Raw genomic sequence first — 144,179 nt, 5'->3', positions numbered from 1 at the left:
ACCCATAACACCTAGTGTGCATGCATTTAACACAAACTTATCCAAACCGCAATTCCATGACAAGACTTTCCACGATATATACGGGAAATCCTGGCAACAAAATTTGGAACATAACAGAATGTGACAACCCAGTCACACCTAGGTACCAACCATGAGACATTCTCATGAACGTAGCATTCTTGGCTATATGTAGAAACAACCCTCCGTTAAGGTGGTTTCACAGCACTTGTGATCGGAACAAGTCTGTACTTAGTACCTGACAATTTTTGGCAGCTGTTGAAATTGTTCCTGATACGGTGTGCTCTCAATGGTCTAATAAACAAATGCAACCAGCATGTAGGGACGTTGTCGTGACACAGAATTAGGCGCCAGTGTCAGTCCCAGAGACTCATATTCTCCACATGTGGAATATGTCTCAAATAAGGCCAGATGGCCGAAAAAGCGACATCCATCAAGTACAAGATGTACTTGTGTGTAGAGGTAACTGCAAAACACTCCGCGACAAGAGTGAGAGGGACCCTCGTTATCACTGCTCCACACTGGCTAAACTAAACTCCTTGAGTTCCTAGACCATGTTGTATCCCATGTGCCAAAGCGAACCCTACAAGTGGGTTCATAATAGCATAATGCAGAAATGTATATTGGACACTACGGCCCAAAATACTTTGTTCCGACATGCCCTTGGTATGTCTCTGAAACATTCAATCGTATTTATACGAGCTGAAAAAAAATCAAACAAAGCATACTAAAAAATGGAATAACACCAAATCAATAGATGCGTACATGGGGATTGAACTATAGTTCACTTACCCGTATTCAAATGCACAGGAGCACGTCTCCCACCTTAAGAAAAACAAGCAACATTGCATGGAGTACCCTTGGTGTTGCCGTCACAATCCAAACCCTTTGGTTATAATCTACGTAGTCAAACCCTTTGATAAGACCCTTTATAGAATCTGCTCAACGAGCAGGTAATGGTAACCAACATAGTCGACCGTGTATAAAAATGATTGGAATCAACTTGAAAAGTTGAATTTGTCCACTATCCCCTGGTAGATTGCAGACTTCTTTCCTTGAAAGTACAACTGGGATAGATCAAACTGGGATCCTCAATGACGATGGGGTGATTTAGTAAACACCCGCTGGGTCTTACCCCAAAACTGTGCTGCCATAGACACTCGTAGTGCTATAGAAAAAGCAAGAGACCTACATAAGGGAGATGCCTAGCTCTTATGGATAGCCATGCTGTCTCAACTGAGTGTTGCATCTATGCTCCGTGGTAGAGATCAGCTAATGTGAGTTTAAGATTATCGAAAACTCAATTTGAGCATCGCACTAAAAACATGTAGTGCGTACAGAACACCCAAAAGATCTGTAATGGCAAGACTTTTGCTTGGCCATTAATAGCAATGGGAACTCCATGGGGTAGATATGTTCAAGTTGAAGAACAATCACCCAAGAAATGCCATCATTTGGGTCGTACCCTAGGTCTGACAATGGCTCTTATCCTGTGTGGCTCATAGCCCTTATGCCAATAACAAATTAATGTTCAATCGAGAAACCAATGAAGACTAATTGGAGTGGCGTCTTGGCCACTTACTAGCTGAGAGTTAGAGCACCTTGGCTCAGGCTGACTCACGTGCAAAACATGTATCAAAATATTCTTAAAAAGTTTTCATTATTTTTTGAGAGAAATAAGAAATAGAGAAAATAAGAGCATGATGGTTTGAGGAACTTTCCTTAAACGACTATGATGTGTATAGTTGATTTCCATGCTCTTGTCCATCTTATGCCTTATGTGCAGCTTATCCTATAAGCATGCAATAGTTTTCTGCTATGACTCTCTCATCGAGAGAGGTAATAGAAAAGCACAAACAAGTCACAAACTGACCCACCTATCGTGTATGTGGTTGTGACGACATATATAAGTGTGACTTAATGATAGCACTTTGCCGTTGAATTAAGTTTGAGTTTTAGGTTCTTTTTAGTGGTTTTGTGTTGTGACAACGATCCAAAAATCATGTTAAAAAATCCAGAACTTATCTTGTCCTTGACAAAGTGTCTGGTGTTACAGCGGAAGCGTGTTTCATGGTACAATTGAATCCACCTAGATAGCATGCCGTGCATACAAAATTCTAAGCCCTTGGCAAAAGTGATGGCCAGTTCCTCGAACTTGTGGACCAATGCCCTTGATTCCAAGTCAATGGTATTACCTTGGCACCACGGAGAAGCCTTGCTTCATGTAAAACTGGCCACTATTGTAACCAGTTGTCCCGAGAGTTTGTAAGAAAAACTTGCTCACAGATGGCTCATAGCCATATTTAGCTGTTGGAAAGATGGTTCATAGCCATATCTGCTTTGAGAATGGGAGTAGTTGTATACACAACGAGTGGAAGTTGTCATATGTTCAACTCGCCCTCTTATGCCATGTATGCCCGTCGGGGACGAAATAAAATAACTCGCAAGCCCATTGCCCAATTCCTCCCAAATCCGTATGCTCATAGCATATGACATACAGAGAGCATGAGAAAAAGAATCGACTTTGTCGAGTAATTTCAACTGGAATGAACTTATACTGTGTGGCAAGCATCCTCTGGCAGCTGCTAGAAATAGCGACAAGGAGTCGACCATGCCAAGCAACTTGCCCCCTACATCAAGTCGAGCAACAGGATGTGCCAATCTCCTTGAGAGTCCAAAAATACGGCAAATTGGCTATGCATTTGCAGCAAATTGAACTGCTGACGAGTTGTGCTTCAAGTCAAGGTGGTAGAGACTCAAGCCATGCGTGAGTCTAATCATGCATGGCCAACAATGTGTGCCATTAGCATCATACTAAACGCATACATTAGCATCAAGTCAAGGTGGTAGAGACTCAAGCCATGAGTGAGTCTAATCACCAGGCCAACAATGTGTGCCATTAGCATCATACTAAACGCATACATTCAACAAATACTTAGCATGTGAAAAGTCAATACAAGCCGTGCTTGTCGGCAATCTTCAAAATTTTAAAGCAGCATGGCATGCATTAAACAAATGATGCAAATGATAAGGGTGTTGCAGATGCAGATATCGAGAAAATTTATAAATGAATGATCAAGCACACTCGCCAAACCATGTCGAGAAATGGAAGTGACTAACTTGAACAAGAGCGTTGCCGTAAAATCATTCAATCCTTGCTTGATAAATTCTACCTATCTCTTGGGCGACAACCATTACAATCGGAATTCACAAAACCAAACGAAGTGCAGATGATTGCATAAAAAATTCAAAAAGTAATGTAGAAACGTAAACAGAAGTACCTGGAACATTAGCGGATGCACCTTGAAGCCTCTCCAAGCTGCCAACCTACGACCTTGTCGTGCATGGTGCTTAATCCCTCCCGTGGGATCCGTAAATTCTCGAGTCTGGCGTCACCAAATTTGTACCAGACTTGGTACTGCTTGAATCTGGAAATCTGACGGATTCCTTTCAAAAACAATCGGCGTTCGCTAGTGCTTTGCTTCCTGCGTATCTCCTTGCCTCCTTTCAAAAACAATCCGTGTCCGCTAGTGCTTCACTTCTTGCGTATCTGCTTGTATGTGCTTCTCGTGTCCCATGCATCACGAGGGAAGGCTTCTTGTATCCCATGCATCATGCGGGAGTTGCTGCTTAGCAAGGGAGGGTGCCCAACTTAGGGCACTCTTATGTTCAATAATATGAACTCATGCCAAAAAAAAAAGCAATGGCAACGCTACAGACGGCTCTGCTGGGAAACTCAGAGGGCTGAGGGGTGCTGCAGTGATCTTCAGGCCAATCCCATGTGACGAACTGCCGTCCTTGGCCCAGGGCGAACCCATCAAGTCACACTCGGCCCAATTTCATGCAGGTCGAGGCCGCCTCCCGTCCTGCTCTAAGCGACTCTACACACGGTCATCATCGACCCCGACTCCTCCGTCCTCCAAGAGACCGCTCCCGCGACCTGTGTCCGTGGAACTCAGAGAGAGAGAGAGAGAGAGAGAGAGAGAGAGAGAGAGAGAGAGAGTGAGAGGGGGGGAGAGGGGGGGGAGGGGGGGGGGGGGGGGGGGGGGGGGGGGGGGGGAGGGGGGGGGGGGGGGGGGGGGGGGGGGGGTGGGGGGGGTTGGGGGGGGGGGGGGGGGGAGGGGATGGGGGGGGGGGTGGGTGGTGGTGGGGGGGGGGGGGGGGGGGGGGGGGGACGAGAGATGCTCTGACCGATTCCATGCATAAGACCTTCCTTCCATACCCTCCACCCTCCTTCTCCTTCCTCCCCCCTGAGCTCTGATACCAGTGTGAGACCGCGGGGGACTGGACCATGCAACTCTCCACCCAGCCATTCCCTATATAGGCCATGCCTATCTAAATTTAGGGATCCCCTTGACCGCATGTCCGTCCTGACCCTTGGCCTGACAAAAACGAGCTCAGTTTAGACACTAAAAATCATTTAATAGAAAAGAAAATAATTAAATTTTTCTTGATTAATAGGACATAAAAAATTTTAAGGTCACCAATCGAGTGTTCGGACTTCATAATTATTGTATTGTCTATCTAGGCGTACAAATCGACATCCACATTACAAGTTGGAACTCTTAATGAGCCCTTCTTGCATTGAACAAAGTTGCATTGGTAGAAATAATCACGAATTTCACAATAGATAACTAAATTGGCAATTTCCAAAAAAGGATATGGCAAACCCCAAGATTAGATCTATGTGAAACCTGTAGCCATATTGTCAAGGAGGCGAGTGCGATCTGGTGGAGGGGGATTTCACCCCCAAAAATATAACTATAGCACGTGAGTTCAAAACATAGGGTTTTTTATTGGGGCAAAAATCCATAAGTTTCTTTAAAAAAGGGGTTGCTTTATTACTTCAGAGCATGTAAGTATAAGGGTCTTTCTGATACCCTTTTAATGCACGTATATAGGTGATTCTTGTAAGTCCCCCCCCCCCCCCCCCCCCCCCCCCCCCCCCCCCCCCCCCCCCCCCCCCCCCCCCCCCCCCGAAAACGAGAGTGTGATGCAACCAACTACCTCCAACACACTCATGTCTAGCAAGAGGTTCCGTTAAGGGTCTCAATAGAAACATCTGATAATCTGGTAGCCAAGACTACAAATGGTACAATTGTGCAAAGAACTATTGAATACACAATTGTGCAAAGAACTATTGAACTATTGAATACAAGTAGATGATGATCCACAAACACATATGTACTTTAATAAATAGATGTTGTGCAGCGCGCTTTGGATGCATTTTAAGTTTGATTTTCATTTTAATCATGAGCTATTTTCATTTCTAGGTCATCTTTTACTGTTAATTAGCAAGGGGGTTACACATAGAACAACTTTAGTTTGGACATGTGTCTCTCTAGCTAAAAAGCTTTAGGGGAAGCCCACTTGCCCACATGGTGATGGAGGGGCCTTGACATTGAGGCTAGTGGAAGGCCTTAACAGGGAGACACCTTAACACAACAAGGCAACTTTGATTTAAGCAACTTTTGAGGAATGTTTTTGTGGAAGGCTACAAAAGCGAGCATGTCTACTGCCAAGTTTGTGTGAGAGGAAACAACTTTAAGTCACCTTTCACTTTGAATGTGCACATGGTGTAATGCCTTCCAAATGGCAAGCTGAAATAGAAAAAGAGTGAGGGTGTAGCTAAACATTTGCAAAGGAGTTGTGTTCTACCTAGGGCAGGCCAAAATTACAAGTCTTGGAAGCCCAAGCCCAAGAAGGAGAAAAAAATGTAAGCATGGATTAATGGGAAGCTTGAAGCACTCGAGGTATATTCCAATTAATATAATGTGGGCTGGACAAAGGGATTAGGGCAGGACACAAGCATCAAGGGAATAAGGGCAGCTCCCAATGTGGCTCTCTCTCTCTCTCTCTCTCTCTCTCTCTCTCTCTCTCGCTAGATGTGTGTGTATTGGAGTGGTGCAATGCATACACAATTAGACAAGGCATGAGTTGAGACACTCCTCTCCATGCATTCATCCTCTCCGCCGCACCTCCCCATGCTCCCTACACACAAACATTCCTCTCTTGTTTGACATTGACGGCGTCGCTCCCCACACACATACCCATATTACACACATACACGCACACAGCTCTCTCTCTCTCTCTCTCTCTCTCTCTCTCTCTCATATCCGCGGACAATGATGAGGCTATGATGTCTGATCTGAAGTCTCTCTTCTCTCTCATTCTCCGGCACTGTTTCTCTCTCTCTTATTATACGTTGGATTCTATAACGACGTCTAGGGTCATGAATTAGCTCGTCAACTTCTAGTAGTAGTCGTGCATGCAGGTCGTGACTTCAGAAGTCTCTCTCTCTCTCTCTCTCTCTCTCTCTCTCTCTCTCTCTCTCTCTCAGACCCACACACACACACACCTCTCTCGCAGACTTTTATAATAGAGAGAAGTCTCTCTCTCTCACACAGACCCACACACACACACACCTCTCTCGCAGACTTTTATAATAGAGAGAAGAAGGCATGTGAAGCTTTGTGCTTGTCAGTGTACTGGGGGCGCTGGGACCTTCTGGGCGACGGAGCTGCAGACGCGGATTCTGCTGCCATTGTCCCTTTATCCCATAAACTGCCCACTTTGTCGATGCGGAAGCTCCACGACTCATTGTGGCGGTAGCAGCTATAAGCTTAGGCAGGCGCCTAGATGTATGGTATTCACGCAGCTAAAGCTCATAATATGCCCATAATTAGGTCATAAACTACACACAGACCATGGATGACCATGTTGCCTTAGACCCAGAATGCTGCACAGGCCCTAGCACCATAGCTACCACTACCATGAGCATAATGATGAATGACATTCATCCCCAAGCGCATAACTATGTGCAGCCCGCTCCTTTTCTGAGTAAGACATACCAGCTCGTGGACGACCCATCCACGGATCACGTCGTTTCATGGAATGAGGACGAGACCGGCTTCGTCGTTTGGCGTCCGCCCGAGTTCGCCAAGCAAGTGCTGCCCAACTACTTCAAGCACAACAACTTCTCCAGCTTCGTAAGGCAGCTCAACACCTATGTAAGTAGCCCCCTCTCTCGTGCTAAGAATTCTAGCAAACGCAGGCGTTTTCACCCCTCTAACCATACATGAGATACCATTATAAGCTTGACTGCAATTCTAATTTTCGGCAGGGCTTCCGGAAGGTGGTGCCGGAGCGATGGGAATTTGCGAACGATCATTTCAAGAGAGGCCAGCAGCATCTGCTGAGTGAGATTCACAGAAGGAAGGCTCAAAGTCTTATGAGCAGCCCGTCCTCTCCTTCCGGCTGCTCTGGTGGGGCTGGTGATGGCATGCTTGACCACTATAATATGTGTGGTAACTCACCATCATGGCTTCCACTGTTGCAGCTCCCATCCACACAAGCGTCCCTGCACAACCGGCCACATAGTCATCCCCTTACTGTTCTTGCCCCTTCATCCATCTCTTTGGCAGAGGATAATGAGCGATTGCGCCGCGACAACACACTTCTCCTCTATGAGCTCTCCCGCCTGCGCAATCTTTACAACCAAGCACTTGCATTTCTTCATAGCAAAGCGCAGCAGTGCGACACCGCTGTCCGGCCCGGGTCTGATATGATTGTGGCAGCGCCAGTAAGGCCGGTGGTTAGCCCAGCACTGTTTAGGTCTTCCCACCAAAGCAATGTAGCTGCTCTTTCCAGCAGCAGTTATTTTTATATGCGACCAGCTCGCCCAGCGCCACCACCACCTGGAGAGGAAAAGAGTGAAGTAAATGAGGTGGTTCAAGCTTTGGTGGGAGCCTCTGTACAAGGAAATCCCACTCTTAAAAGTGGACTGAAGGGAGTCTATAGTCTTCAGATGGCCGGCGCTTCGGCTCCGCCGGCGCCTACTAGGGCGACTGCAACTGAGGATATTAATGAAGAGCCTAGCAGCAGCAGTGTTGTGGATGTGTCCCCACAAGGACAATCTTCAAGGCTGGAGGCTGATCCCACGGCCATAACTGTATGTAGGTCAAGCAACAATAACATTAAGCTATTTGGGGTTGAGATTATTGATAACTCCAAGTAGGAATGAGCAATGTAATCGCTAGGTACAATTTTTCATTCTACTAGCTAGTCTTATGACGTTAAACTGGCCATGCACGATTAAGCTACGTCTATGAATCGGAGCCTGCCCTCACATACTAAAGGTATCGTGTAGAGCGCAGATTTGTAAACTGCTGAGCCTCCCATTTGAGCATATGACAACCAACCATCGTCCTCCCGCCCCCCGCCGAAATTGGGTCACATAAGTTTGTCTAAAGCTTATAGAGTCATCTGTAAGGTGCGCTTGTATTTTGCTTCCACCATTTACTTCTGCATTTGAGATGTTTGATCCCCCCCCCCCCCCCCGAGAGACGTTATAGGGTATATTTTCACAAAAACGTGGAATGTATAATTGGAATTAGTAGCATAACTTCTGAATGCAAATTGGAAGCTGAACTAAATAGTCCCTTGAATGTGGCCTAGTGAGCATGTGGTGAAGGGACAAGGATAGCAATGCTTTTGGGTACCAATTATTGTGAGACAAACCCCAAGTGAAATTGGCCTTTGATGCAAAGGAGGTCAAGTAAAAATAACAGTTGGCCGATCACACAGTGATGCTAATTACACAACCATCAGCTCGATTGCTGCCCACTATGAGAAGCTGAAATCTAAAACCCTAGCCTTGGCATTTACTTCAAAAAGATCCGAGAGAGAAGAGAGAGGAGAGGAAGTCACAAGGAACTTTGGATAGTTGGCTACATAGCAAGTTGAATGAGATGCTCGATAACTCCTAGATACAAATAGGAGTCTGAAGACACTATAAGAATAAAAGTCTAGAAGCACTAGCATTGCCGTAAATTAACAAAGGAAATTAGAAAGAGAAAAAATTACATGAGCAGCAATAGTGGCCGCAAAGAGCACGGTAGTGGTCCGATAGCAATATGCACGGATATATATCCGTGTCAATTATTGCCACTATTACCTCGTGTATTGCCGCTACACGGTGTTGGGCAAAAGAAAAAGTGGGACACTTCTATAGCTATACACTCCAAGAGCGTTCAAACTTCACCTAGGCAACAAAACATATACCCCAACAACTCTTAGTAAACCCCAACCAAAAGACCTATGCTCCCTTGGGAATTTACTAGCACACGCTCACCCAAAGGACCATAGCACATAGGAGAAAAACGTTGTCAAAGCACTGATTTTCAGCACACACCGACCAATGCATATGAAGACAAGGGCCTTCCCTTTCACAATTGAACATCACAAACCCCCAACTTCAACATCAATTCTACAATTCATAGATACATGCCCTCCCAATCTGTCTGCACACAATTTGCCACTAGGCTTTCATAGCCATAACACTGCATAGAACTAGTCGTAACCTGAAGAGTACAACTCCAATTGAGGCACTTTAAAGCTTGAGAGAAAGCTTGAAGAATGAATGCGTGAAAGCTGAAGATGACCAAAATTGAATATATACACCACTACATGTAAAATCGATGTGAAGAGCAAGCTGTCCCGACACGACTACACATAGAGCAGGCAAGGCGAGGAAAAAACTGCATCAGAAACCATCAAGGAGGCACAACAAGCTTAAATCTGCAAATTTCTACAGTTTGGCTGAATTTTTTTAATTTTGTAGATGAGTTTTAGCTATATACAAATCTCACTTCAAAAAACTCACTCACGGGCACTTACAATAGCTTGACAGTTGGCGCTATAGTAGTGACTTTCCCTGCATGTACATGTACTTGCTAAAGCAAGCTTGAAAATACACAAAAAGAAAGCCCACACACCCTTTTGACATCGGGAATCATGTCCATATGAACAAATTTACATAAAAACGGGGTGTTCAAAATGCACGCAACATAGTTTGTCAAACCCCCACTGCTGTGGTAGAGCATTCATGCTCAGCGGTAGCATAAACATATTGTCCACCTGGATCAAAAGTCCACATAACATAAGCACAAAATGCATGAATAAACACCATCCATATCACTTCTCCCAGTCCAAATATCAAAGCATAAACCATATGTAGGATGCAAGTCCTCTTTATGCATAAAGTACCCTCAACATATACCACAGAAAGACACCCTTTCATTACTATAGCATGCAAGGAAGCCTTTAACATCTCATCCAAAATGTCTTCAATTTCTACCTCAGCCATTTGCATATCCTCATGCATATCCATCTCATAATCGCCGCTCTTCATTAAGCATCCATCCAATTCCAGCACACCATGATTGATAGGTAAGCAATCTTCTGTACATAGCTTGGGCTCCTTAACAAGAGGATCAAGCAGAGTAGCATCAACCATATTCACATGAGGCATAAAAAGAGCATCTCCATCATTTTCCATATACTCTAAAAACTCAATATTCTCTTCGTCAATCAAGATATGGCCACATACATCACTACCAATGAAATCACAAGAGTCTTCATGGACAACAATCTCCTCATTTAAAAGGTCCACAACAGACTCAATAGCATCGTCATTTATTAGAAAAGACTTAACAATAGCACGCATTTGAGAGACCTTGTCGTTCACTTCCATATAAGTATCCTCATTGACTTGCAAATCATTCTCAACTACTTCACATAAAGGAGAAGGATATACATTATCCACTTCCATGTCACCCACGTGCTCATCTTTCACATTGGACACATCAACAATGGCATCTACAACTTGATTCTCACCATGATCATTCTTTAAGACTTCACTAATTGCATCCTTTTCCTTCTCATTAACTTTCAGATTGGTAGAAATATCATCTTTCGCATGTGAAACACCATTGAGTCACGAGTGGCATAAACAACAAGGATGGCATGATGTGTCCATTCATCTTAGTGTCTTTCTCCTCATTATATGCTTTCCGCTCTTTCCCAAGAGAACCATCACGATACAATATTACATTAGAGGGTTTTTTTGTATCCATGTCAATGCATAGAGAAACTTTTGGCTCCACATCACCCTGCAATCCAAGCTCTCTCAATCTCTCTAGATTTTAATTATTCCTCATGCTTTGCAACTTTTACTACATCATCAAATGTATTTGACTTTTTAAGCTCAACATTTAACCTTAAATCAACCCTCAAACTTTGTAGAAAAATATACTTCTTGAGCATAAGAGGAGGACCGTTGCCCAAAGAAACACACCATCTCCCCCACAAAGCATTGAACTCCTTGACAAAGGCTTCTACACCTTGGCCATCACCCTGCTAAGCCCTTCAATGCAGTGCCATACATTTTTTGGGTCCTCTACCTTCCTAAACCTCTCAAGGAAAGCCTTCTTGAGGCTCATGATAAGTAATCACTTGTGAAGGTTGAGATGATTTCAACCAAGACTTATACTCATCATACCATGTCCTTGCATCCTCTTTCAAGTAAAAGAACAAAATCTTAAGCATAATCATTGGATCTTCCTTATTTGAAAGAAAACAAGAATACTCCATCTTTTCAATGTATGAATCAACATCCTCATCTCATGACCATAGAACTCTAGAAACTCTGCCATCATAGCCATCAAAGCTATCAATTGAAGTTCACTTGAAGAAGATCCTTGGTGGTGGCACCAGGACACTGTTGGGCAAAAGAAAAAGTGGGACATCTCTATAGCTATATAGCGCAAGAGCGTTCAAAATTCAACCTAAGCACCAAAATGTATACCCTAACAACTTTTAGTAAACCCCAACCAAACTTGACCTATGCTCCCTTGGGAATTTACCAACACACTCCAACCCAAAGGACCATAGCAAACCTAAGCACCAAAATGTATACCCTAACAACTCTTAGTAAACCCCAACCAAACTTGACCTATGCTCCCTTGGGAGTTTACCAGCACACTCAAACCCAAAGGACCATAGCACATAGGAGAAAAACCCTGTCAAAGCATGGATTTTTTTAGCACACGCCAACCAATGCATATGAATACAAGGGCCTTCCCTTTCACAATTCAACATCACAAACCTCAAACTTCAACATCAATTCCACAATTCATAGATACATGCCCTCTCAATCTGTCTACACACAATTTGCCACTAGGCCTCCATGGCCATAACCCTGCAGAGAACTAGTCGTAACTTGAAGAGCACAACTCCAATTGGGGCACTTTAAAGCTTGAGATAAAGCTTGAAAAATGAATGGTGAGAAAGTTGAAGATGAAAAAAATCGAATCTACACGCCGCTACATGCAAAATTGATGCAAACAGGGAGCTGTCTTGACACGATTACACGTACAGCAGGCAAGGCGAGGCAAAAAAATGCATCAGAACCATCAAGGAGACACAACGAACTAAAAATTGCAAATTTTTGGAGTTTGGACTATCATTTTTTAATTTTTTACATGAGTATTAGCTATATACAATCCTCACTTCAAAAAACTCACTCACGGGCACTTACAATAGCCCGACAGCTGGTGCTATACTAGTGACTTTCCCTGCATGTACATGTGCTTGCTAAATCAAGCTAAAAAACCCACAAAAATAAAGCTACATACCCTTTTGACATCGGGCATCATGTCCATATGTACAAATTTACATAAAAATGGGGTGTTCAAAATGCACGCAACAATGGTTTTTCAAAAATAAAGATGCTCATTTGTGTTAGGAAATAGGACGTAGCTAAGTAGATATTAGAGTAGTTTACTTAATGGAGAGAAATAATTTTCACACACAAGAGGATATAGAGTAGGGAGAGAGAGAGAGAGAGAGAGAGAGAGAGAGAGAGAGAGAGAGAGAGAGTACACATGATATACGTTGTCAGAGTGCATGGATCTTCGGGGTTGACCACGAAAACGCTGGGCTTTTGGCTATAGATGGACAGTCAGCGTAGCCTCAAACCAAGGTAATCCATTGTAGATAGGGTGAATTTAAGGGTAATTAAGAGTGTTTTAGAGATAAATTTAACTAGAAGTAGGCTACAAATGGATTATACCCTTAATGGAGTTTCTGCCTTGCTTCACACTCACCACCTCACATGCACCTTGTTGCATCAACTTCATAATGCAAAATGTGTGTAGAAAAGGCCTTCTTTTATAGGCCAAAAGAGCTGCTTTCTCTCATGAGAGGCAACCGTGTGTAGTCGCCCTTGTGTAGACAAGTCCAAGTTGGACTCTCCAATGCACCCATGTGCGGCCGCCCTTGAGAAGACAAGTCCGCCTAGAAATCAACCATTGGCCATTAAATTTGGCTACCGACCACCTTCCATTGACTTTTGTCCACCGATCATTGACCATCGGCCACAGACCAACCGGCCATTTTTGGACCACTTTTTGGCCCCCGTCCGGTCATAATATTCCAGCAAACCGGCCTCGAGAAAACCTCAAGACTGGGCATGAATTTTTGGTTTTTTGGCAAAGTGATTTTTCTTATGCACTATGGCTTCTCCTCATAATGCGGCCTTACACATGTGTGTTTTTAAGACTAAAAGTTACAATTGGGTAAATCAAGCTCCATACTTAACAATCTCCCACTTGGAGACTGATCTCCACACCAAACCTGTGAACGCTTTCCATCCTAGCTTCTTATCCTTGAATGTCAATTGAAGATGAGAAAAAGCTCAACTTCTCCTTGTTGACCACCTTTATAAACATGTCTGCACGATTCTCACTTTTATACACCTTTTCTAGCTTTAGCTATCCCTCTTCCAAAAGAGTACGTATGAAGTGATATTTCACCTCAATGTGTTTTTTCCTTGAGTGAAAGGCTAAATTCTTTGCAAGATGAATGGCTCTTTGACTGTCATTGTACAAGACACAATTGTCTTGCTTGTATCCAAGCTCCTCCAAGAATATGTGAAGCCACAAATTTCTTTGCTTGCCTTTGTCATTGCTACATACACTAATTTTGTGGTAGAAATTGAGACCACTTTCTCCAGTTTTGAAGCCCAACTTACTGATATGCCTCCAAATGTGAAGACATAGCCGGTAGTGCTCCTTTGAGTATCTTTGTCACCTACCATATGTGCATCAACATACCCTTGCAAGAAAATATCACTGCCTACAAAATACAAGAATTTTTTGTTGTCCCTTTTAGACACCTAAGTATCCACTCCACAGCTTGCGAGTGCTCTTTACTTGGATTGTCCATGAAATCTACTCACAACTCCCACTGCATGTGTAATTTTTGGTCTTGTCCAGACCATAGCATACATTAGAGAGCCTACATCTACAGCATATGGAGCGTTAGACATATAGGCTATCTACTCTTGAGTCTTTGGACACATATCCTTGGTTAGTTTAAAGTCACTAGCCAAAGATGTAGAAACCAATTTTGCATCTTGCATTGCAAACCTTTCTAGTACCTTCTTGATGTAATCCTCTTAAGATAGCTTTAGTGTCTTCTTTGTCATGTCCCTTGATATCTTCATACCAAGTATCCGCTTTGCAACAGCTAAATCTTTCATTGAAAAAGATTTAGACAACTCCTCTTTTAGGTCTTTGATATCTTGCATGTCAGCACTTGCAATCAACATGTCATCAACATACAACATTAGGATGATGAACTTCCCATCTCCAAATTTTTTTGTGTTAACACAATGACCTGAGTTGCATCTCCAGCATCCATCGATCAAAAAATGGAACCATTGTCTTGATGCTTGCTTTAGAACATACAAGATCTTCTTTAATCTGCAAACCATTTTTTTCTTACCCTTTACTTCATACCCTTTTGGTTGAAGCATGTAAATTTCCTCCTCCATGAGGGAGCCCCGTATTTACATCCATTTGCTCAAGATTTAAGTCATGAGTAGCCACAAGGCTTAAGAAAAACCAAATTGAGTTCATTTTTACAACAAGAGAAAATATTTCATTGAATTCAATACCTTTCTTTTTATCAAAAAACCCCTTTACCACAAGCCTAGACTTGTACCTTTTCTTCCCACCTCTTCTTTCTTCAGCTTGTATACCTATTTGTTCTACAGTGCCCCCTTACCTTTAGAAAACTCAACCAACTCCATGTTTGGCTGTAATGTAATGAGTTCATCTCCACTTGCATGCTCTTCATCCATTTTTCTTTGGATTTGTGTTGCATAGCTTCCTTGTATTATTCCGGCTCTCCAGAATCTGAGATCAAGAGATGGTTGAAGGAAGGAAAAAACCTTTTTAGAGGTCTACTTGCTCTAGTAGATCTTTGGGGCATAGGTTGAGGCTCCTCATTTGGTTGACGTCTTGCACGTTGTCGCCGCTTGCACTCCTCTTTACCATCCTCAAGCTCCATGTACTCATCACCTGTATCTTTTGTTTGTTTTTTTTCCAAGTAATCTTTGTACATATTTTGTTCGTTAAAAATTACATCCCTACTTCTAAAGATTTTACCATCTTCACGATTCCATAGGCAATATCCAAAGTCAGCTTCTTCATACCAATGAAGAAACACTTTTTGGACTTTTGCATCTACCTTTGACTTTAGGCTTCAATCTATGTGTATAAAATCCTCGCACCCAAACACTTTGAGAAATGCATAATTCACGGTTTCACATATCCATGCCTCTTCTGGAACTCCCCCATCTAATGCCGTTGAGGGTGACCGGTTGATCAAGTTCACATACGTATACGTACTTACAGCTTTCACCCAAAACTCAAGGGATAGGCCTGCATGTAGCCCCATGCTTCGTGTTCGCTCCATGATTGTCTTGTTCATCCTTTCTAAAATGCCATTTTGTTAAGGTGTCCTTGGGGGTTTCTTTTGCCTCCGAATTCCATTGCTAGCACAAAAGCTTTCAAAAGCTTGGCTGCAACATTCATCTCTATTTAGGCATTTGATCTTGGTACCTGCTTCATTCTCCACAAAGGATTTCCACCTTTGAAATATGGAAAACACATTGGACTTATTCTTCATTACATAAACCCATGTTTTCCTAGTCGCATCATCTATAAATGTTACATAGTACAATGAACCACCAAGTGATGGTGTACTTGCAAGACCCCAAACATCAGAATGAACCAATTCAAGTTTTTATTTTTTCTTTCCTTTCTTGATTTTTGAAAATTTACCCGCTTTTGTTTACAGTAAACACAATCTTCACAGAACTCTAAGTCCACTTCTTTCAAACTTGGTAGAAGCTTCTTCAATTGAAGGATTTGCATTCCTTTGTCACTTATATGCTCAAGCCGGTAGTGCCACACCGCACTATCGACTTCTATAGCTGTTGCATAAGTTGAAGATTGTGTGGTGATAGTACACAAGTAAAGTGTACCAACATTTTCTTCTTTGGCAAGCACCAAAGATCCCTTTGAGATCTTCCAATGTTTGTTTCCAAATTCAATGTTGTAACCTTCATCGTCTAATTCTCCTATAAAGATCAAATTTTTGCAAAGAGAAGGAACATGCCTAATATCATTTAGCTTCCATTCATTTCCATTAGCAGTTTTGATAGAAATTGTACCTTTGCCAACAATTTCACAAGCTTCATCATCTCCCAAGTATACATAACCAAAATTACCTTTGATGTAATCTTGGAAATGTTGCTTGTGTGGTGTCACATGAAAGGAAGCCTTGGAATCTACTATCCACGAATTAGACACATTGCCTATTGAGAGAATTAGAGCATCTTGCTCTACTTTACCTGCCACATTGGCCTCCAATGTTGGCTTGTTGTCTTGAGACTCCAACTCTTTCTTCTTGTTGGACCAAAAATCCTTCTTGATGTGGCCCTTCTTGCTGCAGTTCCAACATTCAAGAACTGACTTTGTGCGTGACTTGCTCCACTTTGAGAGATCACGACCCTTCTGATTTTTCAACCTCTCTTTTGATCTTTCCCTCATTTTCACTGACAGTGTAGCACTTGATGATTCACCTATGCTTCTCCTTTACATTTCCTCACTTAGAAGAGCACCCACAACATCATCAAACTTAAGAGTCTTTGTGTCAGAGACAAAGCTACTCACAGCCATCACAAGGCTGTCCCATCTATCCGGTAGAGACAATATTATAATGAGGGCTCGCACTTCTCGTTGAAATTAACCTTCAGCTATTGAATTTGACTTATATTAGTGTTAAATTTGTTTAAATGTTCTACAACTGAACCATTCTTTGCCATTTTTAGATTGAATAAGCGCTTCATGAGAAATACCTTATTCAATGCTGATGGTTTCTCGTAGAGGTTGTCAAGTGACTTCATCAAGTCCTCCGTGGTCTTCATCTCCAAAAAATTAAAGGCCACCATTGATGCTCTTTGCGTGCAAAATGAGAAGGAAAACGAATGCCTCTATGGCCTTGCACGAGCCACACTGTTGGAAGGAAGAACTATTGCACCCCCAAAAACATTTGTGGTAAACATTTATAGAGATTTATGAAAAACCCTCCAAGCATCAAACACACTCAAAATCAAGAGAAACAAAGGACATCATAACGAAGCTCGTCTCGTGGAGATGTTCGTAGAGTATCCATAGGCAAAAAACATATGAGAAATGAAGAAGTTATGACCACTCGAACATGGAGGTGTCTTTCTCCTACTCAAAAATGAGCTCTCATGAAGTTGTATAGGTGTTGTAGCTACTAAAATTGGGGCTTTCTTGTCTTTTATCCCCAATATTTTTCTCTCTCTTCTTAGCAGACAAGGCTCTCTCTCAAGGCACCTTTTAATTGGTTCAATTTTGGCCTTTTTTGGGTGAAAAATGAGCTGTTGGTGACCCTTTGACCAAGGAATAGGGTGGGGGCAAGTGGTTGGTGGACCAAAAGGGATGTCTAGGCACCTATCCATCTAAGTGTGGACTGAAAAATGTGCTACCTCCCTCCCCATGAGCCCACGAACCCCTCCATAGCCAAGCCTTGTGAGCTCCTCTCACCTAATACACCTATAGTGGGCACCCAATGTGCCCTATATACCCCCCACCTTCCCTTTTCCTCTTCTCATGTGGGATAATCTAGCGGCCACATGGAAACCTCCTCCGTATTCCTCCCAAGCCCAAAACATTCCAGCTTTCTCCCAAAGCATAAGAGCTTCTCGGACAACTTTCTCCGAGGCATAAGTTGCCACTCTGGTCACCGACTGACGCACTGTAACACATGGCTTGAAGCCCGTCATCTCGGCTATCTCCAAAAATTTAAAATTTCAGTATTTTCAATCTTAGACCCTCAAGTTGGCCCAGTTTCTTTTGTCGCATGCACCTGCAATCACTTTCTAAGTTGAGATCCCCCACTTCGGATACCCATAACTCATGATGTACAAGTCCGATTCATGAGCTATAAAGCACGGCTGAAAATACTTATTAAAAACCATGTTTTGGGGACTCAAACAACCCAAAACACCAGCATTCAAGCTTAGCAAAATCACACCTTTGTACATGGATTTTTGCAGGGCCACTTCCAAAACTTGCAAGGCTATGTACACATATATACATGAGGCTAGTGGGAAAGCTTTTCGGCATGATTTAGTGACTTTATGCTCATCCAAAAAGTGCATGACATAGCTTCCCAATCCCACTAGCATGCTTGATCATTCATGACAAGTAGAGGTTCCTAGGGTGAACAACTGCTGCAGCTCATACCCAAAAACCTCAACTACATCCTTAAATGTTTTCACACCGTCTCCCTCTATTGATAGCATCTCATCTGTCACGATTGTCATCAAAAGTGCCAAGTATTTCTTTAGTCTATAACCATTAACATAATATTTATGATATACACCACTCAAATCAACCAACTAAAATGTGGGCCAAAGCATGTATTGGTGGTACCAAAAAGGGGTGTCTTGAACACTCCTTTGGTAGCACTTTACATGCCCCATCTTCATGTGCTACATGTAAAATAAACTAACATGTTATATATCAATGGATAGATTTTTCATGTAGAATCTAAAAGTATAAAGTCCAACAAGTTTTGAGTTTTTTTGCAAAAAATTTGCCGGTCCCCACTTTTTTTAAAGGGTACCACCAAAAGGTGCAACAACAGTAAAAGAACCTTCCCACTTGATTTGAAACTTTTTTTGAAAGGTATTGTCCAACTTGTTGTTGTATCGCAACACCAGATCCCCCTTTTCAATTCCCTTATCATGTATGCATTCATTAGCCTTTAACTGAGCCTTCTTTGTCACTTCTTCATGGTAGTTCAAAGCTAAAACTCTATCCAATTGCGAACATTGTAAATCCAACAACCTTTTCTACCAAATTTGTTTTCTCTTCATCTTCTAATGACAATAATTTGAGTGCAAGAATTTCCACTTCAATTGGCAATAAAGCTTCCTTGCCATAAACCAAGTGATAATAAAAAATGAGAAAATCATGTGCTCATTTTGATAGTAGTTATGTAGGCCCATAATGCTCATGGAAGCTTTGAACCCCAAGTCTTCCCATGTGTCGGGGTCATCTTTGTTAAGATATTCACTAACACTCCATTGAACCTCTCATTGAGACCATTGCATTGTGGATAATAAGGAGAAATGTACCTATGTTGTATATTGAGCTTCTCGCATAAGAAATCAAACATCTCCCCTCTAAATCCTGGTCCTCTATTAGAAAGTAGCTCTAGGGCCACACCAAACTTGCATCATATATGCTCATAAACAAATTTCCCCATTTTTTTACTGGTAATCTGTTTGACAACCTTGGCTTCTGCCCATCATGATAAATAATCCACTGTCGTCAAAATGTAAGCATTTATTTTGCTAGTCATAGGTAAGGGTCCAATAGCATCAAGACCCCATTTTTCAAACACATCAAAAGCTAGAATTGTCTTTCGCAATTCGAGTTTCAAAATTCTCTTTCCCATCTTTTGGCAAGGCACACACAACTTGCACCAATGGTTAACATCCCGTTGAATGCTTATTGCAACAGTCGCAACAATACAGCTTGGTCTAGTATATTTCGCATTAAGCAATTGACTTCCAATTTTTCAATAAAAGTCTGTGCATTCTCATTAGGCAATCCATGAAATTGTGGGAACTCGTCCGCCATGTTTAATTGCCACAAAAACACTTACATGTGACATCAAAAGCTCGAGGGATGTCGATGGATTGCTCCAGTACCTAATCCACCTCACACAAGGTGACGCGACCCCTAGTGCTTGGCTTCACAAAACCTCATGACCCTCCAAAGACTGCAATCCAATTATACGACCGCCTAAGTGTTGTCCACAATTTGCACATACATAGGCGGTTGTTCATAAGGACCCAAATCCCTTTTACATTCTCTACCTGAAGAATAGACATATTTCACAGGAATTGGAGCATAGGAGCACTTGTTCCTCCATGAGGAAACCAAAACAATATTTTCGTGCAAATGAGAAGGAAAATGAATGCCTCTATAGCCTTGCACGAGCCACATCGTCGGAAGGAAGAACTATTGCACCCCCAAAAACATTTGTGGTAAACATTTATAGAGATTTATGAAAAACCCTCCAAGCATCAAACACACTCAAAATCAAGAGAAACAAAGGACATCATAACGAAGCTCGTCTCGTGGAGATGTTCGTAGAGTATCCATAGGCAAAAAACATATGAGAAATGAAGAAGTTATGACCACTCGAACATGGAGGTGTCTTTCTCCTACTCAAAAATGAGCTCTCATGAAGTTGTATAGGTGTTGTAGCTACTAAAATTGGGGCTTTCTTGTCTTTTATCCCCAATATTTTTCTCTCTCTTCTTAGCAGACAAGGCTCTCTCTCAAGGCACCTTTTAATTGGTTCAATTTTGGCCTTTTTTGGGTGAAAAATGAGCTGTCGGTGACCCTTTGACCAAGGAATGGGGTGGGGACAAGTGGCCGGTGGACCAAAAAGGATGTCCAGGCACCTGTCCATCTGAGTGTGGATTGAAAAATGTGCTACCTCCCTCCCCATGAGCCCACGAACCCCTCCATAGCCAAGCCTTGTGAGCTCCTCTCACTTGATACACCTATAGTGGGCACCCAATGTGCCCTATATACCCCCACCTTCCCTTTTCCTCTTCTCATGTGGGATAATCTCCCGGCCACATGGCAACCTCCTCCTTATTCCTCGCAAGCCCAAAAAATTCCAGCTTTCACCCAAAGCATAAGAGCTTCTCGAACAACTTTCCCCGAGGCATAACTTGCTGCTCTGGTCACCAAATGACGCACTGTAATACATGGCTAGTTTGCAGTGTAGGACTATTCGGAGGCTGTGTCGACATAGTCACACTCCTGGAATAGATAGACACTAGCACTTTGTTTTGTGGTTGTGTAGACCTATCAATTACACTCCACAGAGAGTCGTAGGGAGTGTAGAATCCCACTCGTGTGATGAGTAGAGGTTTCTTCCTCACACTTTAGAGATGGGGTAGGAGTCTGTCACTTTGTGTTGTGTATGAGAATACTCACACTTTAGAAGTTGAAAAAACATACAAACATATCTAGAGTTTTACTATCCAGTATAGTTTACTTTGCACGCTAGAGACAAAGCTAAGCTATAGTATAACTAAAGTATACTAGCATTGACACATTTGAAGAGTGAAGAATTAAGTTTAACTTTTTCTTCATCTACAAATGTATGAATGTTTATATTTTATTGGCATTATATTGTTTATGCTTTTGTTTTATGTATCCAACTCACCTAAACAATAGTAACAAATAGTGAGTGCTAAGTTGAATCTTTGCTTCTCTTTTCATCACTGCCTGCTACTCACAATAGGTGAGTAAAGATATACTCTCTACGTGTTATTTATACCTATGACACGTAACTTTATTCTAGATGTGATGATTAATGCTTTGACTTTTGTGTTGTGTTAGAGGTTTTCTCACACTTCAACAGTGACCGAATTGATTATTCAATCTTTCAATCATTTAAATAGTATTGACCACTCTGGTGTTAGAGCTATTAGCTCACACAGTTGGGCTACTTTTGTGTAATGTATACTTTTAGTAGTCTAATAGACTACTTTCATGTGACGTAAATTTCTAGTGTGTTTAGTAGTATCCACTCTTGTGTTAGAGTTGTTAACTCACGCGGTTGGACTGCCTTTTCTCTCCTTTTTCCTAACGTAAACTTTTAATGATTTGTTTTTAAAATTTTTATCTTCCACTACATTATAGTTAAATTGATTGTACATTTATTCAATTATTGATAATAATATCTTATTAAAAGATCACAATTGTTAAAAATTGTATATATTTCATTTGGTGCAACAAATTTTTCACTCTAAATCGGTCTAAATATTCAACATTTATATTAGAAAACATGTCTACATCTTTCAACATGTTTGAAAGATTCTCTTTCTATTGATATACTTTGTTTTAATAACCATGACAAAGACAAAGATATCACAAGCACATCGAAAAACCGCCATTGAAGCTATTGTTCATTATGTACATGGTGTTGAAGAGAAGCAATTACGTCGATGTTTTGAAACTGTAGAGCCTTCCATTTTCAATGATTTTGTCAATACATTGACAAAACATTGCTTTGAGTGCTTGCATCAATCATTCCCCACAATATCATTTGATATTGCAATTTTCAGTGGTGGTCAAATGCGAAGACTTGTCAAGCAAGTATTGGGTCAAATCTTGGTTGCATTTGATGCTCTGCAAAACCCTTAAGTCCACTCTCTCCCTCTAGTACACGAAAGAATGCAAAAATGAAAGGAAAAAGCAAGCTAAAAGACCTAGAAAAAGATCGAGAGTGGCTGATCCTATCGAGCCAGTGTCCACTGAGACAAAAGTGGCAACTCCCGCTCAGCCTACCATAGTGGGAGCACTAGACCAAGGCGATGAACCACCAATGTTGCACTGCCTACAAGACCGACATGGTTTCCACTTGGAAGAACCCCAACTTGGAGAAGGCATATGACTATATGTCAAGCAAGCTTATGTACTACATCCTGCCTTCTCAGACCTTGTGTATGCAGTTAAGGTATTCAAGATCCAACCACACGGGCCAGCTGCTACACAACAAGCCATGGAATAATCCACAACTTTAAATATCCAACATTGAGGCATTATCTTGCCATTGGCATCATGTGACACTCCCCACAGCCAATGCTTATCTTCAGATATTGGAACGGCGGCCATGTGGAGTAGTGGATACAAGCATGTCACTTGGATGGAAGCAAGCTTGCCATCAAAGAGTTTTTGCAGACATTTGGTAGTATAGATCACTTCCAAGATAATATCTTACACATTGTCAATGCTCTATTGCAAAAGTTGAAGTGCTTACATCACCATAATTATTTGCACAACAACCATCACCCTCACAACATTATGTTGCATTTATTGACAAGGGTGTTTATTGTGGCATTACAGATTGGGGTACTTCTAGCTTGTTCCAACTACAAAGACATTTTAAAAGCTAACAGATCTATCTTTGGAGTGTTGAAACAATCAATTTTGATACTACCCTTGGGCTACCCCCTAGTGCATCTCCTCCAACCCTCCTCCATTTTCTAAAGCTACGGATGTATATTCTCTATGTTGGGGTCTAAGATGCATACTTAATTGCATGCCAAAGCCAATTGATCAAGATCAAAGAAACTTTGTTAAAAAAAATACATAAAACTCTAGATTTAGGAAAAGATAGAATTCCTCAAAATCGACCTTCAACTATTGATTTGTCCCTTTGTATAAATGGAGCCCACACAGTTGGCATAGATGTTGTATCTTCTTTTGGTCTACGACCAAAAGATGAATGAATACAAATATATTTTTTTGGGTTGAAATTGTCATTGTGTTATTAATGCAATGCTAAGTTAAGTATCACATCACAATTTAATTGACAATTTATGGTAGTTTTTTAAGTTCAAGCTGTCATTATATTATTGAAGTTGGTTTAAGTGACATTTACTTCATTGTCTATATACTAATTTACGTCATTTACGTCATTGTCTATATACTAATTTTTCAATTTCAACTTGCAAAAGATTTGCTTGGTTATAGCGTTGCTAGATTTTGGTGTTTTGTTTGTAGATATGGTTGAAGACCTTGATACAATGAGGCACAATGAATTTTCGATGAGGAAAAAATTTGATGTGGAAGTTTGGACTTATCAGTTATTGTCAGCATTCTGGAGGATGAGTCAATGCTAGAGGGTGAGCCCTTGAGTCGTTGACAATGCAAAGACTTATGTCCAAACTATTTCACCAAAATACACTCTTCAAGACAAGTGGCCAAGCAAAGGGAATCCCCTAGTAAAAATCTCTAACTTGCAACATGTGGGCTTGGCAAGAGTTCTTCTCCAATGATTTATCCGTCAACAATAATCTATCCCCAGTAATAACTAGATTTCCATATGCTTCATTCAGCAGTGCTATGTACATTACATATTGGGCAAGAGGGTCCATTGAGATGGTAAGCCTCCTAACGTGGGCATTGGGCTTGGCTGCATTACCGACAAGGTTTCAACGTAGGACAAGCAAAGTCCCCAACCATCACGGAAGCTTCCAGTCATCATTTTGCCAGACGAGAATGAAATCATTGTGGAGATGGCAAGCCAAGGATTTGACCTAGCAAGCCAAGGTGAAACTCCTACAGGCTTGAGATTGAAGGTGTTAGAGCTTGAGACACATATCGATACCACTAGAAGAGAGCTTTCACTTGCTCAAAGCAAGCTTGCAAAGTACAAGAAGAAGTTTGGTCCCCTTACAGAAGAAGACGTTGCAACTACCACAACCAACCTCAACGTATTTTTGACTGCATCTTCCAGCTCTACATATATTGGCTCCGATGAATTTTTCTTGAATGAGATATTGCTAGATCTCACTCAACATGCTGAGTTGTAAAAGCTATAACTTATATTTTTGTAATCATTCAAGCCATCATTTTGTAATCGTTCTACGTAATCAACTCAAATATTTATTGCTTTGTGTCTTTTTCATCTTGGTTATAGATTGTAAACAATAAGTATAAAATAATAGTGATAGAAAATAAGACAGAAAGTGAGATAGTAAAAAGTGAGAGATCATAGGATATGGCCAACAAACCCAAGTTGATTACAAGTTCGTTGTATTGAAAGTGATTTTAAACAATGTCATCATAATCAAACATCAAAACCATGTCATCAACTTCTTCTATGTCTGAACATTTTGAAGCCACCTCCCAGCTGACTCTATACCTCAGCAGCAATTGTCTCAAGCAATTGCTTTATACCAAAGAAATGTTCAGCCGCTCTCATTGCAATGTTGGTTGAAGCATGCAACAATCTCATATTACAAAACACATATGCCAGAGCCTCGGCTCGTTTTGGCTTTAATCTATTTATCTTTTTAGTGTGTAGGAAGTCAAATGAAAACAATTTTTTCTCGCAACTATCACTTGAAGTAGCAATAGATAATACTTTGATAGCTATATGTTACAAATCTATCTTTTCTCCACCATATTCTTTCAAGCACATAGGTATGTTGACTTTTTTTAATGGCATCCATGTGCCAAGTATCACCAAACATACCAACCCTATGTGCATATTCAATGCATTGATGAAATACATCTTTTTTCCCTTCCTACCTTAAGAGTTGTATGCACACAGCTTTGAAACCACGCATCACTTCAAAATTGGAGGATTCTTCATGGAGCTAAAATTTTGGATGCAAAGAAAATGTTGCATTGTGTAACTACATGTGCATTTTCACCCATCGAGATTCTGTTCATAAATCCAAAAATATTTTATCCCTACCAGTGTAGCCTTGAAAGTCCTTGAGCTTTTCAATGGCTTTTGACATATACCAATACACCTTCCCAAGACAAAAGAATCTTGCAGCAAGTCCACAAAGGGTTTAGTAGCATTGACAACCCTTTCCACATTTCTACCAAACGCTAGAGAATTGACAATTTGATGAACCCTTAATGTTGTAGCTTGGTATCTGGGATATTTGATAAGCCATGCATCCCATCACCTTTTGACAATTGTCTCCACCAGCACATGTTTAAACATATTTAAGTGTTCACAACACATAATATGCATTAGAAAACCGGGTCGCAGAAAAGATTTGTAATGTCTTGTTAGGCAACTTTGTTCTGAACAGAGCATATGAAAATTAATGCTCTCTAATGAAATTTACTATTGTGTTTTCTTTCAATAAATTAGTCTTTATTTTGTCAATTTTTCTAATGTCTTTCAAAAGCAGATTGATAGTATGTGCACCGCATGATACCCATGTTAATTCCACGTACTTTGCTTGAATTACATGACGTACATCTTTGTAATTTAGCAGCATTTTTGGTAACGATAGATGTTACATTCTTTGGCCCTCCAGCTTTTGATATGACACACTCACATATCTTTGAAAGAAAGGGAATGGTTTTTTCCTTCAAGGACGTGTCAATGGCATCTAACAATATTGACCATCGGGGACTTGAATCAACATCACATTGATTAACGGCTTATTTTGACAATCGGTCCATCCATCCAAATATATATTACATCCAAACTTTAGGAACATATTCCAACACTACACGTTTGAGCGTGCTTTCTACCTCATCTTTGACTTTGTCAACATACAATACAACATCACAGATCATTTTTGGCAGTGCTCATCAATGTCTCTTTGAAGATAGAGTTGTGCACTACATTGAATGCAATACCACACGCAAGAAATGCTTGTGTCCACTTCAAATGCAGCATGTAGAACCTTGTGTATCAAAATCTTGATGGCGTGTTCGATCTGTAGATAAACCTCTTCCAATACCATCAGTACAAATTCTCTTTGAATTAGATGCATTACTAGATGGACCTACGTCTTTGAAAGATATTGTACCACCGTGCATTTCACTCTAGAAACAAAGATTAGGGGAAATGTGCTCTCTATTCTCAGTGCACATTGGATCCCTCTCCTCATTCATAACAAGTCCTTCTTTATCCATTGGATCTGCTCTTCCCAGATTACGACCGCTTTTGCTTACCCCTTTACTTTTGCTCTCAAAGATAGTCTTTTCCTTTCATACATAATCTAAAAATCTTTCATATATGTCTCGTGGAGGCAAGGTACAAGGCTCGACGTTGCTTGGCACTTTGAAAAAAAATGCTCTTTGACCCTCATAGCATTGCCACTAATCACATGGTAACAAGAATTGCACTTCAAGCGAGATGAAGTTTGTCTGGGCACTATTTCATGCACGTATGTCCACTCATGACCATGAGCCATGTTGCACAAAAGAGATCCATAAAAAATAGATAATTATAATTTGTAAGTTGATCCTTTTTTTAATCACACATGAAGTACACAATTTATTAATTGGTTATATCAAAAAATTAAAAGTACATAGTCAATCATATCCAACATCAGTTTTTCATTGTACACACACACATCCAAAAAGAGAATATGATTCACTGTCTGGGTCCTTGAAACAAATTCTACATAATTTATACTTACAAATGATAAGAATCATACCCTAAACAATATTTCGTCTTTTCGGACCATCTCGAAGTGTGAGAATAATACTCCAACTCAACGCGATGGTTACCAACGATCAATTTTGGATTGTAGCTACATTATCATGATTTTTATAAATCACATTGATAAAAACAATCTGTATAGATCATTGCATATCTTCATGCAATTGTGAGAAGCTACTCTAACACAACAAGGTGATAACATCATTTTAATTGAATCACTTCTAGCAGTACAAGATAAACATCAAGTACGGCCAAGAAACTTTAATTAAAAATATTCCCATAAGTGTGAGAAATTGCTCTAGCACAACAAGGTGATAAGATAATTATCATAGTTGAAGCACTTCTAACCATACAAGATAAGCATCAAGTATGGTCAAAAAGCCTCAATTAAAAACTTAGTCAAACTTCTACCATGGTGAGTATATCACTCTAGCACAAGGACTTAAGGAAATTTATAATTTCTAAATCTTAATCTAAGTGAAACAACTGATAATCTCTAGTGCGAGTGACCACTCTTACTCTAGCACAAAGGTAAATAACCACTATTTACAATACATACCCATCTTCAAGTGTGAGTATATACTCCAACATAGTGATAGATGGTTACAAGCCTAATCTTCTCCTCTTTAAGTGTGAAAAAACTTCAACACAGAAAGAGCAAAGTTCTAATTTTTATAACTATTCAAAAATATTGTCCCCTAAAGTTCAGATCATAGGGAAGGGATACGGTGTTTAAAGTTCAATGCAAGAGGAAACGAGAAGTGGGTGAAAGGATACAAGTGCTTCCTTCCTCCCTTGTGAGGTTTTAGTTTCTCCACTAACCTTTACAATTGTTGCCGCTCCCATAGAAGTGAATTCTAATTGTGTGAGTTTGGATATAAATAGGCTATTGTTGAAGAGGTACATATCATTCGAGGCTGGCAGAGTTGAGCAGTTTGTACCACAAATAGGTTATGAAGATAGGTTTACTTTGATTGAGGATCAAGCAAACTCTAAAAGACCGCTAGTTCAATATGTAGTCAGAAAAAATGCTCTAATCTTTGTTGAAGTTTGTCTCTATCACTTTCATGTGTTCATTTGGAGTAGCATGAGTTTTGATAAACTGGATATAGCGTTGCAGGCATGTTTTCTAGCTTTGAACAAAGATTCTTTCTTGGCATTCATAAAGTATCTTACTGATATATGGTTCTCCTTCCCTTGTTTGATAAGAATAATACACTTGTAATGGATGATATGATGTACAAGAGTATGCTAAACCCAAAGAATTTTTCTTTATGCCCAAAGACATTTGATCTGGAGGATTGTGGTGAAAATTCACTGTATTTGATAGAGGTGATGCTACCATGGTTGACGGGATGGATGACTGCAAATGCACAAAGGGAGTGTGCCAGGCAAAACATTCTTATGAAATCAAAGGATAAATTTTCAAGGCTAGTGATGCAACATCATTCCAAGTTGTGTTCTAGCAGGGAACAATCTACTTTTGGGTGCTCGACATGAGTCAATGCACTATGAAGCTTCTAGTAGCTAACACTATCTTATCAAGGGGGTTGAATGTTAGTCACGTAACAAGGATACTAGGACTCTCAAATATCCGGCAAATATATGACAACTTGTTTTGTGGATACTTAGTCCTTAAATATATGGCAAATGTACAATTTATTTTTGTAGTGTGAATACTTGGTGGCAACTCAGTATGTGATCACAATTTTGGATAAATGAAATATGCATCCGATCTCCTTTCTTGCTTAACGCTTTCAAAAGTAAGGCTATGATACATAGTTTCAATGTTCTCCATTGTGTTTGAACTAAGACTTTTAATCCTTTGTCAGCACTTCTTTTCATCTTTTATGTAATGTTGTTTTTTTTATACTATCTTGTTTATTTCACTTGTATACATGCAGGTCTTTGAATTTCTATGTACAATGGTATGTTGGATCACTAGAGAGCTATAGGAAGTATGCTTAAAGGTATAGGGAGTATGCTTGAAGGTATTCAAAGGTGTATACAATGCATGTGCATGTATAAAAGAAGACTAGGGAGATGTGAACAAAACCCTACCATGGCTGGTAAGAATCCAAATAATTATATTTTTTGCAAAAAGTGAAGTCAAAGTGCACTTCAAAGCTATTCCAATTCAATAGAGCAGAAGTGACAGTTTGGAATCTTGGTATTCAGGAGAAATTTCAAGCAGCCCCATATGGTGTGGCATTGTAAATCAACTCGCTCCACATAGGGGATAGATAGTATGTTTTTGTTGCGGCGTCTACAAGGCACATCTCAAATTTGATTGCCCTTACAAGATGAGAGTACATGTGGCTCACACCTTTATTATCAAGCAATTTGTAATGATGGGGATTGTCTTTTCTTGCATGTAAAAATAGCCAGTGACAACATATGTGACTCTTGCACATGTATTTTGCCAAGAATCTTTAATAACTATGATTGTCTTCCACTTTGCCTTTACGCATTTTATTTGCAATGAATCGATGGCTTAAATTCATGTTTTCCAAGTTGAAGTGCAAATAGCTTATGCATCGTGGCTTCCACCTTTAATCAAGCTCATTAAACTTATAATGTTGCAATTTATTGTTTAATCAACCATTCAAATGTTGTAAACGATGTACCTCATTACATGTTTGTCCCCTAATCTGAATTATAGGGTTTATGAAAAAAAAAAATTTACACACCATTTTTACTTGGCTCTGCTAATTCTATATCTTTTTTTATTTTTTATAGATGGTAGAGGAGCGAGATAGATCTAGGAAATCTTTTGAATGTTTATGTTCAATGTCCAAGGGGGGTAAGGCCAACAATAGAACCTACATTATAGCCTGATTCTCATAGTGGTTAATCCCAACTAGGGCGGACTGGAAGGATGTGAATGCAAGTGTCAATCGGGACATGGTAAAGTCTATCTTGCTGCATATATCATATACCACTATAAGAAGGAAATTTTGTAGTTGTCGTGATCCAACAATGAAGACATTAGCTTGAAATGAAAGAAAATGGAGAGTGATTATATTTAGACATCATGGGACAACCAATGTACCATGAAAATTTCCCTCTATGGTTTGTCAAATATTATACATGCATTATAGTATTATCAATCCAATGGATCTTAGCTCTCAACCTCTTCACTTGGTGGTCAAGGACAATAGAGGCAGCTCCATTGGAGGAAGATCTCACTCATGCTCAGGTATCGCATTGAAAAGAATGCATACCACATATTCTTGATGCTAGAAAGGCAAGAAAATGGGTTGTTCATAAAGATGAGACAGTCATCATATAGAGAAACAAGTTGCATGACAATGTGTGATCTATGGGACTATACTGAGGTCCACAGTATGAAATTGTAATGGATCACTCTCATTGGATGTAGGTTCTTTTGGAGAAAATTTTAGAGAGAGATAATTCACTTTATCTAGAAAATATATGGAGGGATAAGCATGCCCTTTATATGTGGATCAAACTCCAAAAAAAGTATTGTCACCCACTTTGCATTGACATATGCTAGATGGCACCTTTTATCTTTGAATATGCTAGCCCAAATAGGCAATTTCCTTATGTGATCATGGATGATCATGGAAGATTAAGGAGTACTCAAGAATGGGACATATCATGTTGGTTGGGGACTTTAGTGCAAGGACGGCTTCTTATCAGTTAACTTCTCAATAATACATCAATGGAGGAATTATATGTGTGTGTGTGTGTGTGTGTGTGTGTGTGTGTGTGTGTGTGTGTGTGTGTGTGTGTGTGTGTGTGTGTGTGTGTGTGTGTGTGTGTGTGTGTGTGTGTGTGTGTGTATTACTATGCACTTCTTAGCATCAAGGGTGTTTTTGATGATACATGTAGATGCACAAAATATGGTAAGTATCTTCTACATATGGATAACATGGGTTAGCCATAATCAATGGAATTCTTATTTGGCCATCATCCGGAGAATTTGCATGATGTTAACCACATCGGCATGGTGCTAGACAGTGGATTATATATTTGCTCTGCTAGCTACACACTCAAGTGTATGATGTGAAGAATGTCATGTACACAGCCTCACAACTAGAAGTGGCCACGGCACATTGCTTCTTGCTCAACCATGAGATACATGAACTGTCAAGCATGGAAAAAGAACCACTTGTGGACACGCGCGTGTTCAAACAACCAGTCCAAGTTGAGCCTGAAAAATCATGTAAATCTGGCGGAAATGATTCCCCTTGGGATAAGACAACCCAAGATGTAACGTGTCACTCAAGTAGCAAAATATCCACTTGACAACCTGCCAATGCGTACACCCTGGGCTATGCATAAATTTGTTCACCTATGAGACTGCAAACAGAATATCCGACCTCGTGCTTCATTCATAAATAATGCATCCAACAGTAGTTTGGTAAAGAGTGACATCGGCAGGATCACCAACATCATTAAGACTCAATTTCAAACTTGTCTCCATGGGAGTGGCAATAGGTTTGTAATCCTCAAGTCCAAACTTACATAGCAATGTTTCTATGTAACTTGTCTGAATGAAGGCAATACCACCATTGATCCACCATCACACTGCTTAAACTGTATACCCAAGTAATGATGCAACAGTCCCAAATATTTTATCTTGAAAGTAGCATTGAAATCAGCCTTAAATTCAGCAATATGTGCCTCATTGGGACAAGTGATTAGCAAATTATCCATATATAGAACAACAATGAGAAGTACATTTCCCTCACTCTTCACATACAAAGTGCTTCCTGTTGGACTATAACGAAAGCCTTGTTTAACCAAATGAGTTTCAGCTTTCTCATACCAAGCTCGAGGAGATTGCTTCAGCCCATACAAAGATTTCTTACATTTTCACACTTAATCCTCTTGCCCTTTCTTGACAAAATTGTGAGACTACTTTACATAAACTTCCTCAAATATGTCACCATTTAAGAAAGTAGTAATAATGTTTGATTGATGTACATCCCAACCAAAATGAGTTTCCAATGCACATAGAAAATACACAGTAGTCACCACGACAATTGGGAGAAAAAGTCGCTTCTTAATCTATGCCTTTTGTTGTGCATAGCCCTTTGCAACAAGTCAAGCCTTATAGCAATCAATTTCATCATTTGTCTTATGCTTCAACTTGTCAACCCACTTCTACCAATGGTCTTTTTCTCCAGAAGGAAAATCACATAAAGTCCATGTGTCATTTTCTATAAGTGCATCAAAATTTGATTGCATGACCATCCAATTTTCAAAATTTTGTGCTTCGTCAAAAGACAGAGGCTCCTCAATACCACATAAACTCATAAAAGCCAAAGCATAGCAATTTGAAGCATAGATGCATGGCAAGAATCTAAATGAGTTCGACTAGACAAGGTGCATCCAATTTATTGTCATGCAAAATATGCACCAGCCATTTTGGCATCCCTCTAGCCCACTCATTCTCAGCCCTTCCTTCATCAAGTACATCATGTACATCTGCGTCAAAAATTGGCTAATCTGTAACATTTTCAGAAAGCCCCATAAAAATGTCATGTGAGCTTACATGACTCTCTCTAGTGCGCGTGGCTGAACAGAATTTTCCACAAACACAACATCTTGTGAAACCAAGATACGCTTTGTTTGCGGATGGTACAACCTGTAACCTTTTCTTTCAGCACCATAACCAACAAAAATGCACTTGATAGTCTTATCATCCAATTTTTTGCATTGCGTTTGTGACACCAAAGCATAAGGCAAACACCCAAAAACGTGCATGTGATCAATAGATGGATTTCTATCATGCCATGCATCATATGGAGTCGTAGACTGCAAAGATTTTGTAGGACACCTGTTGAGTACATAAGTGGCGCACATAACAAGGGTAGTCTTGGGACAAGTGTCCTCCTTTCCCCTTTGAGAGAGAGGACTTGATAAATACAAAAACAATTAATTAAAACTACTAAATTATCATTGGACCCCTTGGGAGGCTAACCAATAGGCTTTAGACACACCATGAGGTCAACATGAGGAGGAACTTGACAAGTGTCCTATATGCTTACTTTGTACCAAGCTTGCCTTATGTGAGGGTGTGTGTGTTCTCTCTTTAGCCCCCTCTTGTAGGTCTCGCCCCCTCCTTGTAGGGATAGTTGTTGACTTTGTGGAACACCTTACCCTCAAGCACCTTAGTCAGCAAGCATGACAAAGCACCTCAAGCTTGGGTAATGTTCCCACAAGCATCTCAAGCTCCCTAGTCGGCAAGCACGACAAGCACCTGAAGCACCTTAGTCAGCAAGCACGACAAGCACCTCAAGCACCTTAGTCAGCAAGCACGACAAGCATCTCAAGCACCTTAGTCATCAAGCATGACAAGCACCTCAAGCACCTTAGTCAGCAAGCACGACAAGCACCTCAAGCTTGGGTTGGATTCCCACCTCAAGCTCAGTCCTAGCTTACTTAAGGTCAAAGGACTTTTAACACTAACCTTTGTAGGTCTTTAATGAAGCTAACCCTAAGGTCTTTAAGCTCCATTAGCTAGCCTTGCTCTTTGACAGATTTGAAGGTGCCAAGGGAAGCATGTGCGAGTGCAAGTGTGAGAGCAGAGAGAGAGAGACCTACTTTGGGTGGAGCACACAGCAACGTTATTGCAGCTCCTTATTCAGTTGTATTAAAGAATAAGTGTATACATGGTTAAGTTAGTAGATGGGTTAGTAGTAAGTGGGATGTCCGGCCAGTTGGCATGAATCCCAACAAACTTCCACTTGAAGGCCAACGCAGCCCAAGTGACCTGGTATGTACAAATGTGAGGCAATCTAGTGGCTTCAACCTATACTCATCAACTCATTGCAATGTTTAAACCGCTCCAAAGCTAATCCTTTTGTCAAAGCATCTACTGGGTTGTCATCAATGTGTACCTTGACCAAATCAATGATCTCTTTGGCCAGGAAATCTCTCACGAGATGATACCTGATTTCAATGTGTTTCGATTTGGAGTGAAACACGGGTTTCCTTGCCAATGCAAGAGCACTCTGACCACAATATATCACTGGAGTCTCATTAATGCCAAGATTTTTGACCCAGCGAGATAACCATACAGCCTCTTTACTTGCATCCGACAACGCAACGTACTCTGCTTCCGTAGTGGAAGACTACGTGCAATCTTGAAGACATGACCTCCAAGATACTACTGCTCCAGCAAATATGAAGACATAGCCAGATGTCAATCTTCTATTGTCGACACAACCCGCATAGCTTCATCCGCATAACCCACAATGGATGCATCACTGTTCGCGAAGCATAAACACCTGTCGACCGTACCTTTGAGGTACCAAAGAATGTGCTTCACTCCTTCCCAATGCTTGCTTGCAGGGTTTGCCATATATTGTCTCATTACTCCCACTGCAAAAGCAATGTCTGGTCTTGTCATAGCATACATGAGATTGCCCATTGCCAAAGGATATGGTACCTTAGTCATTTGAGGTCGCTCAGCATCATATTTGGGTGCATCTTCCTTGCTGAGTTTCAAGAATGTCTGCATTGGGGTACTCAATGCTTTCCCCCCCTGCATATTGAAACGCTGCAAAACTTTCTCAATGTATGTTTCCTGAGATAACTCAAGAATACGACGTTTGCGATCTCTTTTGATTCGCATGCCAAGAAAGTATGTAGCATCCCCCAAATCTTTCATTGCAAAATTATTGCTAAGTGTTTTCTTCAAGTTGGCAATTTTCGCAATGGATTTCCCAGCTATAAGCATGTCATCAACATACAAAACTAGAATGATCATCGAGCCATCATCTAGCTTTCTTGTGTACAAGTAGTGATCCTCTTCGCTCCTTTTATATCCTTGAGACCTCATACATGCATCAAATTTATGATACCACTGCCTTGAACCCTGCTTTAAGCCATAAAGTGCCTTTTTGAGCTTACATACTAGCTCCCCACGAGATGCGTTCTCCTGAACAAACCCTTTAGGCTGTTGCATGTAAACACCCTCATCGAGATCCCCGTGAAGAAATGTTGTCTTCACATCCATTTGGACAAGTTCCATGTCCTCAATCTCTACAAGACCAAGTACGGTTCTAAGCGTTGTTATCTTGACCACACACGAGAAGATTTCATCAAAATCGACTCCCTTTTGTTGTTTGAACCCTTTGGCTACAAGTCTAGCCTTGTACTTTGGATTTGGATCACCTGAGGTAAATTTCTTCTTGTAAACCCATTTGCAAGGTAAAGCTTTCGCATCATTGGGCAGTTTTACCAAGTCCCAAGTGTCATTAGCCAGAATCGAGTTATACTCAGATTGCATAGCCTACTCCCACTTCACCACATCATCCGCCATCATGGCTTCTTGGTAGCAGCTTGGCACCGCAATCAGTCAACATGATGTAATCAAGACCTGGCTTGAAACGCGCAGGTGGACGAGAGACTCTAGTAGACTGTCTCACTCCTTGACCATTTCTATCCGCTCCCTCTGGAGCATTGCTAGTGGAAGGTACATCACTAGCTTGTTGAGTTGATTTCACTGTCTCTGAGACAACATCCTCAAAAGTGACTCTCCGAATCTCTATTTCCTTGATAGGTTTTTTATGCATCTTCGACTCATCGAAGATCACATCTGAACTACGGATGACTCGACGAGATTACGGGTGCCAGAGACGATATCCCATCTCTCCATCTGCACCATATCCAATGAAAATACATTTGTGTGACTTTGGCTCTAGCTTTTGGCAAAGTTGTTTAGGCACGTGAGCTTGACAACCAAAAACACGTAGATGGTTATAGTGGGGCTTACATTTAGACCATAACTCTTCTGGAATCTCATAATTCAATGGCTATACTAGGCGAACGATTTATAATGTGCAGTGCGGTCAAGACGGCTTCTGCCCAAAAGCCTTGTGTGAGATTTGCCCTAGAAAGCATGGCTGTGACTCTTTCCTGAATTGTACAATTCATGCACTCAGCAACTCCATTCTGAGTTGGCGTGTATGGTGCAGTAAACTGCCTTTTAATCCCCCTTTTAGCACAGAAATAGTCAAACTCCTTGGAGACATACTCTCCACCGTTGTCAGTCCGCAACCTCTTCAGTATCTTGCCAGACTGATTCTCAACGAGTGCTAAATATTTATGGAACACAGGAAGAACTTGATCCTTATGATTCAAAGGATATGCCCACACCTTTTGAGTAGAGTCATCTATGAATGTCAAAAAATAGCTGGCCCCCCAAGAGATTTGGTTGACATAGGACCACAAACATCACTATGTACTAAATTTAGAGGTTCAGCTCACTTTTGACCCAATGGTAAGTGCACGGACCTAGTCTGTTTGCCATAGATTCAGTGCTCACAAACAAGAAAGTCAACATAAGACAAGACAGGTAAGTAGCCAAAATGAGTCAGAGTTCTCATTACTTTTTGGCTGATATGACCTAGCTGGCAATTCCACAACTCAGTAGATGGTAGCTCGACTATAGATATGTAATCATGACCAACATCTGACACATGCATGGAATACAACGTACCATGCTTCTGACCTCTGAGTACAACAAGATGCATTTGCGTACTATCCACGAGCCATTGCCAAATGTGGTGTTGTAGCCCAAATCATCAAGCTGACCAACAGAAATCAAGCTTTTAGTCAACTTGGGCACATGTCTGACATTACATAAAGTAAAGTAAAGTGTCATTCCTTAGATGCAATTTGACGTTTTTGACACCCTCAATGTCTAGTTCATAAGCATCACCAAGTCTCACTTTGCCACAAGAGTGAGAATAAGTAGAGAACCACTCTCTATGTGGTGTCACATGGAAACTCGCACCAGAATCTACTATCCAATTCTGTGCATACTGCGCATCTTCTGTAACAAGAGCCTCGATAGGTAGATCTGCTGTGAAGACCAATACGTCAGAGGTAAGTGGCAGAACAACCACTGGAAGAGTCTCTACAATAGGAGCATTTGAGGACTCTAGCACATTGATCTCCTCTAACTTTGCTTTGCCCTTGTTTCAATCATCAGACTTAGAAGTTTCACCGGATTGTTTATCCTTCTTGCTTTGTTGCCATTTCCTACAATCCTTCTTCACATGCCCTTTTTTATGGCAGTGATAGCACTTGACATTACGCATAGAACCCCAAGACTTACTGCCTGAGCCCCCACATTCCTTGCTTTTGGCACGACTTTGAGTGCAACCCCTCTGTCTATCACTAGCAACATACGCATCACCATCCTTCTTGCCGTCGAGAGATTTCCTGTGAATCTCCTTGGTAAACAGACTCCCAAGGACGTCATTATACACTAGACCGGTACTAGGTGTTGAGTTGCTAATCGCAGTACAGAACGTATGCCAAGACGAGGGTAAACTGCATAGCAAGAATATACATTTGATTTCCTCATTGAAGACCAAACCCTGAGTGGTCAACTAAGTGAAAATGATATTGAACTCATTAATGTGAGTAGAAATAGTGACCTCTTCCTTCATACAAAGGTCAAACAACTTCTTCATCAAGAAAACCTTATTAGTGGCACTTTTCTTCTCATAACTAGAACACAACTTATCCCATACATCTCTAGTATTCCTTTCTCCAACTATAGTAAAGTACACAGATTCAGCCAAATGCAAATAGAGGGTATATTTGGCGTTAGCATCAAGTTTCTCCCACTCAACATCTGTATACTCGCCCTTTGGGCGCTCCATGATAGGATCCAGCTGGCCTTTTTCTACGTCTTGAATCTGCTCTTTCCAGATAGCAAAATTTGTCCCATCAAATTTTTGGATATTGTAAATATCCTTTTCACTACTGGATGACATGGCTGCAAGCTAAAGATAATACGGCGATAAACACTGGTAATTCTGGGGAAAATTCGGCACAGGTTCCCTCGAAAAACTGACTGAATCTCAATCCAAAACTGTCACAAGAGATTAGTAACGCATCAAAAGCAATGCTCTCAAAGCATAAGACAGGTGCATCAACCACTAACTATGCATAAAAACTCAAAAGCTGACCAAGACTACCAGCAAGGTGTCAAATGCACCTAGCCCTCTCTATACATGTCCTATGACGAGGCCACAAAAAAAGGGTACTCCAGCAACCTGTATCACCGAAAGGATTTCAACATTCGAGAATCCCCCAGCTCAAGAAAACCTCACGCTATCAACCCTCACAAAAGGTTATGCAGACAAGAAACTAGCCCAGTCTTAGAAATGGTCGGGACTGCCAGAAATCGGCTCCACAAAAGGTACATATGGTAGTTTCCACAACTCAACGTACATCCACTGTCAACAATACTGCAAGGTGCAGTATGCGCGCTCAAACAGGCACCAAACAAAATGTGCAAGCAGTAAACAAATCCCTACGGGGAGTAAAACCGCTCTCAAAAGAGCTCAAGTGCTATCAAAGTGTCAAAACAATGCATATCATCGGAAACCTTTTTGCAATTTTGAAAGTGCATGCGTGCGGATGCGAAAACGGCAAGCACAAACCCTGCTCTGATACCAGTTGAAGGTGCCAAGGGAAGTGTGTGCAAGTGCGAGAGAAGAGAGAGAGAGAGAGAGAGAGAGAGAGAGAGAGAGAGAGAGAGAGAGAGAGAGAGAGAGAGAGAGAGAGAGAGAGAGAGAGAGACCTACTTTGGGTGGAGCGCACAGCAACGTTATCCTATTTTGCAACTCCTTATTCAGCTGTATTAAAGAATAAGTGTATGTATGGTTAAGTTAGTAGATGGGTTAGTAGTAAGTGGGATGTCCGGCCAGTTGACTTGAATCCCAACAAGGTCATCTCTCATTTGGGTCCCTTTACCATTGGCCCCATGTCGAGATAGACCCGAAAGCACATGTCTATATTCTAACCCTTGTTCCCGTCTATTCTATTCTCCCACATTAAATGATCAGTTAAATATGAGAAAATCATTTGGGTTGGTTAGATATTAGATTTTTATGATACAAGCTCATGCATTGATTGTGTTGTCTGTGAAACGCACTATTACTCCTCATATTCGTTCAGCAAAATCTACAAAACAGGCTTTTGATATGCTGGTTGGTCTTTATGCAAGTGGCAATGAGGCTAAAATTACATTGCTACGTAAAGATCTGGAGTCAAAGATTATGCATGAGGAAAATGAGATGGACACTTTCCTTACTGGTGTCAAGGATATTAATGAGCAACTTATTTCTACAGGCAAAGCCATTTCTAACAGTTCCCTTATGCAAACTGTTCTTAAAGACTTTTACTACAGATTCTTACCAGACTTTTACTAGTACTTGGAGACTTATGACCAAGGAAATCAAAAAGTTGTCAAGTTCAATGCATTATGCACATTGATATTGTCAGAGTCACTTTCCAAAAAAAATAGGTCTAAACAACATGCCTTTATTATTGCTCAACGAAAAGGTCGTAACAGTAATTTAGCCGCTTCTCATGGTTCTTTTGTGAGTGGTAAATCACATGTACCTACCATTGTTGCTGGCAGCAATTTGTCTAGGAATTCTAGTGAAAAGGACAAAAATAAGATGCATTGCCATTATTGTAAAGCTAATGATCACTTGATCAAGTACTTTCCTAAGTTGAAGGCAAAAGAGGCTAAGAAGGAAGAGGCTAGTTCCACTACAAATGCATCTATTGTTGAGTCTTCTGTGAAAGGAGACTGTGATGCTCATGCCGAATGGGCTTTTAGTGCAGAGTGCACTTATGATCCTTATGTTTATGATGCATGTATGTCAGTTGATTCGGTCAAGGGAGTTGAAAAGGTTGTTCTGACTGTTGCAAATTGCAGTTCTTTCACAGTTGTTGATGCACTTTATATACTGATCCGAGCCTATCACAAATTTTTGTTTATTATATTTTGTTGGTTTTCCTTGCTTCTAGAGGTTTACAATAAAAGAAAGAGTGAGAACAACCTCTTGGAAAAATTAAAAAAAAATGATTTGATAGGAATTTTTTCTTGACTAGTTCACCGGAGGTGAAAGGTAGAGGGAGAACCTAGTGGTAAAGAGAAGGGAAAATATGTAAATGTGAAAAGAAAAGATATGATGTGGTTGTGGAGCCATGCACCCATGATTCAAGGGTCATGAGTGGCTCATATCATCATGGATTTGGAGCCATATGATGATTCAAACAAATGGGACCCAAGTGGAAGACTTGGTAAAGGAAGGAACCAGACACATGATTTTGCTGAATTTTTAAAAAATACTTCCACTCCGATCCAAGAAAAGTTGTCTTCATCAAAGTTGTAGCTGATGAGCTGGAGATTCTGGCCATTATTTTTTTTATAATTTTTGCATCTACGGTCTATGAGATATGGCCAAAATGGCGGACGCCAGTTTTTTCAACTGTGGTGGAGACCACCCCCTCTACCTTTACACACACACACCCTTCCTTTTCCACATTGAGACCTTCTCTAAAAATGAGCCATTAGTCTTCTCACCCTCCTCTCCTTCCTCCTCTCTCTCAAGCTCAAAAACCCATCAAAATTCCTCTTCTAATCACCTCTCAAGTCATGCTTAATCTTGTTGTAATTCATAAGTTCTCATTCAACCCCTTTCTATTATTACTAGATATGTATTGATTTTATGTAGATTCTTTACATTTTAAAATAAGGAAGCTCTTGGACTCAAGCTATGGAGGAAGGAGTGAAGACAACACAAGTGATGATGGAGCTAATTGGTCAACAAATCACTTGGAAGGAGCTTCTTCATTGGTTGAATGTCCCTAATCAAGCTTCATTTGTACAAATTACACTTGGATCTTAACCTCACTCTTAATCACTCTCTTTTCTATATAAAGAGGCCTTCCCCTTTGTAATTTCAAGCCTCCCTCAGCCCCATTGAGTCTTTGTATCACTCACCATGAGCCCATAAGCTCATTCGTTCACTCTATTCTTGCACATTCTAGAGTGCAAATTGTTTCATGCTAGTAACCTCTCCTTCTCTTACTTATGTTAATTAAGAGAAATCTTTTATATATGTGTGAGAGTGCTTGATGTGATCTTGGCTAATCCTTGAGTGGTTGTTTGGTAATCTACATGCTATTTGTGTTGGGAGTGTTTGAAGTCATCCATTCCTTGTACACACACTAAGGTTAATGCTTCATTCATAGTGATCTCTCTCTCTCTCTCTCTCTCTCTCTCTCTCTCTCTCTCTCTCTCTCTCTCTCTCTCTCTCTCTCTCTCTCTCTTTATGTAGCTGTCCTAGCCCACGCTTCCAAGACTAGGTGGTGCCCTTGTCTCATTTCCCTTGTGGCGCAATGGAGTTTGTTTTGGTGTAGAGGCCGCCATTCCAAATTTCCTTCGTCATAAATTGGTGCCCCCACTGAGGAGTTCTCAAGCAACGCTCTGTCAATCCTATGAAGGAAGATCCATCAAATTCTCCGAGACTTCCACTATGGTCTCCCCAAGAAGCTCGAGAAAAGAAGCGTCTTTATCGACAAACGGCACGTATGCGGGTAAAGAGAGTTAACTACACACACCCTTCTTTGCTTCAAGGAAAATCTTGTAGTCATTAAGTCCCTAGGTCAAAAAATTGTGTTGAGTGCTTTGTGGCTAGTGTGAAGACACTTCCTTTGAAGCCTCGACTTCAGGTGGTGAAAGCACTCTCACACTCGGGTATTAACAAGTTTCTGGAGGGGGAGCTACACATCAATGGGGTGCGGTATTGGCAAGAGGCTACATATGGTGATGCACTCCAACTACTACTAGCAAGAAGGCTCAAGGTGGTTGAGAGGGTAGCCATCGAACCCTATGAACTCTACAAAGCTGAAGATGGTCACACCAAAGCTAGGCTAATCACTGGTGAGCAAATTCTTCGCATCTCTCAAATGGTGGGATCCAAGAGAGCTCAACTTCAATGAAGTGCTTCATGGAAGTTTGTTTTTAATGCACCAATGAATAATCCCATTTTCTACAACTTTCAATCAGTTCAGAATGTTAGGGTGAATGTGCGCATTGATAGAAAGAATTTTTTCCAACAAAGATTGGTCTTCTATTTTGGAGTTGAGAGGTTGAGAGAGATATTGTTGTCCCCTGACCCTATAATATTTCCTATTTTGGAGTATAATGTATCTTTTGATGTTCACATCTTCATCTTGCTTTAAGCATACTCCATGAATCATAGGGATTTATATGGACCTTTCCAACCTCTTGCTAGACAAACTGTGCATATAATAGCTAGCACAAAGCTTAGGTTCCAAAACATCATAAGGAACTTACTAGGCCCTCGTCGTCTAGCTGAGATTGATGCATCTATCAATCCATTTATTCTACCCTTAATAAGATATGATTTGGGCCTAGACGTTTTCATCTTTGTGCTGTATTGAGAGGAAGGCAACCCATTTTTATGATGGCTTTCCCAAATTTTTTTGGGCGTAGTGGGGAAAATGCTGGGGATTTTTTGGATAACTTGGAGATGGCTTTCCTTGTCTCTGGGAGGGATGACGAAGCATTGAAATTGAGAGCTTTTCCTTTGGTGCTCAAAGAAGAAGCTAGGGTATGGTTCCAGGCTCTAGATCCAACCCAAAGAATTGATTGGGAGGGATTGAAGGCGGATTTCCTACGAAGATTTCAACGAGCCAATTCGGTAGAAGAACTATGGCAACGGCTTCTGACCCTTCATCAAGTTGACCCTCATGGTTATGCAAACTATGAGGAAGGTTTTCTGAAAATTTGGGGCAATGGTCAGACTCACTAAACCCTGGTGAGCGAGCTCCCAATTGCCTCCAAAAGGATCGATTTATCTCAGGTTTGTACCCCTTGCTAAGGGAGAAGGTAAAGAGCAAATTTCCAAATGCTTTTGAAGATGCCTTAAGAATTGCTAGGGAAAAGAATAGAAAGATTCTCTATCAAGCCCAAGCTGGCCAGCTAGCTTTGAGAGGCAATATCACAACTATGGAAGCTTCTCACATACCTCCAAATGTGCCTAATGCACCAAACCTCAATAGAGGTCAACAAGAAGATATGCTCCAACAAATAAACAATCTCACAAACCAGCTAGAGGGGTTGAGAGTAAATCTTGTGCAGGGTGCAAGAAGGCCTATTGAGGGAAATGGTGGGAATCGGCCACCAATGCGACGTCAAGCAAGGGAAATGTTGTGTTACAATTGTGGGGAAAATGGCCACGGCATGTATAATTGCCCTCATCCCAGAAGATATGACTACCCTGTCAGAGGTCCTCGACAACAAGTAAGTCCTCCCCGTGATAGAGCTCAAGCACAAGAGCAACCGCAACCTCAAATTTTGCAGCCACCTCGTGCTCAAGCTCAAGCCCCTGCTACTCAACCAAATGTGAGCATCATAAGGATGGAGGAGGTCCTCAAGGGCAGAAGCAACCAGGAAGAAATAGCTAAAGGGAAGATGAAGATAGATGAAGTGGCTACAATGCCTATCAAACGTGTGCGTGTCCAAGATGAAGTAGGTAAAGAAACAAGCAAGGATGCAAGCAATGAAGCAAGTACATCTCGGGCAACTAAAGATGAAGCCAAGAAGAGAAAGACCCGTACTAGGTCTCAAATTGACATCCCTGATTTCCCGATGGGATCTCGGACACAACCTTATGACTTGACAGCTGATGTGAGTTCCCAAGGACCAAAGATTACTTGGCCACAACTACTTCATATCTCCCCAAAGCTTCGACGACAATGATCAAAAATGGTGAGCACGAGGGCAAAGCGAAGTAAGCTAGTAAGTGTAATCAAAGCATATGGTCTCAAGGATATAGTTCCTTTGGTGGAGGCTCAAATCAAGGGACAACGGATTCCAAAAACTTACATTGACAGTGGAGCAGAGGTTTGTGTCATGACAGAAAAGCTAATGCATCAATTGGGTTTAGAGGTAATGGAATCATCAAACTTTAGGGCAAAAATGGTCAATAATGTCTCTGTCACTTGTGTGGGTGTAGTGAAAGCTTTGAGAGTTTCTGTTTTTGGAATCACTACAGAGGTTGATGCTTATGTGATGCCAGTAAAGGGAGAAGGATACCCCCTTATTTTAGGACGACCTTGGCTCATGGGTATAGGAGCTAGGCAAGATTGGGCAACAGGAGACTTGGAGTTGAGGCCTCGCATGGGTGGCCATAGTCGGAAGGTGGTTTATAACCTAAAGAATGGGCGACAAGAGAACCTTGAACTAGAGACGTCAGCTGATGAGTGGAGCTCAAGTGGATGCTCCTCATCTATGGACGAGGAAGAGAGTTCAAGTGAAGAGAGTGATAGCACTCTCGAAGTCATGGGCGTCACCATAAAGGAAACTACCTCATCAGAAGACAACCCAAGGATCCAAATGGAGAATGTGTGGGATGCCAGCCTAGAGGAGATGTTATCCAAGGATATAAAGGAAGAAGAAAAGGAGGGTTATGTAAATGCTCTCAAGAAGCATGCATCATTGTTTATTTCTGATTACACTCACATTACAGGTGTCACTGCAGTGAAGCATCATATCCATCTAAAAGAAGGGAGCAAGCCAGTAGTACAAAAACTAAGAAGATTAGGAGTTGTTCAACAAAATGCACTGTTGTCTGAGGTGAAGAGACTCTTAGAAGCAGGATTCATATACCCAGTAGAAGATTCAGAATGGGTCTCCCCAATAGTGGTGAGGCCAAAGAAGAATGGTAAATGGCGAGTGTGTGTGGATTACAAGCCACTAAATGCTGCAACAAAGAGGGACCACTTCCCTCTCCCATTTCAAGATGAGATTCTAAATGAAGTAGCAGGCCATGAGAGATACACACTGTGTGATGGCTACTCTGGCTACTTTCAAATACGCATTGCACAGGAGGACCAGAAAAAGACTACTTTCATCACACCATGGGGATGTTTTGCATTTCGAGTCATGCCTTTTGGTCTCACCAACGCTCCAGCCACCTTTCAACGATTCATGAACATGGTCTTCCAACCTTACTTTGGTAAGTCCATAAGGGTTTTCATAGATGACTTTTGTATTTACAGCTCCGAAAGTATGCATCTCGGCAAGATTGATGAAGGATTTACTCGTTTAGCTAAGCTGGGTGGACAACTAAACAAGGACAAATGTCACATTGGGGAAAGCAAGGTTACACTATTAGGGCATGTAGTGTCCATTGATGGAATCGAGGTAGATCCTGAAAAGATAGAAACATTGCTAAATCTACCTTCCCCAACTTCCATCAAACAATTAATCTCTTTCTTGCAAAAGCTAAGATATTTGAGTAGATTCATACACTTACTCTCCCAAGTTATATTTCCTCTACAACAGCTGACTCGTCAAGAGACGCTTGTTTGGAGTGAAGAAAGTGATGGGCATTTTAGAGAGATTAAAAAAATGTTAGGGTCACTCCCTGTAATCCTCCAACCTTGTTGGGAAGAAACATTCTTTGTAAACCCTAGTGTGGGAGAAGAGGCCATTGGTGCTGCCCTCCTACAAAAAGATCCAAAAACATCCTTTATGAGGCCTGTGTATTTTGCTAGCCGCCTCATGGAAAACACAGAGAAGGCCTACACCCTGATGGAACAGCTAGTGTTAGCTCTCATGTTTGCGGTAACCAAATTTCGGCCATACTTGCTGCCGAAGAGGTTTGTAATTATCACTGTGGAGGATATGTTTCCCTATGCACTACAACATATGGAAATCTCTGACAAAATAGCAAAGTGGGTGGTGCGACTTCAAGAGTTTGATTATACAATACAGGTTGAAAGAACAACTCGAGCATGCTTAGCCGACATTTTAACAAACAAGTGCTATGAAAAAGTTTTCCATTTGAAGAGAAAGGAACTTCCACCACCTCCAGCTCCAGAGGCTTTGGTCAATGCTTATAGCCTCTACTTTGATGGAGCATACAAGAGAACCAAGGATAAGGCAGCTGCAGTCATCATGGTCTTATCTCCATTGGGAGAGAGGATCCATGGTGAAGGGATCACTCTAGAAGATGTCCACTCCAACAATGAAGCAGAATATCATGCTCTAATTCATGGCCTTTGTTGGTGCCTCGATAATTCAATTAAGAGATTAAACGCTTTTGGTGACTCCATGCTTTTGGTAAGGCAAATGCAAGGTACATGGGCTTGCAAAAATGCCCGTCTCTCTACTAAAATGAGAGAAGCCAAAGCTCTTATGAGGAGATTTAGGGAGGCACAAGTACATCATGTGCCAAGAGACCAAAACAAGGATGCAGACCACCTAGCATCATCAAAGTTAAATGAGTCAATAGTGGGAGCAGTGGCCATCAAACTTCCACTTCAGCAAGGCAAGGAGGACTTGGAAGATATTATGCACATTCTGGAGCAAGGAGAGGCTCCTAAACACTTGAATGCAGGGGAAAGGCGATGGTTAGCTAGGAAGGCTACCAGGTATCGCATAGTAAATGATGACTTGTATTGTCTTGGTAAGGATGGTGTGCTTAGGAGAGTTCCTTTGAAGAGTGAAATTGAAGAGATTTTAAAAGCTTGTCACGATGATATGTGCGGAGGATACTTTGCACACGACATCACTAGTAGAAAGGTTCTACAAGCTCGGTTTACTTGGCCAAGTCTTCATCGTGATGTCAAATACTGGTGTCAAACATGTGATGAATGTCAGAAAGCAGGACCACGACGGCTCATAGCTGAACCTCAGAACCCAATAAAGGTATATGGGCCCTTTGAGAAGTGGGGAATTGATGCCATAGGGCCTCTACCACGCACTCAGTCAGGTAAAGAGTACATCATCATGGGAGTAGACTACATGACTAGATGGGTTGAGGCTATGCCGACCAATAGAATTACTGCTAAGGATGTGAGTCAGTTCATCTTTGACCACATCTGTTGCCGGTTTGGCACCCCTCTTGAAATACTATCTGATAGAGGACCAGGGTTTAGAGCAGACTTGGTAGGAGAACTCATGAAGAAGCTAAATATTCAGCATCAACACTCTACTCCTTACTACCCTCAATGCAATGGTTTGGTGGAAAAGGTAAATGGAATCATTTGCGAAATTCTCGCCAAACAGGTACATGCCAGGCGCCAAGATTGGGACAAACACCTGAATGGAGCTCTATGGGCCTATAGAACCTCCTTCAAAACCACATTAGGATACACACCCTTTCATTTGGTTTATGGCAAGGAGGCGCTTTTGCCCATTGAAGTGAAGTTAACAAGTCTTCGAATATTGGGTAGCCAGGTAGGCTCTCAAAAGGAGAAAGTACATCAAAGGATCATGGATCTAGAGAGGCTGCAATTGGATCGTGAAGAAGCCATCAACCACTATTCTCAAGAAGCAGAGAAGCGCAGAGAAAAGTTCAACAAAAAGCTAGCATCCAAAGACATCAAAAAGGGATCTCTGGTGCTTCGATATGACAATCTCTTCGACACTCGTAAGGATGGAAAGTTTCTTTTCCGATGGGAAGGCCCGTTCTTGGTCACCAAAAAGTTCAAAAATGGCTCTTACAGACTTCAAGACATTGATGGTAAAGTGCACAAGACCAGGACAAATGGATGGCGTCTAAAGCCTTATCACATCAGGATAAGGTCAGCTCAAGATCAAAGAAAGTAGGCTAGAGGCATAAATACCCCTAGCCAGGTTTGGGGGGGCTATGATCCGAGCCTATCACAAATTTTTGTTTATTATATTTTGTTGGTTTTCCTTGCTTCTAGAGGTTTACAATAAAAGAAAGAGTGAGAACAACCTCTTGGAAAAATTAAAAAAAAATGATTTGATAGGAATTTTTTCTTGACTAGTTCACCGGAGGTGAAAGGTAGAGGGAGAACCTAGTGGTAAAGAGAAGGGAAAATATGTAAATGTGAAAAGAAAAGATATGATGTGGTTGTGGAGCCATGCACCCATGATTCAAGGGTCATGAGTGGCTCATATCATCATGGATTTGGAGCCATATGATGATTCAAACAAATGGGACCCAAGTGGAAGACTTGGTAAAGGAAGGAACCAGACACATGATTTTGCTAAATTTTTAAAAAATACTTCCACTCCGATCCAAGAAAAGTTGTCTTTATCAAAGTTGTAGCTGATGAGCTGGAGATTCTGGCCATTATTTTTTTTATAATTTTTGCATCTACTGTCTATGAGATATGGCCAAAATGGCGGACGCTAGTTTTTTCAACTGTGGTGGAGACCACCCCCTCTACCTTTACACACACACACCCTTCCTTTTCCACATTGAGACCTTCTCTAAAAATGAGCCATTAGTCTTCTCACCCTCCTCTCCTTCCTCCTCTCTCTCAAGCTCAAAAACCCAGCAAAATTCCTCTTCTAATCACCTCTCAAGTCATGCTTAATCTTGTTGTAATTCATAAGTTCTCATTCAACCCCTTTCTATTATTACTAGATATGTATTGATTTTATGTAGATTCTTTACATTTTAAAATAAGGAAGCTCTTGGACTCAAGCTATGGAGGAAGGAGTGAAGACAACACAAGTGATGATGGAGCTAATTGGTCAACAAATCACTTGGAAGGAGCTTCTTCATTGGTTGAATGTCCCTAATCAAGCTTCATTTGTACAAATTACACTTGGATCTTAACCTCACTCCTAATCACTCTCTTTTCTATATAAAGAGGCCTTCCCCTTTGTAATTTCAAGCCTCCCTCAGCCCCATTGAGTCTTTGTATCACTCACCATGAGCCCATAAGCTCATTCGTTCACTCTATTCTTGCACATTCTAGAGTGCAAATTGTTTCATGCTAGTAACCTCTCCTTCTCTTACTTATGTTAATTAAGAGAAATCTTTTATATATGTGTGAGAGTGCTTGATGTGATCTTGGCTAATCCTTAAGTGGTTGTTTGGTAATCTACATGCTATTTGTGTTGGGAGTGTTTGAAGTCATCCATTCCTTGTACACACACTAAGGTTAATGCTTCATTCATAGTGATCTCTCTCTCTCTCTCTCTCTCTCTCTTTGTGTAGCGGTCCTAGCCCACGCTTCCAAGACTAGGTGGTGCCCTTATCTCATTTCCCTTGTGGCGCAATGGAGTTTGTTTTGGTGTAGAGGCCGCCATTCCAAATTTCCTTCGTCAATACCTAGGATGAAGAAGAACCTTTTGTCTGTATCTACACTTGCTAGACTTGGTCTTGTTGTGAAATTTGTGGATGATAGATGTACAGGTCACGATCTCACCTTTGTGATGAGATTGTTGCATCAAGTATTTCATGTCGTGGACTGTATAAGCTCACTGTGTGTGACAAGTGTGGGAAAAATTTTTTAAATACAAGTGTTGATTCTAAGGATATTTCATATGCAAAACTTTAGTATGCACATTTTGGGCATCTGAACTTTGTCAGTTTGTTGCGTTTTTACATAAATTTGATATGGTTGCTTCTTTGCCGCCTCTTGAAGCACCTATAAAGCATGTTTGTGAAGGTTGTATTTTGGATAAGATGCAGTGTTCAAAGTTTCCAAAGGATGGTTCGGTTAGGGCTACATGCAGATTGCAGCATGTGCATAGTGATGTTTGTGGACCCATGCAAACTCCGTCCTTGAGCAATTACCTTTACTTCGTGAATTTCATTGATGATTACTCCAGGCATGCAGAGGTGTATCCGCTTAAGGTGAAGGTCGAAGTGTTTATGTGCTTCAAGAAATTTTTGGCTATGATTGAAAATGTCTCTAAATGTACACCCCTCCGTTTCGATTGAGGGGGGGAGTATATGTCTCATAAATTTAATGAATTTCTGGCTAGTCATGGGATAGAACACCAATGTACATTGCCATATACACCTCAGCAAAATGATGTTGCTGAGAGAAAAAAAAAAGGGTCGCTTACGAAAATGGCATGATGTATGGTCAAAAGTCAAGCCTTTCCACATTCTTTTTGACTTGAGGCTATCATGTGTGCCACTTATGTATTTAACAGGTGTCCTACAAAATCTTTGCAGTCTATGACTCCATATGAAGCATGGCATGATAGAAAGCCATCTATTGATCAAATGCCATTTTTTGGGTGTTTGGTTTATGCTTTGGTGCAACAAATGTAGCGTAGAAAAGCGTATCTTAGTTTCACGAGATGTTGTGTTTGTGAAAGATTCTCTTGAGCCTTTGTTTTCATGTACTACAAACAGTAATGTAAGCTCACATGGCATTTATGACAGTTTGTTGCCTCTTTTCAGTGATGAAAGTTTGAATGTAAATTCAAATGAGGCAAATGTACATCCTAATGGGGATTTTTGAAAATGTTACAGATCAGCCAATTTCTGATGCAAATGTACATGATGTACTTGATGAGGAAAGGGTTGAGAATCAGCAGGCTAAACGTATGCCAAAATGGCTGGTACAGACTTTACGCAGCAATAAATTGGATGCACCTTTGTCTAGTCGTACTCGTTCAGGTTCTCGCCATGCATCTTATGCATCAGATTGCTATGCTTTGGTTGTTTTTAGTTTATGTGATGTTGAGAAACCTCTGTATTTTGATGAAGCACAAAATTCAAAAAATTAGATGGCTACCATGCAATCACAATATGATGCACTTATAGAATATGACACATGGACTTTATGTGAATTGCCTCTTGGCAAAAAGGCCATTGGTACAAAATGGGTTTACAAGTTGAAACGCAAGCCGGATGGTTAGATTGTTGGCTATAAGGCTCTACTTGTTGCAAAAGGCTATGCGCAGCAAAAAGGCATAGATTATAAAGAGACTTTTGCTCTCACTTGTTGTATGACTACTGTGCATTTTCTATGTGTATTGAGAGCTCATTTTGGTTGGGATGTACATCAATCATACATTGTTACTGCTTTCTTGAATGATGACATATTTGAGAAAGTTTATGTACAGTTTTGTCAAGAAAGGATAAGAGGATAAAGTGTACAAATGTAAGAAAGCTTTGAATGGGTTGAAGCAATCTCCTCAAACTTGGTATGAGAAAGCTAACACTCATTTGGTCAAACAAGGATTTCGTAACAGTCCAACAGAAAGCACTTTGTATTTAAAGCGTGAGGGCGATGTACTTCTTATCGTTGTTCTATACGTGGATGATTTGTTGATCACTTGTCCGAATGAGACACATATTTTTGAATTTACGGCTGATTTGAATGATACTTTCACGATGAAAGATTTGGGATTGTTGCATCATTACTTGGACATACAATTTAAGCAGTGTGATGGTGGTATTGCCTTGTGTCAGACAAGTTACATAGAGACATTACTATGTAAGTTTGGACTTGAGGATTGCAAACCTATTGCCACTCCCATGGAAACATGTTTGAAATTGAGTCTCCATGATGCTAGTGATCCTGCCGATGTCACTCTTTACCAAACTTTTATTGGATGCGTTATTTATGTATGCAACACGAGGCCGAATATCCAGTTTGTAGTCTCACAGGTCAGCAGATTTATGTATAGCCCAGGGTCTAAGCATTGGGAGGTTGTCAAGCGGATCTTTTCCTACTTGAGTAGCACTTTACATCTTGGGTTGTTTTATCCCAAGGGGGGATCATTGCCGCCACATTTACATGCTTTTTTGACTTAGATTAAACTAGTTGACACACGAGTGTCTACGAGTGGTTTTTGTTTCATACTCGATAGTTCATGTATCTCATTGTTGAGCAAGAAGTAACTTACTATGGCCCCTTCTAGTCGTGAGGCTGAGTACAGAGCAGTCTTCACAGCTACAGTTGAGTGAATATGGCTCAGACATCTTATGGCAAGACAATGCCAACACCATCTTCACTGACAGCCAGAGCACATTGATAGTTGCGAAGAACCCAATTTTTCATGCTCGCACAAAGCACATTGAGGTGCCTTACCACTATGCCGAGGAGAAACTCTCAGCAAGAGGGATCAACTTGGCTTATGTGCCAACACATGATAACCTTCTAGATCTTTTCACAAAAGCATTGTCTAATGAGAAGTTCGAAGCATTCCGTAAAGCTTTGGGCTTACTCCCCTTTGTGGACTCATCATGTCCTCCAGGCATGGCACTTCTCTATACTTTATGTGCCAACTCTCGTTCATCGCATCACTCCTACGGGGGATTTGTTACCATATACATGTAGTATTGATTTGTGTGAACACACTTAGGGCCGTCAGGGCATCTAGGGGGTTTTTTCCCTCATGCATTGTATATACGGCCATCACTCTAGGGCTATCTTATCTTTCCATTGCACAATAAGTAATACACTCTCTGGTGTGTGCCTTGAGCTTCCTTCGTCTTCTCCAAGCTCTTTGTGTTTTCCTACAACCCTATTTCCAACACCTCAAGTATTCAATGGTGTACTACACAATGGGGAGCTAAATATTTTTTGTTCATATTGGTTGAAGTTTGTGTAGGAGCTCTGATTTCACTATGCAATATGCATCCACTAAAACTATTCTACCATGGTGTTAAGAGTAGGGAGAGGAAGCACGGGCCTGCATTGCAAAGCACGGGCTTTTTTGGTAGATTTAATCATTAATGCTTGCAATTTGAAAGGATGCGCCGATGTGGCAATATTCTGAAGGTCAACACGTGCATGTAAATGCCTCATAAAATTGTTAGACAATGGTTCTTTTAAGTTCTTTTAAGCAAAGTACTTTGCACTGCCAAGTGTACTTTTTGAAAGCACAGAAAGGATTTGTGAGCTTCAGGTTATTTATCTAAGATGCAAAGTAATAACGTCTATGCAGATGCAATCACTTATGCCTTCATCCTGAAGGCACTTGGCATTATGCGAGAAGTAGATATGGACAGACAAATTCAGGATGATAATTGTTAAATGTAGAAAATTCAATGAATTTTGAAACCAGGAGAATTTATTGATGAGCTTTGGGATGCCATCACTTGAAATGTATTGATCATAGACTGCCCATCAGGGAAAACCAAGAGCCATTGAGAAGGTAGCGTATCTTGAAATCATGTGAGTGCAATGTAGCCGAGAATGGCCAACGAGACAATAATTTAGAAAGGGGTTGCTACTGAGAAAAAAATTGCATATTATAGAAGCAAGCATCGGTTATCTAAATTGTACGTGGGAGTGCAACAATAAGTGTATCTTGGAATGCAAATGCATTGAAGTGTTTCATTAAAGATTACAAAAAGAGGGTTCTCTCCTAATAAGGATTATTTGTCGCAATGGTTGGTCACGATGCATTGCTTGGAAATGTCTCGTAGGATGTACACAAGAGTAAGCATACTAGTCTTTCAAATAGATGTAGTCACCACTGGCTACATCAACATAAGATTACCCAAAACGGCCACAATAAATTTAATAGAAGATTTTCATACAGGGGGTTATTGAAACAAGAGTTGAGCTTGGACATGCTTACGTGCACGTGTATGTAAAAGTGATGCTCAATGAGTACTTCCATCCAGGATGTGATTACTAAGAAAGCAATGATCACAAAACAAGCATCATAGGGTGGGATGGTGGGCTTTGAAAGTACTCGGCAGCACGAGAGCTACCAAGAAGAGCCTATGAGTGCATGATTAAGGAGCTTGGGGTCTCTCCTCTCATTGAGCTTGGAGAAGACATGATTTCTTATTAACATTTAAGGATAAATTCTGAATTTAAACTGCCAGAAGAGCATGTGGTTTCACATTAGTTAAGAGCACTTGCAAGTTGAGAAAGAAACAGGCCCCTTCAAAATTATGCATTATCCAATTGGCAAAGGAAGGTAGGCCAACCAAGCTGAATACTGTAGAGCAAGGGGAAGCTATGAAAGAGAAATAGTTGAGGGGCACCTTAGGATGCCTATTTGCCATTATGCCATCTACCCTTTCTTAACTATAACCCATGACAAAATTCTAGAAACCATCTTTACTCTGCATACTTCACACATTATTCCCAATCCAAACCACGAATAAGAGCTGTGTCCCACCAAGCTCCATTACAAAAGCTTGTAGACTGAAACTGCCAGAGAAAGGACAATCAGAATTCAGAAAGAGTTCAAAAATCAGCTCTTTAGCTAGCAACTGACGGTCCGTTAGCATGTACATTGTGAAGCACCACCGTTAAAAGAAACTTGTAGGTGAGCTTTAAAAGGATATAGGCATTGACTATTTGCAGAGGGCATTTGTTGCAAGCCTTGTACTCGCACACCCTTCATAACTTACAAGGAATTGTGAGCCAGCCCAACCACAATGACAAGGTTGCTTTACAATCACCTGTTTTAATGTAGCACCTTCCTCACCGTCCAGGAGAACAGGCATGCACAAGACGGCAAGAGTGCCATCACCTGCATGTCAAAAAGGTTTTGAGCCCTTGAGCAGTAAAAAGGCCTCTTGCCCTGCGCTGTATATGGCATGTTGAGCAACATCCTCTTGCGGCCAGCTAAGACGTGGTGACAGGAGCTTCGGCAACACCATTTGGCGAGGCTTGGGGAGCCTGTTAAATCAAGAGTTTAGGCATTAGATTCTGCATCCAATAACTTGGATGAGAACGTGAATAGGCTCGCTTCATGTGTTACCTTGGGTTGGAGAATCTTTTGACTTTCCTCAAAATATTGGTTTGGGTGATTGATGCCCGCACATGAGGACCCATGTGTGGCCTCAAAAGTGATAGAGCAAGCAAGCTGCCAAAAACAAATACCATGTTAGCAGCTTGTTCAGATAATGACTCTCCACTCATCATAGCTATGATGACTCTCCACTCATCATAGCTACCAAGCAGTCTCTCATAGTACCTGGTAGTGACGATTGCGGACTTTCTCCATTATGTCGTCCAATGCTCTTCCCCCCAGATGGAGGCTCCCCAGAGCAACTCGCAGATTATCTTCACTGCCATAATAGCCCCATTGTACTTAAGATCATGCCTACACCAAAGCTAGTGAAGATAAGAGGTGATCGATAATATCAGAACCTGAAATGTCGGTAGGGGCAGCCATGGTGATCGCCCACACCAGGGGTAGATAAGATGACCTTGTTGCAGGAGAATGGAGTGTAATCCTGTGCAATGATGACAAAACCAGTCACAAGAGCCCAAAATGTACTATAAACATCCCAGAAAATCCCATGGGAGACATTTTACCGTTCGCTTGCCCTCTTTTCCGTAGTTATGCCTAACGTTGTAAGCATACTCTTTGTCAAATTTCTCTACGCCTACCTGTACCAAAAGAGTTGAGTTTACTGCCTAACCAAACTCTTCGACCTTTGAAAGAACTAGGCATAGAATGTAGACCTTTTGACTAAATTCAGAACGCCAAAAGGCAAGAGCATCCTCCAACTTCAGCCCCACACCCTGCAAAGCAACAGAAGAACAGAAATGATTCAAAGAGATAGGTAACTAGGGCTGATTTTCAGGGGAAGCACAATCCTCAAACTCCTTTGGCACAAAGTGACTCCAACCACAAACTGTTGATACACCTATTGCTTAACAGCCCAGCCCAATTGGTGAGAATTGCCCAACATGGTGAGTCAAAACCCAAGTTCTAAAATTAGCTCTAAAGGCCTCTAAATGACAAGTATTTATTGACTCGTAACATCAAAAAAACTTGGAACCATAGGCACTTTCGACAATTTTTGAGTCCTAATTGGGTTTATGCCACTATAATGAAAGAAGCCATGAGCTCACCTTCAAAAAAAGTCCGAGTTGTTGTCTGCCTCCATGTTTCAAATGGTGTTCCTCTCGTAGCTGCAAGCAAAAGTGTGTGAAAGAAATGCCCATTGGCTGTGCATTTAAAGTATTTTACACTCCCCCCATCCATCCCATCCCACTTATCAAGATATGCAGAATTGGTGAATAAAAAGAGAGCTACAGAAGCCTACTTTGAAGAACAAATGCCGCATGCACAAAGGAAATGAAGTTTTTGCAAGGCTGTCAATGTCCTGCAAATTAACTTCCGTTTTGACCTTTGCCTGTAAGAATTTCAACTGGTCAAATTGAGGCGAATGGCACATTCAAATCTAAATAAAAAATGGCTTCATTGCTCATATTTATGAATAACAATCGCAAAAAGCTCCTTCACCTGAGAGTAATCCGGTCCTAGATAGCGAGAGCTTAAAGCTTCTACTATCTACAGAAATTAAACCTAACACGTAGTGAGCCAAGGCTCTATTTACTAGTTTAAACCAACAGACAAACATTCCACTCACTAACCGGTGTCAAGCGATCAGCCTCCTCCTCAGCAATCATAGCCATCCATTTTCTGTGCAGCAAGGAATACTTAGGAGTCTATTGAATTTGCTCGGTACAGAGAAGGCTCAAAAGAAGAATGAGAAACAGAATGTTGTTCCATATCACAGTAAAGAAAAAATACACCCCACTAACTCTGAACCAGTAAACACTTCATTCTCATTCTACTGTATTGCTGTCCTGTTGCTGTGCCTACTTCCAACCCTTGAGTTTGGAAAATGAGGCTTGAAAATGCATCTGAGCGTTGAATAACGTCTTGAGAAGAGTACGTATTCCCAAAAACATGGAAAGATATCAGAAGCTCCTGGCTACATTTGCATCGAACATATAGCCATTCCATGCAATTATTTGTTCTGCAACCTTACTTGTAAGGCATTTTTCAGTTGAAAACCAGATGAGAACTCACAATGGTCTGCCTCAAGATGTGAAATAATAGCGAAGAGATCGAAATAGGTAAAGAACGAATAGATACAACAAATAGAATACAAAGGTCGAATAAAATTACAGACTCGATTGAAGAAACTATTATTAAGACTTTTTAAAGGAATCAGCAGAGGTAAAGAAGCAAAAGATATAATAAAAAGAATATGGAGGTCAAATACTATAATTACTCTCACAGACTGATTGAAGAAAGTGCTATTAAGGCCTTTTAGCAGGCCGAAACCTTACTGGAAGCATCGACATTCCTACATAATCATTCAAGGAGCACCACAGCAGGTGATACATCTCATGGTATCTCATACAATCTTGAGTTGAAGATACTTCATTTTTAGAATTTACACTCACCTGTTAGTTAAAACCAGGGCTTTTGATAGCTTACTGCGGAATTGGCCTACAACGAGAGATGCTAGCTGAAAAAGAAAAACAAAAATGAGTAGATAAGCATGACTGTTCCGCCAGAAACTTCTAACACAATTGATTAGTTTATAAAGAGCAAATATCATACCTGGGTGCTGGGAACAAATGCTAGGCCCTTGTGAATGTACACTTTTCTTCCTGAGACAAGTTCAGGAACCTCTTCGAATGGAACCTAAAAGCATAAAAATCAACACCCGAGACCTAATATGTCTGAATGTAGCATCAAATAGGCGAAAGTCAACTGGGACGAAAAGCTAGACTAAGTTATATTATAGCTGAAACGATAGCAACCAGAAAAGACTAGCAGAACAAAAAGCAACCAGATTGCTGAAATATTTGTCCCCAGAAAAAGCAACCACAGTAACCTGGAGAAAAGCCTTTAGCACCCACCTTGTAAAATTTACTGTCAGCTGTACACAACAGTACCGGGTTTCAGTGATCATCAAGATCCCATCATACGCTTTATGTACGGCACTATTATGAACAAAAATTCATACCATTGGGTACTGGTTGATTCAAAGACCTTGCAACTTGCCCAAGCTTGTCCTTGACAGACTGCAAACAGAAACTTGAGAATTTGAGGCAACATCACCCGTACTTGGAAATCAATAAAAGCAAAATTCGGGGTCCATAAGTCAACCAAGATAAAACATGTCAAGGACACTCACACTTCTTGGTAAATAGCAATCCCATCAAAACCTTTTCCATGTAATAGATTTTATTTAACTTTTGACCAAGCATAGCCAGGAATGCTACAAAGTAGTTGTGACTCATCTAGAAGATTACCGTGCTCAAAGAGCATACTTTCATCCTAAAGAGCAAGAAACTAGTGATTCAGAGAAAGGTCTTGCTGGCACGGGAAAGGTCTGTAAAATGAAACTAGTGATTCAGAGAATGGTCTTGCTGGCACGTGAAAGGACTGTAAAATGATAAATCACCTAAATTTGCCACAGTACGATAGAACTCTTGAGTGTGATGTTAAGACCCGCTCTCAACCAAACTCCCGTGTTTGAGGAAACCATGTAATAACTAGGTTCGCCCTATCATAGGCTGAAGCCAGAAATGAAATGAAATGTTATATTAACGTCTTCAAAAGGCCAAAATGACCTATGAGACTAGACTGATACAATAGTGGTGGATCTAATACTATGTATAGTACAAAACAAAATGAACTAAAATAAAAGCTAAAAGCTAAAATGAACATGAGTCTCCGAGGATGTCCGCATTGGGCACTGTTTGAGGATGTACTACATCGGTCGTTGAAGAATATCGTCTATGTCTGTGCTGGTAAATAGTCGTATTGGACGTCTCCCATGCCACGCTAGAATAGTATTGATCCTCCGATGGAGCCTCCGTCGATGTCATGGTGGCCCTCGTAGACGTGGGCGTCTAGCTCTCCCAAGCTCAATGGCTCTATCAATCTATACACCTTTGGTATAGGTGGACTTTGAAGTCTGTTGTGAAGCTTCTCATTTGACTGCTAAGTCTTTGCCCTAAAAAAATCAGTGATTTCCCTCTGTGAATGTCTCCCACTATCCAATCTCTTGAGGAGACGGTCCTCAGATGTAACTCTGTCTCTGGCTCTATATGACGGAACTGGCAAATCCTGGCTTTTGCTGGTACTCTCCTAAATCTACCAATTTCAATCTCTAGTTGGTGTGATGATGTGCACATTGTTAGAAAATGGGACGTAGCTAAATAGATATTTCAGTAGCTTGCTTAATGGAGAGAGACAAATTTTCACACACGAGAGATTATAGAGAGAGAGAGAGAGAGCACACACGATATACGTGGTTCACTCAATGTGGGCTACATCCACGAGAAAGCAACCCTTAATGGCTTTAGTACTTCAAACAAGAAGTAGGTTACAAAGGGATTATACCCTTAATAGAGCTCCCGCCTTACTTCACTCTCACCACCTCACACCCACCTTGTTGCATCAACTTCACACTCCAAAATGCGTGTAGAAATGGCCTCCTTTTATAGGCCAAAAGGGCTTCTCTCTCAAGAGAGGCAGCCGTGTGTAACCGCTCGTGTGTAGACAAGTCCCAATTGGACTCTTCAATCCGCCCATGTGTGCCCGTCCCTCACCTTGTAGCTCGAAAAACAGGGAGGGTACAAGCTCTGAGTAGGGCCCAACTGAGATGAGAACCTCCAGTCGCGTGAAGGCCCCCATCCATGTGGACGTTGTTGACTCGAAAGGTGTGAGCCACTCAGCTGGTACTGTCTCTGAGATGTCCTGACACATGCTCTGCACCCCTCTCATGCCCTGAAGCTCCTTTGACAAGACTGAAAATTGTAGCCAATCACCTAAAGTGCGTGCTGGGCCCTCTACCATGGGACAAACATGAGGCCGACTACCAACCAAGTGGCCTCTTTGAGTGCTAACCATGGGATTCCAAACAAGGGGCTGTATCAGGCGCTCCTCCGTGCAAGTAGACTGACGTTTCTCTAGGCCTCTCTGTAGCTGCTCCCAGGATCAGAGCAGATCGCAACGAAGCGGTCCTCCAATCTCCTGCTGAAGCCGACTCTGTGCATCTCTGTGAAAATCCATCTGGTTGAAGGTCACCAAGAGCCTCCAGCTTGAGACACTCTAGCACTAAGCCGCTGAAGCAAGATCCTTCGAGGGCTCCTCTCTTGAAAGAAGTCCTCTGATGATAAACTTCCCTAGAAGGCCTCTGCTCTGCTGTGCTGGGTCTATGATCCCCAACCCTCCCTGAGAACAAGAAAGAATGATGACCTGCCATGCCACTTTGGCCCGGGCTATCTGAGTGCCACGCCCTGACCAAAGGAAGTTCTTGATCAACCTCTCTACCTGGCTGATGCAAGAACTCGAAAAGATCCAACAAGAAGTGATGTACCACATAGTAGCCAACAACACCTGGTTGGCCACTACAACTCTGCCTGCCAAAGAAAGTCGTGTGGAGCTCCAATGTAACAACTTCCTCCTGATGGACAGGAGGGAGGGAGCAATCTGCTACTCGGGAGACAAGTCCAAGCCAACCTGACAACCCCAAGTATCGAATTGCAATCCCTAGGGGAATCCATCTGAAACCCTCACCTGGCATCCAATCAGGCGTAGGAGCACTACCAACCGAGAAAGCCACTATCTTTCTCCAATTGATCAATGCGCCTGATGCACAACAAAAAGTCTCAAGAGCTTGCTCACACCTGTGAAGGTTGGCCTCCTGGCCATCCAAGTACAAGGCTGAGTCGTTTGCAAACTAAGCATCCAGTAGCTCATCTCCCCGAATAGGGAGCGCTAAGCCACGCAAACCAACCTGCTGTGAAACCAAAAACCTGCTCATCGCCTTAGCATAGAACAGAAAGAGGAAGGGGGCAAGAGGGCAACCCTGTCTGACCGACCGTGTGAGCATGAAACAATCACCTCTACCTCCTGACAACAGTACCTGACTATGTGCCCGTCTGTACAGAGCTTACACACCACTGATCCAAGCATTTGAGAAGCCCATCCTACGTAGAGTGCCCTCCAAAAAGTCCCAGTCAACTCTATCGTAGGCCTTCTCAAAATCGAGAAGAAGAATCACCAGATCCCCACCACGAAGCGGCGCGAGGACAGAAGCCTCCCAAAAAGTAAAGATGTTGTCAAGGATACTACGCTCCTTGACAAAACCTGTATGTGTCCCATGTATAATGCTCTCTAGAAGTGGTTGAATATTCAAACTCAGAGCCTTGGCAAGAATTTTGTAAGATGAGTTGAGGATGGTGATGGGTCGCCACTGTCGAATCTCATCCAAGGAGCCACCCTCCTTGGGAATGAGGTAAATTAGACCCTCACTCATGCTGTCAGGCATCTCTCCTGTGTGTAGATGTACTGAAAAGCACTGCAGAGATTTGAGCCAAGCAAGTCCCAGTACTCCAAGAAAAAGCTGGGAGTCAAACCATCCTCACCTGGACAGCTACCACACGGCACGAGGGAGTGCTCTAAGAGCCCTGTGTAGCTTCTCTAGCTGAAGAGGTAGCTCAAGTCTCTGGCGCATCTCCTCAGTCACAAGACAAGGCATCTGTGTCCACACCTGCTCTCTGCATGCATCCTGACGCTCTAACTGAGGCTCTGCACACAGTAGATCACGGGAGAAGTCACTAGCAACTGCACGCATGTCCTCTAGCTCTAAAGCGACTGACCCATTGGGCCTCCTCAACTGACTGACCTTGGTATGCTGTATGTCGGGGTCACACTGCCTCAAAGAAAGCGCCTGTCACTCTGTCACCCACATGGGTCCACTGAGATGCCTGACGATGGAAAGCAAACTCATGGCGCCTCTCCTCTGTGCTGACGAGCTCCTAGCGAGCCTGCTCCAACTGCTCCTCCAACCAAGGACTGACTGGATGCTGCTCCTACATCCTCTGCACAAAAGCAACGCCCCATCAGAGACGCTGCTCCTCCTCTCTCATTGTAGCCAGGCGAGTTGAAGACTCCTGAAGAAAGAGACGACTAAGCTGAGCAAGTCTTGAGGCCACTCTATCAACAAGAGAATCCTGCATGTCTAAGCTCTCTGTCCAAAGAGCCACCACACGCTCTTTGAGCACAGAGTCCAGCAAGACCCTCTCAAGGATGCGAAGCATCGTGCTCCCCATCCTCTGTCTATCAATCACTGTGAGGATCATTGTTGCATGGTCCGAAAATGTCACGTGCACATGGTTGTGTGCCACGTGGACATACTTCATTGACTTCCAAAGCCAATTTTCCCCTTCTTCCTAGATAGGGATGTCTAGAATCCTAGGAGGATTAGTACCGGCAATTTTGTGAGCCTGTTCGCAGGACCTGCATGTCCGGACTAATCCGGTTTTCCAGTTTGGAACCCTCTTGCATAAATGGTTTGTATACACGTTTTGACAGATGTTATTACACTAAGGTGAGCATCTGGCATGACGAGCATGTAGTTCTAGGTTAGAGGAATCCGACGTGTCAGACCGCGCGTCGATCGGATTCCCAAGTGGGCAAATGTGTGACCAACAAATAAATCATTTTATGATTTATTTGTTGGGACAATTGGTGGACAGTTGCCCTACCTAAGGCCTAAGTAATACTTAAGGCCTATTCTTCTCCTATGAAGGGACCCAAGGAGCTAGCGCTAAATTCATTCACAAGACTACAACTTCAGCCAGCGTTTTGGAGGAAGAAGTTAATTCAGCCAGTGTTTTCAAGCAATCATCCCTAGCGTTTTGGGAAGGCAGCAATAGCCAGCGTTTTCAAGCAATCAACCCTAGCGTTTTGGGAAGGCAGCAACAGCCAGCGTTTTTCAGTCTCGGCCCCTGGCGTTTTCAGGACAGCAACAAAAACAGCCAGCTTTTATTGCTTCCAGCCCAAGTGCTTCAGCAGTAGCAGATCAGCCCTGGTTTTCAGCCCATCCCTTGCCGGGTGTGCAAGAGATCCGTAGCAGTTCCCATTGACGGATGCGGTTCGGTACTTCGGCAGCCATTGATCCCTCCTCTCGGCAATTCCCTCGCCGAAAACAAGTGCTCCATTGCTGTCCATCATCGGCCTCGTCAAGATCTGCGTTTTCAGCCCATCATCATTCTCACATCGGAAGTGCAAATCAGCCCGTGGTGGTCATCCACGATTCCCACATCGAGAAAGATCCAAGGTGCATCGAATCAACCCCAGAGGTGCCTCATCTTGAGGAGTTACCGCGGCGACATTCCCTAATCGAGTCGGTAGAGTCTGCATTAAAGTATTGCATTGTGTATACATTCCATTACGCAATCTAAAGCAAATACCACATCGGTAACAGTGTGGGGGGGCCTTGAGAGGGTTGGTTGGGACCCCATCGAGTGTCGGTCTCTTCTTCTCTCTCTTTCTCTCTCCCTCTACACATCTCTATTGCATTCTCTCAACCCCTCTTCAGGGGAACATAAAAGGAACATTCATTGAAGTACAAAGTATTCACTAACGCAAGGAAAGAAGGAAAGGATTTTGTGGAAGTGTAAACTAGATCTTCACCATTTTAATTCCGTTGCACCTGACAGAAAAGGAAGTCCCAACCAAAATGCCAATTGTCCAACCCAAGTCACAGAAGTGATCAGTAGTGTAGAAGTGATCTATCCGAGATAGATTCACTCCTCCCACTCTGCGGTCCGAACGAGAGAAGGCCAGCCAGGCTGTCTGGGGGCCTCACAAAGATAGAATGCTGCCACACATCTAAAAGCCGCAGTCATACAAAACCTCTCCCAAGCTGCCAACTTAACTACATGCACAGTAGTATGGCTACCACCAATCCTATCAGAGGGATCCTCCAACATGTTGAAGTCGCCCCCAATGCACCCTTGCTCTGCCTGCGGCAGAGACTGAACAATCTGAGACCAAAACTCTGCACGTGCACTCGCCACATTGGGCGCATAGACGTTCAGGAAGCCCACGAGGGCAACCCTGAACCTGCATAGTGATTCACCGAGCCTTGCCTTGCACAATAATCCCTCTGCCCACAATGGCCTGCTATAAAGAATCCACAATAGTCATACATACCCCGCCCTGCCTCCAGGTCCAAATGCAACTGACCATAAAGTCTCATATCGTCCACGCAAAAGCTGACCACAACGTCTAATGCAGATGATGCTCATGTAGCATAAGAAGGTCAATCTCTCCTCCCACAAGGCATCGTTGAAGCTCCTAACGCAGTCAGCCCCTCTGACACAGAAACTGGGGCCCCCCTAATCCCTGTACGTTCCATGAGACGATCCTCATGGGGAGCCGAGAGAACTGATGTTGCAGCAACAGCTAACCGTGCTATCTTCGAGGCAAGCTTGGATGGGAGTAATCCGCATCCTTGTGATAGGCGTGACTGCAAAGAGTGTCTAGCCCAAGCCCAAGTAGAACGAGCCGTGCGCAAAGCAACCTCCTCTGTCCAGGAGTCCTCATGTATGTGTACATAGCATGGCGGGCTCTGCGTGTCAACAAAGAAGTGAACCATAATGTGTCTACATCCTACTGCGTCTGGAGGTGTCACAGAAAATGGCCAACCGCCATAGAGTCCAAAGCAAGCTTGTAACCCCTAGGTCTCCCGTGTGATGAGAGAACTCTAGGGCCTGTGTCTGCAGCCACTCTGACACTGAGTCTATAATCCACTCAGTCTGGTCCTTGCCGCATAGGGGAAAAGAGAAGCCAACCGTTGAGTCCAAGGCCTCTATCCCCCTAGCTGCAAGGAACAATACATGAACTCTGAAGCATGCTACCTCAAGGTCTGGTGAGGGGTTGCAGAGAAACCGTGTAAAGAAATCCCAACAACGACGAATGTCGAAGCTCGTCAGACCACGAGGAATTGTTGCAAAGGGGGACGTCTACACCAGAAGAGGGGGTCGCAAGAAAGATTGTCCCTCTCTCGCCAAGCGACTCATGGCAAAAGCGTTGCCAAGAGATCTCTTAGCAGCTGAGGAAGGCCTTGCCCCCTAGGATGGCTACGGGAGGAGATGGGGGAGCAGGGGGAGAAGGGGGAGCGGCAAAGGGAGGAGGGCAAGATGTAGAGGCAAAGGGAGAAGGGAAAGGGGGGGGGGGGGGGGGGGGGGGGGGGGGGGGGGATGGAAGAGGGGGGAAACTCGGGGGAGGAGGGGATGTCGAGGGTGAGGCTGAGGTGGAGGCTTAAGCAAGGGCCTCGTCCTGCTGAAGAGGGTCTAATCGGTTCCTCGTGGAACCCACTGCTGCTGGGCAGGAGTCTGGGGGCCACTCTGAGTGCCAAGCTGGCGCGGTGGCCCCTATCGACATCGGCCACGAACCTACTGTCAGCCCTCCTTTGCTTGAGTCCCATCCTTTGCTTGAGTCCCAGGCTCGGAGGGTGGCTCTGCCTGCGTACTCTGTGACTCTGACTGCTGCTGCTAGCCAACCCTTGAGGGCCGAGGCTGGGCCTGTGGTGTAGGTCGGGGTCTCCTTCGTGTAGAGGCCTTCACAAGATGCACCATCTGTCGACAAATGAAACACTGATTCGAGAGGCCCGAATACTCTACGCTCTGTCGGAACCAACCTCCACTCACCCGAGGAAGTAGGCTAACCTTCGGGAGAGTGTGGATGCCCCTAACCAAAACACGTACTGAGGGGATGACGGCCGCCTTGGTAGCTACCAAGACTGATGTGCGAGGTGTCTACAAGACAGTCCCAATCTCTGAGCCTATCCTGGACAGAAGTGGTAGGTACTCCCTCCTCAAACCAAGAAGCAGACGGAGATGGGAAGGTCTGCCTCCTCTACCAAAACGTCTGGAGCTGGGCCAAAACCATGCCTCCACTGTCGAAAGTGGGCTCAAACTGCTCGGATGGCCAAGGGGCTCATCGCGATGACCTTGGACGCTGTCTCAAAAGTCTCGAACTCTATCTGATAGTAGCCGCGTTTGAGAAACTGAACATCCAAGATCTTGCCCACCTCTGCAAGAAGGCGAGCCTGGAGAAGATCACACAACTCACCTCTACCGGATCTAGTGTCGAGAATCTTGCAGATGACGGAAGTCGCCTGAAGACGTTCCACCTCTGCGGCTAGGCTCGCTTGCTCTGTCGGTCAGAAAGCAAGTCGAATGGTGGGCTCAACGAGGTCAGGTGAGGGGGACTTCATTGGAGTCCCTTTGTGGCGGAGCTTGAGCCTCCATTTGTGTCTGCTATTGTGAAGAAAAGACGGAGAAGCGTCGACGAGCAGAAAACCTCCTGTTGGGCGAGTACGTCGAGAGTGCTGGCGAGTCCAGTCAAGTAGGATTCGAGAGGCGAAGGATTTGGGGCAGTATGCAAGCGGCAGGGCAACGAACAATGGCGAGGAACGGCTCGACAGGTGGACGGGTAGCGACAAGGCAACGAACAGGGCAGGCGGGCAACGGGTAGGGCTGGGCAGTGGGCAACGTGCAGGGCTGGGCAACGGACAGCGGGCAGCGTAACAGGCAGGCAGAGCGCGATGGCAAGCAGGGGGCGGGAGGGGAGCAGGGGGCGATGGCAAGCAGATGGCGCAAGGCGAGTAGGGAGCGAGGGGGAGGGAGAACAACAGCAGCGAGCCTCTCTACATGTGCTAAGCCGAAGTTGAGTTCAAAGAGCATACTTTCATCCTAAAGAGCAAGAAACTAGTGATTCAGAGAAAGGTCTTGCTAGCACGTGAAAGGTCTGTAAAATGAAACTAGTGATTCAGAGAATGGTCTTGCAGGCACGTGAAAGGACTGTAAAATGATAAATCACCTAAATCTGCCACGGTACGATAGAATTGAGTGTGATGTTAAGACCCGCTCTCAACCAAACTCTCGTGTTTTGAGGAAACCATGTAATAACTAGGTTCGCCCTATCATAGGCTGAAGCCAAAAATGAAATGAAATGTTATATTAACGTCTTCAAAAGGCTAAAATGACCTATAAGACCAGACTGATACAATCGTGGTGGATCTAATACAATGTCTTAGTACAAAATAAAATGAACTAAAATAAAAGCTAAAAGCTAAAATAAACATGAATGTCCGAGGATGTCCGAATTGGGTACTGTCTGAGGATGTACTACATCGGTCGTTGAAGAATATCGTCTATGTCTGTGCTTGTAAATAGTCGTATTGGACGTCTCCCATGCTGCGCTAGAATAGTCTTGATCCTCTGATGGAGCCTCTGCCGATGTCATGGTGGCCCTCGTAGACGTGGGCATCTAGCTCTCCCAAGCTCAATGGCTCTGTCAATCAATATACCTTTGGTATAGTACTATAGGTGGAATTTGAAGTCTGTTGTGAAGCTTCTCATCTGACTATTGAGTCTCTGTCCTAAAAAATCAGTGATTTCCCTCAATGAATGTCTCCCACTATCCAATCTCTTGAGGAGACGGTCCTCAGATGCAACTCTGTCTCTGGCTCTATATGACGCAACTTGCAAATCCTGGCCTCTGCTGGTACTCTCCTAAATCTACCAATTTCAATCTCTAGTTGGTGTGATGATGTGCGCATTGTTAGGAAATGGAACATAGCTAAATAGATATTTGAGTAGCTTGCTTAATGAGAGAGAAATTTTCACACACGAGAGATTATAGAGTAGAGAGAGAGAGAGAGAGAGAGAGAGAGAGAGAGAGAGCACACAATATACATGGTTCACCCAATGTGAGCTACATCCACGGGAAAGCAGCCACTTAATGGCTTTAGTACTTCAAACAAGAAGTAGGTTACAAAGGGATTATACCCTTAATAAAGCTCCCGCCTTGCTTCACTCTCACCACCTCACACCCACCTTGTTGCATCAACTTCACACTCCAAAATGTGTGTAGAAATGGCCTCCTTTTATAAGCCAAAAGGGCTGCTCTCTCTCATGAGAGGCAGTCGTGTGTAGTCGCCCTTGTGTAGACAAGTCCCAATTGGACTCTTCAATCCGCCCATGTGTGGCCACCCTTGAGAAGACAAGTCCACCTTTGAAATCGGCCATCGGTCATTGACTTCCGACCACCGACCAACCTGCCAAACGACTAGTCGTTTTCCGACCACTTTCCAGCCCCCGTTCGATCATAATGTTCCAATGAGTGATTTTTCTTCACGCACGATGGCTTCTCCTCATAACGGGGGCCTTACAAATGTGTGTTTTTAATACAGAAAATTACAAGGGGTAAATCAGGCTCCATACTTAACACGCATCTAACCAATAGCACATCGTATCCTATGGCATAAATGAGTGTCCATATAGGTAGGTCTGATCATAAATCCATCCTCTGTGAGCTGGAGAAGATGCTCTGTAGAAAGCCATCTTCATGCCAAGCTCTCGTGTCAACTCTATCCATGTCCTCCTAGTGTCTAGTTGAATCAAATCCTATCTGATAAGGCATGTGATCTCGGTCCGTGCAAGGGACAAGGAGGGTGATCCAACGAGTATTGGAAGGGGGTAAGTCTGTCCATACTAAAACCATGTAGCTTAAACCAAGATGTCGTTTGTGCATACCAACAAGATGTGTCTCCCTGTGAGGCAAGCTGTCGAGAAGACCCCAAAGTTAGGCGAGCATATCTATCTCTAGGGAGATCCTAGATGCTCTGTATAAAAGAAACAGATCTAGTAAGTGCCTCTATGACCAACGGGGGAGCCGCGAGCTCTACGCGAATAATCTCATGTAGTATAGAGGCCTTGGCCCTAATCATCCGGGAAACCATAGAGACCAGAGACCTCTCCATACATCTCTATCCATCAGTACTGTCAGCTCGCCTATGATGGTCCACTAATGGTCCCCATATCTACACCCCATAAAGCATAGCTTAAGTAACCAATGTGTCATATAACCAAAGCTCTTTACGAGGTTCTTGAACCTAAATCTCCAAACACATCCTCCCCAAAGCTACATTTTCTCTGGCCACGTTGGTCTTTGTTGCTCTCCTCAAGGAGAACACTAGACGACTGAAGACCGCTCCCAGGTACGTGTATGCGTCTGTATACTCAACCGTCTACTGACTATATGTGAAGGTCGGTGCAGATTGCCTAAACCATTGTGCTGTGGTGTTGAACACCATAACTTAGGTCTTGCCAAGGTTCACTGACAGGCAGCTATCACTAGCAAATGTGTGCAATGCATCCAAGTGTTGCTACATCCCCTCAAGCGAATCTGAGATCAACAAAATATCGTTCACGTATAGTAAGAATAAAATCCATGTCCTTACTAGCTCTGCTCCTCTGTCGCCTCCTCTCTCAATGCAATCCGAAGCCTCATCTACATACAAACGAAACAATGTAAAGGAGAGTGGGCATCCCTGTTTCACTCCAATAGTGGAGTGTATATGCTCAAATAACCCCTCGAGAGTACAAACATGCCCCATGATTGTCTTGTATAAAGCCATGACTCCCCAAATACGCTTTGTGGGTGCTCCCATCTCGTGTTATCTTTGCATCGATCGAGCTCTGGGAACCGTATCAAATGCTTCGCAAAAATCCAGAAAGGTACAAAAAATCCTTCTATCATTTGATCTGCTTTCCTCAATCACAGCTCTCAGTGTCAATATATGATCAAGAGTAGAAAAACCCCTCTTAGCCTGATGCCCAAATGCCAGCTCTCTCTACCTATCTACTCAGTTGCTGCTCAAAAATAGATACATACAACCTAGCTAGTGTGTGCCAAATCATAATAGTACGGTAATTCCCCAGAATCATGGGATCTCTTGCTTTGAGGATAGACCATAGTTACCAAGAACGGGAAATTGGAACGAGAACGGGGAACGGCAATATGCAATGCCATTCCTTGTTATGGATACTCACGTCTGAAACACGAAACAGGGATTCGAACCGGGAAGTTCATATAGAGACGGGGAACGGAGACCTGAAAATTGTCATTCCTTGTAACTATGAGATAGACACAATAGTAGACATGCTCCAAGTATCTGGAAAATCCTCATACATGGCTTGGTTGAACATTACTACAAGAAGCCTTGCAAGCATATCTCTAGCATGTATAAAGCGCTCCGCCATCAATCCATCGTGATCATAAGCTCTCCTGGTCCTCATCCTCTCAATGGTTCTATTTACCATCTCAACAATAAAGAAAGGCAATGTGTCACAAAGTGATGACGTGGCGGACAGCAGAAACCCTAATTTCTGCCAGAAACCCTAAAATTCCTGCAAACCCTAATTTTTGCCAAAAACCCTAAATTCCGGAAATCGCGGAGGCGGATTATTAAAATTAAAAAAAAAACTTCTTTTTTTTTTGGAAAATGATGAGCGACTCGAATTTTGCTTTTGTTTTTTTTTATTAAAAAAAAGAGAAAAGACTCTCTAAGAGAGAGAGAGAACTGATGCTTTTGATTTTAAAAGCTTTTGGGGCTCTGCTTTTGGGCATCCCTTGTAACCTTTAAATTACTGGTGAGGGCCTCACTTCTGAGAGCATCTGGACGCAGAGTCTGAGAGTGAAACCCTAACCGCTCTCTTGTACTTTGATGATTGATTAATACAAAAAGAAATACCGAAAGGGGCGCCAGTCTTTGGGGCCAATATCTCTAGGCACGGAACTCCGCCGGGCCAGTGCAAATCTATTGTGATCTGTGAATTGTTTTGAAGTGGTTAATTCTTGACTTGGAGTGTCCAAGTTTGTTACAGTGGTATCAGAGCACGGCCGATTTCTCTTTTACGGGAAATCCGATCCCCGAAAAATTTTTTCCGCGGCACCTATGGCTTCAGGCAATGATCAGTCGACTCCCTCTGCATCTGGAGATGCGGGCTGGGATCACAACGAAGATTCAGACAGAGTATGGCCCGCCTCGGCCTACTCAGGCGGAGCAAACAGAGATGGAGTGTCGTCAATTGATTGGCAATGCAACAAAGATGATGCTCAATTTTGCCAAGGACCCGAAGATGGCAAAATATATGAACCAGACCTCTTTGGAAGAGGTACAGACGGAGTGGAAGAGAACCACAACACCACTCCCGAAACCCGCTCTCAAGAAACCTTTTGCCTCCAAGAAAATATACGGAGCAGGAACTGGAGAACGTGGTTGATACACGGATTGCTAAGCTTTTCGACGTGCAAAAGCAAGGCAAAAAGCACGGCAAAAAGCAAAACAAAGGTACTGACTTCCCAGGATATTTGGGTCGTCAGTCGACATTCGACAAGGCAAAGAAATTGAAGAAGCGCGTCAAGTTTAAAGACCTACCCAGTTCTTCTTCTTCTTCTTCTTCTGACAGTTCTTCTAGCAGCTCAGATTCGAGCGAAGAAGACGGAAAAGGTAAAAAGCGAAGCAAGAAGCAACGCTTTGGAAAGGGCAAGAGAAAGGCAAAGAAGGCTAAATCTCGCCCAGAGACTGACACTTCTACAGAGGACTCGTCTACGGACAGTTCAGACTCTGACAACGGAAACTTTTATGTGAACAAGAGGAATTTTTACAAAGCCAACCAGTATGACTTTCTCGAAAATAAAAGCAAGAAAGTCCGAGAGTTTAAGGAAGGTGGCCACTCGATCAATTTTGATACTTTTTCAGGATACTCAGATGCTTCGAAGGCTTTGTCTTTTATACAGCAGTTTGACATCGCTTTCGCGGGAGGACGCTATTCAGAGCACTCCAAGATTCGGAGAGCTGCCTCTTATTTTAAGGGCAATGCTCGCACTTGGTGGTCCACGCTTCTATTAAGCAAGACTGTGCCTCTTCATTCAAGAAGATCTCGTTCAGAGAACAGATTGAGCGGTTTACATTGGGTCTACCTACAGAGATCCGAGACCACTGCTTGGAACAGAAGTCAGCTTCTATTCAGGAGTTGATGAGTCATGCGAAGCGGGGCTTTGCAATTCACTCTGGCAGTCTGACCTACCCCACAGATGAGGTCACAACACAACGAACCGGACAGACTTCTGGGAATGAAAGTAGAAAAAGAAAGAGCAACCCAGATAAAAAGGATGCACGACCCAGACTTACTCCTCAGGAGCGGACTCGCTACATCAGGGAGGGGAAGTGCTTTGGATGCGGGGAAACTGGACATATCTCCGCGAAGTGCCCTAAAAAGGCACAAAAAGAACAGAATGACAAGGACGACGAAAGGCCTGAGAGTTCGAGAGCAGCTGAGGACCGTGTACGAAAAGGCAAGATGAAAACAGGACTGGTTCCAGATTGTGTGGATACTGATCCCGACACCATGGATGAGAGTACAGAACTTTGCCGAGCTTGGGGCAAAGTGAAAGATCAAGAGGCCCTGATTTTCTTTGATGGAGGAGCCAAGGCCAACTTCATTTCACCGGAATTGGCGGCGCGGCTCGAGATTACTCCCGATCGGATGGGACCACTTGCAGAGGCAGTTCTAGCGGCACTCAGCAGGGACGTAGCCATTACACCTGTCATTGGCAAACTTCGGTTGCATTGTCAGGGGTATTTGGGGCATGAGGACTTCTTCATAATGCCTTTGGAGGGTTGTGATGTTCTCTTAGGGATTCCCTGGTACAACAAGAACAACGCCGCGGTCGATTATCGGGCGAGAAAAGCGACTTTGACTACAGAAAAGGGCAGAACAATTGTACTTGATATTAAACTGAAGGGCGAGTCTGTCCCTATTGTATCGGCTTCGGCCATTTCAAAATTAATGAAATCCAGTCTGTTTGTTTACTCGATCTTTATGAAAGAATTGAGTGGTGATGATAGGACAAATATGTCTAAACTTGATAAAGAACGCCAAGATTTTCTACACTCTCACGCCGATTGCTTCTCAGAAGGCCTGCCAAGAGAGTTACCATCTGCTCGTCCTGAAGATCATACCATTGATCTGATACCTGGTAGTACACCACCGAACCGGCCACCCTACCGTGTCAGCCGAGCACAGAATGAAGAGATTATGAACCAAGTGAAAGACCTCTTGGAAAAGGGTCTTGTCCAGCCTAGTACTTCACCGTATTGCTCTCCAGTGTTGTTGGTTTTGAAGAAAGACGGATCTTGGAGAATGTGCATCGATTATAGAGCTCTCAACAAAATCACCATCAAGAACAGATTTTCGATTCCTAGGATCGATGATATACTCGACAGGTTCCAGGGATCCTCGTGCTTTAGCAAGATTGACTTGAAGAGTGGATATCATCAGATCAGAATAGCGTCGAGAGACGTCTACAAGACAGCTTTTCGGACAACTTTTGGGTTATTTGAGTTTTTGGTGATGCCTTTTGGCTTAACCAATGCTCCTGCGACATTTAACCGGATGATGGACATGATTTTTCGAGAGTACACACTATTTGTTGGCACTCTCTTTGACGACATCATTGTTTTCTCCAAGAATGAGACAGAACACAGAGATCATCTGCTTCAAGTCTTTCAGGCATTACGAGATTACACATTAGTGATTAATGCAAAGAAAAGTGAATTTTTCCTACCAGAGATACACTATTTGGGACACATTGTGTCAGCAGCAGGAGTGCAAATGGACCCGGCCAAGATAGAGACTATCCGTGATTGGCCCGATTTGAGGAATGTCCATGAAGTTAGAAGCTTCTTGAGACTGTGTTCGTACTACAGGCGGTTCATACGAAAGTTTGCAGAGGTTGCTTCCCCTTTGCATACCTTGACACAGAAAGGAGTACATTTTTCGTGGGGACCCACAGAGGTGACTGCCTTTCGGACATTGAAAGAGAAATTGACTACGGGACCTATTTTGACTTTGCCGGACTTGCAGAAGTCATTCGAAGTATATTGTGATGCTTGTGGTCGTAGTTTGGGTGCGGTCTTGATGCAAGAAGGCCATGTCATAGCTTACGAGAGCCGTTTGTTCTCTAGGCCGGAGATGATAGCACAGATCTATGAGAAAGAGCTTTTGGCGGTTATCCATGCTCTTACTCAGTGGCGGCATTACCTACTCGGAGCGGATTTTACTGTCTTTACAGACCGTCAGAGTTTGTGCTACTTCTTGTCACAGAAGTAGCTTTCGGAAAAGCAGATGCGGTGGGCGAACATCTTGTCACAGTTCCACTTCCAGATTGTCTATGTGCAAGGACAGAAGAATGTGGTGGTAGATGCTTTGTCTCGTAAACCGTTGGTTTTGGCTATTTCCGCGATACATCATAGGAGCTTCGAGGATATGGTCGATCAGTATGCCACAGGTACAGATTTTGCAGATATTTTCACACGGATACGGGATGGGGAGACAGTAGCTGGATACTCCCTTCGGGAAGGCTACTTGATGAAAAAGACTATGTTGTGCGTTACACAACCGTTGAGGGATAAGGTTATGACTGAATGCCACTGTCCACCTTTTACGGGTCACCGCGGCATTGCTACCACCATGAAGGGGGTAGAGAGATACTTCTTTGGGCCGAGACTCAAAAAGGATGCGGAAGATTTTGTGCGCAGTTGCTTGGTATGCCAGAAGGTCAAGTTTGACAGGCATACGGCACAGGGATTGTTACAGCCTTTACCCATACCCACCCACCCCTGGGAAAGTATTGCAATGGATTTCATTTTTGATCTCCCGAGAACACAAAAAGATCACGATGATTTTCCGATTACATGGCACGTCTGAGACGATTGTCTCCGACAGAGACCCTAGATTTAGGAGTTTGTTTTGGAAGGCAATTTGGGAGAACATTGGCACGCAATTGCAGTTCTCGTCATCGTTCCACTTGCAGACTGACGGGCAATTTGAGATTGCCAATTCAGTGATTTAAGATTTATTGAAGTCTTGTATCTCGGATCAGAAGACTCAATGGAAAAAGAACTTACCTTTGGTGGAATTTGCCTACAATAACACGATACACTCTTCGACGGGGAAGACGCCATGTGAGATTGTTGAAAGTGCTGCGAAGGTTCCATCCTTCTTGAGCATGAAGATTAGATATTTGAAGCGGATGAATATTCGCGAGATTTGGACACGGCTTTTGCCAAGGTTCGCGAGACTTTGCAGGAGTCTCAAGAACGACAAAAAAAGGCAATGGATCGCCATCGTCGCGTCTTGAAATGAAGGAGGATGATTGGGTGCTTACTTTTGAGAAGGCACGCCTACGAAAGAAAAAGGGAAAGGAGAGGCTTTTTCCAAAGCTAAGTATGCGATACTACGGACCTTTCCAGATTACTGAAAAGATAAATGAAGTCTCCTTCCGACTGAAACTGCCAGATACTTGGAGGATTCACAATGCATTTCATGTGAATCTCTTGAAACCTTTTAAAGGTGATGTGCCTGATGATGGGGAGCCTGATGAGCAACCCGAAGTGGAAGAAAACGAGGAGACATTTAACCGGATGATGGATAGGATTTTTCGAGAGTACAGGCTATTTGTTGGCACTTTCTTTGATTACATCATTGTTTTCTCCAAGAATGAGGCAGAACACAGAGATCATCTGCTTCAAGTCTTTCAGGCATTACGAGATCACAAGTTAGTAATTAATGCAAAGAAAAGTGAATTTTTCCTACCAGAGATGCACTTTTTGGGACACATTGTGTCAGCAGCAGGAGTGCAAATGGATCCGACCAAGATAGAGACTATCCGTGATTGGCCCGACTTGAGGAATGTCCATGAAGTTAGAAGCTTCTTAGGACTATGTTCGTACTACAGGCGGTTCATACGAAAGTTTGCAGAGGTTGCTTCCCCTTTGCATATCTTGACACAGAAAGGAGTACCTTTTTCGTGGGGACCCACAGAGGTGACTGCCTTTCAGACATTGAAAGAGAAATTGACTACGGGACCTATTTTGACTTTGCCGGACTTGCAGAAGTCATTCGAAGTATATTGTGATGCTTGTGGTCGTAGTCTGGGTGCGGTCTTGATGCAAGAAGGCCATGTCATAGCTTACGAGAGCCGTTTGTTCTCTAGGCCGGAGATGACAGCACAGATCTATGGGAAAGAGCTTTTGGCGGTTATCCATGCTCTTACTCAGTGGCGGCATTACCTACTCGGAGCGGATTTTACTGTCTTTACAGACCATCACAGTTTGCGCTACTTCTTGTCACAGAAGCAGCTTTCGGAAAAGCAGATGCGGTGGGTGAACATCTTGTCACAGTTCCACTTCCAGATTGTCCATGTGCAGGGACAGAAGAATGTGGTGACAGATGCTTTGTCTCGGAAACCGTTGGTTCTGGCTATTTCCGCGATACATCATAGGAGCTTCGAGGATATGGTCGATCAGTATGCCACAGGTACAGATTTTGCAGATATTTTTACACGGATACGGGATGGGGAGACAGTAGCAGGATAGTCCCTTCGAGAAGGCTACTTGATGAAAAAGACTATGTTGTGCGTTACACAGCCGTTGAGGGAAAAGGTTATGACTGAATGCCACTGTCCACCTTTTACCGGTCATCGCGGCATTGCTACCACCATGAAAGGGGTAGAGAGATATTTCTTTTGGCCGAGACTCAAGAAAGATGTGGAAGAGTTTGTGCGCAGTTGCTTGGTATGCCAGAAGGTCAAGTTTGACAGGCATAATGCACAGGGATTGTTACAGCCTTTACCCATACCCACCCGCCCCTGGGAAAGTATAGCGATGGATTTCATTTTTGATCTCCCGAGAACACAGAGTGGTCACGATGGTATCTGGACTGTTATTGACAGATTTAGCAAACAGGCTCATTTCATTCCAGTGAAGAAAACAGTCAAGCCGGATCACTTAGCGAGACTGTTTGTGGCCCAGATTTACGAGTTTGTTTTGGAAGGCAATTTGGGAGAACATTGGCACGCGGTTGCAGTTCTTGTCATCGTTCCACCCGCAGACTGATGGGCAATCCGAGATTGCCAATTCAGTGGTTCTAGATTTATTGAAGTCTTATATTTCAGATCAGAAGACTCAATGGGAAAGATATTTACCTTTGGTGGAATTTGCCTACAATAACACGATACACTCGTCGACAGGGAAGGCGCCATTTGAGATTGTTGAAGGTGCTGCAAAGGTTCCACCCTTCCTGAGCACGAAAGATAAGATCTTTGAAGCGGATGAATATACGCGAGATCTGGATACGGCTTTTGCCAAGGTTCGCGAGACTTTGCAGAAGTCTCAAGAACGACAGAAAAAGGCAGCGGATCGCCATCGTCGCGACATGAAATTGAAGGAGGATGATTGGGTGCTCTTACGTTTTGAGAAGGCACGCCTACGAAAGAACAAGGGAAAGGAGAGGCTTTTTCCAAAGCTTAGTATGCGATACTACGGCCCTTTCCAGATTACTGAAAAGATAAATGAAGTCTCCTTCCGACTGAAACTGCCAGATACTTGGAGGATTCACAATGCATTTCATGTGAATCTCTTGAAACCTTTTAAAGGTGATGTGCCTGATGATGGGGAGCCTGATGAGCAACCCGAAGTGGAAGAAAACGAGGAGATCCTTGTTCCTGAACAGATTTTGGCACATAAGGATACGAAGAATAAGGGTAAAGTCCGAAGGCGGTTCTTGATTAAGTTCAAGAATTATCCTGCACTTGATGCGAAGTGGATGGAGGAGGAGGACCTAGCAGATACTCCTCAGATTGTGAAACTTTACCTCGATGCTTTTGGTTTAGCATAGTCTACTCCAAATGGAACCCAGAATTCAGCTTGGCCGAAGATCTGGTGCAATGGGATGCACAAGAGGGGAGTTACTCCACTCCTTTGTCAACAGATGCCTCGATTTTGATACTAAAGTCACTGATGTCTCTTTGAGCTTCAGGGATACTGAGAGCTGACAGTATTCTGTTGCATGACTTTATGAAATGGAATTCCTGATTATGATACTGATTTGTTCTTGACTTCTTGTGAGTGCAGGAACTGATAGACGAAATGACTGCAGCATTTTGGTCTACTTGATCTCGAATAGACATGGTTGCAATAGGGGTTAGTCAATCGGACATCGATGAGGTCCCGATTGGACCTAGATGTGATTGCTAGCTACATTGCCGATAAATCATGGTCTAAGATCCGAATGAATGTTGAATGTCATGTGATGTCCTGTGATGTCTGGTGATGTCCTGTGATGTCGTGTGATGTGACTGTCGATTTTGTACATGTGCTAGATGTGTGTTCCTAGTACGTAGGTACTAACAGTCAATGTCTGCTAAGACGGTTTATGGCTTTTGTCGGTTTTGCAGGCGTAATCGCGGTCGATTACAATGCTTTCAAGAGGGGGGTATGTCACAAAGTGATGACGTGGCGGACAGCAGAAACCCTAATTTCTGCCAAAAACCCTAAAATTCCTGCAAACCCTAATTTTTGCCAAAAACCCTAAATTCCGAAAATCGCGGAGGCGGATTATTAAAATTTAAAATAAAAAAAAATTTGGAAAATGATGAGCGATGCGAATTTTGCTTTTGTTTTTTTTTATTAAAAAAAAGAGAAAAGACTCTCTAAGAGAGAGAGAGAACTGATGCTTTTGATTTTAAAAGCTTTTGGGGCTCTGCTTTTGGGCATCCCTTGTAACCTTTAAATTAGTGGTGAGGGCCTCACTTCTGAGAGCATCTGGACGCAGAGTCTGAGAGTGTTGATGATTGATTAATACAAAAAGAAATACCGAAAGGGGCGCCAACCTTTGGGGCCAATATTTCTAGGCACGGAACTCCGCCGGGCCAGTGCAAATCTATTGTGATCTGTGAATTGTTTTGAAGTGGTTATTTGGTGCTGTCGCGGTTGATTCTTGACTTGGAGTGTCCAAGTTTGTTACACAATGTCTATGGGTAAGGCTCCAAAGGGTCAGGTAGAGACTATTGCCCTAGAACTGTGTAAAGAGATGCTACAAATGCGGCCCAAATCTCCGTGGATGTGATGGCCGGTGGGAGGGAATGCTCATGAAAAAATCTCCATGCCTCACCTGAGTCCTTGCTCAAGAATAGCTTGTACAACTCTTTCTCTAACCAAGTAAGGTAAGTCCTCTTTTTCCGTCGCACTAGGCGCCGAAAGACTATCTACGACTGTCTGAGTAATGGCTCCCAAGAGCACCTCTCTCTACTAGAGTGTGGCTCTGTCTCTCTACACTCCTCTCATGATACCAACTATATTGGGGCATACTCCCAAAATGTTGTTTGTGCCCAGGTTGGGTGTGTGGGTATGCTTCTACTGCTGCATCACGTAGAGTCTCTGTCAATATATGGCTAAGCTCCTTTAATGGGCGTCTAGGCTCTTCAATGGGCAAGCATTTGTAAATACTATCCATGTAGACAGAGTCAGTCTCCGATGTGAAAGTGTATCGAGTATGGGTAGGTGTCTGGGCCAACACAGCTCTACTAAACTAGAATGAAACTGTAAATATGAGAAGGGCGTGATCTATTGCAATGCCAACAAACTTGGGGCCGATTGTAAAATCCCAAATAGATGTTATAAAACTAGGTTGAGATATAACATAGCCCAATTTGCTAGCCCCATGTCTGTTAGGAAAACAAGTGAACCCATTTGCTGTTGGAAATCTTTGTAGGTCATTCAGAATGGCCAATCCATGTGCAGTCCAACGTAACCGCGAAACGTTTCAAGGCCGAAACATTTCACCTTGAAACGCGGCATTTCACCACGAAACGTTTCAGTCCAAAATTAGAGCACAGTGAAACGCGAGACCAAAACGTGCGTTTAGCGACTTTGAAACTAAAACTATGGTAACTTATTGTTAGTGAAACAGCTTGTGTTTCACTTGGTGAGCGAAACGTTTCAAGGCCCGAAACGTTTCACCTGTCCCGACCTGTCGAAACGCGTTTCATGGTGACGCTGGTGCAATCCCCATGTCTGTCCAATATCTCGAATACTCATTATGCAACACATCCTATGAGCACCTAGTGTCACGTGACACATCTAGGCCTATGTGCACGTGGACAAGCTACAGCATGACAAGGATTCAGTTCAGTCAAGTCAGTCTAGAATAGGAAGTGATCTGGCACTTTTGTGAGTCTGTTCGCAGACCGTGCATATCCAGACACTTAAGAGTAGATACATATCCTCTGGTTGCTGTAACAGACTTGGACACTCCAAGTCAAGAATCAACCGCGACAGCACCAAATAACCACTTCAAAACAAGTCACAGATCACAATAGATGTACATTGGTCCAACGGAGTTCCGTGCCTAGAGGTATTGGCCCCAAAGACTGGCGCCCCTTTCAGTATTTCTTTTTATATTAATCAGATCAAAGTACAAGAGAGTGGCTAGGGTTTCACTCTCAGACTCTGCGTCCAAATGCTCTGAGAAGTGAAGCCCTTACCACTTATTTAAAGGTTACAAGGGATGCCCAAAAGCAGAGCCCCAAAAGCTTCAAAATCAAAAGCCTTGCAAGCAAAAGCTCTTTTCTCTCTCTCACAGAGAGTTTGTAAAAGCAAAAGCAAATTCTCTCTCTCTCTCTCTCTCTCTCTCTCTCTCTCTCTCTCTCTCTCTCTCTCTCTCTCTCTCTCTCTCTCTCTCTCTCTCTCTCTCTCTCTCTCTCTCTCTCTCTCTCTCTCTCTCTCTCTCTCCTGCGCGCTGCTGCAACCCACTGCACCTGCGTGAGCAGTTCGCGAATACTCCTGCGCGCTGCTGCAACCCACTGCACCTGCGCCAGCAGGTGTATGTGAGTGTGTGTGTGCGTGCGTGTGTGTGGGCAAGAGATTCCTGCACGTTCCTCAGCTTTTGGGCGCCCCTCAGACTGTGTGGTCTGTTCGTCCGTGACCTGCTGTAGCAGTTAGTACTCAGCCCTGCACAGCTCAACCCTACTGTGGGCTCGCCCCCTGTCAGTCATTCAACGACCTGCTACATCCTCAGCGCCACTACAGTCAAGGCAGTCAGTACAGAACATAACAGTTAAGATTTTGCAGGCTTTAAAATTTGTTCTCTTCCCCTCTTCTTCACAATATGAAGAGAGGGTAGCTACGAAGCCAACCATGTCTTCCCCCATCATCAAGACGCCGACACCGACAAAGAAGACAACGTCCTTCATGCTCACGAATAAGAGGCTTGCACAATTGGAGAAGGACATGAAGGAATGGCGGATGGAGAGAGAAATATGGAAGGAGGAGAAAGCCAACTTCATCAAGCTATGGAACGAAGAGAAGGAGGACATGAGAGCGGAAATCCAAAATCTCAAAGAGGAGAAGGAGAGAAGGGAACGGGAGAACGAGAAGGAGAGGGAGAGATGGAGGAAAGAGCAAGAAGAGATGAAGGCACAAATCGATCTCCTTCATGCTTCCCTCACATCCCTCACCCCCGAGGAAGGAGAGATTAAAGGGGAGGCTAAGGAAGCCCTCAAGGAGGAGATCACCAAAGCCCTCACCGCAAGCATTGAGGACAAATTAGAGGCCACCAAAGAAGGATGGGTCGAAGTAGTCAAAAAGAACATCAAGAAGGTAGCAAGAGAGGAAGCCCAAAAAGATGAAGTACTCATCGTACACACAACCATCGAAGAGGAGAAGATGCGACAAGCTCGCCGTCTCAATGTGCGAGTGACCGGCATCAAAGAAGAAGAAGGGTCTACACCCGAAAGCGATGGGAAAGCTTTATGCAAGAAAGTGGGATACAAGGAAGAAGAGATCCCTTTCTCCAAAGTTTGGAGAGCCGGCAAAGATCCAAAGAAAAGAGCTCTCATCCTCCAATTCGCCTCCGAGGAGTCTCGAACTTCCTTCCTCCGAAAGAGGGTCATCCTGAGAGGGATCGACGGCCCACCGATTTATCTAGATGATGACCTCACAAAGATGCAACAAGATCACCGTCGCGCGTGCATGCCTCGAGTCCACCAAGCCCGCAAAGAAGGGAAGAAGGCAGTATATCGGGATGGTAGGGTTATCATTGATGGCAAGACCATCGCATAGGGACTCGCGGCCTGTGGGACACACGAGGAGATTCATGTCACGGTTTGGAATTGCAATGGAGACTTATGGACACACCCAGAGAGACTTGAGGAGGTGATGAGAGGTCGAGACATCATTCTACTTACAGAGACACACGAGAGCCCGGAGAGAGGGTTACCACGGATACATGGATTTCAGTGGGAGTCTCTACATCGAGGATGTATGCGCCAGCACACCACTCGAGGCTCAGGAGGAGTGGCCATACTCTTTAGACAGGGGCTTCACAGCAGACTACAGATTGTTGCCCGGGACCCACAGGCCCGCTACATGTGGATTCGCCTCGAGCTCTCACGAGACAGGATCGTCTACATTGCCCTTTGCTATTTTGCTCCCACAGGCTCCAGATTCGCCCCTATTGAGCAGGAGTCACCGTACGCATGCCTCACGGAGGAGATTATGGAGTACTCCACACTGGGTGAAGTCTTCCTTATGGGAGACTTCAATGCTCGTACACGCAGTGAGCAGTGTGAGACATATGACCATGAGGACCCAGAGACGCTACACACTCTAGATGAGGAGGCTACTAGGAGAGACACAGCAGACAGAGCTCCAGTCACAGCTTATGGACGACATCTACTTCGACTTGGCTCCCAGCACCGTCTCGTTATTTATAACGGGATGGTCCAGTGGCCCACCTCAGGGGGCCTGACTTGTATGCCACATGGAGTTGCAGAAGGAGGGGGGAGTACAGTTGACTATATTCTGGGACCCAGGGAGGCTACACACCTTATCACATCCTTCACCATTCCACCCATACCCATCGGAGCCGACCACACATACCTCTCTTTCTCTATCACCGGAGATACCATCACACACAGCTCCACAACACGCACTCCACACACCACCATCCATTTCACACATGAGTTAGCCTCTATTTACTCGGCCAAGGTCGAACATGGCCTATGTCTCCTCCACCCATCCACACCACTCTCAGTTCTCACATCACATATCTCTTCCGTTCTCCACACTTCAGCTATTAGCTCTTTTCCACACACCACTCACACAGGACACACTCCCCCCCCCGGGGCTATGCCTCAGAACCGCTGGTATGATGATGAGTGCAGAGAGCTATACCGACGCCTCCAGGCACGACAAGCCTTAGGAGAGATCACAGAGAGAGAGGCCAGACGGCATATGAAGACGCTGACACGCCAAAAGCGGCGAGCATTCGAAGAGGCACAGGAGCTTGAGCTATACCGCCTATTCATGAGCATGGATAGCGCGACGGCATGGCGCACCCTACGCGAGCCACGTCCGACTACAGCTATTGAGGATCCACAGATATGGCATGATTATGCAGAGCGACTTTATGAAGTGCCAGGGCAGCCTCCTATTCCACAACCACACGAGCCTCGCCCCACGTGCTCCTCCTTCTTTACGGCAGAGATGGTAGAGAGGGCCATACGCCGCATGCAGCACAGACGATCAGCTGACCACACTGGATTACAGAGTGAGCACATCATTTATGCGGCCTCCACTATAGCCCCGTTGATTGCACATGTCTTCAACCGGGCTATAGGGGAGGGCTTCCCAGAGGAGTGGACACAGCACACCATAGTGCCTATCCACAAATCTGGCGACACCCTGGACCCAGGGAACTACAGGACTATCATGATTGGCCACACGATGGCCAAGCTATATGGAGCAGTACTTGAGGCACAGCTCAGCTGCTACGCAGAGATCGAGGGTTTACGAGCTCCAGGCCAAGCAGGTTTCAGACGAGCTTTCTCCACCATTGACCACATCTTCGTTCTGCGCTGCCTCATTGATGGGGCAAAGGCGCGGAAGAAGAGGCTTTACTGCTGCTTTGTGGACTTCCGCAAGGCCTTTGACACAGTCCCACGCGAGAGACTCTTCCAGCGCCTTCACAGCATTGGGGTACCAACAGAGATGATTTGGGCCATATATGCTCTATATGAGAGGGTGGCGGGTCGGGTTCGTTGCCCAGGCGGTTTTTCAGAGACCATTGCTAGCACCATTGGTGTTAAGCAAGGATGCCCACTCTCCCCGACACTCTTTGGGCTATACATCGACGAGATCTCCGACTACATACTACGAGCAGGGGGAGAGGGGAGCGACTTAGCAGGTACTCCGGTCCACATCATGTTATATGCTGATGATATTGTGTTGATTTCAGAGTCACCCGAGGGCTTGCAACGCCATCTTGAGGCCTTGGACGAATTCAGCACACACAGGGGGTTGACTGTGAACCTTGGCAAAACCAAGGTTATGATCTTTCACACATCCAGTGCAGTGAGGAGCGCCGCCACCTTCACAGCAGCAGGAGGACAGGTTGATGTAGTCACCTCCTATGTCTACCTTGGCATCACATTCACCAGCCTACCAGGACCCTTCACTATGAGGCAGGCTGCTGTTGACAGGCTCACCCGAGGATATGCAGCTCTGGCCATGCTAGAGCGGAGGTGCCACCAGGCACACTTTCAGGAGCCCCGCACGAAGGGGTGGCTTTTCGACACCTTAGTCACCCCGGCCTTGATGTACTCGGCGACAATATGGGCACCAGGATTGACAGCTGACCAGTGGACACAACTTGAGAGACCACAGGTATATATGATCTCACGCTTGCTCCGCAGCAAGAAGACAGTGCCACACGACATTATTAGAGCCGAGCTCGCCACACCACCTATGGTTGTAGAGGCACTATTCCAGACAGTTTGCTTCATCCAGAGGATGAGAGAGCTACCTCCTGACAGACTTACCCGTAGAGCATTTGAGGCAGCTATACAGCTATCAGAGAGTGGACATGAGAGAGCATGGTACTCACAGGTCAGAGCATGGTTTGAGGGACACGGTCTTGACATGGAGAGCCTACCACCATTCCAGTACGACCCCCACTCACCATATGTTCACCTCTCTCGCAGTGAGAGGAACTTGGTATTGAGACAGGATCTGTGGCAGCTATACACTAGGAGAGTCTGGGCGGCACCTAGCTTGGGGACGAGGATGTCAGATTACAGAGACCAGTTTCTCACCATATTATCTGGGGGGTTCGTACAGAGACCACGCTACATGGACACATATATGCCACATAGCTCACGGGTGGCGATTGGTCAGCTGAGAGTGGCTTCACACAGGTTAGAGATTGAGATCGGGAGACATACTGGTGTTCCGAGGGGGGAGCGAATCTGCAGAGCCTGCACAGAGGAGGTGGAGAGTGAGGAGCACTTTGTATGTAGATGCAGAGCATACACTGAGATCAGAGGCAGGTATGAGGCCCTATTTAGAGGACAGCCCACTCTCCGAGAGATCATGGAATCTCGAGATCAGAGACAGCTCGGACGTTTCTTACTAGAGATACAGAGCCATCGGGACACACTACTACAGCCACACACAGCTACACAGACAGAGGGGAGACAATCGCAGCTCACAGACTTCTTTCAGAGGATTTCCGCCCCCCCCTCACCAGACACTCAGAGGGGAGTGACACTCCCACAGGCGGAGGTGAACCGAGCTAGACGACGACCACGAGTCACAGGTTACAGGGGCGCGAGCTCCCACCACCGACAGATCGAGGAGATCCGAGCCCGGGAGCGCCGTGCCACTGAGGAGCGAGTGGCTCAGATGAGGGCTGACCCGACCGCTTTCATCCGGGTAGCCTTGGCACCAGACCCACCCATGTACCACATCTTACACCCCCCCATTAGTACAGGATGGAGCTAGATAGCTTGATGCATTCTCATGATTGTACTACCTTGAGCATACAGACATGCATATACCCCTAGAGATAGAGCTCCATCCCTCCTCAGATACTCCACTACCTACTTTCAGCTCAGTTTTGTATCAATTTTGTTTCATTTGTCTTTCCGATAGACGGATGACATACACACAATGTACATTTGATTTGTCTCATAGGCCGATTTCGGCCTGACATAGACGTTAAAAATCTTTCTTTCTTTCTTTCTTTTCTCTCTCTCTCTCTCTCTCTCTCTCTCTCTCTCTCTCTCTCTCTCTCTCTCTCTCTCTCTCTACTATGCGGCCTCCACTATCGCCCCGTTGATTGCACATGTCTTCAACCGGGCTATAGGGGAGGGCTTCCCAGAGGAGTGGACACAGCACACCATAGTGCCTATCCACAAATCTGGCGACACCCTGGACCCAGGGAACTACAGGACTATCATGATTGGCCACACGATGGCCAAGCTATATGGAGCAGTACTTGAGGCACAGCTCAGCTGCTACGCAGAGATCGAGGGTTTACGAGCTCTAGGCCAAGCAGGTTTCAGACGAGCTTTCTCCACCATTGACCACATCTTCGTTTTGCGCTGCCTCATTGATGGGGCAAAGGCGCGGAAGAAGAGGCTTTACTGCTGCTTTGTGGACTTCCGCAAGGCCTTTGACACAGTCCCACGCGAGAGACTCTTCCAGCGCCTTCACAGCATTGGGGTACCAACAGAGATGATTTGGGCCATATATGCTCTATATGAGAGGGTGACGGGTCGGGTTCGTTGCCCAGGCGGTTTTTCAGAGACCATTGCTAGCACCATTGGTGTTAAGCAAGGATGCCCACTCTCCCCGACACTCTTTGGGCTATACATCGACGAGATCTTCGACTACATACTGCGAGCAGGGGGAGAGGGGAGCGACTTGGTAGGTACTCCGGTCCACATCATGTTATATGCTGATGATAGTGTTGATTTCAGAGTCACCCGAGGGCTTGCAACGCCATCTTGAGGCCTTGGACGAATTCAGCACACACAGGGGGTTGACTGTGAACCTTGGCAAAACCAAGGTTATGATCTTTCACACATCCAGTGCAGTGAGGAGCGCCGCCACCTTCACAGCAGCAGGAGGACAGGTTGATGTAGTCACCTCCTATGTCTACCTTGGCATCACATTCACCAGCCTACCAGGACCCTTCACTATGAGGCAGGCTGTTGTTGACAGGCTCACCCGAGGATATGCAGCTCTGGCCATGCTAGAGCGGAGGTGCCACCAGGCACACTTTCAGGAGCCCCGCACGAAGGGGTGGCTTTTCGACACCTTAGTCACCCCGGCCTTGATGTACTCGGCGGCAGTATGGGCACCAGGATTGACAGCTGACCAGTGGACACAACTTGAGAGACCACAGGTATATATGATCTCACGCTTGCTCCGCAGCAAGAAGACAGTGCCACACGACATTATTAGAGCCGAGCTCGCCACACCACCTATGGTTGTAGAGGCACTATTCCAGACAGTTTGCTTCATCCAGAGGATGAGAGAGCTACCTCCTGACAGACTTACCCGTAGAGCATTTGAGGCAGCTATACAGCTATCAGAGAGCGGGCATGAGAGAGCATGGTACTCACAGGTCAGAGCATGGTTTGAGGGACACGGTCTTGACATGGAGAGCCTACCACCATTCCAGTACGACCCCCACTCACCATATGTTCACCTCTCTCGCAGTGAGAGGAACTTGGTATTGAGACAGGATCTGTGGCAGCTATACACTAGGAGAGTCTGGGAGGCACCTAGCTTGGGGACGAGGATGTCAGATTACAGCGACCAGTTTCTCACCATATTGTCTGGGGGGTTCATACAGAGACCACGCTATATGGACACATATATGCCACATAGCTCACGGGTGGCGATTGGTCAGCTGAGAGTGGCTTCACACAGGCTAGAGATTGAGATCGGGAGACATACTGATGTTCCCAGGGGGGAGCGAATCTACAGAGCCTGCACAATGGAGGTGGAGAGTGAGGAGCACTTTGTATGTAGATGCAGAGCATACACTGAGATCAGAGGCAGGTATGAGGCCCTATTTAGAGGACAGCCCACTCTCCGAGAGATCATGGAATCTCGAGATCAGAGACAGCTCGGAGGTTTCTTACTAGAGATACAGAGCCATCGTGACACACTACTACAGCCACACACAGCTACACAGACAGAGGGGAGACAGTCGCAGCTCACAGACTTCTTTCAGAGGATTTCCGCCCCCCCCTCACCAGACACTCAGAGGGGAGTGACACTCCCACAGGCGGAGGTGAACCGAGCTAGACGACGACCACGAGTCACAGGCTACAGGGGCGCGAGCTCCCACCACCGACAGATCGAGGAGATCCGAGCCCGGGAGCGCCGTGCCACTGAGGAGCGAGTGGCTCAGATGAGGACTGACCCGACAGCTTTCATCCGGGTAGCCTTGGCACCAGACCCACCCATGTACCACATCTTACACCCCCCCATTAGTACAGGATGGAGCTAGATAGCTTGATGCATTCTCATGATTGTACTACCTTGAGCATACAGACATGCATATACCCCTAGAGATAGAGCTCCATCCCTCCTCAGATACTCCACTACCTACATTCAGCTCAGTTTTGTATCAATTTTGTTTCATTTGTCTTTCCGATAGACGGATGACATACACACAATGTACATTTGATTTGTCTCATAGGCCGATTTCGGCCTGACATAGACGTTAAAAATCTTTCTTTCTTTCTTTCTTCTTTCTTTCTGTCTCAATGAGAGCAATAAAAAGTAATTATGCTTTTCTGGCCAAAAGCTGAGATTTGCGTCGCTCAAAAATATCCAAAAAAAAGGAAAAAAAATGTTGACCTCCGCAATTTCCGAGAATTAGGGTTTGCAGGTTTTTTTAGGGTTTCTGGCAGAAATTAGGGTTTTTGTTGTCGACCACGTCATCACTTTGTGACATAACCCCCTCTTGAAAGCATTGTAATCAACCGCGATTACGCCTGCAAAACCGACAAAAGCCATAAACCGTCTTATCAGACACTAACTGTTAGTACCTACGTACGAGGGACACACATCTAGCACATGTACCAAATCGACAATCACATCACACGACATCACACGACATCACAGGACATCACATGACATTCAACATTCATTCGGATCTTAGACCATGATTTATCGGCAATGTAGCTAGCAATCACATCTAGGTCCAATCGAGACCTCATCGATGTCCGATTGACTAACCCCTATTGCAACCATGTCTATTCGAGATCAAGTAGACCAAAATGGTACAGTCATTTCGTCTATCAGTTCCTGCACTCACAAGAAGTCAAGAACAAATCAATATCATAATCAAGAATTCCATTTCATAAAGTCATCCAGCAGAATACTATCAGCTATCAATATCCCTGAAGCTCAAAGAGACATCAGTGACTTTCGTATCAAAATCGAGGCATCCGTTGACAAGGGAGTAGAGTGACTCCCCTCTTGTGCAACACACTTGTAACAGACTTGGACACTCCAAATCAAGAATCAATCACGACAGCACCAAATAACCACTTCAAACAATTCACAGATCACAGTAGATTTTACACTGGCCCGGCGGAGTTCCGTGCCTAGAGATATTGGCCCCAAAGACTGGCACCCCTTTCGGTATTTCTTTTTGTATTAATCAATCTTCAAAGTACAAGAGAGCAGTTAGGGTTTCACTCTCAGACTCTGCGTCCAGATGCTCTGAGAAGTGAAGCCCTCACCACTTAATTTAAAGGTTACAAGGGATGCCCAAAAGCAAAGCCCCAAAAGCTTGAAAGCAAAAGCAGATTCTCTCTCTCTCAATGAGAGTCAGTAAAAAGCAAGCTCTCTTTTTCCCAAATCATAACAAAAAGCTGAGATTTGCGTCGCCGAAAATTTCCTTCTTTTTTTTTCTTTTTCACCTCCGCGATTTCCGGAAATTAGGGTTTTTGGCAAAAATTAGGGTTTCTGTTGTCCGCCACGTCATCACTTTGTGACATACCCCCCTCTTGAAAGCATTGTAATCAACCGCGATTACGCTTGCAAAACCGACAAAAGCCATAAACCGTCTTAGCAGACACTGACTGTTAGTACCTACGTACTAAGAACACACATCTAGCACATGTACAAAATCGACAGTCACATCACACGACATCACAGGACATCACCAGACATCACAGGACATCTCATGACATTCAACATTCATTCGGATCTTAAACCATGATTTATCGGCAATGTAGCTAGCAATCACATCTAGGTCCAATCGGGACCTCATCGATGTCCGATTGACTAACCCCTATTGCAACCATGTCTATTCGAGATCAATCAGACCCAAATGCTGCGGTCATTTCGGCTGTCAATTCTTGCACTCACAAGAAGTCAAGAACAAATCAGTATCATAATCAGGAATTCCATTTCATAAAGTCATGCAACAGAATACTGTTAGCTCTCAGTATCCCTGAAGCTCAAAGAGACATCAGTGACTTTAGTATCAAAATCGAGGCATCTATTGACATAGGAGCGGAGTAACTCCCCTCTTGTGCATCCCACTGCACCAGATCTTCGGCCAAGCTGAGTTTCTGGGTTCCGTTTGGAGTAGACTAGGCTAAACCAAAGCATCGAGGTAAAGTTTCACAATTCGAGGAGTATCTGCTAGGTCCTCCTCCTCCATCCACTTCGCATCAAATGCAAGAAAGTTCTTGAACTAAACCAAGAACCGTCTTCGGACTTTACCTTTCTTCGTATCCGTATGTGCCAAAATCTGTTCAAGAACAAGGGTCTCCTCGTTTTCTTCCACTGCGGGTTGCTCATCAGGCTCCCCATCATCAGGCTCATCACCCTTAACAGGTTTCAAGAGACTCACATGCAATGCATTATGAATCCTCCAAGTATCTGGCAGTTTCAATCGGAAGGAGACATCATTTATCTTTTCAGTAATCTGGAAAGGTCCGTAGTATCGCATACTTAGCTTTGGAAAAAGCCTCTCCTTTCCCTTTTTCTTTCGTAGGCGTGCCTTCTCAAAAGTAAGCACCCAATCATCCTCCTTCATTTCAAGACGCGACGATGGCGATCCATTGCCTTTTTTTGTCGTTCTTGAGACTCCTGCAAAGTCTCGCGAACCTTGGCAAAAGCCGTGTCCAAATCTCGCGAATATTCATCCGCTTCAAATATCTAATCTTCATGCTCAAGAAGGATGGAACCTTCGCAGCACTTTCAACAATCTCACATGGCGTCTTCCCCGTCGAAGAGTGTATCGTGTTATTGTAGGCAAATTCCACCAAAGGTAAGTTCTTTTTCCATTGAGTCTTCTGATCCGAGATACAAGACTTCAATAAATCTTAAATCACTGAATTGGCAATCTCAAATTGCCCGTCAGTCTGCAAGTGGAACGATGACGAGAACTGCAATTGCGTGCCAATGTTCTCCCAAATTGCCTTCCAAAACAAACTCCTAAATCTAGGGTCTCTGTCGGAGACAATCGTCTCAGACGTGCCATGTAATCGGAAAATCATCGTGATCTTTTTGTGTTCTCGGGAGATCAAAAATGAAATCCATTGCAATACTTTCCCAGGGGTGGGTGGGTATGGGTAAAGGCTGTAACAATCCCTGTGCCGTATGCCTGTCAAACTTGACCTTCTGGCATACCAAGCAACTGCGCACAAAATCTTCCGCATCCTTTTTGAGTCTCGGCCCAAAGAAGTATCTCTCTACCCCCTTCATGGTGGTAGCAATGCCGCGGTGACCCGTAAAAGGTGGACAGTGGCATTCAGTCATAACCTTATCCCTCAACGGTTGTGTAACGCACAACATAGTCTTTTTCATCAAGTAGCCTTCCCGAAGGGAGTATCCAGCTACTGTCTCCCCATCCCGTATCCGTGTGAAAATATCTGCAAAATCTGTACCTGTGGCATACTGATCGACCATATCCTCGAAGCTCCTATGATGTATCGCGGAAATAGCCAAAACCAACGGTTTACGAGACAAAGCATCTACCACCACATTCTTCTGTCCTTGCACATAGACAATCTGGAAGTGGAACTGTGACAAGATGTTCGCCCACCGCATCTGCTTTTCCGAAAGCTACTTCTGTGACAAGAAGTAGCACAAACTCTGACGGTCTGTAAAGACAGTAAAATCCGCTCCGAGTAGGTAATGCCGCCACTGAGTAAGAGCATGGATAACCGCCAAAAGCTCTTTCTCATAGATCTGTGCTATCATCTCCGGCCTAGAGAACAAACGGCTCTCGTAAGCTATGACATGGCCTTCTTGCATCAAGACCGCACCCAAACTACGACCACAAGCATCACAATATACTTCGAATGACTTCTGCAAGTCCGGCAAAGTCAAAATAGGTCCCGTAGTCAATTTCTCTTTCAATGTCCGAAAGGCAGTCACCTCTGTGGGTCCCCACGAAAAATGTACTCCTTTCTGTGTCAAGGTATGCAAAGGGGAAGCAACCTCTGCAAACTTTCGTATGAACCGCCTGTAGTACGAACACAGTCTCAAGAAGCTTCTAACTTCATGGACATTCCTCAAATCGGGCCAATCACGGATAGTCTCTATCTTGGCCGGGTCCATTTGCACTCCTGCTGCTGACACAATGTGTCCCAAATAGTGTATCTCTGGTAGGAAAAATTCACTTTTCTTTGCATTAATCACTAATGTGTAATCTCGTAATGCCTGAAAGACTTGAAGCAGATGATCTCTGTGTTCTGTCTCATTCTTGGAGAAAACAATGATGTCGTCAAAGAGAGTGCCAACAAATAGTGTGTACTCTCGAAAAATCATGTCCATCATCCGGTTAAATGTCGCAGGAGCATTGGTTAAGCCAAAAGGCATCACCAAAAACTCAAATAACCCAAAAGTCGTCCGAATAGTTGTCTTGTAGACATCTCCTGGTGCTATCTTGATCTGATGATATCTACTCTTCAAGTCAATCCTGCTAAAGCACGAGGGTCCTTGTAACCTGTCCAGTATATCATCCATCCTAGGAATCGGAAATCTGTTCTTGATGGTGATTTGTTGAGAGCTCTATAATCGATGCACATTCTCCAAGATCCGTCTTTCTTCAAAACCAACAACACTGGAGAGCAATACGGTGAAGTACTAGGCTGGACAAGACCATTTTCCAAGAGGTCTTTCATTGGGGTCATAATCTTTTCATTCTGTACTCGGCTCACACGGTAAGGTGGCCGATTCGGTGGCGTGCTTCCAGATATCAGATCAATGGTTTGATCATTGATCTTCAGGCCCTCTGAAAAGCAATCGGCATGAGTGTGGAGAAAAATCTTGGCTTTCTTTTGATCAGGTCAAAACATATTCAACCTTTATCCATCGTTCAATTCTCTCCCAAAAGAATGAGTAAGAAACTGAAGTTCATCAAGTACAATCTCTAAGCCCTTCATTTATCAAAGTCGCTTTCTCGGCCCGGTAGTCAACCACGACGTAGTTCTTGTGGTACCAAGGGATCCTGAGTAGAACGTCACTCGCGTGCCCTGAACACCCCTGTCATTGCAAACAAAGTTTGCCAATGCTCGGTGTAATGGAAACATCCCATCCGGGTGCCAGTCGAACTACCTCCGCCTATGGCGTCAGTCTGTCGGGCGTAATTCCAAATCGAGCCGCCAATTCCAAGTGAAAAGAAGTTGGCCTTGGCTCCTTCAAAAGAGCTTCCTGATCCTTCACTTTGCCCCAAAAGCGGCAAATTTTGTACTTTCATTCATTTAATTCGGTTCAGGTCCCACGCCATGTGGCACCAGTTCTGCTTTTCTATCTGCCTTTTCTGCCACATTCCTCAGCTGCTCTCGAACTCCCAGGCCCGTCGTCGTTCTTATCATTCTGTTCTTTCTATGCCTTTTTAGGGCACTTCGCGGAGATATGTCCATGTTCCCCGCATCCAAAGCACTTCCCCTCTCTGATGAAGCGAGCTCTCTCCTCAAGAGTAAGCTTGGGTCGTGCATCATTTTTCTCTTGGTTGCTCTTTTTTCTTTCTACTTTCATTCCTAGAAGTCTGTTCGGCTCGTTGTGTCATGGCCTCATCTGTGGGGTAGGTCAGACTGCCAGAGTGAATGGCAAAGCCCCGCTTCGCATGACTCATCAACTCCTGAATAGAAGCTGACTTCTGTTCCAAGCAATGATCTCGGATCTCTGTAGGTAGACCCAAGGTAAACCGTTCAATCTGTTCTCTAAACAAGATCTTCTTGAATGAAGAGGCGGGTAGAAAGAGCTCCAGAATCTTTCACAGTAAGTATTTACTGTATCGCTCTTGGTCATCTGAAGATGGTTCCAAGCAGCTCGTATATCTCGTTCAAACTCTTGCATCAACCAAGAAGAAATAAAAAGCCTCTTAAATTTCAGCCATGTAACTGGCGCAATCTTGTTTAAAAGAAGCGTGGACCACCAAGTACGAGCATTCCCCTTAAAGTAAGAGGCAGCTCTCAGAATCTTCGAGTGCTCTGAATAGCGTCCTCCCGCGAAAGCAATGTCAAACTGCTGTATAAAAGACAAAGCCTTCGAAGCATCGGAGTATCTTGAAACTTGATCGAGTGGCCACCTTCCTTAAACTCTCGGACTTTCTTGCTTTTATCTTTGAGAAAGTCATACTGGTTGGCTTTGTAAAAATTCTTCTTGTTCGCATAAAACTTTCCGTCATCGGAATCTGAGCTGTCTGTAGATGAGTCCTTAGTAGAACTGTCAGTCTTTGGGCGAGATGTAGCCTTCTTTGCCTTTTTCTTGCCTTTCCGAAGCTTTGTTTCTTGCTTCGCTTTTTAACCTTTTCTATCTTCTTCGCTCAAATCTAAAGAGCTAGAAGAACTATCAGAAGAAGAAGAAGAAGAAGAAGAAGAACTGGGTACTCCTTCAAATCGAACACGCTTCTTCTGTTTCTTTGCCTAGTCAAAAGTCGACCGACAACCCAAATATCCCGGGAAGTCAGTGCCTTTCTTCTGCTTTTTGCCGTGCTTTTTGCCTTTCTTTTGCGCGTCAAAAAGCTGAGCAATCCGTGCATCAACCACGTTCTCCAGTTCCTTCTCCGTATATTTTCTTGGAGGCAGAAGGTTTCTTGAGAGCGGGTTTCGGGAGTGGTGTTGTGGTTCTCTGCCACTCCATCTGTACCTCTTCCAAAGAGGTCTGGTTCATATATTTTGCCATCTTCGGGTCCTTGACAAAATTGAGCATCATCTTTGTTGCATCACCAATCAATTGACGACGCTCTATCTCTCGTTGCTCCGCCTGAGTAGGCCGAGGCGGGCCATACACTCTGTCTGAATCTTCGTTGTGATCCCAGCCCGCATCTCCAGATGCAGAGGGAGTCGACTGATCATTGCCTAAAGCCATAGGTGCCGCGGAAAAAAAATTCGGGGATCGGATTTCCCGTAGAAGAGAAATCGGCCGTGCTCTGATACCACTGTAACAGACTTGGACACTCCAAGTCAAGAATCAATCACGACAGCACCAAATAACCACTTCAAACAATTCACAGATCACAATAGATTTTACACTGGCCCGGCGGAGTTCCGTGCCTAGAGATATTGGCCCCAAAGACTGGCACCCCTTTCGGTATTTCTTTTTGTATTAATCAATCTTCAAAGTACAAGAGAGCAGTTAGGGTTTCACTCTCAGACTCTGCGTCCAGATGCTCTGAGAAGTGAAGCCCTCACCACTTAATTTAAAGGTTACAAGGGATGCCCAAAAGCAAAGCCCCAAAAGCTTGAAAGCAAAAGCAGATTCTCTCTCTCTCTCAATGAGAGTCAGTAAAAAGCAAGCCCTCTTTTTCCCAGATCATAACAAAAAGCTAAGATTTGCGTTGCCGAAAATTCCCCCCAAAAAAAAAAAATTTTGCTTTTTCACCTCCGCGATTTCCGGAAATTAGGGTTTTTGGCAGAAATTAGGGTTTGCAGGAATTTTAGGGTTTCTAGCAGAAATTAGGGTTTCTGCTGTCCGCCACGTCATCACTTTGTGACACCACTGCACCAGATCTCCGACCACGCTGAATTCTGGGTTCCATTTGGAGTAGACTATGCTAAACCAAAAGCATTGAGGTAAAGTTTCACAATCCGAGGAGTATCTTCTAGGTAGTCCTCCTCCATCCACTTCGCATCAAATGCAAGAAAATTCTTGAACTAAACCAAGAACCGCCTTCGGACTTTACCTTTCTTCGTATCCGTATGTGCCAAAATCTGTTCAAGAACAAGGGTCTCCTCGTTTTCTTCCACTGCGGGTTGCTCATCAGGCTCCCCATCATCAGGCACATCACCCTTAACAGGTTTCAAGAGACTCACATGCAATGCATTATGAATCCTCCAAGTATCTGGCAGTTTCAATCGGAAGGAGACATCATTTATCTTTTCAGTAATCTGGAAAGGTCCGTAGTATCGCATACTAAGCTTTGGAAAAAGCCTCTCCTTTCCCTTTTTCTTTCTTAGGCGTGCCTTCTCAAAAATAAGAGCACCCAATCATCCTCCTTCAGTTCCGCGGCAATGGCGATCCGCTACCTTTTTCTGTCGTTCTTGAGACTCCTGCAAAGTCTCGCGAACCTTGGCAAAAGCTGTATCCAAATCTCGTGAATATTCATCCGCTTCAAATATCTAATCTTTCGTGCTCAGGAAGGATGGAACCTTCGCAACACTTTCAACAATCTCACATGGCGTCTTCCCCGTCGAAGAGTGTATCGTGTTATTGTAGGCAAATTCCACCAAAGGTAAGTTCTTTTCCCATTGAGTCTTCTAATCCGAGATACAAGACTTCAATAAATCTAAAACCACTAAATTGGCAATATCAAATTGCCCAGCGGTTTGCAAGTGGAACGATGACGAGAACTGCAACTGCGTGCCAATGTTCTCCGCTGGGGTCTCTGTCGAAGACAATGGTCTCAGACGTGCCATGTAATCGGAAAATCATCGTGATCATTCTGTGTTCTTGGGAGATCAAAAATGAAATCCATTGCAATACTTTCCCAGGGGTGGGTGGGTATGGGTAAAGGCTGTAACAATCCCTGTGCCTTATGCATGTCAAACTTGACCTTCTGGCATACCAAGCAATTGCGCACAAACTCTTCCACATCCTTTTTGAGTCTCGGCCAAAAGAAGTATCTCTCTACCTAGAGGTCAACGCCCCGAGATTCAGGCGAGCTCGCTGCCTGCTGCCCACCTGCGCACACCTTGCTTCCCTCCCCCCCCCCCCTCCCCTCCCCGCTGCCTGCCCCTCCTCCAAGACCTCCGAGATGGCTTCCAAGGTCATAGCTATGAGTCCACTGGCCATCCGAGCATCACGCGCCCTCTTTCGACAGTGGCGACATGGTTTTGACCCAACTTCGGATGTGCTAGTAGAGGAGGCAGACATCCCCATCTCAGTCTGCTTTCCGGGTTTACGAAGGGAGTACCTACCACTTCTCCGCCATCGGGACTGTCCTGAAGACACCTCGTACGGCAACATCAGTAGCTGCCAAGGCGGCTGGCATCCCCTCAGTTTGAGTTTTGGTCAGAGATACCCACACGCTCCCGAAGGTCATCCTTCTGCCTCGGGTGAGTGGGGGTTGGTTTAGACAGAGTGTGGAGTACTCGGGCCTCCCGAACCACTGCTTCATTTGCAGACAGATGGGCCACCTAGTGAAGGTCTGTCCACGAAGGAGGCCACGACCTGCACCTCAGCCTCAACCCAAGCCTGCCAAGGCTGGGCCGCAACCACAGCCAGCGGCACAACGCACAGATTGAGAGTCACACTCCGAGCCTGGTGCTCCAACGAAGGAGGGGTGGCAGTAGGCCCGTGGCCGTCGACGCCAAGGGCCACAGCGACAGCCTGGCACTCAGAGTGGCCCTCAGGTGCCTACTCAGCAGCAGTGGGTTCCCACGAGGAACCGCTTTGGTCCTCTTGAGCAGGAGGAGCCCCCTACGCCAGCCTCCACCTCCGCTTCACCCTCGCCAGCCATCTCCCCGTCAAAGTTCCCCTCCTCCTCCTCATCCTCCCCCTCGCCCTCTGCTCCCGTCCACTCCCCACCTCGCCCCTCCACCTCTGTCGCCCCACCCCGCTCCTCCTCCCCTCCGCCCCCCCCCCCCCCCCCCCCCCCCAGCTCCTTCTCCCCTCCCTCCTGCTCCAGTTTCACAGTCGACTCAGGAGACTGGTCCCTTGCCGGTGGCTAGGAGATCCCTTGGCAACGCTTTTGCCACGAGTCACCTAGCGAGAGAGCGTCAGCCCTTCTTGCGGCCCCCTCTGCAGATTCAGACATCTTCCCTTGCAGCTATCCCTCGTGGTCTGACGAGCATTGACCCCCGACGCCGCTGGGATTTCTTCGACTACGGGTTCACTCGCTTTCTCGACGATTCCGCAGCAGACCACGAGGCAGCTTGCTTCAGGGTCCACGCTTTGTTCCTCGCCGCTAGGGGGACATAGGCCTTGGACTCAACAGTTGGTTTCTCCTTCCCCCTCTGTGGTAGGGCCGAGACAGAGTGGTCCCTCGACTCAGTGGTGGGATGGTTGCATACATAGGTTCTCGAGTTCTTTCACCACATGGGAGAACTTGGAGTTACAGATTTGCTGCAGACTTTGTGGCCACTGGCCAAGTTTGCGGTGACACCCCCAGACTCAGCAGCCTGTAGGCACATTGTGGTGTACTTTTTTGCTGATACACAGTGTTTGCCTTGCTATGTATACATTCATGAGGACTCCTGGACAGAGGAGATTGCTTTACGCACGGCTCGCTCTGCTTGGGCTTGGGCTAGGCACTCACTACAGTCTCGCCTATCTAGAGGACGCTCCGATGCGGATTATTCCCCATCCAAGCCAGCCTCGAAGATAGCCCGTCTTGCTACTACGGCAGCATCTGTTCTCTCTCGCTCCCCATGAGGATCGTCTCGTGGAACGTGCAGGGACTAGGTGGGCCCCAGTTTCAACGACAACGGGGCCGATTGCGTCAGGAGCTTCAGCGCTGCCTTGTGGGAGGAGAGATTGATCTCCTTATGCTTCAGGAGCACCATCTGTCTGAGAGCCGCATTCGGCGATGTGGTCAGATTTTGCGTGGACGATATCATACCTTTTGGTCAGCTGCTTTTGGACCTGGAGGCATCCAAGGTGGGGTATGTATGACTATTGCGGACTCATTGCAGCAGGCCATTGTGGGCAGAGGGATTATTGTGTCAGGCAGGGCTCAATGGATTACCATGCAGGTTCAGGGTGGCCTTGTGGGCTTCCTGAACATCTATGCGCCCAATGTGGCGAGTGCTCGTGCAGAGTTTTGGTCACAGATTGTTGAGTCTTTGCCACAAGCTGACCATTGGTGTATAGGAGGGGACTTCAACATGTTGGAGGACCCTTCTGACAAGATTGGAGGCAGCCATGCTACTATGCATGGAGTCGAGTTAGCAGCTTGGGAGAGGTTGTGTATGACTTTGAGGGTCTCGGATACATGGCAGCACTCTGGCTTTGTGAGGCCTCCGACGAGTCTTGCCTTCTCTAGATCGGACCGCAGAGTGGGAGGAGTGAATCTATCGCGGATAGATCGCTTCTACACTAGTGACCACTTCAGTGACTTGGGGGGATCAGTGGGCATCCTGGCAGGGACATCCTTCTCGGACCATGCACCAGTGATCCTCACAGTGGCAGACAGGCAGAGGAGTGGGAGCACGATGCTTCGCATCCCAGAGCGGGTCTTGTTGGACTCAGCACTCAAAGAGAGGGTCGAGGCTCTCTGGACAGAGGGCATGGACAACCAGGCTCTACCTGCAGACAGAGTGGCCTTAGGCCTAGCTCAGCTTAGCCACTTTTTTCTCCAGGACTCTCTGGCTCGACGGGCTGCAGCGAGAGAGGAGGAGCAGCGTCTCAGACGAGGCATTGCTTCACTACAGAGGATGCAGGAGCAGCATCCAAACAATCCATGGTTGGAGAAGCAGTTACAACAGGCTCGACAAGAGCTTGCTTGCACAGAGGAGAGGCGTCATGAGTTTGCCTTTCACCGATAGGCATCAGGTGGGTGACAGAGTGACAGGTGCCTTTTTTGAGACAGTGGGACCTCGGCACTCGCATGCCAAGGTCAATCAGTTGAGGAGACCCGATGGGTCAGTTGTTTGTGAGCCCAAGGATATGCGTGCAGTTGCTACTGACTTTTACCGTGAGTTACTGTCGGTTGAGCCCCAGTCAGAGCGGCAAGATGCATACAGAGAGCAGGTTTGGGCACAGATGCATTGTATTGTGACTGAGGAGATGCGCCAGAGGCTAGAGATGCCTCTTCAGCTCGAGGAGCTACACACGGCTCTTAGGGCCCTCCCTCGTGGTAGCTGTCCAGGTGAGGATGGACTGACTCCCAGCTTCTTCTTGGAGTACTGGGACCTGCTTGGCCCAGATCTTTGTAGTGCCTTTCAGTACATTCTGCACACAGGAGTGATGCCGGAAAGCATGAGTGAGGGCCTAATTTACCTCATTCCAAAGGAGGGTGGCTCCTTGGATGAGATTCGACAGTGGCGCCCCATCACCATCCTCAACTCAACCTACAAAATTCTTGCCAAGGCTCTGAGTTTGAGGATTCAACCACTTTTGGAGAGCCTTATACATGGGACTTAGACAGGTTTTGTCAAGGAACGCAGTATCCTTGACAACATCTTCACTTTCTGGGAGGCTTTTGCCCTGGCATGGCTCCATGGGGAGGACCTTGTGATTCTTCTTCTCGATTTTGAGAAGGCATACGACATAATTGACTGGGACTTTCTAGAGGGCACTCTACGCAGGATGGGCTTCTCAGATGCTTGGATCAGAGGGGTGTCAGCTTTGTACAGACAGGCTCACAGTCAGGTGCTTTTGGCAGGAGGTAGAGGTGAGCGCTTCATGCTCACACGATCGGTCAGACAGGGTTGTCCTCTTGCCCCCTTTCTCTTTCTGTTCTATGCGGAGGCGATGAGCAAATTTTTGGTGTCACAGCAGGTTGGTCTGAGGGGCTTAGCACTCCCTATTCGGGGAGATGAGCTTCTGGACGCTGAGTTTGCTGACGACTCAACCTTGTACTTAGAGGGCTAGGAGGCCAATCTACACAGATGTGAGCAGGCTTTGGAGACCTTCTGTTGTGCATCGGGCGCACTGATCAACTGGAGAAAGATAGTGGCTTTCTCGGTTGGCAGTGCTCCTGTGCCAGATTGGATGCCAGGAGAGGGTTTCAGGTGGATTCCCCCAGGGATTGCAGTTCGGTACTTGGGTTGTCGGGTTGGTTTGGACTTGTCCCCGGAGCAGCAGATTGCTCCTCTTCTCCTGTCCATCAGGAGAAAGTTGTTACATTGGAGCTCAGCACGACTTTCGCTGGCTGGTAGAGTAGTAGTTGCCAACCAGGTGTTGTTGGCGACTATGTGGTACATCACTTCTAGCTGGATCTTCTCGAGTTCTTGTATCAGCCAGGTAGAGAGGCTGATCAGGAACTTCCTTTGGTCAGGTTGTGACACTCAGATTGCCCGAGCCAGGGTGGCTTGGTCGGTCATCACACTTCCTTGTTCTCAAGGAGGGCTTGGGATCATTGATCCAGCATAGCGGAGCAGAGCCCTTCTTGGGAAGTTCGTCGTCAAAGGACTTCTTCCAGGCGAGGAGCCCTGGAAGGAGTTCTTGCTGCAGAGGCTTCGTGCCAGGGTGCCTCAGTCAGGAGGCCCTTGGCAACCTTCCACCAGATGGATCTTTACAGAGTTGCGCCAAGTTGGTTTGAGCAGGAGACTGGAGGACCGCTTCGCTGTGAGTTTGCTTCGATCTTGGGAGCTCTTACGACGTGGCCTAGAGCAGAGACAGCCGACGTGCACGGAGGAGCGCCTACGGCAGCCCCTCGTCTGGAACCCCATGGTTAGCACTCAAAGAGGCCACTTGGTTGGGAGTCGGCCTCATGTTTCTTGGGGTCCCATGGCAGCAGGTCCAACGCGCTCTCTAGGTTACTGGCTAGAGTTCACACGTTTGTCAGAGGAGGTGCAGGGTTTCCAGCTACAGGGCATGAGAGGGATGCAGAGCATGTGTCAGGACATCTCAGAGTCAGTTCCAGCTGAGTGGCTCACGCCTCTCGAGCCAGTAGCACCCCGGTGGATGGGAGCCTTCACACGACTGGAGGTTCTCATTTCAGTCAGGGCCTGCTCAGAGATTGTCCCAGCCCTGTTCTTCAAGCTTCAGGGACGATTACAGCGAGTTGCAGTAGAGGCCCCGCAGGTAGCAGAGTGCTGTTTCCAGAGGATCCGAGTTGTGGGCATCTGTGGGAGGACTTGCGTCATAGACCCTGACCCAACAGCTTTTGAGACTGGACACTAGAGGCTATGGGCTTGGGAGTGTTGTCCACTGGCACGAGTACAGTGAGATCCTGGTGACTGGCTATGGAGGGACCTCTTCTCTTCTGCAGACCGCCCAGGAGTCCCCTTCTTTCAGTACACTGTTCGGCTTGGTCGTCATATACTTGCAGCACAGAGAGAGGCCCGCCCCGCTGCAGCACGTCATTGGCAAGAGGAGGGCCTCACAGTCGAGTTCTTGGCAACGTTTTGACAGAGGCTGTGGGACTCCAAACAACCAAGGCGCGTCACTTTGTTTCAGTGGCTGGTTGCACACAGAGCCACAGCAGTAGGGAGTTGGCTTATGCATAGTGGTCTCTCGGCCGCATGTGCAGTTTGCGACCAGTTGGTGGAGAGTCACCGTCATTGTCTTTGGGACTGTCCCTCGGCCCAACAGGTGTGGCTACGAGTTCTTCCGCTGATGCCTGCTCTCTCCACGCCTCGGCAATACACTTGGGGGGCAGCGGCCTGGTCCACACTCACAGGCCCGGCACGAGCTATCTTCCACCAACAGGATGATAGTGATACAGGGGGGGCAACCTACACTCCAGCCTGCTCTACAGAGCTTACTCCACAGAAGTGGTGCAATGAGAGAGAGGAGTGTTGGGAGCTCATCAGTGGCTGTTCATCTGGCGGGCCCACTGTTTCCGCATCTTTGAGGCTCGACCTGTGCCACCAACAGAGACTGTTCGTGACTTTTGGCTAGAGCTGATCCATACTCTCGGAGGACAGCTTGAGGGACTACAGGGTAGCTCCGACCGCATGCAGGAGCGCCGCGAGGCTTTCCTTTGACTCTAGCGCCCTGGGCCTTTCTACACCATAGTCCAGGGGGTACTCAGATGGCACTACTGTCCACATGTGTGGCTCTTTCCTCCTCCCATCGCTTGATTTAGCCTCATTGTATATATGTTGTTTTTTCATTGGGAGAGTCTCCCCATCATGCTTGTTGTAGCTCTCTCTTGCAGAGGTGGATGTAGCCCTATGGACAGTTTTCATTAACTAATAGAAGGATCTTTTTCTCGGAAAAAAAAAAAGTATCTCTCTACCTCCTTCATGGTGGTAGCAATGCCGCAGTGACCCGTAAAAGGTGGACAGTGGCATTCAATCATAACCTTTGCCCTCAACGGTTGTGTAACGCACAACATAGTCTTTTTTTCATCAAGTAGCCTTCCCGAAAGGAGTATCCAGCTACTGTCTCCCCATCTCGTATCCGTGTGAAAATATCTGCAAAATCTGAATCTATGGCATATTGATCGACCATATCCTCGAAGCTCCTATAATGTATCGCGGAAATAGCCAGATCGAACGGCTTCCAAGACAAAGCATCTCCCACCACATTCCTCTGTCCCTACTCATGGACAATCTGGAAGTGAAACTGTGACAAGATGTTCGCCCACCGCATCTGCTTTTCCGAAAGCTGCCTCTGTGACAAGAAGTAGCGCAAACTCTGATGGTCTATAAAGACAGTAACATCCGCTCCGAGTAGGTAGTGCCGCCACTGAGTAAGAGCATGGATCACTGCCAAAAGCTCTTTCTCAAATATCTGTGTTGTCATCTCCGGCCTAGAGAACAATCGGCTCTCGTAAGCAATGACATGGCCTTCTTGCATCAAGACCGTACCCAGACTACAACCACAAGCATCACATATACTTCAAATGACTTTTGCAAGTACGACAAAGTCAAAACTGGTCCTATAGTCAATTTCTCGTTCATATTCTTGCCTCAACCAAGTAGAAATAAAAAGCTTCTTAAATTTCAGCCATTTAACTGGTGTAGTCTTGTTTAAAAGAAGCGTGGACCACCAAGTACGAGCATTCCTCTTAAAGTAAGAGGCAGCTCTCCGAACCTTGGAGTGCTATTGAGGCAAGCTTTTCCATGCATGGGAACCCCCCATATATCTTTGCCCTTTTACCAAAATATTTCCTATTATATAAGTTACTTTTGATTTTTCTTCCCTTTTTCACAAAAGTTTTAGCCTTTATTAAATAAATAAGACTTATGCTAATCAATCACGATGTAGCATAAATAAGTAAGCTTTCTTTGTTGATATCTCTTTTGACCTTAAATATTAAATATATATAAATTACATTATATAGTTTAGTATTTTCTAATATATTTTTCATGTATATATATTATTCCACCTTACCGAATATTTTATTCACTAGTTTTCATTTTCAAACCTCAACCCCACTTTCAAATTTCAATAATACCTCCATTTAGATGATTGTCAATCTTTTCAAAACTCTAGGTCATGTTTTCATACACATGAAGGAGCTTACACTTGAAGGCAAGAGAGAAGTCCACTCAAAGGGAACCACCAAAAGACCTTTCCAGCCACAAATAATACATTATTTGGCTGAATTTTTTAAGTAGAGAAGAACCCCGAATCTGAAGGAGCGTTCAACATAAAAGATGTAGCTCGTGATCTCAACTTTTAGCTCAATTTTTTTCAAAATATTCGGAGTTATGAACACGGAGATATGATTTTTGTAGTAGACCCCAGTTTTCTCGTGTAATGGTGACACAGGCAATCCCCAATTTTCTTTCCTCTAGAATGGCTATGGTTCTACAAGTCTTTAAACATGATTACAAGAGACAAGGCTCTTTTAATGAGGTCTTGACAAGTCTCGAGTGATTCTATCACCATTTTTGGAGGATCCATCCTCATCAACAACTATCCACCTTTGACAATCTCTCTTGTAAATTTCTTACCTCTCTCTTCTCTCTCTAATAAGCTTATGTCTAGCCAAAACTAAACTATTGTAAATATCTCCTATCCTCTACATCCTACCCACATTCTCTCTTCTTCTCTCTCTATTGACTCTGGTATTTTAAATAATGAGGAGACAAGATGGGAGCCACAATCACATGCACCCCATTTTCCTAGTCACCAAAGTGGGACACTCACCTCAAATAGAAATATTGCTAAATCCTCCTCTCCTTCCCTATATAAGGAGGTCATGAGAGCTCACTTTGGGAGAGAGAGAACATACACACACACACCCCTATCCATACACACTCTTGTGCTACATGCTTGTAGCATGAACCCTAATCACATAATCACAACACCATCATCATCACCATCACCATGCACAAAAAGATGAGCACCACACCTCCACACCACTTGTAATTAAGGGTTGAAGGCACAATTTCAAGAAGAAGAAGAAGGGTGGACACACTCATGATATTCCTCGCCATCAACTCCCATCTCTCCATTATGCCTCCTACGATCTTGTCCCCTTCTCATTTTCCTGCCATATGCTACTTATTGTATTCATCTTTTGCAAGCAATCAACACACTCCATCTTGGTGCCATACTTTATGTAGTTTTGGATACATCTCATTGTGAGTATGGTATATGCTTGTTCCTTACTTTTTTTTTTTCTGCTTATGTAAAGGTGTGCGGATTCGCCACCATACACACACACTCTCTCTCTCCCTCTCATATTCCTATCATCTTGCTACTTCCATCTTGAGGTGTGCGGATTCGCCACCTCTTGTATGATAAGTGAGCATACTCGCAAGTTTCCCCTACCTCATTATCTTTCTTACTAGCATGCACGAGTAGCAAGCCCATTCTCACTCATTCACCACTCCTGTCACCTTATTCTCCGACCACCCCATTCCACATTTGGACGTGGATCTTGAAATTTTTTTCCATGGCATTCTTCATTGTGTATATGTATGCGTCCTAGCCGCATATCTTGCTAGGTGGTGCCCCTATTGTGTATCCCCCATGATGAAGCCATTGTGCATAGTCTTGGTGTAGAGGCCACCGGGTCTATTTTTCACTTTCGCCTCTCATTTGGTACCCCCACTGAGGAGGGCTCTTGAAACCTTCAGTTTACAAGGCTGACATGTTTACTTCTCTTCATGGACGAGTGGCTTCTTGAATTCTCTAATTGGACCACTGAAGAAGAGAAGCTTCAAGCAGGTTTGACACAAGTCATCAAGACACTCTTGCCAGGGTGTTGTATTGTTAGCATAGAAGAAGTGGTAAGATCCTCTTTTCCTACTCAGATTGTTTACATTTCTCATCATCTCCGCAAGCGTAAAAGCAAGGCACAAGCTGCCTCATGCTCACATTGTAGCCAAAAACCGCACCTTCGACATGAGTGCAACCCAAAGTGAAGAAAAGGCCATCATTTTCTCCCTCGACATCCGCACATGCGTTCTCACAACGGTAGGCTTTCAAGTAGCACCAGGCTTCTCTACATCTACGTCCCCATCTTTGCCACCTATTCCACCTACATCCACAACAAGCCTTCACAACTTGAGGAAGCTACTACGAACGCGTGGTCCCTCCCTCTCCCTTGCACCAAAAGATTCAAGGGTTTTCCAGCGCCGACAATCACCCTGTCTCCAAAACAAAAGGGTAAATCCTCCAAAGTCTTTCTATACTTCACTCTCATCTCATGAGCCAGGAACTAGAAACAGCAGCATGGATTCTACGTCGTCTACCGAGTGAAGTGGCGGAGCTTGTCATCGACAAGGTCTTTGACACAGATTTTGCTTGGCGGAAAGACAAGACCCTCCACCTTCAAGGGGTGTTGCTTGTGAATCAAGGCTATGATGACGATTTTACAGCTTGCTATGTATCTATCCAACTTGGATTAATACAAGTGGTAAGACTCACCACCTACCTCATCACACCTGTGTATACACTAGATGGCACTCCATCTTGCAGGAAAGTGAAGTTGCTCAAAGAGAGAGAGTTCAAGCTTTTCCAAGAGCTTGCTAGAGGGGCAGTCCTAGAGCTAGAAGACGAAGACAACCTTGTCCTGTGGTACTATAAATTTGACCTCAACTACCAAGAGCTCTACACCTCCGACTATAACCTTCCACCACGAAGGAGAGAGCCTTTCCGAATTATCATGTGATGGACCCAACACATCAACCTTTCGCAAGGAACCAAACTTATGCACCACAACAAATTCAATCAATCAAAGTAATCTTGGACCGCAAGATGTTTTATCAGCAGATCATTACAACCATGTTTGGTAGAGAACGACTACAAGAGATAAACACCTCTTCTCTACCCTTTATCCTCCCTATGATTAATCATGAAGTGTCTTTTGATGTAGTTATTTTCATCCTTGTATAGTATGTTTTCCATCCTCCGAGCACCAATGTATTGAATCTCTATAAAATAAAAATCTAAGTCGAGTTAATTTTCTCACTCTCACAATGGCAAGTGTAGCATTTCCAACATTTACTGGTAAGGTGGGTGAGGATGCTGCAGACTTTCTAGACAGCTTGGAAATAGCATGTGTCATCTATGCGAGAGATGATGATGCTTCGCGCTTGCACATCTTCCCACTTCTAATGAAGGTGGAGGCAAGATCATGGTACAATGCCTTGGCACAAGAAACCAAGGAACGGTGGTACTTATTAAGAGCAGCCTTTGTCAAGCGTTTTGGAGAGGGCACAACATCAGAGAAGCTATAGCAATTGTTGACAGAGTTGAAGCAGGACAGTATGCTGGAATACTGCATCACATGAGTCAAAGTTTATAGATTTATGGGGGCGATGGGTTGCATCGCTAAGAGAGGATGAGAGGGCACCTGATTTCCTAAAACAAGATCGGTTTGTGGCTGGGTTATGGCCAACTCTTAAAGAGAAGGTGAAGGGAAGGTTTCTTGCTACGTATGAGCTAGCAGTTGAAGTGGCCCGTCTTAAAGACAAGAAGTTGCGCCTACAAGCCAGGAATATCGATGAAGAGGAAGCCGTTAGGACCCGACCACCTCTAGCACCACCTACAACAGCCGCCAAGAGGATTCAACCACAAGAACCAATTGAAGATCAGCAAGACCTGCTCAACCGAATCACCAATCAACTTGAGAATCTCTCAGTCCATTTGATACAACAAGGACATGCACACAATCGCAACCAAGAGCAAGGAAGAGGACAACGAAGGCAAAACCAATAATACCACTGCTACAATTATGGGAAGGATGGTCATGGCATGTACTATTGTCCACACCCAAGGAGACAGAATTTCAACAGAGGAGCCAGGCAAAACCAGGTTTCACCACCGAGAGCAAGACCACCACCACCGAGGGCACCACAACAAGCACCACCCATGCAAATCCTACCACCACCCATTCAACCACAACCACCACCACCACCACAACCTCTCATTCCACCCTTACCCCCACCACTAGTTGGCAATCAAACAATAAGCGTTATCAGTCTTGAAGGTAAAGGAAAGGAGAAAGTGGAGGAGGATATCAAGGGAGTAGCAAAAGATAAGACCAAGTTTAAAGGAGTAGATGCCATAGGGGTAAAACGTGCTAGGCATGGTGAATCTTCCCAAAAGGAAGAAAAGATGAAGACTAAAAGAGAATCTAGCAAAAAGCCGTCCAAGTCACGACGTAAAATTGACATTGTAGATTTCTCTTTGGGTGAATGTTCTAAACCATATGATTTGGTTCAAGATGTTTCTGTGCAGGGCCTAAAAATCACCTGACCCCAATTACTCCACCTAGCACCTACGGTGAGGAGACAATGGACAAAGATGGTTAGCACGAGACGACCAAAGCCAAAGATAGCTGGGGCTATCTCTGGGAGGAATCTAGATGACATATTACCAGTGATGGATGCTTACATCAAAGGGCAACACATCTCCAATATCTACATCGATGGTGGCGCACAAATATGCGTCATGAGTGAAAAAATGATGCACCGTTTGGGTTTAGAGGTGAGTCGGCCGGCACCATGCCGAGCCAAAATGGCAAATAATGTAAAAGTTCAATGTGTTGGTGTTATAAATGCAGTTAGGATAAAGGCATTCAACTCGAGGTAGATGTGGACATCTTTGTCATGCCACACAAAGGGGAGGGCTATCCTATCATTCTAGGGAGGCCTTGGCTTATGGCTATGAGAGCTAAGCAGGACTGGGACACCGGCATAATCCAGATGAAGGATGCAAAAGGGAGGCCAATACTTTACGACATGAAGACAGGTCGGCAATGCGACATGGATCTAGAAACCTCTATGGATGAGTTTTCTAGTGGTTACTCTTCAACCACTTCAGAGGAGGAGTCAACAGTGAGTGAAGAAAGTGACAGTAGCATTGAGGTGATGGGGATCATTCTCAAGGACCCTAAGAAGATGAAGCAACCTGATTTCTCATCATCAAACCAAGGGGAGACACTAGGTATACAACCTCTGGTAGAAGCACGTAAGCTACATCAAATGCTCTCTAGTGAGTTGTGTGGAAAGGAGCATGAAGATTATATTTTGATGCTAAGTAATTTTACCACATTGTTCATTGATGAATATGATAAAATCGCTGGCATCACAGTAGTTCAACATCACATTAAGCTCAAGGAGGGAAGTAAACCTGTAGTGCAGAAGCTCAGGCGGCTAGGAGTATTCAACAAGACGCCCTGCTCAAAGAGGTGAGGAAATTGCTAGAAGCCGGTTTTATCTATCCTGTTGAAGATTCAGAATGGGTTTCTCCAGTGGTAGTCACACCAAAGAAGAATGGTAAGTGGAGGGTTTGTGTTGATTACAAGCGTCTTAATGTAGCCACAAAGAGGGACCATTTTCCTCTTCCTTTTCAAGACGAAATACTCAATGAGGTAGCAGGACATGAGCGCTACACGGTATGTGATGGCTACTCAGGCTACTTCCAAATTAGCATCGCTGAAGAAGATCAAAAGAAGACAACCTTCATCACACCATGGGGATGTTTTGCTTACAGAGTTATGCCTTTTGGTCTCACTAATGCTCCAGCCACTTTTCAACGATATGTGACATTTGTTTTTCAGCCATTCTTTGGAAAATCAATCCGTGTTTTTATTGATGACTTTTGTATCTATAGCTCTCGCTCTCTTCATTTGGAGAAAGTTTATGAAGGTCTAGCTAGGCTACAAGCTTTGGGGGGCCAACTCAATGTGGAGAAATGCCACATTGGTGAAAGCAAGGTTACTCTTCTTGGCCATGTGATCTCGGCCAATGGCATTGAAGCTGACCCAAGCAAGGTTCAAGCCTTGGTGGCTTTGACCTCTCCCACCACAACAAAGCAGTTGATCTCTTTTCTTCAAAAGGTGAGGTATTTGAGTAGGTTCATTCACTTGCTCTCCCAAGTGGTTCTCCCTTTACAACAAGTTACCCATCAAGAGATCTTCACTTGGAGTGAAGAAAATGAACAACAATTCAATGAGGTAAAACAAATTCTAGCTTCACTTCCCACCATAGCACCTCCAAAGTGGGACGAGCCATTTTATGTAAACCCTAGTGTGGGCAATGACACACTCGGGGGGGCTGTATTGATGCAAAAGGATCCTCAAACTTCTTTCATGCGTCCTATCTACTTTTCTAGTCGAATGATGACTCCATCAGAAAAGGGATACACGGCAGTGGAGCACATGGTGCTTGCATTAATGTTTACTACCACTAAATTTCGCTCTTATTTATTGTCTAGACCATTCATAATCTTAACAATGGAAGAAGTATTTCCTTAGGTAATGCAGCACATGGATGTTTCTTCTAGGATTTCCAAATGGCTCACAATGCTACAAGAGTTTGACTGCACAATGCAAGTGGAGAACTCCACAAGGGCCAATCTAAGAGGTATTCTCACTCATCGCCACTATGAAAAGAAGCTAAAGATAAAGCCAAATGATCAAGATATTACACCTGTGCTGGAAGTCCCTAAGGTAGAGGAGGCTCACTCTCTTTTCTTTGATGGAGCCTACAAGAGAAAAGAGGACAAAGCTGGAGCAAGCATTGTCATCTTCAACGAGCAAGGGGATAAGGTTTTCTCCATTGGGAATCTCTTGGATTCTCACTCTAACAATGAGACAGAATATGCAGCCTTAACTCTTGGGTTAGAGTGGTGTGTGACACAGGGCATTCAACGGTTAAATGTATTTGGTTATGCCATGCTTTTAATAAAACAAATACAAGGAACTTGGGCTTGTAAAAATCATAGCTTGCTAGGCCATTTGCACAAAGTCAAGGAACTTTTAGGGAAATTTCAAGTTATACAATTACATCATGTCCCTCGAGCAGAAAATCAAGAAGCAGATGCTCTAGCTAGAGAGAAGTTGCAAGATGTTTCAGTGGTGGGTGCTATCAAGTTGAAGCTGCCTCTCTTCCAAGGTAGCGATGCTATGCCTGACATCATGAGTTTCTTGGACACAGGAGAGTGTCCTAAGGATCTTACTAAGGGCCAAAAGCAATGGCTTGTGCGCAAGGCAACAAAATACCGCCTTATCAATGATGGCCTCTACTGCAAGGGTAAGGATCAAATTCTTAGGCGTGTACCTCTCTTTAGAGAGATCACTGAAATCTTTTCAAGTTGCCATGATGGTGTTTGCGGAGGACACTTTGCACTTGACATCACTAGTAGAAAGATTCTACAAGCCGGGTTTGTATGGCCTAGTCTACATAAGGATGTGCATCATTGTTGTAAAACATGCAAGGAATGTCAAAAGGCAAGGGATAAGAGGCTCACATATGAGCCACAGACTCCTATAATCTCATATGGACCATTTGAGAAATGGGGAATTGATACTATTGGGCCTTTGCCAAGGAGCCAATCAGGTAAATTTTATATCATCATGGGTGTGGACTACATGACCAGGTGGGCTGAAGCAGTTGCCACCACCCGGATTACAGCTAAGGAAGTGGCTAAGTTCGTATTTGAAAACATTTGTTGCCGTTTTGGTACTCCTCTTGAAATAATTTCTGACAGAGGACCAGGTTTTAGAGGAGACCTTGTAGGAGAGCTAATGGAGAAGTTAGGTATCTCACGACGACACTCAACTGCCTACTACCCACAATGCAATGGTTTGGTGGAAAAGATAAATGGTATGATCTGCAAGATCATCACTAAACATGTAAACAATCACAAAAGTGATTGAGACAAGCATCTTATGGCTACACTTTGGGCTTATCGCACTTCATTTCGCACATCCCTTGGGTTCACACCATATCACTTGGTGTTTGATAAGGAAGCCATTTTACCCATTGAAGTACAATTGGCTAGTCTCAGGGTGCTAGCTGGGCAGGTGGAACGTCCTAATACTCATCTCCACAACCACATTCTTGATCTAGAGAGGCTTCAACTAGACAAAGAAGATGCTATCAACTATTATGCAGCACAGACAGAGCAACGTCGACTTACCTTCAACAAGGGACTTAGGGCAAAAGGTCTCAAGAAAGGTATGTTGGTCCTACCGTATAATAACAGGTTTGACACTAGGAAGGATAAAAAGTTTTCACCCAAATGAGAGAGGCCATTTGTCATTAGAAAACGCTACTCCAATGGCAGTTATCGATTGATGGATGCAGATGGTAGGCTCCACAAAACACGTATCAATGGATGGAGATTCAAGCAGTACTTTTTGAGGTTTGATCAAGCACCTATGATGAAAATCCCCGAGGAGAAAGACTCCTCCACCTCAATTGAAGAAGAATCAAGTACAACGCTAGAGGCATGAATACCTCTAGCCTTCCGGGGAGGGCTAATGAGGCAAGTTTTTCCATGCATGGGAACCCCCCATATATCTTTGCTCTTTTACCAAAATATTTTCTATTATATAAGTTACTTTTGATTTTTCTTCCTTTTTTCACAAAAGTTTTAGCCTTTATTAAATAAATAAGACTTATGCTAATCAATCACGATGTAGCATAAATAAGTAAGCTTTCTTTGTTGATATCTCTTTTAACCTTAAATATTAAATATATATAAATTACATTATATAGTTTAGTATTTTCTAATATATTTTTCATGTATATATATTATTCCACCTTACCGAATATTTTATTCACTAGTTTTCATTTTCAAACCTCAACCCCACTTTCAAATTTCAATAATACCTCCATTTAGATGATTGTCAATCTTTTCAAAACTCTAGGTCATGTTTTCATACACATGAAAGAGCTTACACTTGAAGGCAAGAGAGAAGTCCACTCAAAGGGGACCACCAAAAGACCTTTCCAGCCACAAATAATACATTATTTGACTGAATTTTTTAAGTAGAGAAGAACCCCGAATCTGAAGGAGCGTTCATCATGAAAGATGTAGCTCGTGATCTCAACTTTTAGCTCAATTTTTTTCAAAATATTCGGAGTTATGAACACGGAGATATGATTTTTGTAGTGGACCCCAGTTTTCTCGTGTAATGGTGACACAGGCAATCCCCAATTTTCTTCCCTCTAGAATGACTATGGTTCTATAAGTCTTTAAGCATGATTACAAGAGACAAGGCTCTTTTAATGAGGTCTTGGCAAGTCTCGAGTGATTCTATCACCATTTTTGGAGGATCCATCCTCATCAACAACTATCCACCTTTGACAATCTCTCTTGTAAATTTCTTACCTTTCTCTTCTCTCTCTAATAAGCTTATGTCTAGCCAAAGCTAAACTATTGTAAATATCTCCTATCCTCTACATCCTACCCACATTCTCTCTTCTTCTCTCTCTATTGACTCTGGTATTTTAAATAATGAGGAGACAAGATGGGAGCCACAATCACATGCACCCCATTTTCCTAGTCACCAAAGTGGGACACTCACCTCAAATAGAAATATTGCTAAATCCTCCTCTCCTTCCCTATATAAGGAGGCCATGAGAGCTCACTTTGAGAGGGAGAGAACATACACACACACACCCCTATCCATACACACTCTTGTGCTACATGCTTGTAGCATGAACCCTAATCACATAATCACAACACCATCATCATCACCATCACCATGCACAAAAAGATGAGCACCACACCTCCACACCACTTGTAATTAAGGGTTGAAGGCACAATTTCAAGAAGAAGAAGAAGGGTGGACACACTCATGATATTCCTCGCCATCAACTCCCATCTCTCCATTATGCCTCCTACGATCTTGTCCCCTTCTCATTTTCTTGCCATACGCTACCTATTGTATTCATCTTTTGCAAGCAATCAACACACTCCATCTTGGTGCCATACTTTGTGTCGCTTTGGATACATCTCATTGTGAGTATGGTATATGCTTGTTCCTTACTTTTTTTTTCTGCTTATGTAAAGGTGTGCGGATTCACCACCATACACACACTCTCTCTCTCCCTCTCATAATCCTATCATCTTGCTACTTGCATCTTGAGGTGTGCGGATTCGCCACCTCTTGTATGATAAGTGAGCATACTCGCAAGTTTCCCCTACCTCATTATCTTCCTTACTAACATGCACGAGTAGCAAGCCCATTCTCACTCATTCACCACTCCTGTCACCTTATTCTCCGACCACCCCATTCCACATTTGGACGTGGATTTTGAAATTGTTTTCCATGGCATGCTTCATTGTGTATATGTATGCGTCCTAGCCGCATATCTTGCTAGGTGGTGCTCCTATTGTGTATCCCCCATGATGAGACCATTGTGTATAGTCTTGGTGTAGAGGCCACCGGATCTATTTTTCACTTCCGTCTCTCACTATGAATAGCGTTCTCCCGCGAAAGCAATGTCAAACTACTATATAAAAGACAAAGCCTTCGAAGCATCTGAGTATCCTGAAAAAGTATCAAACTTGATCGAGTGGCCACCTTACTTAAACTCTCGGACTTTCTTGCTTTTATCTTCGAGAAAGTCATACTGGTAGGCTTTGTAAAAAATTTTCTTGTTCGCATAAAACTTTCCGTCATCGTAATCTGAGCTGTCTGTAGACAAGTCCTCAGTAGAACTATCAGTCTCTGGGCAAGATTTAGCCTTCTTTGCCTTTTTCTTGCCCTTTCCGAAGCTTTGTTTCTTGCTTCGCTTTTTATCTTTCGTGTCTTCTTCGCTCGAATCTGAAGAGCTAGAAGAACTGTCAGAAGAAGAAGAAGAAGAAGAAGAACTGGGTACTCCTTCAAATCGAACACGCTTCTTCTGTTTCTTTGCCTTGTCAAAAGTCGACTGACAACCCAAATATCTCGGGAAGTCGGTGCTTTTCTTCTGCTTTTTGCCGTGCTTTTTGGCTTTCTTTTGCGCGTCAAAAAGCTGAGCAATCCGTGCATCAACCACCTCTTCTAATTCCTTCTCTGAATATTGTTTGGGATCAGAAGGTTTCTTGAAAGCAGATTTCGGGGTAGGTGTAGTGGTTTTCTGCCACTGTGCATGCACTTCCTGAAAAGAAGTCTCGCTCATATATTTTGCCAATTTCAGATCCTTCGCAAAGCTGAGCATCATCTTTGTTGCATCGCCGATCAATTGACGACGCTTCATCTCTCTTTGCTCCACCTGAGTAGGCCGAGGCGGGCCATACTCTCTGTCTGAATCTTCGTTGTGATCCCAACCCGCATCTCCAGATGCAGAGGGAGTCGATTGATCCTTGCGTGAAGCCATAGGTGCCGCGAAAAAAAAATTGGGGATCGGATTTCCCGTAGAAGACAAATCGGCCGTGCTCTTATACCACTGTAACAGACTTGGACACTCGAAGTCAAGAATCAACCACGACAGCACCAAATAACCACTTCAAAACAAGTCATAGATCACAATAGATGTACACTGGCCCGACGGAGTTCTGTGCCTAGAGATATTGGCCCCAAAGACTGACACCCGTTTCGGTATTTCTTTCTATATTAATCAGATCAAAGTACAAGAGAGTCGCTAGGGTTTCACTCTCAGACTCTGCGTCCAGATACTCTGAGAAGTGAAGCCCTCACCACTTATCTAAAGGTTACAAGGGATGCCCAAAAGCAGAGCCCCAAAAGCTTCAAAATCAAAAGCCCTAAAAGCAAAAGCTCTTTTCCCTCTCTCACAGAGAGTTTCTGAAAGCAAAAGCAAATTCTCTCTCTCTCTCTCTCTCTCTCTCTCTCTCTCTCTCTCTCTCTCTCTCTCTCTCTCTCTCTCTCTCTCTCTCTCTCTCTCTCTCTCTCTCTCTCTCTCTCTCTCTCAGAGCAATAAAAAGCAATTATGCTTTTTTGGCCAAAAGCTGAGATTTGCGTTGCTCAAAAATATCCCAAAAAAAAAAAATTGTTGACCTCCGCGATTTCCGGAAAATAGGGTTTGTGACAAAAATCAAGGTTTGTAGGTTTTTTTAGGGTTTCTGGCAGAAATTAGGGTTTCTACTGTCCGCCACGTCATCACTTTGTGACAGTTGCACACACCGTGATCATCAACATTACCATCAAAATCCATCAGAATCCATCAAGGGAATTTTCAAGTGCATTAAACCTATTTTTCCTATTTTCGACATTTTTTACTTATTATTTTTAAGTGACTTTTGTTGGAAACTGAGTAGGGCAAATTCCATAAGTTTATATATATAGAAACCTAGCGCTAGCACTTATGGGCAGAAGAGGCAGCAGGAGCACTTGCTCAACAGGCACCTTCTCAACAAGACCCCCAACGGATGAACCCTAGCGTTTTGCAACAAATAGAACCTAGCGTTTTTTGCATGACAAACTAAGCCTAGCATTTTTCAGCATTGCAGATACTTCAGCGGTTTGCATTGCAGATCAATCCCGACGACAACAGTGAAGCAAATCAGCCTAGCGTTTTTGGACCAGCAAGACTCACAGCATTTTGCAGATTCATCGCAACAAAGCACCAGCGTTTTCAGTTTTCAGCAATCAGACATCGCAGTAGAACCCCCGAACCTCGCAGATCTCACCTTCCCGCAACAGATCCTTGCCGCACGGTCAGATCCATCGAAGTTTGCAGTTTTGACCCGAAAAACAAAGATTTCAGCATCTGCATTTTCAGTGCGTCGTCGTCATCGACATCGCCACAGACATAGAGTCAAAATTCAGCAAATAAAGATTTGCAAATTTCAACCCTTAGCAGTTTCAGATTTCAATCCGTCTCGTCGTCGTCCTCATCGTCATCAACGTCGGCAAGTCCAAGCATTGTAGAGATTTGTGCAATCATAAGTAGACCGCGCTCGCCATAGAGAGTGTGGCCTTCGGAGGAGGGTTTGAGAACATTCTGGTGTCGTATTCTTCTCTCTCCATCTCGCAGTCTCATGCACCTTCATTCACAATGTTCACCACTTTGTTTGTGATCATTTGCACTCTCTCGCTAAAGGAACGGAAGGCTCTCCCTTCCGTAAGTAAAAGGAACCTTGAGCACAATTCAGAGCACTCATCTTGAGCAAAGTTCAAGATTCATTCCGTTGCACCTTACATTGGTATCAGAGCTTTGGCAGTGTTCTGTATCACTCAAGGAAAGAACCACAAGAACCACAAAAAAAAATTGCTTGTTGCGGTCGCACGTAACCCAAGTCCACTTGGGCATGTCGATTCTTAATCATGTTCTTGAGAAGTGATAAGAAACCCAAGAAAGAAGGGCTTGTCCAGCCTCCCCTTGTGCCTCTTTTCACTCATTGAGAGCGGACCATGCACTTAGCGGCCGGCCAATCGACGTGAGGTGAGAAAAAGCAACCTTGGTGTGAGAGCAAGGCCGCCAAGGGGTGCGCCCGCGGCAAAGAGCAGAACTCGAGTGAAGAGAAGATCCTTCTCTAACACAGATTGCAAGCGAAAGAAGAACCTCAAGAACTCAAGACCCCCAAGAACCCAAGAACTCAAGACTCCCAAGAACTCAAGTCAAGACTTCAGTGGATGGTCATCACTCAAAGCAAAATGGATACTTCGCTTGGAGGTGATGAGCATGATAGAGACGAAGAAGAATTTTCCCCACCAGGAGGTTTTTCTGACCCTCCTCTTTCCCCATCTACATCAAGGATTGCACTCACTCCTATGGAGGCTTTGGACCAGATGTTTATGGAAAGGAAGTAAAACACGAAGCAAGACAAGCAAAAAGAATGGCAGAATTTGATCGTGAATACAAAGAAAGAAAAGCGAAAATGGATCGCAGACACGCAGAAAGAAAAGCAGAAAGAGAAGCAGAAAGAAAGGCAACCATAGAGCATGAGCATGAGCAAGCGCGACACATGTAAGAGTTGTTGCAACTCTTTTCTCAAGTGCAAGCACAGATGCAAGAGATTCGGGAAAAGGAGACTCTCAGTCTCTTCTTCTCCAAAGCATGAAACACAAGATTTGCATGATGATAAGCATGATGAATTGCCTGATAATGATGAGCATGATGATTTGAATGACAATGACAAGCATGATGATTTGCATGATCAAGATGTGATTTCTCACAAGCATTATGATTTGCATGATGATCAAGATGTGATTTCTCACAAGTATGATGATTTGCATAAAGATGATCTGATTGTTCACAAGGATGATGTGTTAGTTGATACTTTCTCTAGTGAAGCTAACCTCATTGCAGAGTTGATCAATCCCGGAGAACCAATCTTGGCTCTCGAGTCAACCCCCACAGAAAGATTCGCTCAAACACGAAGAACCGGTCTTAGCTCTCGAGTCAAGGTCCAAAGAAACCTCACAAGAAGTACTATGTGTTCGAATGATTAGTCAGCACGCATTGTACGAGTGTTTCATTCGTGATCGTTTCTTGTATTTTAATCAGCGTCTTTATGTGATCCCTTTTCATAGGCATGCCATATTGTACGTTGAGCATGATTCACTCATGAATGAGCACGGATATATGCGGATTTCTCATGAAAAGCTGAAAAGTATGCATTCAAGGAAGTCACATTCCATGTCTCTTCCTTGACATGACATAATATCAAAAAGAGCACAAGAAGGATTAAGCATCAAGCATGGGCATTTGCGTTGTGAATTGCCACATTTGATTGATTTAAATCAACAAGAAAAGGCTCGATCTTATTGTTTGCATATATTTGATGAACGGTTTTGCACTTCGTCTATATGTTCATCTATTTACATGGAATGGGTATGTTCATGTTTTTGTGTTGGAAGTGGTTTCAGGAATTTTCAACCTCTGAGATTCTAGAAGAAGGAAGAAGCATGACTCTAGACGAAGTTGAAGCATTGAAGGAGCTACAGAAGACTTTGTGTCACTTTCGACGCGGCCCAAAGAAGCAAGCATTGCAGACCTTTATGAAGTTCAAGTATCGCACGATCCACACATCAGAGTGGGTTGGTGAAGAGTCCTTTTTAGGATTCCGGATGTTATTGGTGATCTCCCTCGACGCCATATAGTTCGGTACCAATACCTCACTTTGAAAAGGAGGGGATGTCACGTGACACATCTAGCCCTATGTGCATGTGGACAAGCTACAACATGACAAGGGTTCAGTTCAATCAAGTCAACCTAGAATAGGAAGTGATCTGGCACTTTTGTGAGTGTGTTCGCAGACCGTGCATGTCCAAACATTTAAAGTAGATGCATATCCTTTGGTTGCACACAGCATGATCATCAGCATTTGCCATTACCATCAGAATCCGTTAGGGGGATTTTCCAATGCATTAAACCTATTTTCCCTACTTTTGACAATTTTTCACTTATTATTTTTAAGTGACTTGTTGGAAATTGAGTAGGGCAAATTCCATAAGTTTATATATATAGAAACCTAGCGCAAGCACTTATGGGCAGAAGAGGCAGCAGGAGCACTTGCTCAACAGGCACCTTCTCAACAAGACCCCCAACAGATGAACCCTAGCGTTTTGCAACAACCAGGACCTAGCGTTTTTTAGCATTGCAGATACTTCAGCATTTTGCATTGCAGATCAGCCCTGACGACAACAGTACAGCAAATCAGCCTAGCCTTTTTGGACCAGCAGGACTCACAACGTTTTGCAGATTCATCGCGACAAAGTCGGCCTTTGCACCAACATTTTTAGTTTTCAACAGTCAAACATCGTAGTAGAACCCCCGAACCTCACAGATCTCACCTTCTTGCAGCAGATCCTCGCCGCACGATTAGATCCATCGAAGTTTGCAGTTTCAACCCGAAAAACGCAGATTTCAGCATCTGCGTTTTCAGCGCGTCGTCGTCGTACCGTCGTCATAGACATCGTCACAAACATAAGAGTCAGAATTCAACAGATAAAGATTTGCAAATTTCAGCCCTTAGCAGTTTCACATTTCAGTCCGTCTCATCGTCATCCTCATCGTCGGCAAGTCCAAGCATTGTAGAGATTTGTGCAGTCATAAGTAGACCGCTCTCACCATAGAGAGTGGAGCCTTCGGAGGAGGGTTTGGCAACATTCTGGTGTCATATTCTTCTCTCTCCATCTCTAAGTCTCATGCACCTTCATTCACAATGTTCACCAATTTGTTTGTGACCATTTGCACTCTCTCACTAAAGGAATGGAAGGCTAAGTAAAAGGAACCAATCCCCTAGGAGGATGACATCCCCATCCCTAGAGAACTCCCATATGTCCTCATCCAATCTAAAATCTCCGAAGTATAGACAACCACAGTAAACAGGGAACGGACGGAACGGAGGGTATACGTGCCATAATGACGTTCCGAGCATCTACAACCGGGGAAACACCGACAGGAACGGAACAACGTTCCGGTTCCAGAATGTAACACCGGAACGGCGTTTTAGCCAGGCGAAACGGGATGGAATGGCCGAGCAGAACATGGCAACAGTTTTCGTGTTTTGAAATGCAACAGTAGTTTTTGAATTTTTAAAAGTGGCGGCAGTTTTGGTAGAGTCCATTTCATTTGGGCTTTGGGGTGGTTCACACTAGAGGGGTGTGTGTGTGTGTGTGTGGGGGGGGGGGGAGAGGGAGTCTTCACTCTTTTCTCCTATAAAAGTTAATCCACACCCCTCACAATTTCATAGCCCTCACTCTCCCGCATTGCTACTTGAAGCCATGCTCTCGAGTCTCACCCTCCCTCTCAAGCTTGAAGCTTGAAGCTTGAAGCCACTCTCGAGTCTCACTCTCACACCCTCTCTCAACATTCAAGCTTGAAACTTCAAGCCACTCTCACCCTCTCTCTCGAGCTTGAAGCCACAAGCTCTCAAGCTTGAAGCTTCATCCCTCTCACAAGCTCCATTCCAATTTCCTTCATCGCATCCCTCTCAACTTTCAAGCTCCATCTCTCCATGCCTCTCGCCATCAATATGGCACAAACTTCCGCATCACATGAAGGTCCCTCGGTTGGTAAGAGAGGAAAGAAGGATGAGCCTTCATGGTGGGATGAGGTGCACTCCGAAGTCTTGGGCAAAGAAGACGGTGCAAGATCATGGACGTACAAAGTATGTAGCTTCCAACGCAAATCCGGGACAAGCAAGGTTCGAGCACATCTCCTTCACATAGTGGGGGAGCAAGTGAAGCAAATGATCTTGTGTTTGTGAGTGCAAACTTGTTTATGCTTTGCAAGTCGGCAACCAAAGTATCAGATCACTTTCTACAGTGGGAGATGGAGACAGAGGCAGAGATACTTGGGAAGGATGGATCTACAGAAGTTTTACATGAAGTGGATGATGTGGACGAGCCTGTTGGGGATGAGGATTGGGATGACATCCATGATCTCCACGACACCACTACAGATTGGCAGGCTGGCTCTTCTCAAACTCGTCCTTGAGCCTTGGCCCTTGACATGTTTCCATTATGGCATTTTGGCATCTATGTATTGAGCTCTTGAGTCCCTAGTGGCCTTGACTCTTGAGCCTCGACTCTTATCTTTTCTTTCAATTCTCAGGGCTTACCTTTTTGTAGCGCCTTGGCTAGCCTTATAGTCATAAATTTTTACTCCGTCTTTTTGTCTATTGAGCTCTTCAATCTTTGCACTTCCTAGATAATGTTATTTGTGATGCGCTTAGTATGTTGTGAGGTGTCTACAACCCCGATAAATTGAATTTACGTCCGCAACCACTAACGCGGACAAGCGACATGTTGAAACTTGAAACATGCTTGAAAATGATTCTAATTGTCAAACTAGGTGTTAGAAGCTTGGCTTATAGTTGTTTCCTAACTTATAGCCTGTTTTGAGGCTAATTTCAGCGTTTTTTGGTGGACCGTTCCGGCGTTCCCGTTCCGGTCCCCGCCTATACGTTCCGGTACCATTCCGGAGCCCCCCATTCCCGTTCCAAGTAACTTTGTGGACAGCATCTATCTTCTTAAAATTTACAATAACCCCAATAAGTCCCAATGAGATGGAGAGCTCTCGGATTTATGGGGTAAGAGAAAGCAAGGCATGTACATAATTCAATGTGCTAGCACCATGTCAATGTCAGTTTCTTGTAAAACTTTGTGACAATGGCCAGCTAGGGATCACCTTACTTTATGCATGTACTTGAATCCTAAAACACTATCTCAATGGTGAGATTTGAATTTTGCATGGTCACTCCGCTAAGAAGTTCTCCTTGAATTCAAAGACCCAACTAACATGATACCTCCCACTCTATAATCTTATCATCCATGTCACAGAGGTAGAAGGTGCAAAACAATGTGGCAATAAATAGAGAACAATAATCCTCCCTCCAAACTCTGATCCAACATATAGCATGGAATCAATCCCTGGGAAAGCATAATCAAGGCTCAGGAACACAGTCTCTTATTCATTCTCTATCACTAACTGGGTATTATTTGGAGAAAGCTATATAACATCCTACACAGGCTGAAGCTGGCCTGCAGGACAAATAAGAGAGAGTATATTAATGTTTCTGAGAGGCCACTGTGGCCCATGAAAAATCCGGAAGATAACTCCACAAAGCCAATGCAAAATCAAAAGTAGCAGTATGACACTTTCACGCATGAGCCTTTTCATTCCTCTTCTATGTGCGATGCAAATTGTTGCAAAGCAAAAAGACTCTAACCAAAGGCTTGAAGATAGAATGGTCACATGCCACACAATTCTGTGCCTTCATGAATATTCACCCTTGCAAGCAAGCAAACGTTGACAAGGCAAGGTTTCAAACCTTCCTTCACAGAGTTCAGTGCAGGTTGTACAAAGTGTATTTCAAACAGTGGATTTCTGTTTTGGTAACGGAATGACAGAAGAAAACAAACCCACAACAAATACTACCATACCTCAAATTCTGATGTGCCAATAGCTCTATAGGGAATCTTGTTATCTTCCATAAACCTTTTCTGCAGCTTCCAATAAACTAGTTAGGATGCACAGAAATGCCACTTTATCTCGAGATCTACTCCAGTGAAAAGAGCCAACCTGGTCTTCGAATGACTCGCTCTGAAACCGATGTCGAAATAGGCTGGATTCCATGGCCAAAAACCATTTCCGCAGTTCATCACTGCAAGAAAAATTGATCCATGTTTTTTCAGAAATACGCTCACGGCTTGGGGTTGATTCCATTATCATATTATAAAAAACTCAGGAGCATTGTAGTTATAAAGCCATGAGTCTTTTTTATATAAAGCAATCATAGCATGAGCACCTGCGGCAATATACCAGTCTGAGCACAAAATGCGATATAGTATCCTTGCTTGTTTCAGAGCTTCCTGAAGTCCGCATGTACTTTCTCCATAGACTCGTCACCTAGTAGATCTTGATAGCATTAGAACTGAATGATCAATGTACAATAATAGAAAATTTAAAATTTTGGCTCCATTCAGTGAGGTACCAGGGCCTCGAGCTCTTCTCCACGCCTACCTCGTGACAGAGCTTCTTCTAAACCTTTCAGAACTGCACAGGTAGCGCAACTCTCTCTCCCTCTCTCTCTCTCTCTCTCTCTCTCTCTCTCTGTGTGTGTGTGTGTGTGTGTGTGTGTGTGTGTGTGTGTGTGTGTGTGTGTGAGCACGCATGCATTCTAAGGAAGAAGATGCCTTTACCTCTGAGCCGATCCAAGGCAAACTGCTCAAACTCCTCAAGAGATACTTCGAGGCTTGGAGCTGTGAGATAGAACGACAAGCGGGAATGCGCCTCGGCGCCGCCTGAGGTGAGACGCTTATTCGAAGCTACTCGGAAGTCCATGCTACCAATTCTCCGATCAACAGAGAAGGGTTTGCGCGGGAAATAAACTAGAGTGCTTCGTAAGCTGCATTTGTAAAGTGTAGCAGCTCACCAAGGAGTGTGACGTCTTGCCTACTCACACGCAATTGCTTTAAATTACTATAATATGTTTTTTTTGCTTTTGGGGACAATCCTCTCTCTAAATTCATTGGAAACAACTCAAATCTTTTTTATCTTGCGTTTATCAAGAGTGAATCTATAAATCAATGCAGTGTGACAGATTGCAAACATATGTGACCAAGTCATCGTAATGTAGAATGTTTTGTTTTTACATCCACTTTTTAGAGTGCTCTATTATTTGTATTTGTACTGAATTGAAGTGAAACCATATTAGTTAAATTGAAGAGCACGTTGTTTCTTGATAGTATAATTTCTCTGACCCAATCTCTCTCTTATGTTTGCATATGTATAAGAATGTGGTTGAATTCAAGTTAAGCTAAATGCAAAAGAAAAGAGCGGTTGTGTCCTTCGTTCAAAACCTGTTTACTAATTTTATGATACGAGGGAACGTACCATCATCCCCATAACAATGTGCAAATTTCAGTGTGTTCGTTTCACTATGTTGTTTGTATTGAGTGAAGAATTGAAAGATTGTTATGTACCTTTCTAACTTGATGCTCAATTGTTGATTGTCGTAATCGATGCAAGGTTGTCAGTTGAATCTTTTTCATTGAGCTTCAAGGCAGCCTCTGCCCATTAGTATATGCATACAACCAATGCATTCCATAAGATCTCTCGTTCAATGTATGTAAGTCAATTAAAGCATGACGAACATAACCTCTTTACTCAAGGAGCCGTTGACTAACAATCTCATGGTGACATGCATCTCTACTCATACTTATAGTTTTAACCAACTCATGATTTGTTTAAGCTTTTTCTCAAATCGACCATTCCAAGAGACCTCGTCTTGACATACAAGTGGACCACAATATTGTCAGAATGGCGTATGGTGATTGTAGTCGGGGAGATGTCGTGGTGTTGCAACAATTTAGAGCTTCTTGAGCCCACATATCCTCCTATAAGAGGACTCCCAAAAACTTTGTATGGTGAGAAACTCTCACTTTGCATCCAATGAAGATAACACAGAGCTCCCTTGTCTCAGCTATGTTTCGAAGATCCTGCAATCAACACGGTCGAAGAGATGACATCTCAGAGATGATGCCCATCTAGAACCTTTTTTTCTTTTGTGCAGGCTCTACATTTGTTGTGCATGTCGATCAAAGCACCGCCAAGAACGACATTTTTTCGAACAGCTATTGAGTAGCAACCTCATTGTAAATACTCTCAACCATATCAATGTTTCGAGTAAAGCCACAGGTCTTCAAGGTGCAAGCATAGGTGACTACATTGGAAGAGTATAAGGATTGGGGATTGGAGCATGCCACTTTCCACCCAATCGCGCCCCCTATATAGGCCCTGCCTAGCTAATAATAGGGACCCCTTGTACTGCATGTTCGTCCTAGCCCTTGGCCTGCCCGGTCTTACCCTAGGCCTGACATTACTCCCCAATTGGAGAAGTATTCTTTTCCTCGAAAACAAAAGTGGTTGTCTCTTCATAAGAGCACTAATGTTTTTCACAATGGCATTCTTCATGGATCCAGTTGTTCGTTTGATCGGAACACGGTTCAACAGGAGGTTCAATGAAATCAATAATAAAACATCTTGATTTTTCACATTGTTATCCCTTTTTGCAACCGTTTTGTGTAACCGGCCCATATCTAATAACATAGCATATAAACTCTATTTAGAACTCACTTGAGTATACTAAATGAGTTATTGCAACGAGGAGGTGTCGCAAAGAATACATCTTCTCACTTTCCATGAAAGTAATATGTTGACGTAACTCATCGGCAAAGCTTAAGTCCTTGACTTGTTATCTTATTGCATCAATAAACATCCCCACCATAACTAGTATGCAAGGTTGAGAACCTGACTTAAACATGAAGAGACTAAACCTAGTCGCAAATATGCTTTACCTTATGGTAAGCAAACTCCAACTAGAGTGAGACATGCTTTTATAATTGGATTGCTTGGTGCTAACATATGTGCTTCGCATATCCTTTAGCACAAGATTACACTTGTAATCTGCCTATCTTCTTTGGATAAATGACAAAACTGAGGTATCTTTTCCCATCGTTTACAGACAAGTCTTCCAAAATGACTAGTAAACAGGGATCACAACTACCTTACAGCATTCAACATACAACATTGTTTGGGAATCAACAATGCTATAAATAACCATATTGGTTAGCTTGAAAGATCCACAAGCATCAAACTGAGCCATGACCTCTATTGGTGATGGAAAGATTCGAAATTAATCTCGTAGAGATATTGCACATAGAGTGCAAAAAGCTTTACAAGCAACTAATGTGATGAATATGCATGCCACTCCAAATCGATTTTGATAAACACTAGGGCCCATAACACCTAGCGTGCATGCATTTAGCAAAAATAGATCCAAACCTGCATATCCATCCATGTCTCCTCCGAGGTACCAATGAAATGTGAAAATTGATCACACCTAGATACCAATGTGGACCGTAATGGAATGTGAAAATCGATCACACCTAGGTACCAATGAAACATGTTCATTAACAAAACAGGGTTGTGCTACATGTATAAAAACCATCCGTTAAAGTTGTTAAAAACACCTAGTTTTACCTTAACTGGTCTGACTAGGTGTTTGATAATTTTTTGCCACTGAAATTGTTATTGATATGATGTGCTCAAAATGGTATAATAAACAAATTTGACCAGCCCTTGGGAACTTTGTCGCGACATATAATTGAAATAACGGTTGCCAGTGTGAGTCCCAGGGATTCATATTTTCCACATGTGGAATATGTCTCAAATTAGGATGTCTGAAAAAAGAACATCCTTCAAGTATGAGATGTACTTGGGTGCGGAGGTATCTGTAAACACTCAGTGACATCAATGAGAGGGACCCTCATTAACCTTGCTCCACATTGGCTAAACCGAACTCCTTGAGTTCCTAGACCATGTTGTATCCCGTGTGACAACATGTGCCAAAGATAACCCTATTTATAGGTCGATAATTACATAATGCAAAAATGTATTTGGGGCACTCTAGCCCAAAATTATTGGCTCTTACATGGCCTTGTTAGTCTCTAAAGAGCAAAATGGATGAAAGCATTTAAGCGTTGTCATGCCGCTCCGTTCCTATGACAAGAAAATGAGTAAAGGAAATCCAATCAGGTTTATTTGAAGCTTACAGGATTAATCAGCAGTTATAAGGGCTTGCTAACAAGCAAGTTTTTAAGCTGAAAGTGTGCCAGATGCGGCTCTAAGGATCAGAAGATGTCTTGGTAATGCTAAACAGTGAGTATTCTTGAAGTGAGCATAGCTGGGATTTTATTAATCCAAGTTGAAGTACTCAAAAAGCTCTACATGCCTATCTTTACGGCTCGTCGATCGGAGCTACGGGTAAGAAGTTATGACAGTTTTAAGTTGAGTCAGTAGCAGATCTGTACCGGATTGAGCACCTGCTGATAAAAGGTAAAAAGTGATATGAGTGCATGAGTCCGAAGTGCTCACTTTCAGGAGCATGCTTTTCAGTTCGTCAATCGGGGTTTCAGTTGGCAAGATATGGCCAATTTAAGTATCACCGGGGGCCGGGTTCGAACTGCCCTGGTTGTCTCGGTTGAAGTGCTATCTGGGAATTTTTGACATTGACCAAGTTTTGGGACGTCATACAGCAATGGTTTGGTTGATATGTTGAGCCTAACAAGAATTATTTAATGGAGGAAATTTCCAACACAGCTATGGCTTAAGTAGATACGAAATCGAGGGTTTTTGCATCTTAATGGCTTGCAGCAAGGTCTGCAACACTAAAATGAGCAATAAAATTTATGATGATATTGTCATTAAAAACCAGTTGTTGTGCTTGGCAATACGGTGCCTGGAAATGCTTAGCCAATATGTATGCTTAATGGGGTGTCAACCCAAGGCAAAGCCGCCCAATGAATGTGCTTGGCAATGCTTTAATCGGTATGTATGCAAAATGTGATGCCCTTACGAAGGTCGGCCGCCTTTGCTGGTATGTATGCCAAATGTGATGCCCTTACGAAGGTCGGTCGCCTTTGCCGATATGTATGCCAAATGTGGTGCCCTACAAGGGCATAAAACTCTCATAAGCCATAATGGCCGCCCGCCCACTTAAGATAATGGGCACCCTAATTATATGAGGTGTGCAACAAAGAAAAAGATGGCAACGAGGAGGAAACAGCGCAAGAAAAAAAATGCACGCGCAGGCCAGGGACGTTGTCGGATGACGTCGATGAAGAAGACAAAAATGCCCAGCACGCCAAGGCGCTCCAGTTTGGTGCTACTCGCGTCGGATTTGGTGCTGGCCCAGATCCATAATTGCCATAGTAAGCTACCTCACCCTATCAAATCACTCAAACACTGTGGCTATGCCTACCATTTCACTGTACATAGGCGTGTGTGAGTTAGGGGACTTTCCCTATATTTTCTTAAAAACCCTTAATTAGCTAGTCATTGGGCTAGTTGAGCCAAAAAAAATAAAAAAATACAAAATATAAGTATATTATGGCCCATTTGTGTGTAAATATTTCATTGTATATAGGGCCTAAATAAAAGGATTTTTCATAATTATTTTGGTATTTATTTAAATATTTCTACCTAGGTGTGTGTTATTTATGCTATGTACATTGACTCACCATTACCATATTTTTTCTTACCATTTTGCATACTCTTTATTCCATATAAAAAGAATTTCATACAAGATTCTCTTATTTTTGGTGTAACTCCATCCCAACAAAAATCCAAAAAAACTAGTTTTATTTATGTGTATATTTTTTCACTATTGTGATTTTTCCTTCCTACATCTATTCTCTTTTACTCTCATAAATTAGAACACCAAAAATATTCATCTTTTTATGGTAGACTTATAATGAGAGAGATTTAATTTGACCCCTTTATATTTTTTCCACCTATATTATTTATATTTGACATGTACATATTTTTTAGACCCCTCAATATTTGATTTTCTTAGTTGTACTATTCATTTATATCATGATCTCAACAATATCTTCAATTATAGACCTACCAAATAAGGTCAAGGATATATGGAATGCATGCATGCACCATGGGGAGCTCACTCTTGGAGGTATTCAAAAGAATCATCCAAAGAAGGACCTCACAAGGACCTTGTGCAGTGGAAAAAACAGTCAGTTTTGCTGAATTTTTAAAGATCACATGCTCCCCGAATTTGAGAAGGTGATACAAACAAAAGTTGTAGCTCGTGAGCTGAAATTTCACCTCAATTTTTTTCATATTTTTTTGAGCTACGAGCTGTGAGCTATGATTTTATTGGTGGACCCCAGTTTGCCCATGCTATGCAGCCACACTCCCTCTTCCACTTTATCATTTTCCTCTTTCACACACACTCCTCCCTCTCCTTCCCACTCCCAAACCTGCAACTCCCATGTCCTAATTCACCCTCTTCACCATTGCCACTTCTCTCACACCTCCATAGCCTTCATCCTCCATTTCTACACCCTAGGTGTCCCCCTTTCTCTCTACATATATATCCATATTACCATACTCTCTTCAGCTTCGTAAAGAACTTCAAAAAAATAAGCAAAAATCCAAGGTTAAATTCTGCAAATGAAGGCTTTATCATGAATTTTCCAAGGTTTGAAGATAACATAGCTTCATCGACACGCGTTACTTCGCCATGCTGACCGCTTCTTCTACGGGTGCTGTAAAGAGGTGAATGTCAACTTCTCCAAGCCTCAACCTTGCTTTACAAGCTTATCCCTTCTCTAACTTTTCTCATCATATATCTCACCATTCGGTGAATGATTTTGTAAATGTTTTTTAGTGATAATTACTAACCACTAACCTTATTGTAAAATGCACCCTCTACTAGAGTAGGCACTCCCAAATTATTCACTCAATCCTCTCTCCCTTCATCCTCAATAATTCTCTTCCCTTGAGCCCACATCCATGTGACTCAAAGGACAAGAGAGACCCACCCTCATTAAATATAAATATATATATATATGCATAATCTTTTATTCCTTCAAATAAACTTGATTAGGCCTAATCCAAATCGGGGCTTCTAAAACTTATAAATAGAGCCCTTCTCTCCCTTGTAAATCATTACACGATCACACTACACCACACCATTCTCAACACATAACACACCACTCTTCAAGCCTAGTTGTGTAGAGTGTGTGTATCGTGAGTGCTCTATTCCATCATTACACATAGGTGCATGGAGAAGCTTGAAGTTAGTTATGCCATCTAGAGGAGTGGAGTGTATGCCATACTCTTCACCACACTTGTAGCCTACTCTTGTGCATAAATAAAATTTATAGTTTTGGGTGCAATTGCATGTTGCAACTATGACTCTTCTCTCCAAATTGATTTGATAAGTTGGCTCATCAGGTGGTTGAAGGTATATTGTCCTTGAAGTTTGTTGTGCCATTTCATGCTTGGTGGTTTGAGGGCTTGTTGAATTGTTTGCCTAAAAGGTCAATTGTAAGAGGGTGTTCGGTGAGAGGGCTCCCGTGACCCTAAGACAATTTGTGTATTGGCAACAAGGTCAAGTTTTGTGTTGTCTCTCTATTTCTCCTCAAGCTTTGTGTGCATCTAGTCTTTAAGGCTAAGACTGAGTTGCTCAAGTTGATTTGTGCTCTTTACCTCTCTCTGGCGTGGTGAATGTTTGTGTTTGGTGTGTGTGGCTATCTTGCATTCCCCTCTCTTTGTGCGTTTGAGTACAAGGAGATATCACGTGCGTCCTAGTTCGCATCTACAACTAGGTGGTGCCCCTTTTCTTGTTTGGTTTCTGACTGTGGGTTGTTGTTGTCTCTGATTGTGCTTGCCCTAGCCCCAATTGAGCAGCACGGGAGCCTCGAAGGGTGTTTAGAGGCCGCTCTTCTTGTTGCCCGCCCCAGACCGCCTCAATACGAAGATCTATCAACACACGATACCCCTTAAAATTGATGCTAGACCGTGCAGACAACGTCCTTCTACTTACAATGAGACTTTTGCCAGAAAAAATTTAAGGAGGAGATAGACAAACTAAAGGATGCAGAGTTTATCTATGAGATTGAACACACAAATTTGGTGTCCCCAACTGTAGTGTTACCCAAAAATAATGGGAAATTGTTGGTCTGGGTGAACCTTAAACAGGTAAATGCTGCCACCATCAAGGACAACTATCCACTACCAATAACAGACCATGTTATTGAAAGAGTTGCAGGGAAGGACGCTTATAGTTTTTTAGATGGGTTCTCGGGCTACAACAAGTTGACCATAAAACTAGAGGATCAACATAAGATAGCTTTTGCAAGAGAGTGGGGCATGGGGCATATCTGCATATAGGGTAATGCTGACCAATGTCCCTGCCACTTTTCAAAGACTAATGAGTCATGCATTCAAGGAATATCTTAGACAATTTTTGGAGATAAATATGGATGATCATTGTGTGCATTTCCAATTGAGAAGTGAGCGCATAACACACCTAGAGAAAGTCTTCAAAAAATGCAGAACTTATCGTATTTACTTAAACCCTGAAAAATGTGTCTTCATGGTAAGACAAGGTAAAATCTTGGGCCACATTGTGTCCAAAAACGGGATTTCCACTGATCAAGATAAGATACAAATAATTGCTGCACTGCCGAAACCAACAAAAATGAAGGAAGTGCAGGTATTTATGGGTTATTATGGGTACTATAGGTGCTTCATATACATGTATGCTGTAATAGCTAAGCCTTTGTATGCCCTCATTGCTAAGTTTGAATGTACAAAAGAAAGAAGGATTTTCACAAATTGAAGTAGGGATTAATTTATGCTCCAATTTTGCAAGCCCCCGATTGGAACAATATCTTCCATGTTCATGTAGATGCATCAGTCTATGCCATAGGGTGCATATTGGCCCAGCAAGGAGAAAAGAAAATGGATTTTCCCATTTGCTACTCTAGTAGCTAGGCAGCTAAACAATATAGAGAAAAATTATACCACTACGGAGAGAGAAGGCTAGGGATGATATATGTTGTCAAAAAAATTTAGACATTACCTTCTTGCGAACAAGTTTGTTTTCTTCGTAGATCACCAAGCACTATTATATCTGGTAAACAAACCTTGCAACACTGGAAGGATTGTTCGCTGGTTTCTCATATTGCTTGAGTTTGATTTCACCATAGTCGTGAAAAAGGGGACTACGCACAAGCGAGCATATCATCTTTTGAGACTGTTCCATGGGGAAGCACCTGAAGGTGTTGACGATGATCTTCCAAATTCATACTTGTTTAACATTGAAATGGTTCCAAGGTGGAGTGAAGAGGTCATCCCTCTACTCACAATAAGATCATTACAAGTAGAAAGACAACCATCAATCATACATCGAACGAGAAATCTCCAGCTTTTACCTGGGCAACTTTACAAGAAAGGTAAGGACGAGACTTTGAGACTATGTGTACAACCAGACGAGAACAAATACTACTTCAAACTGACTCATATACAACACATGGGGTTTCACGATGGAAATACACAAACACACCTATGTCTAAGGAGACTTGGGGTCTACTGGCAAAACATGAAAAACAGTGTCCATAATTACATAAAATCATGTGAAACCTGTAAAAAGCAATCGCCAGTGGAACATGCCACCCTATTTCGAGTAATACAAGCGCCCAAATGGAGTACTTACATAATCGAGTACTTAAAAACCAAGACCTTCCCATAGGGATGTAGTAAGGCACAAATGAGAACTGTAGAGGAAGAAGAAATCACTATTTGCTGATTGCAAACCAAATGTACAGGCGGGGAAAGGGCGATAAATTATGATTGTGTGCTAATGAAAGCGAATATTTCTCTATCCTAGAACAAGCACACTCGGGTGAGCCAGGGGGACATTTTTTTGCTGATAAAACTTCAAGGCTAGTACTTCATGTAGGAATATGGTGGCCAATGTTGTTCAAAGATGCGGAGGCATATGTCAAAAGCTGTGATGAATATCAACACACAAAAGCACCTCTACGAAGAGACGAAATGCCATTACGGCCAATGATGAGAGTACGAGCCTTTGCCAAGTGGGACATAGATTTTATAGGCCCCATCATACATCTTGCATACAGGACGCACACACAATACATCATAGTAGCCACATATTATTTGACCAAATGGGTGGAAGCAAAAGCAACACATAAAAACGATGCATGGACTACAACTCAGTTCCTTTTCGAACATATCTTTACCAGATACGATCTACCCATTGAAATTGTGAGTGATAGAGGAACACACTTTGTAAACAACATCATTGAAAGCTTACTTGACAAATTTGTGGTGATCCATCACAAATCAACACTCTATCAGCCCCAAGCTAACGGACAAGCCGAAAGTACCAATAAAATCTTATGTACGCTGTTCACCAAAATAGTGAGTGACTCAAGAACTGATTGGGACCAGAAGCTACACTCAGCATTATGGGCTTACAGCGTAGCATTTAAAACTTCCATAGGAACCACTCCTTTTAACCTTATGTTTGGGATTAATGCAATTCTACTCATGGAATTCTTGATTAACACGCTTCGAGTTGCGACACAGTTAGGATGGATAGGACACGAACTTTCTGAAAGACTAAACATCTTGGAGCAATTAGATGAAACCAGAATGCGAGTGGTAGCAAGAATATATGCTCAGAAATGACAAATGAAAGCTTTCCATTATCAACATGTGATTAGCAAGGGGTTCCAAAAAGGGGATTATGTTTTGGTGTATACCCTAAAACAACACTTCAAAAAACTCAAAAAGCAAGGGATGGGTTTTTTTGTAATATATGATATATCACAAAGTGGCACCATCAAGCTTGCAACATTAGCACGTGAGGAGATGCCTAATTGGATAAGTGATTGCATGTTAAAGAAATATCTTCTCCCACTTGTAGCAGGGCTACAGTGTCACGGGCATGGGATGGGCCATTAGCCACAGTTGGCCCGGGTTTCACATTGGACAGTCGGTGACTATGACACGAGGCAGGGATACGAGTGGTGGTCTAATCAACACCGTGGCCAGTGCACCACCTTACAATTCAAAGATAGGCTTACCTGGAGTGGATATTTTGCAGCCGTTGGTGGCTCTTCATGTTTGTATATATTTGCAATTGTTTGGAGTTTTTATTTACCTTGTGTATGGTTCTAACGTCCAGTATAGAGTTCTGCATGCCATTGACACTCTCCCTGCACATTGGAGCCTCGATACCCCCATTGTACCTTGAGTCTTGAGCTTGGAGCTGTGTGTGCTGCAAGCTAGAGTTGTATGGTTCTTTGAGCTTGTCGAGTTCCATTGAGTTGAGTCTACAGTTGTGTTTTTTTTTTAGTCGTATCTTGTTTTGAGTCATATTTTACTTCTATGTTTGAGTCATGTTCCTGTGTGATGTTTCTTCTATTGAAGTGAGGTTTCATGCATACTGCACGGAGGAGCACCCACTCTAGAGAGCACGACACCTTTTCCTCGCTACAGGTGCTCATTTTTGGCACGCCCCGTGGGACCTCAACTGAAGTTTCACTCCATTGTGCCTACAGGTCAAGGAGCTAGCTCGTTTAAGCTCTCGCCTGTGTTAGTCTGGACTAGCTTAGTTGAGCTTGGTATGTCCAGCTCAACAATATTAGACCAGCTAGTCTAGACACTCGTCCAGGCTCGTCTTGGTCTAAGTCTCTCATCCTGGTCTAGTAGTCTCTAGGCTGGGTGTGGTCCTCTCACGTCTAGGTCTAGCCCTCTCTCATCCATGTATAGCCATAGTAGGTTGGGTCTAGTCCTCTCTCGTCCAATTCTAATAAGGAGGTCTAGTCACTCGCATTGGTCTATAGGAATCTCGACCAGTAGTGTGTAGTAAGTACATGTCTTCATGCTAAAGGCTTGGGTGGGCTTGTGGTTACTACATGACACATACAAGGTAGTCCAAGAGCAACAAAGCCCACTCCTAAGTCCATTGAAGTACTACCACAGGAAGTGTCAACCCTTCGTGCCAAGCAAAAGACCACCAACCCCATTACCCCTACCTTCCCCCTCAAACAATTCTACACCTCCCTTATCACCCCCATAATCAACTTCTCATCCACCGTGTTACAACAAGCTCCTACATAGACAACCATGGAGGAGCTTACAAGCGTTCTAGGTAAGGTGAATATTAAGTTTTTGACTTTCAAGGGTCTCTCCACAGAGGATGCTGACGACCATGCCCGAAGGTTTGTTTCTCTCTGCAGAGGTTGTGGGCTCAACCAAGAAGATGCCTACTTAGTACTCTTCCCATCTACCTTGGATGGCTTAGCAGACAAGTGGTATAGTCAGTTTGCAAAGAACCACTTTACTACTTGGGCCACGTTAAGACAATAGTTTTGTGAAGCTTTCAGACCAGGGGACTTCCAAGAAAGGGTTTTGGATGAGTTGGCCAACCTGATGCTTCAGCCCAAAGAGACTTTTGCATAACTCATGACCCGAACAAATTCTCTGGTTGCCAAGCTTCCTCAGCCACCAGGTGAGTTCATGGTCAAGAAATGCGTAGAGAAGGCTCTTCCAAAGACTTCTCAGCAAAAACTGAGAGAGAATCTCCAACCTGATGCCACCTTGCAGGAGTTTGTTGTGGATTCTACTAGGATAGAAGGGGCAAGGAAGCTATTTACCGACTCTTCTCAGGTAGAGACTGCTTATGTACTCTTGGAGAGTCCATCTGACCCTTTGACTTCTCTACTTAGGGAATTTGAAGCCCTAAAACTACAATGCGCTCTTCAAGAGGAGCAATCAATCTCTCTTAGACAAGAGAAGCCCCCACATCACGAGGCTTTGGATCAAATCAAGAGAGAACTAGAAGAGCTTAGGTCTCATCAGGAGACTAAGGCTATGGTATGGTGCATCTCATGCCGCTCTCCAAGACACCCTCCACATGATTGTCCCCTTCGTGCTTAATGCCACTTTTTGCGAAAAGTCTAGACATGAAGACAAGGATTGCTACTATATCAAGGGATTGTGGCAAATACAACAAAGTCTCGGTCCTTCTCTCCAACAAGGGCTAGCATCAACATCCAATATGGTTTCCCCCTATGGCCATCCAAATTACATGCCACCTTTGCTCAATACCCCTACTGTCCAAAGTATGTCAAGTACTTTTCCATCTCAAAATTTTTATACCCATGCTGCCTCAGCCCCTCAGAGCTTCTACACATCAGCCTCCAACTCCATGCAACAAGAGTAGAGACCACCTCATCCCCCGTTTCATCGATCAAATCGGCCCATTTTATGCTACAAATGTGGAGAATGTGGGCATTACCAAAGCAACTGTCCTTTACCTGAAGGGTCTCCTCCTTGCCGTCATTGTCCGGAGTCTAAGGACCACTATAGTAAGGATTGTCCCAAGCAAAGGGCATCCTCATCTTTAGTCCGAACTCATAACCAACAAGAATTCACATTCCCAAAGATCAATTTGATTGCAATGAACACCATCCCTCAGCCATCACTTGCTACTCATATAGTTAGGCCACAACAAGTGGGGGAGCCCGCTAGCATCCTCACTCGGGCACAAAGAGCAGCTCTTGGTCTCAGCTTCCCAACAGATCCATCTCGTCCATCTCCACTTCCACAACCTGACCCAATTGATGAGCCCTTCATTGGTGCTCAGAGTAGGACAATCTCTATGCTATCGGACATTGATGGAGCCTTCTTGGAAGCACCGACTGACTTGCAATAGGTCAAAGTTCTAGAGGAAGCCCATATTATAGAAGCTAAGCCCACAGCAGAAGCAATCTTGACGAACACCTTTCAACAAGTATCCCTTTACGATATTCTTCGGCTCGATGCAACCCTCAGAAGTGACACCCTCTCAGTCATTCAATCTGTGTACTCGGGTGCAGGCCTAGTGGCGGGCACCTCCTCGTACAACCCTCAGAGTCTTACATGATTTTTTTTCAAGCAACACCTCTCAGCGATTACAAAAGTCCTCGTCTCACTATATCTATTCTTGGGTATCAATTCTCCAGCGTCATAGTCGATGGTGGTTCTAGGATCAATCTGATGCCAGAGTTCACTATGTTGGCTTTAGGTTTGCAGCCTACCAATCCTACTATATTCACTGCTACATTGGCCGACCAGAGGACAGTCTATCTAGTGGGCATAGTAGACAAGGTGCCTGTGACGGTCCAAGACTTCACCTTTAGTTTGAATTTTGTGGTGGTCAGTCTTTCCCAAGTGGAGGGAGGATTTACTTTGCTTATTGGTAGACCATGGTTGTGGCATACTAAGGCACTTCATGATTGGGGAAACGACACCATGTGGATACATACTCCTGGCTGCCCCATCATAACCAATTCAACTCGATGTAGTTCATCACAACTATGATTTTCAGTATAGTCCAACCCCGACCTTGAGTACTGACAAAGACCTGTTGCAGTGGTTGGAAGCTACCACATTGATGCCGTGCTATGTGGTCTCTATTCAAGCCTCACCTGTGGATACATTTTCTCTCCAAGATCCTCAGGTTGACACTAGTGACCCAAGTCATACAGAAGAAAGTGTGCCAGTCCCAGAAGCAAGTGTGTTAGTCCCTGATGACCATGATTCAAATGCTCCTCTGATGGAAGTTGTCGGCCTTAGTGAACCTATAACACATCAGCAAAGGGGATCTCCTCTGCATGAGTTCGCCAATGTTCCACCTCTTCCTTTAGCATCCCCTCGGTCTGATGCCCCACCCACTCAAAAGCACTCTACTGTGTTTGAAGACTTACCCTTTGAGGAGCTTCCACCAGGATGGTTACATGAGGAGTATGCGGAGTTTCCAATCGATCAAACACCCACCCATGATGTCTCGAAGCTCCAAGAGGCAGTTTACTCGTCATCTTCTGAGGCAGCCTCTCCGGCTACACCTCCTGACAACCCTCATCACATCCTCTTAGCAGCTTGGTTATGGGAGCATCCCACGCTACTCGATCAGGTAGTCTCTTTCATGCAATCTTTTAAAGATGTTTTTGCTTGGTCCTACAAGGATTTGGAAGGGATCCCACCATAATTGGGTGTCCATACTATCCCTCTGGTTGAAGGAGCTAAAGCCTGAGCTTACAAGCTCAACCCAAAGTATGCAGAAGTTGTCAAGTCAGAGCTAGAAAAAATGCAAGAGGCAGGGGGTAGGGATCATTGTACTTGTGGAGCACTATGAGTGGTTATCACCCATGGTGCTAGTGCCAAAGAAGCAGTCCAGTAAAATCCATGTGTGTGTAGATTATCGCGCTCTGAACAAGGTAACTATCCCTGATGGTTTTCCCACACCTTTCACTGAGCATGTGCTAGAAGATGTAGCAGGGCATGCATTGTACAATTTCATACCTTTTTGGAATCTGCTTGCTGAATTCTAAAAAAGCGCTCGCCATAAAATATCCCCCCTATGGAGGCAAGGTATTACCATGGTGTTGCACCGTGGTACAACACTCCATGTGGACTGCTATCTCAACTCGTGTGGAAGGTGATACCTACACTACATGTTTTTAGATTAATGTAAAATTTTATTATGGTTTCAAAAAAGTGTTTTGTTTTAGGACGAGTTCACTGCATTTATGTCCAAAGAAAGAGCAAAGCTTGATGCACTTGGACTAAATGATGTTGAGAAGAAAAAGACACTAGACACAAGAAGAGTCTCTCCCTCCTGCCATTTCTCATGGAGTTACTCAAAACACCATTGGGAGTGGCTCTCAAGGTACTCCACTAGCAAGCAATGCACTCAAGAAGGGTAAAGGGAAAATGGAACCTCCAAGTACATCAAGGATACCCACTCCCTCTTCTATGCCTCCCATTGTGCCATCTACGATCCCGACATGTCCTCTTTGGCAACCACTATATCCCATATGGCACCCTCTTCTAATGTGCCCACTACATCCTCATTCGTGCACACTACTTTGTTTTGTTGTGGAGTCTTCACTTGGGCGAGAGGCTTGGAAGAGAAGGCTGATCACACGATCTATTGATAAGTTTAAGAAAATTGTTAGCATATCTGTCTTCCATGTTTTCTAATTCAAAGCTAATTTGGATAATGCTTGCAGGGATTCATTACCAAACCATTGTAGATGTCTTGCTTGTGGATATATCACAAATTGATAAGTTTATCCATGATAGGTAGATTTGGATAATGGTTACTTATTTGCATTTTCTTCTTGCATTGTTCTATGGTTTTGAGCATAATTCGTGTTTGGTATTCTTGTAGCATCAATATATTTTTTGTGACACATAATACAAATCTATATAACAAAGATGATGTGCCGTGTCGTGAGGTTGCTAAGATTATCTTTGCATATTTTCGTACAAGTTTACTTGTGGATGGTCTAGGACCAATCCCATTGGGTAAGTAACTTTTCTTTGGACTAGTACCTGCAACTAACTATGGTTGTATGCTTACATGTCGTCATCCACTTTTGTAGAAGGCACAAGTGTTCCCAAGCGGAACACATTTTCTAGGGGTCTATTGACAGGGTGCATGGATGTTGCTCATGAGTTTTTGGCCAATGAGGGGTTTTTAGTCACCACTGTGCATGGTAGATCATACTGGAGATTTTATTGTAGATGCAACTACGGTAGGACTTGTGAGCTTACATACATGGACCCTCATGTGTAATTAGAACGAATAACGACATCCACTCAGTAGAGAGGCAGTGAGATAACAAACTTAGTTTCATAATCTAATTTCCTAACTAAAAACATTGTAGCTAAGACATTCATTCTTTAAGTTATTTATTTATGCATGTAGTTTGATCTTACCATGTGTCTTTGATATCGTATTGGCCATCATGTGTCACGCTATGATAGAGTGGCAAGGGAGAAAATTGCTGAGTGATTGTTTCTAGCAGATTGTAGCTACATGATAGATGATTTAGTCTTCCCCATGGAGATTGATCGTGTTATTCTTAGAGGCAGGGCAAAGCGGTCTTCTTTGTTCTTTCGGTAAGACTAGTCCAAAGTATGATACTAGTGAATGTTATAGTATATGTGTGTTTGCATTAGGTTTCTAATTTACTTTTTATATATCTAGGTGGTTGCTGACAACATTTACTAAGCCTTGCTACTATGTTTTGGACTTGTTTGCGGGGTGTGGTGGTTTGGGATGAGCTTGTGGGGAAGATATGAGGCATTGCATGTGTCTCGAGCTAGATGATGTGCTCTATGAAATATGTTTGTTCGACATTTCATGTGGACCTGTGAAATGTTGATTGCAAATGCACACTTGGTTTAGGAAACTCTATTCTAACAGTACACATCTTGATGTTTTGATTTATGTGTTTTATGTACATGGTAGCCATATGACATTTACATGGCATTTTGGTGTTTTTTTAGTATGACATGTATGACATACTAGCACTTGTAGTTTGGTTTGGAGGGATATTAAGCTGATTTGGTATGCTTTGCACATTTCATTTGGATGTTTTATTTGTTTTTGTTTTGTACATGATGGCCACATGATGTGGAGATGACTTTGATTAGAGATTTCCTATGTAGTTAGATTATGTTGACATTATTGAGATTGTGTTGAATTTTGTGAGATAACAAAATCGTTAAAGGTGATGGAAATAAGAGTTTATAATGTGAAGGAAATCCCATTTGGGAGCCCAAGAAAGGGTGTATGGTTTTTTGTATGAAGAGGTCTCCATACAAAGGAGACTCTGGCAAAAATTTTAAGATTCACATTCTATGTACATGCTCAAAAATAAATAAAAATGGTGCTTTTTATAAAGTTTCATTTTGCATAAGCATAGACATGCTTCCATATTTCTTAAAAGTGTTTGGTAGTGGAAGGATTGCACTATGAGGTTTTGAGTTTTTTCACGACACAATGATACTTAAAGATATCATTTGTGTAAAATCAGGGTTCAAAAGCTCGAATAAAAAGTTCCAATTGTAAAAGCTCAAAACTGAAATCTTGCAAAAATAAAATGCCCAAAGAATAATTTCTTGAAGAATAGCTAGCATTAGCGTAGGAATAGTGTAGTGATAAATGGAGGCCAGGAAGATGGCAAAGCAACAAGTAGTAACATTTCTTACACATTAGCGATTAAGTCAACATCTGTCTCATCCAAGAGTGTCTTGATCATCAGACATAGTCATGTTGACAAGATTTTTAAGGTTGACTTGCAACGTTGTCAGGAGTTTTTTGGAGCAAGGGATTGCACATATGTACATATACATGCATGGTGCATCAAATAAAGAATTGCCCATTTTTCAGAGCCAGGTGGTTACGTGGGGTCCACATGTGTACAGGTAGGACAGGGTGTACATAGTGCATCGATTTTCACTATTACCAGTACCACTGTGTTTTTCTACAATAAGGAGGAGTTGATAGCGCGTAAAACTTCTCGAGGAAGCTATCCGCGGGCCGACGACATGAGGTAAGCAGGTGCGTCAGATGGCATCTAGTGGCGCCAGGAGGTCGAATGGGGTCAATACTTGCACGTGGATGAGTACATACACGACGTGGGTGTTTTCTTGTGATACTTATGCAGAAAGGTCATCATGAGGACCACTTTTTGGGGCTACTTCACGTGGTTGCGGGATGCATTATTGGGAAAGCTGAGTGCCAGGTGTGTGGATGATGCAAAAAGGTGACAACTATGCACTGCGAGGTCAGTTTTTGGCATGTTCGGGGTCCGTTTGAGGTCATCTAAAAGGCCACGGGTGCCCAAATAATAAAGCTAAGTGTGGGAACTGAAAAAATTGAGAGAAGACCAGAAAAAACGTGGAGAAGAGAGGAGGAACAGCCGCAATTGTGTTTTTGCTCATTTTGGAGCATTTTTTGGCCCTAAACTGCTCATCCGAGGTCGGATTTGAGCGTTGTGACATTGTAGGGTGGGGTTTTTGGCTGTTCCGGACGCAATGGAGCTGTCCATTTTGCCAAATTCCTCACAGATTTTTTGTTGTTTTTCTGTGTAATCTTCTCCGGTGAGTGAAGCCTCTACTTAACTTTGTGGTTGTATCTGGTGTATTTCCTCAATACTGTGTAACCTATTTGTCCCATTGGTGTTGGGTTGAGCTTCATTGAGTCTAAACAACAAAAATTTGCCTCCTTTGAGCTGAATTGAGAGTGTGTGTGTGAGTGTGTGTATGTGAGTGGTGAGTGGGCAAGTGGGAAATCTCTCTCTTCTCACTCCTTGTGTGTGTTTCCTGTCTCGGCCAGGCGGGTTGTGTAAGCCGAGTGGTGCCCCATAGTGTGTGTGTGTATCATTCCAAGAGTGTGTGCCGGGTCATTATAGAGGTGCTGTGTGTGTTTTCATCCCGCTCACAACGTCTTTATGCTCATAGGTTTCCATGAGTCTTGTCTAGATTTCTCATCCGGTGGTCAATGTTCTCACCGTTTTTTCTAGGTATCCTCCATATGAAGAAGGATTTCAAGCCTGACATTGAGGTATTCTTTTTTGCAATCAGCAATTGCCTAAGAATTAGGAGAACTTTGGACTCACTTTCGGGTCTTTTAGTTCTAGAGAGAGAGTGGCACTCGACCAATGAGGAAGAGGCGAAACTCGTTGAGGAAGGAAAAACAATTTTTTTTAAATTCAAACTATACAATGTCACACTTTCAAAGCGTAAATGCCATAAACCGTACTAGCTTTGTACTGAAGAATTTTAGAACTTGCATTGAAGGCTCCATCCAGTATCTATGTTCCTGCCCAAATGTTACTTTGAGTAACTCTACTTCCCTCTCAAAATTGTCTTCCCTTTTTCATATTTTTGTTAACTCTATAGTGTCTGTTCTAGTGCACACCATGACTACCTCTCAAAGGCCTAGAACTACAATTGACTTTGTTACCGTTTTTAATAGTTATACTACAGATGATCAGTCGTGGATACCATCTATAACAACTACCGAGAGTTGGGTACTATTGCAGACGAGGCGGAGGAAGAGGAGGCAACGCAATGATTTTGTGGAGGCTTTCAAGGGTCAAGTTAAAGAGTTTAAAGTGCATGCACAAAGCAAGTGGGTGAAAGAGGTCCTCATACAACATGCTTTCCAACATGCAGACTAAAGGTTGCAAACATCTCCTCCAAGTTTTCCAAGTGGGTGAAAGAGGTCCTCATACAACATGCTTTCCAACATGCAGACTAAAGGTTGCAAACATCTCCTCCAAGTTTTCCATGGCATCGACCCAACTGTATGGTATTTTATAGCATATATCTCATTTAGTGCATGTTTATTTCAGAAGGCTTATGGTTGATATCATGTTTGATATGGTGCAAATATTTATCCATCGAATAGGACGGACTGGCAACCAATTGAGAGCATAGTTGGGCTTTTTGATGCTTTCCATGCATTTATTGGTGAGAAAATGTACCGAGGAAGATTGCACAAGGAGTTTACAGATAATGGAATATTCTTTTATGATATGTCATATTTGGAACCCCAAATACCTTCTGCTTGGGGTTGTGTGACTCATGTAATGAAAATGGCCTATTAACTCTAAGAGTAGCGAAAATTAGAGAAAGTACTTTTGTCAAATTACTTTATGAGCATAGAGGGTGAACTTAATTGATGGAAGTGACATAAACATAGCATTTAGTTAACTTGGCATGAGCAATACTTTTGTAAGAGAGAGAGTTTAGAGAACATGACAACAATTGAGGACCGGATTTATGTGGAGCCGGTCCCCCCTCCAATAGGAATTTGTATTATAGTTTATGCCATCAACAGAGACTTGGTACAATACAATCTTTGTGCTCCTTGTGACCTAGGTGATGCAATGAAGATGGAAAGCTTCATGCATCATAAGCATACCATAAACTTTGTAGAAAGCATTAACTATCCCAAGCCTCAGTCCCAAGGCCTCAAACACCTTTGAAGATGGAGAGAGCTAGCGGGGAATGAGGGTAGGGAAGACGAGGAAGAAACATTTCATAGGAGAAAGAATTAATTCCTCACTTATCATCACTCTTCTTGCCAGCATACATAATAGCATAGTAACAAAGATGAAGAAGATGGCAAGCTTAATCATTGAAGCATGGCTCTTGGTTGGATTTGCATTCCATATCCAAGAGTGTTGGTGAAGGCTCTCAACTTCTCTACTAGCTTGGAGAAGGAGATGGAGCTCTTGCACTTTGCACTTCCCACAATCAATCTGTTCAATGGTTGGTTCTTGCGGTGGCTCTCCTTTGTAAGGCTTTAGTAGGCTTACATGGAAAGCATTGTGTATGAGCCAATGGTCGGGAAATTTGAGCTGATAGGCCATCTCATTGATTGGCCTAAGAATCTGAAAGGGACCATAGTACCTTTTTGCTAACTTAGCATAGTACTTTTGGTGTCCCGTAGGATTCTTTCCCGTCGTGTGCCTTAATCGAGCCTTGGGAAACTTAATCAAGACCCGATCATTTTGTTTAAAGGAGGCTAGGACTCTTTCGTGCTTATAAGTAGCAGCCTTTTCCCTTTGCTGAGAGATGGATATAGCATCCTTAATCTTTTGGAAATATTATTGCAGGTCTCGACTATATTCATATGGAGTGAAGATCTTCCCATGTACCTTGAGTAGCACGGGACTTTTTGATCTTCCCTCCATCACCTCAAAAGGTGCTTTTCCCGTAGAAGCACGTACATTGTTATTGTAAGCATACTCCACTAAAGGTAAGTACTTCTCCCATTGGGACTTTTGATCTACTTTTGTGACATAAGCTTTTAGTAGATGAAGAATTTTTAGGTTATCTATTTCCCTTTGGCCATTTGTTTGAGGATGTTAGGCCAAAGAAAAGTTTAGCCTTGTACCTAAATTCTCAAAGAGACCCTTCCAAAACTTATTGGTCATTCTAAGATCTCTATCCGACACTATGGACATTGGCAAGCCATGGTACTTGAAGATTTGTGATATAAAGAGGGTTGCCATTTGATGGCCTTGATAGTCTTTTTGACAGATATGAAATGTGCTTGTTTGCTAAACCTGTCTACTATCATCCATATTCCTGTATTTTCATGGATAGACTTGGGCAATCCAAAGATAAAGTCCATGGATATGCTCTCCCATGGTGAATTAGGGATTGGCAAAGGTTGTTGTCCTCTATCAAGCTTCATCTTTTGACATACCACACATTTTGAGACATACTCTTGTATGTTTTCTTTCATGGCAGGCCAATAGAAGTATGTTTCTATCCCTTTTAGGCTAGACTGAATCCCTCTATGCCCCGCAAAAGGAGGAGGATGGGATTCGTACATTACTTTCTCACGTAGTGAGTTAGTAACGCATAGTCTTTTTCCATAGAGAAGATAACCATCTTGTAAGGGAAA

General features: G+C 43.7%; 2 protein-coding genes across 2 annotated transcripts; one reads left to right on the top strand and one right to left on the bottom strand.

Annotated features, from left to right (window-relative positions):
- Positions 1-7,096: 7,096 nt before the first annotated feature.
- Positions 7,097-8,035, top strand: LOC147425769 (uncharacterized). The gene has a single exon (XM_086500739.1). The coding sequence runs from the start codon at positions 7,097-7,099 to the stop codon at positions 8,033-8,035; it is 939 nt and encodes a 312-aa protein (XP_086356865.1).
- A 45,673-nt stretch (positions 8,036-53,708) lies between these two features.
- On the bottom strand, positions 53,709-122,957 carry EMB2813 (DNA primase, large subunit family). The gene is made up of 19 exons (XM_086500352.1): positions 122,722-122,957; positions 122,514-122,575; positions 122,328-122,428; positions 122,102-122,183; positions 121,963-122,022; positions 57,570-57,627; positions 57,463-57,482; positions 57,161-57,244; positions 57,001-57,065; positions 56,179-56,227; positions 56,048-56,095; positions 55,848-55,937; positions 55,654-55,713; positions 55,261-55,320; positions 55,111-55,185; positions 54,943-55,028; positions 54,767-54,860; positions 54,551-54,655; positions 53,709-54,468 (listed from the first exon to the last, which is right to left on the bottom strand). The coding sequence occupies exons 1-19, from the start codon at positions 122,861-122,863 to the stop codon at positions 54,415-54,417; spliced, it is 1,395 nt and encodes a 464-aa protein (XP_086356478.1). The 5' UTR covers positions 122,864-122,957; the 3' UTR covers positions 53,709-54,414.
- Positions 122,958-144,179: the final 21,222 nt, after the last annotated feature.

The sequence above is a fragment of the Adiantum capillus-veneris genome, chromosome 25 (assembly GCF_014529385.1).
Source record: "Adiantum capillus-veneris isolate H3 chromosome 25, ASM1452938v2, whole genome shotgun sequence".
Lineage (NCBI taxonomy): Eukaryota > Viridiplantae > Streptophyta > Polypodiopsida > Polypodiales > Pteridaceae > Adiantum > Adiantum capillus-veneris.
Note: the sequence above shows the minus strand (reverse complement) of the source record. Positions and strands in the feature narration are given on the sequence as shown.

Coding starts and splice junctions, on each gene's coding strand:
- LOC147425769 (XM_086500739.1), top strand. CDS start 7,097: ATGAGATACCATTATAAGCTTGACTGCAATTCTAATTTTCGGCAGGGC.
- EMB2813 (XM_086500352.1), bottom strand. CDS start 122,863: ATGGACTTCCGAGTAGCTTCGAATAAGCGTCTCACCTCAGGCGGCGCC. Junction 122,023..122,101: donor GCGAGTCATTCGAAGACCAG/GTTGGCTCTTTT, acceptor TGGAAGCTGCAG/AAAAGGTTTATGGAAGATAA. Junction 54,469..54,550: donor AAAAGATTCTCCAACCCAAG/GTAACACATGAA, acceptor TTGATTTAACAG/GCTCCCCAAGCCTCGCCAAA.